We start from the raw sequence: 144179 nt of genomic DNA on the forward strand, positions 1-144179 counted from the left end.
CCGAAGACCCCTCTTCAATCTCCAATCTCCCAGCCTCTTTGAATCTACAAACTAAGGCCTTTATATAGGCTCTCCTAAATTACAAAATGAAATTAAAAGCAAATTACAATTAAATGAAAATTTCTATTCTAGATGCTTCTTGTGGCCTTGATTGGTTGACACTTGTGGGCTTGCTTCCTTGAGGTTGGGTGGTCCTTGAAAGAGAAGTGAAACAAGTTGAGGTCCAGGTGCTAAAGTTAATGCTACCGTTAGCCACACTAACGCTACAAGTGTGGCGTTAGTGCCAAAGTTATTATGGCTAACGTTGCACTTGTTACCAATTGGTGTTTTTGGGGCTTAAAAGATGCCTCTTGTTTGTGCTCCAATTTCATGCTCACTATTGAGTATTATATATTTTTGGAAAGCTCTGAATGTCATCTTTCTAACGCAACTAGAATCACCTCAATTGGATCTCTGTAACTCAGGTTATGCTTCTTTGAAGTGGACATAGACGCTGGCATAGTCGCTAGCGTTACTAGAAAACGTGAGTCACAATAACGCTAGCGATTAGGGGCTTTAATATTGCCAGGTTCTGGAGCACAAACTTAATGTCCACCCCATACTATTATATATTGTTCGAAAGTCTTGGATGTCTACTTTCCAACGCTTTTGGAAGCGCATCATTTGGAGCTTTACAGCTCGAGTTACACTTCTTGGAAGGTGAAGAGGTCAGTTGGCCTTACTACAGGTTGATACCATGTTCATCTTTGCACTTTTCGGGTAGGTTTTCTCCCTCAAATTTAGTGTCCACCATGTAGTGCTATATATTCCTGGAAAGCTCTGGAATCCTACTTTCCAATGCTTTTAGAATCACCTCATTTGGAGCTTTGTGGCTCAAGTTATTCTTGTTTGAACAAGGCATGGTCAAGCTGCCAAGTGAGACTTTTGCCCATGTTAACTACCACGTTAATGTAGTTAACGTGGGTCTTTTTGCTTCGCAAAAATTAGTGGAGATCACTGATAAACCCCATTTTGAGGGTTTATATTGTATTGATTTCAGGGGTTTTATCAATGATTCCACACACTTTTCATATGAAAATACAAGACTTTGTGTTCCTTTCCTAATTTTTGCCTCATGGATGAAAACATGCTTATTTTGTACTAAACTAGATACATTTCTAATATTCCTTTGGTGCCATTCTATGCCGTGACCTGTGTGTTAAGTGGTTTCAGAATATAGGGCAGGGATGGACCGGAAGAGAGAAGGAGAATGGGTGCAAAGGAAGGGAGCATGAGAAATTGAGCCTTGGGAACTTCAGCAAGGGCGCGTGCGCGTACTTGGCACGCCCACGTGGATTGCGTAGCTAGAAGTCAAAGTCAGAAGCCAAGCTACGAGCCGGCATGTGTAGCGGCTAAGCCATAATCCCTGTGGGTGCGCACGCGTACGTTGCGCCTCCGCTCGCATTGCAAGATGCCCCAGTGGCGCGCACGCATGCTTTGCGCGTGCGCGCCGATGCTCGAATATGATTTTTTTTAAAAGAGTCATGTGACCTGGGCATGGAGACAGTTGGAGATCCCATCTTGGGGAAGTACCTTGGCGGGAAGAGCTTAAGAAGACCAGTGGTTGAAGGGTTAAGGGACTTTTGGTTCATTTTTTAGATGGTTCTAGATATTTTTGCTATTGGTAGTTACACTCTTGGGTAGAGAGAGAGATTCCAAGCTCTCATTAGGGTTCATCTTCATCCATTTCTGAATTTTCAATCACTCTTTGGTGAGATCCATTGCAATTCTAAATTTACGTTGTTCATGTTATAGATCTTCTTCTCTAATCTCAATTAGTGCTTGTAATTGCTCAATTCTTATAGATTCTAGATTCAACTTTGTAGTTTTGGATTTTATCAATTTCTTGAGAAGTTCATTTCTATTGTTGTTCTTTGTTGATTGTTGTTAATTTCTTGTGTTGGAGCACTTTTAATTCTAATTTCTTCTTATTCTCACTATGTCTTTCATCCTTGCTCATCAATTGTTTGATAAAATGGCAACACTAGTTATGGAGTAAAAGTTTCTTACTTGGCATAGGGTATGGACCATTAGAAAGAGTTGAATAGTTTATGTCAATTGTTGATTTGGAATTAGGAAATGCTAGTTGACTTGGAGTCCACTAAAGCTAGATTTCCCTAGGGTAAAACTAGGACTTGTGACTTAAGTTAGTTACTCTCATTTGACTTTCCTCTATACCTAGGGGTTAACTAAATGAAGCAAGGCCTAATTGTTATCATCTTTGAAGAAGCTATAAGGACATAATTTCTAATGCCGACTCTAGGCCAAGTCTTCTAAAATTGATTGTTTGTCATCTATTTTGCTAAACCCTCAAAGAATCATAACAAGGCTTCCTAATCAATAAGATGCATTCTCTAGCAATTCCAAGGGAGGACGACTCGGGAGACTAGTACTCTCGGTTATAGATTGTAGGATTGTTTGATGCGAAGTTTGAATGTCGCTTAGACTATACTCACGATTATATCCATTATTGAATTCTATATCGGCATGATAAATTTCGTTTATCAAAATGGCGCCGTTGCCGGGGAATTTGCTTAGTGTGCCATGTTATTGTTTAGAGTAAATATGTGTATATGTACATAGTTGCATTTCATTGTGATTCTTTGTTCAAGTGACTAACCCCTCATCGTTACCATGAGTTTTACTTCTCCTTCATTGCATGACGCGTTCACAACCGAATCCGAGCTTAGTCCCCTTTGATCCAGAAATAAAACGAACTTTGCTTCATATTAGACAAGCTCAGAAGCGGTTAAGTTTTGGGGAAGGTGGAAAGGTTTTCACCACCTCAACCACCTTACTAAAAGTGAACATTGAACCGTCACTCAAAGAAGGCAATAACCATTCTTCCATCAATATCACTAACAACTCTTCTTTTGTTTTAGGTACCAACGCCATGGATGCTCCGAGGAGAGTTACTATCAAGGAAGCGGGTGCACCGGATTATGTCCTTCAACCCCTTCATGTAACTCACCCCAACTTGAATGCAAACTTTGAACTCAAGACCGCTTTGATCAACCTCCTACCTAAGTTCCATGGGCTTCCCGCACAAGACCCTATTCGACATCTCAAAGACTTTCATCGTATATGCTCAACAACTAGACGGGAAGGATCCGATGAAGTTGCTATATGGTTGTTTGCTTTCCCTTTCTCTCTTGAGGACAAGGCTAAAGAATGGTTCTACACTCTATCTAGTGAAGTCACCTCCGATTGGGACTTGCTTAGAAGAGGATTCTTGGATAAATTCTTGCCCCCGGAGAAGATGAATAGGCTAAGGAAGGAAATGTCTTGTATTGTACAAGGTGAAACGGAACCATTATACGAGTATTGGGAACGGTTTCGTAAGCTACTAGATGCATGCCCTAATCACATGCTTGACACTCAAGTGTTGCTTGGATACATATGTCAAGGGATGCGAGAACAAGATAGAACTCTCTTGGACACCTCTAGCAATGGTTCTTTGTCTAAATATAAAACAGCGGAGGAGGCATGGCAACTTATCATTGACCTAGCCGAATCTAATCAACATATGAGACGAAGAGTCAACCACCCAAAAACCGTGAATGAGGTATCAACTAGTAGCGAAACCACCGCTCTAACCAAATCCTTGAGTGAAATGACATCCATCTTGAGGCAACTCCAATTGAGCCAACAACAACCACAACAACCTAACCATATCAACAAACTCTCCACCCCCTCAACAATACAATCAATAATTGGTCCCTCAAAAAGTGTGTGGCATTTGTTCTTGCTATTCCCACTACACAGATGAGTGCCCAAGCCTTCAAGAAGACAACACTTTGGCGGCTACCCATAATTTCTATGACCGCCCAAATCAAGGGTACTACCAAGGCGGTAATCCTAACCAAGGGCACCCTTATCAAGGAGGAAGCTACAATCAAGGGAGTGGAAATCACAATCAAAATTGGAGAGACAATCATCAACAAGGAAATAGGGACACCAACAACAATGGAGGAGATCAAAGATGGAACAACAACTCACAAAACCGGCCACCCTACAACCAACAAAATCCACCATACAACCAACAAAATCAACAAAGGAACTACCAAACATACCAACCACCACATCAAAGACCACCACCCAACCAATCACAAGCTCCTCAACTCACATATCCATCCGCCCCCTCTAACCAAGATGATACACTTCGGACCATCATCCAAGGCCAAAAGGAACTACAAAACACACTTGCTTCCGGTCTCACCGGCCTCACCTCTACACTACAAGCTCTTCTTGCAGGCATGGACCCACCATCAAATCCCACTCCTCAACCCCCAACCCAAAGCGTCATCCCCTCTCAACCTCAACCCAATCCTAAGGGAGGCATCAATGCCATCACCCTAAGATCCGGAACACAATTAAAAGAGAAGGGAGCAAAGGATTCAAATCCCATCACAATCGCTCAAGAGGAGGAGAGAATAGATATAGAAGAGGTAGTGGAAGAGGAGACACCACAAGTCATAGTTGAGGATGAAACTCAACTAACAAAAGAGACCCCCAAGACTAAGAGAACCTTGGAAGAAGAAATTGCTCAACCACTCCCATTTCTAACCCTTGCAAAGAAAGCTAGGAAGCGCGTAGAACTCGACCCCAAAATGATAGAAATGTTCAAGAAAGTCGAGGTAACCATCCCCCTCTTTGATGCTATCCATCAAGTGCCTAGATATGCAAAATTCCTTAAAGATCTATGCATGAACAAGGATAGAATTCTTGAATTGGAAACCATCCCATTGGGGAGTTCTATTTCCGCTTTAATGGGAGCATTGCCCGAGAAGTGTGATGATCCGGGCCCTTGTATGGTCACTTACACTGTCAATGGAGTTCAATTCATAGATTGTATGTGTGACCTCGGAGCATGTGTTAGCATCATGCTTCTCTCTGTCTACCGGGTATTGAAGTTACCACCACTCAAAAGGTCGACGGCAAGATTTGTCCTAGCGGATAAAAGCATAATAACCGTGACGGGGTGTTGCGGAAGATGTATTGGTGAATATCAAAGGGTTGGTGTTTCCGATTGACTTCTATGTCCTTGAAATGCCATCAAGCGAACCCGAGAGAGCATTATCCATCCTACTTGGAAGACCATTTTTGAGGACTTCTAGATTCAAGCTAGATGCCTACTCGGGAACATACTCATTTGAGATAGATGGGAGAGTCGTAAGTTTTAGCCTAGAAAAAGCAATGAAGCACCCACCGGAGAATCACTCTCTATTCCCGTGTGATCCAATTGACAACATTGTTGCCGAAGTGCACCTTGCAAAATTAGATGAGAAGTACATGATTGAAGAAGCAAATGAAGATCCAAGCAAATTAAACACCACACACCATACAAACCATCCGGAGATTCAAACTTCAAATCATGACAAAAAGATGGAATTGAAGCCACTACCACCCCACCTAAAGTACTCATATCTTGATAAAGCCCACAAGCTCCCCGTAATAATTGCAAAAGAGCTAACCCCTCACAAGAAGGAAAGTTGTTAGATGTCTTGAGGAAAAATAAAAGGGCAATCGGGTGGAGTTTGACAGATCTAGTGGGAATAAGCCCCCAAGTATGCGAGCACCACATATTTCTTGAAGAAGGAGCAAAACCGGTCCGACAACCTCAAAGGAGACATAATCCAACCATTCTTGAGGTTATGAAAAAAGAGGTCACTCGGCTACTTGAAGCGGACATCATCTACCCCATCTCGGATAGCGAGTGGGTAAGCCCGGTCCAAGTGGTGCCAAAGAAATCCGGGATAACCACAATCAAAAATGAAAGCGGTGAACTTATAGCAACAAGGGTGCAAAATTCTTGGAGGGAATGCATAGACTACTGAAGATTGAATGCGGCCACAAGAAACGATCACTTTCCACTACCGTTTATTGATCAAATGCTTGATCGACTAGCCGGTAAATCATATTATTGCTTTCTTGATGGTTACTCCGGATACTTCCAAATACACATTGCTCTAGAAGACCAAGGAAAAACCACATTTACTTGCCCCTTTGGAACGTATGCTTACAAGCGTATGCCATTTGGCCTATGCAACGCACCGGCAACGTTTCAAAGATGCATCATGAGCTTATTTGCGGACTTTCTAGAGCAATGTATGGAAGTTTTCATGGACAAATTTAGTGTATACGGTGATTCATTTGATCATTGTTTAGGCCACCTTGAAAAAGTCTTAGAGAGATTCACCAAAACAAACCTTGTCTTAAATTTTGAAAAATGTCATTTCATGGTCAAACAAGGCATTGTTTTGGGCACATTGTTTCAAAAGAAGGCATCTCCGTAGATCCGACAAAAATAAATGTTATATCTAGTTTACCTTACCCCTCCTCCGAGAGGGAAGTCCGCTCTTTTCTTGGACATGCAGGATTCTACCGGAGATTCATCAAAGACTTTAGCAAGGTGGCTTTACCTCTCTCTAGACTACTACAAAAGGACACTGAATTTGAGCTGAGCAAGGAATGCATGGAAGCGTACGACAAGCTTAAAGTGGCATTGACACAAGCTCCTATTGTGCGGGGACCAAACTGGACTCAACCATTTGAAATCATGTGCGATGCCTCGAATTATGCGATAGGAGCCGCGTTAGCACAACGCGAGGGTAAGATTCCCTATGTTATAGCTTATGCTTCCAAAACACTAGATGGGGCCCAATCCAACTACACTACTACCGAAAAGGAATTCCTAGCTATTGTTTTTGCTTTGGACAAGTTCTGAGCTTATCTTCTTGGTTCCAAGGTTGTAGTGTACTCGGATCACGCGGCATTAAAGTATTTGTTGGCCAAAAAGGAATCAAAACCGAGATTAATTCGATGGGTGCTTTTGTTACAAGAATTTGACTTGGAGATCAAGGATAGGAGTGGTTCCCAAAACTTAGTGGCGGACCATCTAAGTCGCCTCGAACACACAAAAGGCGACACCACTCCTATCAATGACTCCTTTCCTCTAGATGGTTTGCACGCAATCTCGGAAGTAGTTCCTTGGTATGCCCCAATAGCAAACTACTTGGTTTCACGCACCTTCCCTCCCAACCTTAACAAGCATCAAAAGGATAAGCTGAAAAGCGAATCCAAATACTATGTTTGGGACGATCCCTATTTGTAGAGGTGTGGAGCGGACCAAATAGTGCGACGGTGCATACCCCAAACCGAATTTCAAGCAATTTTGGACGCTTGCCATTCTTCCGAAGGAGGTGGCCACTACGGCCCCCAAAGAACGGCAAGAAAGGTCCTTGATTGCGGATTTCGGTGGCCAACCCATCTCAAAGATTCTTTCCTCTATTGCAAATCTTGTCCCCAATGCATTCGGTTTGGAAATATTTCTAAGAAGGACGAAATCCCCCAACAAAATATGCTTTTTTGTGAAATTTTTGATGTGTGGGGAATCGACTTCATGGGACCATTTCCAAATTCCAATGGCTTTCTCTACATTTTGTTAGCCGTCGATTATGTGTCAAAATAGGTGGAGGCAATCCCCACCCGGACGGACGATGCTCATGTTGTTTATTCTTTTGTGAGGAACAATATTATTTGTCGTTTTGGCTCCCCAAGAGAAATCATAAGTGACCAAGGATCCCATTTTTGCACAAAAAAATGGACGGCCTCATGAGGAAGTATGGCATCACACACAAAGTTGCCACGGCCTACCACCCTCAGACAAACGGCCAAGCTGAGGTTTCTAGCCGGGAAATTAAACATGTGTTGGAAAGGATTGTGAAACCGAATAGGAAGGATTGGAGCGCTAAGCTCTCCTATGCACTTTGGGCATATCGAACGGCTTACAAAACACCCATTGGTATGAGCCCTTTTAGGCTTGTATATGGTAAAGCATGCCATTTACCGGTAGAAATCAAACACAAAGCTTATTGGGCCATAAAGGAATGCAATCTGAGTTTGGGTGGAGCCGGAGTAGAGAGAAAGCTTCAATTGGCGGAATTGGAATGCTTGAGATTAGAAGCCTATGACAATTCTAGACTCTACAAGGAAAAGATGAAAGCCATTCATGACAAGAACATTAGGAGAAGGGAATTTAGACCCGGTGAGCTAGTCCTCCTTTACAACTCAAGGTTGAGATTACTACCCGGAAAGCTTAGATCAAGATGGGATGAACCTTACCAAGTAGAGAAAGTAGAACCTTACGGGGTCTACCACTTGCGCCACCCATCAAGTCCGGACATTTTCAAGGTAAATGGGCACCGTCTCAAATTGTACCATGGTGAGAAAAGAAAGAACTCCAAGGAATTTGAAGTGTTCCTCTTGAGGGATGCATCTCTTGAACAAGAACTTTGAGCTAGTGGAAGTCCAACTTAAGGACGGTAAACAAAAGTGCTAGGTGGAAGACACCCCACCATGGTAAGATCTACCATTTGTACATAGCCATTGAATTCTTCTTTGATTGATACTTGCTCAATACTTGACTTCATGTTTGGTAGCTACGTATTTGATGAAGTTGTAGCTAGGTTTGATTTCAAGTTTTATTTTATTTGTTGAGTTCGTTCGGTACTTTATCATGTTAAATCATCCTTCTATAGTGCTTAAGTGGCTGTTTGGAGGGTTGGTATGCTTGAAGTGGTGCAAGAACATGAAAACTTTGAAAAAACACCCTTCCGTGCATGCGCGCACCTGGCGCGTACGCGCCCATGAAGCATTCTCCACCATCCGCGCGGGCGCGCCACATGCGTAGATGCGTGGATTGCAAAAAAGTATCCCTCTATACATTTTCCAGAAAGTTGCGCCCACACTACGCCAGCACCATGCCTGAGGCACAGGCCAATCACGCGTGCGCGCACATGGCGCATACGCACTCTTTGACAAGTCCGCAGATCGACGCGCTAGCGCACCTTGAGCGCGCGCGCTGATCGCCCCTGTGCACTCCTGGTACATTTTCCAGAGAGTTGGGCCACTCTCGCGCCTGCACTGAGCCCCCAGCCCACCACCTCTGCCACGTGCGCATACTAGGCGCCGACGCGTCAATAAGCTCGCAACGCAAGGGACGCGCCCGCGTCCCTCGTCCTGCAGCAACCACTAGGCGACTCTCCAGAGAGTTGAGCCAATCTCAGGCCCATCTCATGCCTGGGGCATAACCGCATTGCCGCGTGCACGCACTTGCCACGCGCGCGCCAACATTTTTGCAGCCAACTTCTGGTACCTCTTCCAGAAAGTTGTGCTGCCTCTGAGCCATCCTTGTGCTACCAGCACAAGCACATGGGCACCTACGTGCAATGTGCGTGCGCGTGCCATTACCCCATCCCGCTTCCCTGCGCGGGCGCGCACCGTGCGCGCACGCGTGGTTGACCGATGTAAATATAACATGGGAGCACACTTGCTCCCTTCATTCTTCTCTTCCCTTTTTCTTCTTACCTCCTCTACTATCCACTACCATTTTTCCTTCCAAACACCCACCTCCTACCATCACCTCCGGCGACACCCACCTCCGGTGGTCCATACATTGCTCCTCCCATTCTCCATCATTCCACTCTACAACTTCCTCTCTCATACCCCTTTTCCATCTCTCTCAAGGTACTATACTATGCTTCCCTCTTGCTCTACTTCTCTCTTTTGCTTCTTAGTCAGTTAATTTCATTCTCTTTTAGGTAGTCTTTTTCTTTTTTTCCTCCCTCTTTTGAGCCCCTCACTTCTTTGGGGTGTTTTTGCTCCTTTTCCAATTAACTCTTCATAGGCACTTGGGTCATAACTTCTCTTGCATTGGTAGATGAGATGTGTTGCATGATTTTCTTACAACCACTGTGTATTGTAGTGATTAATATTGGTTTGTGGAATGTTACATTGCTTCCCCCTCATCTATTTGCATACTACAAAAGGGATGCACGCCAAGTGTTTGAGGAAAAGCACACATGATTTTTTTTAGCTCATTGTGACTCATTGCTTCTTAACTAGTCACTTTTGGGTGCACCCTCACATTCTACAATCCACCCACTCACCTTTTCATAAATTGCTTTCCACTTTTGGTATTTGAGGGTGTATGCTTCTCATGCCTTTTCCTTGCATGCTTACACTCCCCATATACCACATGCCAATGATTTGCCTTGCTTGTCAAATGTTATCTTAGTTACATGTTGCAGCTGTCATGTAATAAGGATACCCATATTCTTACGGCACAATTTCTCATTTGCATAATCACATTCAATTACGCTTCTTTGGGTTTGATGTTATCTCCTTTCTTTACTATCGCAGGATCATCATCAAAAAGAACAAAGGGAAAGCCCCGAAGAAGCCAACCTTCAACAGAGCGCGCCAAGAACCAACAGTGAAGCCCCTCCTCAAGAAGGCTACGGGCCCCGTTGATGCTTTAGAGAAGGACAACCCTCCAAAGGACTCAAACAAGTTCCCTAACTGCTACTGCGCACTTATTTACTCAAGGATGATTGAGCGGAATTATCACTCGGAGCCCCTTCTAGTCCTACCGGCCCACCTCACTCTGATAGTGATGCCACACATTGACCGGAGGCAATGGAGGTTCCTCTTGAGGCAACCAAAGGAGGTCAATTTATCATGGGTGGTGGAGTTCTACTCCAACTACCACTCACCCCTTCTCACATCAGTCTTTGTGCGCCGAAAGCAAGTGTCAGTCACAGTGGAAGCCATCCAAGGAGTACTTAAGATTGGGCCATTAGCGTATGGATATGACGCCTATCAAGAGGTCTTGTCAGCATGCGACGAACGTGAGTTCGACTGGAGCACGGTCCTCCGCGTAATCGCTTTGCCCGAAGCATATTGGATTCGGGGAACCATAAAGCAGTGACCAAAAGGTTTAGATGCACGTTTTCTCACTCAAGAAGCCGCAGCATGGGCCCAAATCCTAGCTCACTACGTGCTTCCGAGCACCCATGGGTCATACATTACCGCCGAGCTTGCCTTATTGGTATGGTGCATCCTAACCGAGAAACCGGTCGACATTTCGCATGCCATTCGCCAATCCATGGGGCGTATTCATGTTAAGGGAAACTTACCCTTCCCCACTATGGTGACCGAATTAGTAGCGACAGCCGGTGTCCGCCGAGAGGCTAAGGATAGGAGGACCTCAATCCCGGTCGAGGGCGATGTTATTCCGACCAAGAGGTGCCTCAAGCCTCCGGAAGTCACCAAGGACCTTGGACTAACCACCCCAACTCGCAACACCACTACATCATCCGCACCACAAAAATCAGCCACCCAACGCCTTGAAGACCTTCACAAGAAGTTGGACTGTTATGAGAAGCGTAACCAGCGCTGATATGCTCACGTGAAGAAGCTTCTAAGCATTGTCACCCCCCTATGGAGGAACCAGATATCTCCACATCCACTGTGACTTCAAGCGGAAATAGCGATGACAACGGAGATGAAGGACACTCGGGACTCGGCCACCCATTGCGCATCACCTATAGCACGGAGGACCGTGCTAAGTTTTAAGTGTGGGGAGGTCGGCTGACCGATCTCCATAGGTAACACCCGAATAAAATTTTCTCTTTTGAACTCCTTTGTAGTTAGGATAGGTCGCATGATTAGGTTTTCTTTGACACCATTTGCATGATAAGTTTACTTGGTTGGAACAATGAAACTCTCTCTTAGGAAACTAGTACTTTGGGGCAACCTTGACATTGCCAATTTTGAATATTTTGATGCCAAACTTGCTTGAAGAATTGTATTTTGGAACATGGATTTTGAGTTAAGAACACAAGCTAGTGAGCTTTGAGCCTTGTTTTGTGGCTACATCTTATAGTCACTTATTCTCCTTCTTGTGTGCAATTATTTTCTCTCTATAAGTGTGATCCTTGCTTTGTTTAAGTCTATATGTCCATTATTCCTTGTTTTCATGCATTTATATGATTGAGGCCATCACTTCATTAGCTCACTTACCAAATAGCCTTACCATTTATCTCCCCTTGTTAGCCAAATTTGAGCCTACGCTTAACCCACTTGTTCTTTAAATTAGCACATTACAAGCCTAAAGTGGAAAACCATAAATATCCCTCTTTGGATCCTTGATTGGCTTAGGCGAGTGTGTGTGAGTATTATTCAAGTGTGGGAATCTTGGGACATTGGGTAAATAGAAGGGTAGTTTCATATTTTGTTGAGAATATTGGTAATTGGCTACATGCTCATGTATTGATCAAATGTATAAACCTTATGCATTGACGTCCTTGTATATAAAAAAAATTTATATATAGAAAAGAAAAAAAAGAGAGAAAAAAAAGGGGACAAAATGCCCCAAAGCAAAGTGTAGCTCAATAAAATCAATGCATGAGTGTTGTGAATTGGAAAAGGGATGCATGAGTATGTGAAAAGTGAAGAATGGGTAGTTAGGTTAGCTTTGAAATTGTATAGGACGTCATAGGCTAGGTGGGGAGCTCAAGTTTATCAAGGATTCAAAAAAATTTCAAGCTCACTTAGCCAAAAATGCATCCTACCTTGACCCTAGCCCCATTACAACCTAAAGACAAGACCTCATGATATTTGTACACATGCATGGAATAAATGTTGATTGTTAGATGGAGAACAAATCTTGGAAAGCATGATTAGGAGAAAATTGAGAGAATCAACCCTAGACACTTGAGCGAATAGAGTGCAAACACTTCCGGTGGGGGTTCGATGCTCAATTCCATGATTCCCAGCTCTCACGAGCATTCTTCATGCAAAGTTGCGTATATTGCACTTGATACTTGAAAATTGGTAAGTCCCATAAATTGGCCACTATCGTACCCTATATGCTTGCATGTATCTTAGGAAGGTTGATTTGTTCCTAACCAAGTAGATGGTGGCACTAGTCATAGTTGCATTCATGTAAGTAGGTTGCACCTCATGAGTCTTATACCTTTATGATCCTTCGGTCTTTTGCATTTCTTTTGCATTTCTCTAAGCATGAGGACATGCTAGAATCTAAGTGTGGGGAGGTTGATAAACCCCATTTTGAGGGTTTATCTTGTATTGATTTCAGGGGTTTTATCAATGATTCCACACGCTTTTCATATGAAAATACAAGACTTTGTGTTCCTTTCCTAATTTTTGCCTCATGGATGAAAACATGCTTATTTTGTACTAAACTAGATACATTTCTAATATTCCTTTGGTGCCATTCGATGCCGTGACCTGTGTGTTAAGTGGTTTCAGAATATAGGGCAGGGATGGACCGGAAGAGAGAAGGAGAATGGGTGCAAAGGAAGGGAGCATGAGAAATTGAGCCTTGGGAACTTCAGCAAGGGCGCGTGCACGTACTTGGCGCGCCCACGTAGATTGCGCAGCTAGAAGTCAAAGTTAGAAGCCAAGCTACGAGCTGGCATGTGTAGCGACTAAGCCATAATCTCCATGGGTGTGCACGCGTACGTTGCGCCTCCGCTCGCATTGCAAGATGCCCCAGTGGCGCGCACGGGTGCTTTGCGCGTGCGCACCGATGCTCGAATATGATTTTTTTTAAAAGAGTCACGTGACCTGGGCGTGGAGACAGTTGGAGATCCCATCTTGGGGAAGTGCCTTGGCGGGAAGAGCTCAAGAAGACCAGGGATCATTGGCTTCGGCCCCAGAGAGGGAACCAGAAGAACCAAGATGAGAATACAATAGTAAAAGGTCCTATTTATAAAGAACTAGTAGCCTAGGGTTTACAGAAATGAGTAAATGACATAAAAATCCACTTCTGGGCCCACTTGGTGTGTGCTTGGGCTGAGCATTGAAGCATTTTCGTGTAGAGACTTTTCTTGGAGTTAAACGCCAGCTTCTGTGCCAGTTTGGGCGTTTAACTCCCATTCTTGTGCCAGTTCCGGCGTTAAACGCCGGGGCAGTTTTGAGCTGATTTGCAACGCCGGTTTGGGCCATCAAATCTCGGGCAAAGTATAGACTATTATACATTGCTGGAAAGCCCAGGATGTCTACTTTCCAACGCCGTTGAGAGTGCGCCAATTGGGCTTCTGTAGCTCCAGAAAATTCACTTTGAGTGTAGGGAGGTCAGAATTCAACAGCATCTGCAGTCCTTTTCAGTCTCTGAATCAGATTTTTGCTCAGGTCCCTCAATTTCAGCCAGAAAATACCTGAAATCACAGAAAAACACACAAACTCATAGTAAAGTCCAGAAAAGTGAATTTATAATTAAAAACTAATAATAATATACTAAAAACTAACTAAAACATACTAAAAACATACTAAAAACAATGCCAAAAAGCGTACAAATTATCCACTCATCACAACACCAAACTTAAATTGTTGCTTGTCCCCAAGCAACTGAAAATCAAATAAGATAAAAAGAAGAGAATATGCAATGAACTCCAAAAACATCTATGAAGATCAGTATTAATTAGATGAGCGGGGCTTTAGCTTTTTGCCTCTGAACAGTTTTGGCATCTCACTCTATCCTTTGAAATTCAGAATGATTGGCTTCTATAGGAACTCAGAATCCAGATAGTGTTATTGATTCTCCTAGTTAAGTATGATGATTCTTGAACACAGCTACTTTATGAGTCTTGGCCGTGGCCCAAAGCACTCTGTCTTCCAGTATTACCACCGGATACACACATGCCACAGACACATAATTGGGTGAACTTTTTCAGATTGTGACTCAGCTTTGCTAGAGTCCCCAATTAGAGGTGTCCAGGGTTCTTAAGCACACTCTTTTTGCCTTGGATCACAACTTTATTTCTTTCTTTTTTCTTTTTTTTTCTTTTTCCTTTTTTTCGTTCTTTTTCTTTTTTTTTTGTATTCACTGCTTTTTCTTGCTTCAAGAATCATTTTTATGATTTTTCAGATCCTCAGTAACATTTCTCCTTTTCCATCATTCTTTCATGAGCCAACATTCATGAACAAAAAATTCAAAAGACATATGCACCGTTCAAGCATACATTCAGAAAACAAAAGTATTGCCACCACATCAAAATAATTAATCTGTTATAAAATTCAAAATTCATGCAATTCTTCTCTTTTTCAATTAAGAACATTTTTCATTTAAGAAAGGTGATGGATTCATAGGACATTCATAACTTTAAGGAATAGACACTAATGATCACAAGACACAAACATAGATAACATAAGCATAATTTTCGAAAAACAGGAAAATAAAGAACAAGGAAATTAAAGAACGGGTCCACCTTAGTGATGGCGGCTTGTTCTTCCTCTTGAAGATCTTATGGAGTGCTCGAGCTCCTCAATGTCTCTTCCTTGCCTTTGTTGCTCCTCTCTCATGATTCTTTGATCTTCTTTAATTTCATGGAGGAGGATGGAATGTTCTTGGTGCTCCACCCTTAGTTGTCCCATGTTGGAACTCAATTCTCCTAGGGAGGTGTTGATTTGCTGCCAGTAGTTTTGTGGAGGAAAGTGCATCCCTTGAGGTATCTCAGGGATTTCATGATGAGAGGGGTCTCTTGTTTGCTCCATCCTTTTCTTAGTGATGGGCTTGTCCTCAATAATGGGGATGTCTCCCTCTATGTCAACTCCAACTGAATAACAGAGGTGACAAATGAGGACTTGAGGTCATGCCTTCTCAGTTGAACCGGCTTCCGTCTTGAATCTCTCTTTCATTGGGCGCCCTCTTCACAAATGACTGTGAGGACTTGGTCCAACCTTTGATCAAAGTTGACCCTTCTAGTGTAAGGGTGTTCATCTCCTTGCATCATGGGCAAGTTGAATGCCAACCTTACATTTTCCGGACTGAAATCTAAGTATTTCTCTGAACCATTGTAAGCCAATTCTTTGGGTCCGGGTTCACACTTTGATCATGGTTCTTGGTGATCCATGCATTGGCATAGAACTCTTGAACCATTAAGATTCCGACTTGTTGAATGGGGTTGGTAAGAACTTCCCAACCTTTTCTTCGAATCTCATGTCGGATCTCCGGATATTCACTCTTTTTGAGTTTGAAAGGGACCTCGAGGATCACCTTCTTCAAGGCCACAACTTCATAGAAGTGGTCTTGATGCACCCTTGAGATGAATCTCTCCATCTCCCATGACTCGGAGGTGGAAGCTTTTGCCTTCCCTTGCCTCTTTCTAGAGGTTTCTCTGGCCTTGGATGCCATAAATGGTTATGGAAAAACAAAAAGCAATGCTTTTACCACACCAAACTTAAAAGGTTTGCTTGTCCTCGAGCAAAAAAAGAGAGAAGAGAGTAGAAGAGGAAGAAATAGAGGAGATGGAGATGGCTTATGGTTCGGCCAAAAGGGGAGAAGTAGTGTTTAGGTTGTGTGAAAATGAAGGAGTGAAGATGAGTTTATATAGGGGTGGAGAGAGGGGTAGGTTTCGGCTATCGGAGGGTGAGTTTGGGAGGGAAAGTGGTTTGAATTTGAATGGTGAGGTAGGTGAGGTTTTATGAAGGATGGATGTGAGTGGTGAAGAGAAAGATGGGATTTGATAGGTGAAGGGTTTTTGGGGAAGAGGTGTTGAGGTGATTGGTGAATGGGTGAAGAAGAGAGAGGGTGGTGGGGTAGGTGGGGATCCTTTGGTGTCCACAGATCCTGAGGTGTCAAGGAAAATTCAACCCTGCACCAAGTGTTGTGCAAAAATGCACCCTTTGCCAATTCTGGCATTAAACGCCGGGCTGGTGCCCATTTCTGGCGTTTAACGCCAGGTGCTTGCCCTTTTCTGGCGTTTAACGCCAGTCTGGTGCCCCTTTCTAGCGTTAAACGCTCAGAATGGTGCCAGACTGGGCGTTAAACGCCCATTTGCTACCCTTACTGGCGTTTAAACGCCAGCAGGATCTTCCTCCAGGGTGTGCTGTTTTTCTTTCTATTTTTTCATTCCGTTTTTGCTTTTTCAATTGATTTTGTGACTTCTCATGATCATCAACCTACAGAAAACATAAAATAACAAAGGAAAATAGATAAAATATAACATTGGGTTGCCTCCCAACAAGCGCTTCTTTAATGTCAGTAGCTTGACAGAGGGCTCTCATGGAGCCTCAAAGATACTCAGAGCAATGTTGGAACCTCCCAACACCAAACTTAGAGTTTGAATGTGGGGGTTCAACACCAAACTTAGAATTTGGTTGTGGCCTCCCAACACCAAACTTAGAGTTTGACTGTGGGGGCTCTGTTTGGCTCTGTTTTGAGAGAAGCTCTTCATGCTTCCTCTCCATGGTGACAGAGGGATATCCTTGAGCCTTAAACACAAAGGATTCTTTATTCACTTGAATGATCAATTCACCTCTGTCCACATCAATCACAGCCTTTGCTGTGGCTAGGAAGGGTCTGCCAAGGATGATGAATTCATCCATGCACTTCCCAGTCTCTAGGACTATGAAATTAGCAGGGATGTAATGGTCTTCAATCTTCACCAAAACATCCTCTACAAGTCCATAAGCTTGTTTTCTTGAGTTGTCTGCCATCTCTAGTGAGATTCTAGCAGCTTGCACCTCAAAGATCCCTAGCTTCTCCATTCCAGAGAGAGGCATGAGGTTTACACTTGACCCTAGGTCACACAGAGCCTTTTGAAAGGTCATGGTGCCTATGGTACAAGGTATTGAAAACTTTCCAGGATCCTGTCTCTTTTGAGGTAATTTCTGCCTAGTCAAGTCATCCAGTTCTTTGGTAAGCAAAGGAGGTTCGTTCTCCCAAGTCTCATTACCAAATAACTTGTCATTTAGCTTCATGATTGCTCCAAGGTATTTAGCAACTTGCTCTTCAGTGACATACTCATCCTCTTCAGAGGAAGAATATTCATCAGAGCTCATGAATGGCAGAAGTAAGTCCAATGAATCTCTATGGTCTCAATGTGAGCCTCAGATTCCCACAGTTCCTCATTAGGGAACTCAGTGGAGGCCAGTGGACGTCCATTGAGGTCTTCCTCAGTGGCGTTCACTGCCTCTTCCTCCTCTCCTAGTTCGGCCATGTTGATGGCCTTGCACTCTCCTTTTGGATTTTCTTCTGTATTGCTTGGAAGAATACTAGGAGGGAGTTCAGTAATTTTCTTGCTCAGCTGTCCCACTTGTGCCTCCAAATTCCTAATGGAGGACCTTGTTTCAGTCATGAAACTTTGAGTGGTTTTGATTAGATCAGAGACCATGGTTGCTAAGTCAGAGTGGCTCTGTTTAGAATTCTCTGTCTGTTGCTGAGAAGAAGATGGAAAAGGCTTGCCATTGCTAAACCTATTTCTTCCACCATTATTATTGTTGAAACCTTGTTGAGGTCTCTGTTGATCCTTCCATGAGAGATTTGGATGATTTCTCTATGAAGAGTTATAGGTGTTTTCATAGGGTTCTCCCATGTAATTCACCTCTTCCATTGAAGGGTTCTCAGGATCATAAGCTTCTTCTTCAGATGAAGCATCCTTAGTACTGCCTGGTGCATTTTGCATTCTAGCCAGACTTTGAGAAATCAAATTGACTTGCTGAGTCAATATTTTGTTCTGAGCCAATATGGCATTCAGAGTATCAATCTCAAGAACTCCTTTCTTCTGATTTGTCCCATTGTTCACAGGATTCTTTTCAGAAGTGTACATGAATTGGTTATTTGCAACCATTTCAATTAGTTCTTGAGCTTCTGTAGGCGTCTTCTTCAGATGAGAGATCCTCCAGCAGAGCTATCCAAAGACATCTTGGACAGTTCAGACAGACCATCATAGAAAATACCTATGATGCTCCATTCAGAAAGCATATCAGAGGGACACTTTCTGATCAATTGTTTGTATCTTTCCCAAGCTTCATAGAGGGATTCACCTTTCTTTTGTCTGAAGGTTTGGACTTCCACTCTAAACATACTCAATTTTTGAGGTGGAAAGAACTTTGCCAAGAAGGCATTGACTAGCTTTTCCCAAGAGTTCAGGCTTTCTTTAGGTTGTGAGTCCAACCATATCCTAGCTCTGTCTCTTACAGCAAAAGGGAATAGCATAAGTCTATAGACTTCAGGGTCAACCCCATTAGTCTTGACAGTGTCACAGATTTGCAAGAATTCAGCTAAAAACTGATGAGGATCTTCCAATGGAAGTCCATGGAACTTGCAATTCTGTTGCATTAGAGAAACTAATTGAGGCTTAAGCTCAAAGTTGTTTGCTCCAATGGCAGGGATAGAGATGCTTCTCCCATAGAAGTCGGGAGTAGGTGCAGTAAAGTCACCCAGCACCTTCCTTGCATTGTTGGCATTGTTGTTGTTTTCGGCTGCCATGGGTTCTTCTTCTTTGAAGATTTCTGTTAGGTCCTCTACAGAGAGTTGTGCTTTAGCTTCTCTTAGCTTTCGCTTCAAGGTCCTTTCAGGTTTAGGGTCAGCCTCAACAAGAATGCCTTTGTCTTTGCTCCTGCTCATATGAAAGAGAAGAGAACAAGAAAATGTGGAATCCTCTATGTCACAGTATAGAGATTCCTTGAGGTGTGAAAGGAACAGAAAAATAGAAGGAAGAGGTAGAAGAATTCGAACTTAGTGAGATAGAGTTCGAATTGTGCATTGAGGAGGAGTGGTACTCCATAAATAGAAGGATGTGAGAAGAGGGGAAGGGATTTTTTCGAAAATTAATTAAAAAGATTTTAAAATCATTTTGAAAAAGATTTTGAAGAGGATATGATTGAAAACTTTTTTGAAAAAGATGTGATTAAAAAGATATGATTGAAAAGATATGATTTGAAAAACAATCTAAAAAGATTTAATTTTAAAATTAATGAATTGGCTAACAAGAAAAGATATGATTCAAACATTAAACCTTTCTCAACAGAAAAGGCAACATACTTGAAATGTTGAATCAAATCATTAATTGATAGCAAGTATCTTTGAAAAAGGAAAGAAATTGATTTGAAAAAGATTTGATTGAAAAGATATGATTTGAAAAAGATTTGATTTTGAAAAACTTTGAAAACTTGAAAAAAATTTGCATTAAAAACAAAATCTTCCCTCTTGTGCCATCCTGGCGTTAAACGCCCAGAATGGTGCACATTCTGGCGTTTAACGCCCAAAGTTCTACCCTTTTGGGCGTTAAACGCCCAGCCAGGTATCCTGGCTGGCGTTTAAACGCCAGTTTTTCCTTCTTCACTGGGCGTTTTGAACGCCCAGCTTTTTCTGTATAATTCCTCTGCTGCATGTACTGAATCTTCAGTTCCCTGTATTATTGACTTGAAAATAGAACCAAGATCAAATAAATAATGCATGCAAGACACCAAACTTAAAATGAGACTAGTGTCTCAATAAGAAACATAACATATTTTTTGTTTTTTTGATTTTGTAATTTTTTTTGGATTTTTTGAAAATTAAGTGGAAGAAGAAAATAAAGGTATCAAAATTCTTAATGAGAATTCTAGGAATCATGCAATATTAGTCTAAAGCTTTAGTCTAAAGGAATTAGACATGGGTAGCCAAGCTTCAGCAGGACATTGCATTCAAGAGCTAAATTGATGAGAATCAATCAGCTTTGGTGATGATAAGATCATCACCTTGAAACACTAGAATTCATTCTTAAGAACTCTGAAAAATACCTAATCTAAGCAACAAGATGAACCGTCAGTTGTCCATACTCGAAACAATCCCCGGCAACGGCGCCAAAAACTTGGTGCACGAAATTTTGATCACTACTTTTCATAACTCAAATAATCCCCGGTAATGAATCCAAAAACTTGGTGTTCAATACCATGGCATAAACACAACTTCGCACAACTAACCAGCAAGTGCACTGGGTCGTCCAAGTAATAAACCTTACGCGAGTAAGGGTCGATCCCACGGAGATTGTTGGTATGAAGCAAGCTATGGTCACCTTGTAAATCTCAGTCAGGCAGACTCAAATGGTTATGAATGATATATGAATAAAAGATAAAGATAGAGATACTTATGTAATTCATTAGTGAGAACTTCAGATAAGCGAATGGAGATGCTTTGTCCCTTCCGTCTCTCTGCTTTCCTACTGTCTTCATCTAACCCTTCTTACTCCTTTCCATGGCAAGCTGTATGTTGGGCATCACCATTGTCAGTGGCTACAGTCCCGTCCTCTCAGTGGAAATGTTCAACGCACCCTGTCACGGCACGGCTATCCAGCTGTCGGTTCTCGATCATGTCGGAATAGAATCCAGTGATTCTTTTGCATCTATCACTAACGCCCCACAATCGCGAGTTTGAAGCTCGTCACAGTCATTCAATCATTGTATCCTACTCAGAATACCACAGACAAGGTTTAGACCTTCCGGATTCTCTTGAATGCCGCCATCAATTCTAGCTTATACCACGAAGATTCCGGTTAAGGAAATCCAAGAGATAAACATTAGAGCCATGTTTGCTTGTAGAACGGATGTGGCTGTCAGTCACACGTTCATAAGTGAGAATGATGATGAGCGTCACATAATTATCACATTCATCATGTTCTTGGGTACGAATGACTATCTTGGAATAAGAACAAGCTGAATTGAATAGAAGAACAATAGTAATTGCATTAATACTCGAGGTACAGCAGAGCTCCACACCTTAATCTATGGTGTGTAAAAACTCCACCGTTGAAAATACATAAGAACAAGAGTGATCATTGGCTTCGGCCCCAGAGAGGGAACCAGAAGAACCAAGATGAGAATACAAAAGTAAAAGGTCCTATTTATAAAGAACTAGTAGCCTAGGGTTTACAGAAATGAGTAAATGACATAAAAATCCACTTCTGGGCCCACTTGATGTGTGCTTGGGCTGAGCATTGAAGCATTTTCGTGTAGAGACTTTTCTTGGAGTTAAACGCCAGCTTCTGTGCCAGTTTGGGCGTTTAACTCCCATTCTTGTGCCAGTTCCAGCGTTAAATGCCGGGGCAGTTTTGAGCTGATTTGCAACGCCGGTTTGGACCATCAAATATCTGGCAAAGTATGAACTATTATACATTGCTGGAAAGCCCAGGATGTCTACTTTCCAACGCCGTTGAGAGCGCGCCAATTGGGCTTCTGTAGCTCCAGAAAATCCACTTCGAGTGCAGGGAGGTCAGAATCCAACAGCATCTGCAGTCCTTTTCAGTCTCTGAATCAGATTTTTGCTCAGGTCCCTCAATTTCAGCCAGAAAATACCTGAAATCACAGAAAAAAATACAAACTCATAGTAAAGTCCAGAAAAGTGAATTTATAATTAAAAACTAATAAAAATATACTAAAAACTAACTAAAACATACTAAAAACAATGCCAAAAAGCGTACAAATTATCCGCTCATCACCCTGGCATCAGACCTCCAAAAAGATCCAAAAGATTGAAAAGCCTAAGACCGAAGTGCCTAGCTAAGACAGGTACAAAACTCTTGAAAGGAGATACTACTCAAAAAGGCAAAAGCATAATCCCAAAACAAGGTTAAAAAGTCATCTAAACAAACTAAAAAGGTTCCACACGAGAAGGCTACCCAAAACGTTGTTTGGAATTCGACTAAGAAGCCCAGACAGCAAGTCGCAAAGACGATATAGCCAGCTAAAGAAAGGGTGTCAAGGTAGCCAAAGAAAAGGCATAGTTTTAAAGGCCAAAAAGGAAAACCTGTGAGGCAAACGCCACCTCAAAGGGTGTCGAACCAAGGAAATCTAAAACACCAACATAAAGGTTGAAGAGCAATCCCCTCCAAATAAGGGTTGAAGAGCAACCCTCCTCCAAACAAAGGTTGAAAAATAACCTCCAAATACAAGCATATCGACACAAGTAAAGTAAATGCATCGTCCAACACAAATTAAAGCATTAAAGACTCAAAGGCTGCCTAAATGACAGCCCAAGAGTTTAAAGTGTTTATTTTTCAAAATAAAGGTTGCTGGGGAGCAATCAAATGTGAAAGAGTTATCCACAGTTCGCTTCAGAAGCCACATCTTTAGGAGAAAAAGGCCTGGTCGAGATCGCGGTAGCATTGACGACTCCATCTGGCCTATTCAGAATCTCCAGGTCAGGATCGGGATCAGGAGGGACCACCTCGGCAGAAGGAGCTGCAGTGGCAGAGGCCTTAGGTGGTGGCACGAGAGGAGGACCCCCATCGTCATCATCTGGGGCAGGGACAATCTTGCCATCCTCCACCACGTTGTCCATGCTAAAAAAAGAGAGTCGATGTTGGGAGCAAGAACCTGGACCTAGGGCTTTAGATTCTCATACATATCGGTCATACTGCTCACCATATGACCTTGAAGCTCGGTGTAATTGTCTTGAGCTGATTGAAGCCTCTCCCTCATTTCCAACAGCTCGGCATAGGTCCGGGTATAGCTCTCCTTAGCTTTCTTGGCCATGTCCTCGGCCAGGTTAGCAGCCGCCTCCGCTGTAGTAGCTCAAGACTTCTCCCTCTCAACATCAATTTCCAACTTAGCAACCTTGGCATATCCAGCTCATCCTTCAAAGCCTTGACCCTATTATATTCAGACTTGGCATCCTCTAGAAAGGCCTTCGTAGCACAGACCGTAGACTCCCGGACAACCCGAGATAAGGCCGCGCTAATATTGGCCATCTGAATACTACTGCTCCATATAAAATCAAGATGGTGGAGGTTCGACACATCGTTGACATTAGGATTTTTGCTAGTAAAGAATTTTATAAAAATAGTCGCGTTGTAGATATAGATTCTAGACCAACAGAAATTCCTTCATGCAAACGTTTTGGTTGTCACAAGTAACAAACCCCTTTAAAATTGATAACCGAGTATTTAAACCTCGGGTCATCTTCTCAAGGAATTGCAGGGAGGTATGTTCTTATTATTGCCTATGAAAAAGGTAAAATTGGGGTTTTTGGAATTTGAGCAATGGGCACAGGTATATTTTCAAAGCAATAAAAATAAATAAATAACTGTAAAATAAACTCTTGGCAAGGTATAAGAACTGGAAGTCTTATCCTTATCAATTGTGATGAGAATTGGATTTTAATCCCACTTAGTTAACCTTTACTAAACAAAGGAAGGTCAAGTGGACTAATTAATTTGATACCTAAAGTCCTAGTCTTTCCTATGGAAAGGCTAGAGTTATTGGAACTCAAATTAATTAGCAACTCCCAATTTCAACCACTGCTTTATTTGACAGCTCAAGCATCACCAATTACGCAACCAAAGCCAAAAGGGTAACAGGAAAATCCAAATTATTTATATAAATAAAAAACAGCAATCATCAATCTGAAATACCTCAAAATCATAAATTAATAACTCAATAAAATGTAACATGGGCAGTTATAGCCAAATAAAGAAGTTGAGTTGAACATAGAAATTCATAAATTAAATTGAGAAAATAAATAAAAGGAACATTGAACCTGTAATTGAAGATGAAATAATCCTGAAGTCATAAGAAATCCTAATCCTAATCCTAAGAGAGAGGAGAGAACCTCTCTCTCTAAAAACTACATCTAAAACTAAAAATTATTTGAAGTCTCCTTCATTTTTCCACTTTGCAGCCTTTAATCTGTGTTTTCTGGGCTTGAAACTGGGTCGAAAATAGCCCAGGATTCACTGTTTGCAAAATCTGCCACGCTGATTTTCGCAGATGCGACGCGTCCACGTGGATGACGCATTTGCGTCACTTATCTGTACTTCCACTTTGACAAATTATATATCAAATTGAAGCCCCGGACATTAGGTTTCCAACGCAAGTGGAAACGCGTCATTTGGATATCTGTAGCTAAAGTTATAGCCGTTTGAGTGCGAAGAGGTCAGGCTGGACAGCTTAACAACTTCTTCAACTTCTTGTATTCCTTCCACTTTTGCATGCTTCCTTTCCATCCTCCAAGCCATTCCTGCCCTATAATATCTGAAAACACTTAACACACATATCAAGGCATCTAATGGTAATAAGAGAGGATTAATAATAAGGAAATATAAGATCAAAGAAGCATGTTTTCAATCATAGCACGAAATCAGGAAGGAAAATATAAAACATGCGAATTGTATGAATAAGTGAGTAAAGAGTTGATAAAAACCACTCAATTGAGCATAAGATAAACCATAAAATAGTGGTTTATCAATCGTCCAGAGGAACTCTCCCATAAGGAGCAATCAACGCTGTGGCAAAGGCCACACCATCAAACTCTTGGCCATTCAGATCATAAGACCCAATAGTTTTTTGCTTCTTGGGAGGAGGACCAGCCGCAGTAGGAGAGGAGGTCACACAAGAGGTTGTTTGAGGCGGATCAGAAGAAGCCACCTGAACTCGCCAGGTCGGAATGATCTTCCTCAGACCCGGAGAGTCAGCTGCCGGCTTTTTCGGAGGCAACTATGCTGAAGAACCCTCCCCCGAAGTATTTTGTGACAAATTTTGGGCAGCCACGACCTTCTTGGCTTTTCGGAAAGCCTTCATCGAATTTGAGGATGCAACCATCTCTGAAGGGAAGCCATGCAAAAGAAGAGCTCGGGCACTACCTAACTTGGAACGGAGGAGAGTGGGATCCCCCAAAAACTTCTTAGTATCCAGGTGAGGAGGTTCCCCCCAGTGCTCCTCCAAAACACCCACAAAGGCCTGTTCTACTTCGTCTAAACTCTCACAATGGTATTTTAGGGCTACATGGTCTTTTTGCCACCATAAAGGAAAGTTGACTCATTATTTTCATCCAAAAAGAAAGGGTGAACACCCTCAATAGCTCGGACTTTAAAATAGTAGTTTTCAAAGTCACGAAAAGATTCATCAAACATTGAGAAAACCTTCCTCCCTTGGGTAGCCCTAAAGGAGATCCAAGAAGTCTTCTTCTTGCCCACTCCAGGCTTGGTCAGCACAAACAAGTAGAGAAAAAGGGACTGAGAAGGACGGACACCTAGTTCTTGACATAACAGCTGGAAAATCTTTATAAAGGCCTAAGAGTTCGGATGAAGCTGTGAAGGGGCCACATTACAGTTCCATAAGAGTTCGGTTTCAAAGGCGGTAAAAGGAAGGATAATACCTAGCTGGCTAAAGAAATAGTCATAGGCATAAAATAAGGGACGCTCTGTCCGAACTAAAGGAGGAAAACTAACTCTCTCCTTAGGGTCGGGCAATACCAGTTCATAATTCTTCTCATCCTCCCTATGCTCACAGATTCTATGAAACTGCCTAAGTTTCTCACAATACTCAGGGTCGGCCACAGTGACACACATCAACATTATAGAGTCTAACCAATTGGCCATACCAGCAGGGACCTTTGTGGACATCTCGACAATGTTCTTACGAGAAGAAATAAAGCAAAGGGTTCACTATTGAAACAACTCTGATAGAAGCAGCAAAGGAAGAAACAACCAACAAGCAACAACTAGGGCAGCAAAAGGGCACCCCAAAATTCACACAAAGCAAAAGAGATCAACACCAGAAGCCCAGAAGCACCCTTTGGAGGCAACAGTATAAAAAATAATGCAGAAAAAATAACGCAAAGCCAAATCCTTAACCCTCTCAAACAAAAGAAAAACACAAGAAAGAAAATAGAAACCCAGATATCAACAACGGAGAAGTAAAAAGGTTGCAACTTTGAAGAAACAAAGGCATACAAAATTGCCAAGAAAGCTTCATCCTTTTAACCTTCAGACTCAGTAAAGATCAAAACTTTTTACAAAAGGAAAGCATGTAAGATTAAAGCGCAAAGAATGACGACAATTAAAGCATGTAAAAATGAGAAAGGATACGAAGCAAAGCACCAACCTGCAAAAGAAGACGAATATGCTAGCAGTAAGCCACGAACAATCTTCACCAAGAGATGGAAACTTCAAAAATCCATGAAAGGAACAATCTTGGAGTGCTGGGGCAAGCAGAAGATGAATGAAAGGAAGTTTCTCTCATTGAGCAAATGAAACAAGAAACTGAAGACAAAGTCTAACCCTTTTTCTTTCAATTTCAAATTAAGCGGGGAATGAAACGGCAACGGGAATTAAAAGCCCTATTAAGAGGCTTTAAAAGCGCTCATTTTAACCCAAACTGATGCACTTGGAAAATGACGTTACATTTAAAGCGCTTCCCGTTTTAAAAATCATTAAAGATGCGAAACTTGCTCGAGAAAGAGATGTACCAAATACAACTAAGAAGATGCTTGAGCACGACTTCCCCAAAAGAGGTCGAAGCTCAGAAACGAGCACAACCTCACAGAAAGATCGAAGCTCAAGCAGGGGCACTATTTTTACCCTGGACTGAGCTATATGGTCCGGGTTGGACAAAGACAAAAACGGCCGACCTCTTGTAAGGTTGGCTCGTTACCGACCTCTTCTTAAAGAGCTTGGCCAAATCACTACAGAGGCCCAAGAAGGCCCAAAGCAAAGGGTCACAGTCCACCTGAAGGCGGCTGGCCAAAAGATAAGTAATTTCACCCACAAAAGATAAGATAGGATAACTAAACTTATCTCAAGGAAGGTCACTCCATACTACTATAAATACACTGGAGCACCCAGGTATAACTCATATTCTAATTCTACAAAAAATTTGCTTAAAGTCCGTGCTAATTTAAAGTTCGAAGTCTCTTGCAGGTACCACCCCCTTCCGAAAATCAAAGATTAGCAGCATCTCAAGCTCCAACATGTCGGACATGGCAGCTCCGACCACACCAAAAGATCTCATCCAAGATCGACCTCACTGTTTCAGGTAACCCTCGGAACACTATGTGTTCATTGATTACCATGTTCAAATAGCAAATCTTGGCATGCCTTTTGCTTCTCTTTATTTTTTTTCTTTTTTTTTTCTAATGGTAAATGACGACATCATTGCAAACATTAATCCTCTTCAGTTATTTGTCAACTTCAAGTCAAGTGTGCTGTGTTGGATTGTAACACTATCTCTTAGTTGGATTAGAGAGTCAAACTCAGAACAGTTCATGACTTTTTCTGTCAAGAGATACCAGAGAGGATTTAAAAATGACTTGTATTTTTTCTGTGTCTTGGATTGTAACAGTATCTCTAATTTACAATGGAAGCAAGAATAGTTGCATACTGATTACCATACATTGGTGTTATTTTCTCTGTTTTACATCAGCTTTACAGGATAGAGATAACAAGTTCCAAACAAAAGCAGTTGAAGAACCATATATAGCTGTTGAATGTGGCGATGGACATCCATTTGGTGCTGTTGTTAGAAATGACGTAGTAGTTGTGAGCTGTGATAACACCATTTTAAGGAACACTAATCTCATAGCTCATGCTAAAATTAATGCTATCAGTGAGGTTTAATTGATAGTTTATTCTTTCGTTCAAATCTGACGACTATAACGTGCATCTAGTGTTATATTAACAAACAAGCCTTAAAGTTATATTGAGGAAATGTTTTTTGAACTTAGTTTTGTTTCGTACATTGAATCGACAAACGTTTGATGTGTTAGAAACAGAATTAATACTAAAATTGGTTCGTGAAGTAACACTTGCACTTCAATATGATCTTTAAAGTTTTAATTTATTTAATTTAAATTTTTAAATTTGTATCTATGACTCCTGTTAGTTAATTTCTGATCTTATTTTCATCACAGAATTGTTAATGATGTACTGAGATAGATTGACCACCATTATAGTCGCCAATTAAAATTTTTTACTTTAATTTTCTCTCCTTTCTAAGAAACTGATAAAACCCTTATGTGAAATTAGAATTATATTTTTAGTATTTTGTAGGGAGTAAATTGAAGTAAAAAAAATATTCAGTTCCTACTTCAGATAGTCGTTAAAAAGTCTAACAAAGTAGCTGTCAGTCCCTCTCAGCACACCATTAATGAATTCTGTGACAAAAACAAAATCAAGAACTAACTGAGTTATGAATGCTAAATTGACGAGACCAAATTGAGTAAATTAAAATTTTAGAGACTCAGTTGAAGAGTGACTATGACTTTAAAGACCAATTTAAATATTAACCCATTAAAAATAACACAACTGAGTTATATGTAATCAAACATTTATGACATCTTCATGCATATAATATAACAAAATGGCATGTTAAGCATATTAAAATTGGTAGGTTTATTATTATTATTTGATCCGACCGTTATAAAACTATCATCATAACTCGGTATTATGTGTCATAACTCGGCAAAACACGCTATAAGCTCGGCGTTATGCACAGACTTAACGGACCATGTACTAGAATCAAAACAACCAAACTCATTAAGACCTGTTTATTGCTCTTTAACAACCGACGATAATACAGAAACGTAACCGATCTTCTCCACTTCATATATAAAGGTACGACGTTCTATTCTAAAGGGACACATTGATTTCTCAATACTAACTTAAGCTTCGGAGTGCCTTTGCAGGTACACTCCCCCCTTATTTTTTGCTCGCGCTCTGCACGATTGGACATCTCTCCAGGAGTGAAGCTCGAACTTTCTCAAGGCTCATAGATCGACACTGAAGATAACAACTCGGCGCCAACTCCCAGAAGCCGAGCCCCCTTCAGGCATCTACACAGGAACAATTGGCACCCACCGTGGGGCCAAAAATATAATTTTTTTCTCTATATCGTTGGCCTCGAGATTATCACCTGGAGCCATGGCTGAGCAACTTCCACCCACACCATCTGAACTTCTTCAGATGGTGACCGAGTTACGGCAAGCCAACCAGTGCATGGCCGAATAACTAAAGAATGGAAATCAGATTGCTAATTTGAATAATACCCAGATAAAAAATAACAATGATCGACAAGAACGAACAGAAGAAGCCGAGCATCAGTCAGGGCCGACGTATGTCTCCGAAACTACTCGGCACGAAGAAAAGCAACCCGAGCACAATGAGGAAGCTCGGCCAGTAGACGAGGATGACAACCAAGTAAGCTCCCCTGGGCCATTCACGGCCGAGGTGATGAATTTCGTGTTGCCCAGGAGGTTCACTCTGCTGACCACACTAACCCCCTATGATAGGTTAGGTGATCCGAAGAAATACATCAAAAAGTTCACCTCCATAATGATAGTAAATGGTGCATCTAATAAAGTTTTATGTCATTTTCTAGATGGTCCTGCACTTGATTGGTTTTGCTCTTTGCCTGTAGGTTCTATTTCTCTATTTCAAGACATATCAAAGCCCTTCGAGGAGAATTTTGCTGGATCGGCCATCTATCTACATGACTCCGATTACCTAAACACAATCAAATAGGGCCAGCATGAAAGCCTTAGAGACTACATGATGCGCTTCGCAAAGATAGCCATGAGTATACCCGATCTCCATCCCGAGGTGGAACTGCACGTAATAAAAAGCGGACTCCGACCAGGAAAATTCTAGGAGACTGATAAACCCCATTTTTAGGGTTTCTCTTGTATAAATTTTGAGGGTTTTATCAATGATCTTTCACACTTATTCATATAAAAATGTATGATTTTGTGTTCCTCTCCCAATTTTGCCTCATGAATGAAAACATGCTTCTTTTGCATTGCATTAGATATATTTTAATCCTCCTCTATTACCATTCGATATCGTGATCCGTGCGTTGAGTGATTTCAGAGATTATAGGGCTAGGGTGGCTTAGAGGAGAGGATGGAAGCATGCATAAAGGGAAGGATTATGAAAATTGGATCTTTGGAATTATGAGCAAGGACGTTCACGCGCACCTGGCGTGTACGCACATGATTTTTAAGAAGAAAACGTGACCAGCGATTTTAGGCAGTTACTAACCCTGTTTTGGGGCAGAGTTCTGGCGGGAGAAGCATAAGAAGACCAAGGATTGAAGGGCTTGGGATCCATTCACTCATTCTTACATTTTTCTAGATATTTTCATTAGTTGGTTACATTGGGTAGAGAGAGAAACTCCCACTTTTCTCTAGAATTTCATTCTCCATTGCAATTCTCCTTTGATTTCTTGGTGAGATCATTTGCTAATTCACTTTTTCTTAGTTACAAGTTATAGATCTACTCTTCTCCCACTCTCAATTTGTGTTCTTTTGATTCATTTACTCTAGATCTATAAATACGTTGTTACTTGATTTGGATTAGTGAATTGAGGTATTTTCACGTTCATTGATTCCAATTGTTAATTGTTGATGATTGTTTAAGATAGATAGTTTAAATTCAATTTCTTTTCCTCAAATTCATAATGTCTCTTATGAATGCTCACCAAATGTTTGATTAAATGATAACCCTAGCTATGGAGTAGAATTCCCTTACTTGGCTTAGGAGTTGAGTTATTGGAGACACTTGAGTAGGGGATATCAATTATTGATTGAGAATTGAGAATTGCTAATTGGCTTGGAGTGCACTAAAGCTAGACTTCCCAAAGGTTAGGCTAGGACTTGTGACTCAAGTTAGTTACTTTCACTTACCTTTTCTCCATAATTAGGGGTTAACTAAGTGACGCAACACTCAATTGTTATCACAATTGAAGGAAACTATAATGATGGAATTTCCAATGCTCACCCGTGGCCAAGCTTTTATCTTGATTGATTGTTGTTTACTTTTTGTTAGCATACATTCTCATACCAACTCTCAAAAATCACAAAAGACTTCCTAATCAATAATGTGCATTCTAAGGAAATTCCTAGGGAGGACGACTCGGGACTAATACTCTCGATTATAGATTGTAGAATTGTTTGATGTAGAATTTGTGTGTTGGTTAGACTATACTGACGATTGGACTTACTACCATTTCTATATTGGTGGACGAAATTGTGATCCATATTCTTTTGTACTTGTATGAAATCATTATTATGGCACCAGTTGAATTCACAACTCCGTTCAACTATCCAGCAAGTGTACTGGGTCGTCCAAGTAATAAACCTTACGTGAGTAAGGGTCGATCCCACAGAGATTGTTGGTATGAAGCAAGCTATGGTCACCTTGTAAATCTCAGTTAGGCAGATTAAATTGGTTTATGGTTTCGAAAATTAATACTAAAATAGAAAATAAAGAGGATAGAAATACTTATGTAAATCAAGAGTGGGAATTTCAGATAAGCGTATGGAGATGCTGTGCTCCTCTTGAAACTCTGCTTCACTACTCTCTCTTCCAATCCTTCTTACTCCTTTCCATGGCAAGCTGTATATAGGGGTTCACCATTCGACGATGGCTACTTTGTATCCTCTCAGGAAAATGGTCCTCTGCGCTGTCACTCGCATGGCTAATCGTCTGGAGGCATCACACTGGCCGAAGGCTACATCCCATCCTCGCAGTGAAAACTACGCTCACGCGCTCTGTCACAGCACGGCTAATCACTGGTTGGCTCCCGCTCCTGCTGGAATAGAATCCCTTGATTCTTTTGCGTTTGTCACTAACGCCCAGCACTTGCAAGTCTAAAGCACGTCACAGTCATTCATTACCGGAATCCTACTCGGAATACCACAGACAAGGTTAGACTTTCCGGATCCTCATGAATGCCGCCATCTATCTAGCTTATACCACAAAGATTCTGTTGGGGAATCTAAGAGATATGCGCCCGGCCTAAGGTAGAACGGAAGTGGTTGTCAATCATGCGCGTTCATAATTGAGAATGATGATGCGTGTCACAATCATCATATTCATCATGTTCTTGGGTGCGAATGAATATCTTGGAATAAGAATAAGATAGAATTGAATAAAAAGTAACAGTAATTGTATTGAAACTTGAGGTACAGCAGAGCTCAACACCCTTAATCTATGGTGTGCAAAAACTCCACCGTTGAAAATACATAAGTAAAAGGTTCAGGCATGGCCGAATGGCCAGCCCCCATGATCTGAGAACTAATTGTCCCCATGATGTCTAATACAATAGTTAAATGTTCTATTTATAATAAACTAGCTCCTAGGGTTTACATGAGTAAGTAATTGATGCATAAATCCACTTCCGGGGCCCACTTGGTGTATGCTTGGGCTGAGCTTGATCAATCCACGAGCTGAGGCTTCTCTTGGAGTTGAACTCCGAGTTATGACGTGTTTTGGGCGTTCAACTCCGGATCATGACGTTTTTCTGGCGTTTAACTCCAGACAGCAGCATGTACTTGGCGTTCAACGCCAAGTTACGTCGTCAATTTCCGAATAAAGTATGGACTATTATATATTGCTGGAAAGCTCTGGATGTCTACTTTCCAACGCCGTTAAGAGCGCGCCAATTGGAGTTCTGTAGCTCCAGAAAATCCATTTCGAGTGCAGAGAGGTCAGATTCTAACAGCATCAGCAGTCCTTTTGTCAGCCTTTTTCAGAGTTTTGCTCAAGTCCCTCAATTTCAGCCAGAAATTACCTGAAATCACAGAAAAACACACAAACTCATAGTAAAGTCCAGAAATGTGAATTTAACATAAAAACTAATAAAAACATCCCTAAAAGTAGCTTGAACTTACTAAAAACTACCTAAAAACAATGCCAAAAAGCGTATAAATTATCCGCTCGTCATATATCAACATAAAAATAACGTTCATCAAAATGGCGCCGTTGCCAGGGAGTTGCTTATGTGTGCCATGTTATTGTTTAGTGTGAATATGTGTATATGTACATACTTGCAATTTCTCTCGATTGTTTGTTTGTTTGATTGCTAGTTAGGATTCATATTTCCTTAATTCCATTTGTTGTCAAGAGCTGTTGATGAGCGGATCATTTATATACTTTTTGGCATTGTTTTTAGTATGCTTTTAGTATGTTTTAGTTAGTTTTTATTATATTTTTATTAGTTTTTATTTAAAATTCACTTTTTTGGACTTTACTATGAGTTTGTGTGTTTTTCTGTGATTTCAGGTATTTTCTGGCTGAAATTGAGGGACCTGAGCAAAAATCTGATTCAGAGGCTGAAAAGGGCTGCAGATGCTGTTGGATTCTGACCTCCCTGCACTCGAAGTGAATTTTCTGGAGTTACAGAAGCCCAATTGGCGCGCTCTCAATTGCGTTGGAAAGTAAACATCCAGGGCTTTCCAGCAATATATAATAGTCCATACTTTGTCCGAGATTTGATGGCCCAAACAGGCGTTCTAAGTCAGCTTCAGAATTCCCGGTGTTAAACGCCGGAACTGGCATAAAAGTGGGAGTTAAACGCCCAAACTGGCACAAAAGCTGGCGTTTAACTCCAAGAAAAGTCTCTACACATGGAAGCTTCAATGCTCAGCCCAAGCACACACCAAGTGGGCCCCGAAGTGGATTTTTACGTCATTTACTCATTTCTGTAAACCCTAGGCTACTAGTTCTCTATAAATAGGACCTTTTGCTATTGTATTTAGAGGAATCTTTCAATCTTCGGATCATCTTTTGATCATGTTTTTATGATTGAACCCTCTTTGGGAGGCTGGCTATTCGGCCATGCCTAGACCTTGTTCTTATGTATTTTCAACGGTAGAGTTTCTACACACCATAAATTAAGGTGTGGAGCTCTGCTGTACCTCGAGTATTAATGCAATTACTATTGTTCTTCTATTCAATTCAGCTTATTCTTGTTCTAAGATATCACTTGTTCCTCAACTAGATGAATGTGATGATCCGTGACACTCATCATCATTCTCACCTATGAACGTGTGCCTGACAACCACCTCCGTTCTACCTTAGATTGAGTGGATATCTCTTGGATTCCTTAATCAGAATCTTCGTGATATAAGCTAGAATCCATTGGCGGCCATTCTTGAGAATCCGGAAGGTCTAAACCTTGTCTGTGTCATTCTGAGTAGGATTCAGGGATTAAATGACTGTGACAAGCTTCAAACTTGCGATTGTGGGGCGTTAGTGACAGACGCAAAAGAATCACTGGATTCTATTCCGACATGATCGAGAACCGACAGATGAATAGCCGTGCTATGACAGAGCGCGTTGAACATTTTCACTGAGAGGATGGGACTGTAGCCATTGACAACTGTGATGCCCAACATACAGCTTGCCATGAAAAGGAGTAAGAAGGATTGGATGAAGACAGTAGGAAAGCAGAGAGACGGAAGGGACAGAGCATCTCCATACGCTTATCTGAAATTCTCACCAATGAATTACATAAGTATCTCTATCTTTATTTTATGTTTTATTTATCTTTCAATCATTAATCCTCCATAACCATTTGAATCCGCCTGACTGAGATTTACAAGATGACCATAGCTTGCTTCATACCAACAATCTCCGTGGGATCGACCCTTACTCGCGTAAGGTTTATTACTTGGACGACCCAGTGCACTTGCTGGTTAATTGTGCGAAGTTGTGATAAAGAGTTGAGATTGCAATTGAGCGTACCATGTTGATGGCGCCATTGATGATCACAATTTATAAAATCTTAAAATCAAAAATATTTTTATGTTTCTTGTTTGAGTCTAGTGTCTAATTTTAAGTTTGGTGTCAATTGCATGTCTTTATTATTCTAATTTTTGAAAATTACATGCATTATGTTCTTCATTGATCTTCAAGTTTTTCTTGATGATTTCCTTACTCTGATCTTTAAATTCTCTTGTCTTGAGTGTTTTGTTGTTTCTCATATGCATTCTCAATTTGTTAGTGTCAATAGTATACAAACTTCTAAGTTTGGTGTCTTGCATGCATTGTTTATTTGATTTTAGTTGCATTTTGATTATTCCTCATCATTAAAAATTCAAAAAAAAATTTTTAATTTGTGTCTTTTCAAGTCAATAATACAGAGAATTGAAGATTTAGAACATGCAGCAGAGGAATTACACAGAAAAAGCTGGGCGTTCAAAACGCCCAGTGAAGAAGGAAAACTGGCATTTAAACGCCAGCCAGGGTACCTGGCTGGGCGTTTAACGCCCAAAAGGGTAGCATTTTGGGCGTTAAATGCCATAATGGATACCATTCTGGGCGTTTAACGCCAGGATGATACAAGAGGGAAGATTTTGTTTTTAATTCAAATTTTTTTTCAAGTTTTCATAATTTTTCAAAATCAAATCTTTTTCAAACCATATCTTTTCAATCATATATTTTCAAAATCAATTTCTTTCCATTCTCAAAAATACTTGCCTACAATTAATGATTTGATTCAACATTTCAAGTATGTTGCCTTTTCTGTTAAGAAAGGTTTAATGTTTGAATCATATCCTTTAAATTTCTTGTTAGCCAAGTCATTAATTTTAAAAATCAAATCTTTTTAAATTGTTTCTCAATCATATCTTTTCAATCATATCTTTTTAAAACCATAACTCTTCAATCATATCTTCTTAATCACATCTTTTTCCAAATAATTTTCAATCTTTTTGATTTCTAATTTCAAAATCTTTTTCAAAAATCACTTTATTTCTTTCCCAACTTTAATTTTCGAGAATCATTCTTCAATTTTTCAAAATTTCTTCAAAATCTTTTAATTTATTTTCGAAAATTCTTCCGCTCTTCTCACATCCACTATTCCTCCACTATTCCACTATATTCGATAAGTTCAAATTCTTCTTCTTCTACCTCCTCCTTCTATTCTTCTTTTCCTCTGACATCTCAAGGAATCTCTATACTGTGACATAGAGGATTCCATATTTTCTTGTTCTCTTCTCTTTCATATGAGCAGGAGCAAAGACAAAAGCATTCTTGTTGAGGCTGACCCTGAACCTGAAAGGACCTTGAAGCGAAAGCTAAGAGAAGCTAAAGCACTACTCTATGTAGAGGACCTAACAGAAATCTTCAAACAAGAAGAAGACATGGCAGCCGAAAACAACAACAATGCAAGGAAGGTGCTGGGTGACTTTACTGCACCTACTCCCGACTTCTATGGGAGAAGCATCTCTATCCCTGCCATTGGAGCAATCAACTTTGAGCTTAAGCCTCAATTAGTTTCTCTAATGCAACAAAATTGCAAGTTCCATGGACTTCCATTGGAAGATCCTCATCAGTTTTTAGCTGAATTCTTGCAAATCTGTGACACTGTCAAGACTAATGGGGTTGACCCTGAGGTCTACAGACTTATGCTATTCCCTTTTGCTGTAAGAGACAGATCTAGGATATGGTTGGACTCACAACCTAAAGAAAGCCTGAACTCTTGGGAAAAGCTAATCAATGCCTTCTTGGCAAAGTTCTTTCCACCTCAAAAATTGAGTAAGCTTAGAGTGGAAGTCGAAACCTTCAGATAGAAGGAAGGTGAATCCCTCTATGAAGCTCGGGAAAGATACAAACAATTGATCAGAAAGTGTCCTTCTGACATGCTTTCTAAATGGAGCATCATAGGTATCTTCTATGATGGTCTGTCTGAACTGTCCAAGATGTCATTGGACAACTCTGCTGGAAGATCTCTTCATCTGAAGAAGACACCTGCAGAAGCTCAATAACTCATTGAAATGGTTGCAAATAACCAATTCATGTACACTTCTGAAAGGAATCATGTGAACAATGGGACGAATCAGAAGAAAGGAGTTCTCGAGATTGATACTCTGAATGCCATATTGGCTCAGAATAAAATATTGACTCAGCAAGTCAATACGATTTCTCAAAGTCTGTCTGGAATGCAAGCTGCACCAGGAAGTACTAAGGACGCTTCATCTGAAGAAGAAGCTTATGATCCTGAGAACCCATCAATGGAAGAGGTGAATTACATGGGAGAACCCTATGGAAACACCTATAATCCTTCATGGAGAAATCATCCAAATCTCTCATGGAAGGATCAACAGAGACCTCAACAAGGTTTCAACAACAATAATGGTGGAAGAAACAGGTTTAGCAATGGCAAGCCTTTTCCATCATCTTCTCAACAACAGACAGAGAATTCTAAGCAGAGCCACTCTAACTTAGCAACCATGGTCTCTGATCTAATCAAAACCACTCAAAGTTTCATGACTGAAACAAGGTCCTCCATTAGAAACTTGGAGGCACAAGTGGGTCAGCTGAGTAAGAAAGTTACTGAACTCCCTCCTAGTACTCTTCCAAGCAATACAGAAGAGAATTCAAAAGGAGAGTGTAACGCCATCAACATGGCCAAATTTGGAGAGGAGAAAGAGGCAGTGATTGCCACTGAGGAAGACCTCAATGGACGTCCACTGGCTTCCAATTAGTTCCCTAATGAGGAACCATGGGAATCTGAGGCTCACACTAAGACCATAGAGATTCCATTGGATTTACTTCTGCCATTCATGAGCTCTGATGAGTATTCTTCCTCTGAAGAGGACGAAGATGTCACTGAAGAGCAAGTTGCTAAGTACCTTGGAGCAATCATAAAGCTAAATGACAAGTTATTTGGTAATGAGACTTGGGAGGACGAACCCCCTTTGCTCACCAAAGAACTGGATGACTTGACTAGGTAGAGATTACCTCAAAAGAGACAAGACCCTAGGAAGTTCTCAATACCTTGTACATTAGGCACCGTGACCTTCGAGAAGGCTCTATGTGACCTAGGGTCAAGCATAAACGTCATGGCTCTCTCTGTAATAGAGAAGCTAGGGATCTTTGAGGTACAAGCTACAAGAATCTCGCTAGAGATGGCAGACAATTCAAGAAAACAAGCTTATGGACTTGTAGAGGATGTTCTGGTAAAGGTTGAAGACCATTACATCCCTGCTGATTTCATAGTCCTAGAGACTGGAAAGTGCATAGATGAATCCATCATCCTTGGCAGACCCTTCCTAGCCACAGCAAAGGCTGTGATTGATGTTGACAGAGGAGAATTGATCATTCAAGTGAATGAAGAATCCCTTGTGTTTAAGGCTCAAGGATATCCCTCTGTAACCATGGAGAGGAAGCATGAAGAGCTTCTCTCAAAACAGAGTCAAACAGAGCCCCCACAGTCAAACTCTAAGTATGGTGTTGGGAGGCCACAACCAACTTCTAAGTTTGGTGTTGAACCCCCACATTCAAACTCTAAGTTTGGTGTTGGGAGGTTCCAACATTGCTCTGAACATCTGTGAGGCTCATTGAGAGCCCACTGTCAAGCTACTGACATTAAAGAAGCGCTTGTTGGGAGGCAATCCAATGTTATATTTATCTATTTTCCTTTGTTATTTTATGTTTCTATAGGTTGATGATCATGGAAAGTCACAAAATCAATTGAAAAAGCAAAAATAGAATAAAAAGTAGAAAGAAAAATAGCACACCCTGGAGGAAAAACTTGCTGGCGTTTAAACGCCAGTAAGGGTAGCAAATGGGCGTTTAACGCCCAGTTTGGCACCATTCGGTGCGTATAACGCCAGAAAGGGGCACCAGACTGGCGCTTAACGCCAGGAATGGGCAAGAAGCTGGCGTTAAATGCCAGAAATGGGCACCAGCCCGGCGATTAATGCCAGGATTGGCAGAAGGAGCATTTTTGCTCGCCACTTGGTGCAGGGATGAATTATCCTTGACACCTCAGGATCTGTGAACCCCACAGGATCCCCACCTAACCTACCACTCTCTCCCTTCTTCACCCATTCACCAATCACCTCAACACCTCTTCCCCAAAAACCCCTCACCTATCAAATCCTACCATTCTCTTCACCACTCACATCCATCCTTCATAAAACCCCACCTACCTTACCATTCAAATTCAAACCACTTTCCCTCCCAAGCCCACCCATAATGGCCGAACCTTACCCCTCTCTCCACCCCTATATAAACCCATCTTCACTCCTTCATTTTCACACAACCTACACACTACTTCTCCCCCTTGGCCGAAACACAAAGCCCCCCTCCATCTCCTCTATTTCTTCTTCTTCTACTCTCTTCTTTCTCCTCGAGCAAACCTTCTAAGTTTGGTGTGGTAAAAGCATTGCTTTTTGTTTTTCCATAACCATTTATGGCATCTAAGGCCGGAAAAACCTCTAGAAAGAGGAAAGGGAAGGCAAAAGCTTCCACCTTCGAGTCATGAGAGATGGAGAGATTCATCTCAAGGGTGCATCAAGACCACTTCTATGAAGTTGTGGCCATGAAGAAGGTGATCCCCGAGGTCCCTTTCAAACTCAAAAAGAGTGAATATCCGGAGATCCGACATGAGATCCGAAGAAGAGGTTGGGAAGTTCTTACCAACCCCATTCAACAAGTCGGAATCTTAATGGTTCAAGAGTTCTATGCCAATCCATGGATCACCAAGAACCATGATCAAAGTGTGAACCCGGATCCAAAGAATTGGCTTACAATGGTTCGGGGAAAATGCTTAGATTTTAGTCCGGAAAATGTAAGGTTAGCATTCAACTTGCCCATGATGCAAGGAGATGAACACCCTTACACTAGAAGGGTCAACTTTGATCAAAGGTTGGACCAAGTCCTCATAGACATTTATGAAGAGGGCACTCAATGGAAGAGAGATTTAAGAGGGAAGCCGGTTCAACTGAGAAGGCATGACCTCAAGCCCGTGGCTAGGGGATGGTTGGAGTTTATTCAACGCTCAATCATTCCCACTAGCAACCGGTCCAAAGTTTCTATAGACCGGGCTATCATGATTCATAGCATCATGATTAGAGAAGAAGTAGAAGTTCATGAGGTTATAGCCCAAGAACTTTATAAGGTGGCGGACAAGTCCTCTACCTTGACAAGGTTAGCCTTCCCTCATCTCATTTGTCACCTCTGTTATTCAGTTGGAATTAACATAGAGGGAGACATCCTCATTGATGAGGATGATGAGCGGATAATTTATACGCTTTTTGGCAATGTTTTTAGTATGTTTTAGTTAGTTTTTAGTATATTTTTATTAGTTTTTAGTTAAAATTCACTTTTCTGGACTTTACTATGAGTTTGTGTGTTTTTCTGTGATTTCAGGTATTTTCTGGCTGAAATTGAGGGACCTGAGCAAAAATCTGATTCAGAGGCTGAAAAGGACTGCAGATGCTGTTGGATTCTGACCTCCCTGCACTCGAAGTAGATTTTCTGGAGCTACAGAAGCCCAATTGGCGAGCTCTGAACGGCGTTGGAAAGTAGACATTTTGGGCTTTCCAGCAATGTATAATAGTCCATACTTTGCCCGAGATTTGATGGCCCAAACCGGCGTTCCAAATCAGCTCAAAACTGCCCGGCGTTAAACACCGGAACTGGCACAAGAATGGGAGTTAAACGCCCAAACTGGCACAAAAGCTGGCGTTTAACTCCAAGAAAAGTCTCTACACATGAAAGCTTCAATGCTCAGCCCAAGCACACACCAAGTGGGCCCGGAAGTGGATTTTTATGTCATTTACTCATTTCTATAAACCCTAGGCTACTAGTTCTCTACAAATAGGACCTTTTGCTATTGTATTTGATATCCTTAGATCTTTGAATCTTTTGATCATTTTCGATCTTAGGATCATCTTTGGACGCTTAGTTCTTAGATCATTGGAGGCTGGCCTCACGGCCATGCCTAGACCTTGTTCTTATGTATTTTTAATGGTGGAGTTTCTACACACCATAGATTAAGGTGTGGAGCTCTGCTGTACCTCGAGTATTAATGCAATTACTATTGTTCTTCTATTCAATTCATCTTGTTCTTGTTCTAAGATATCACTTGTTCCTCAACTTGATGAATGTGATGATCTGTGACACTCATCATCATTCTCACCTATGAACGTGTGCCTGACAACCACCTCCGTTCTACCTTAGATTGAGTGGATATCTCTTGGATCCCTTAATCGGAATCTTCGTGGTATAAGCTAGAATTGATGGCGGTATTCAAGAGAATCCGGAAGGTCTAAACCTTGTCTGTGGTATTCTGAGTAGGATTCAAGGATTGAATGACTGTGACGAGCTTCAAACTCTTGAAGGCTGGGCGTTAGTGACAGACGCAAAAGAATCATTGGATTCTATTCCAACCTGATTGATAACCGACAGATGATTAGCCGTGCCGTGACAGGGTGCGTTGAACATTTTCACTGAGAGGACGGGACTGTAGCCACTGACAACGGTGATGCCCAACATACAGCTTGCCATGGAAATGAGTAAGAAGGATTGGATGAAGACAGTAGGAAAGCAGAGAGACGGAAGGGACAAAGCATCTCCATACGCTTATCTGAAATTCTCACCAATGAATTACATAAGTATCTCTATCCTTGTTTTATGTTTTATTCATAAATCATTCATGACCATTTGAATCTGCTTGACTAAGATTTACAAGGTGACCATAGCTTGCTTCATACCAACAATCTCCGTGGGATCGACCCTTACTCGCGTAAGGTTTATTACTTGGACGACCCAGTGCACTTGCTGGTTAGTTGTGCGAAATTTTGATAAAGAGTTGAGATTACAATTGAGCGTACCATGTTGATGGCGCCATTGATGATCACAATTTTGTGCACCAAGTTTTTGGCGCCGTTGCCGGGGATTGTTTTGAGTATGGACAACTGACGGTTCATCTTGTTACTTAAATTAGGTATTTATCTTCAGAGTTCTTAACAATGAATTCTAGTGCTTCAAGGTGATGTTCTTATCATCACCAAAGCTGATTGATTCTCATCAATTTAGCTCTTGAATGCAATGTCCTACTGAAGCTTGGCTAGCCATGTCTAATTCCTTTAGACTAAAGCTTTAGACTAACATTGCATGATTCCTGAAATTCTCATTAAGAATTTTGATACTGTTCCGATGGTTACCTAAAACTGTAGGTCGATCTCGGACGAGATCTTCTGTACTGGTCGGAGCTGTTGTGTCTGACTTGTTGGACTGGTTGAACTGCTGATCCTTCGCCACCGGAGGGTGGGGGGTACCTGCAAGAGACTCCGATGCTTAAGTTAGCATGGGTATTTGATGTGCGGAAAACAATCCGACACAAAACTCACCGGCAAGTGCACCGGGTCGCATCAAGTAATAATAACTCACGGGAGTGAGGTCGATCCCACAGGGATTGAAGGATTGAGCAATTTTAGTTTAGTGGTTGATTTAGTCAAGCGAATCAAGATTTGGTTGAGTGATTTGTGATTTGCAGAATTTAAATTGCATAGAAAGTAAAGGGAATGGGTAAATTGCATGAAATTAAAGAGAACTGAAATTTAAAGTGCTGAATCTTAAAATGCAAGAAATTAAATGGCAGAAACTTAGAACGCAAGAAATGTAAATTTCAGGATCTTAAAGTGCAAGAAATGTAAATGGCTTGAATTGTAAAGGGAATTGGGAATTTGATTTGCAGAAATTAAACAAGAAAAAGTAAATTGCAACAAACAGAGAAATAGAAGATGACTTGGATTGAATCGGATCTTAAAACAGAAATGTAAATGAACATGAAAAGCATTAAACAGAGGATGTAAATGGGAAATCCAGATCTCAGGACTCAAGAGACTAGATAACCAAGTCTAGATCTCAATGCCTTCCTAGATCCAACAAGAACAATTGCAAAGGAAATGTAAATTGTAAAGAAAGTAGATGAAGAGCAATTAACAAAAACGGGAATTCAATTAAGCAGAGAATTAAACAAGATCCCAAGGTGAGATTGAAACAGAAGTTCTTCAATTCTCCACCCAAGATCCGAAGCAAGAAAAGTAAAGAGTATCCAAGCAAGAACAAGGAAGAAGAGAGATCAATTCTCCTCCCAAATTCCCTTGAATTAAAACAACAATCCAAAAAATGTAAAGTGAGCTCTCTACTAAGTGCACTCAATCAAAACTGAAAAGAAAAAGCTCCCCGAAAAACTTAAATCCTATGTTATTTATACACTTTCTTCAAATGGTCTTCAAGCCTTGAATTGGGCCTTTGCTCGTGATGGAATTGGGTTGATAGAGGCCTTGGTTGATTGCTCTTGGAGTTGGGGAGAGAACCAAAGTGAACCGGGTTTGGAATCATGAAAGCTTGAGTAAAAGTTTGAGTAAAAGTTTGAGGCAAACTTTTACTCAAACTTTTCATATCAGCCACCCCATCCTTGCTGCTACCAACGTTTGGGCCAAAGTTTGGGGTCAAACTTTTGCTCAAACGTTGGCTACCCCTTGCACACTCATGGCGCCAACGTTTGCCAAAAAGTTTGAGGCAAACGTTGGCGCAAACTTTTGCTCTCCAGGGTGTTGATTTGTGATGCCAATGTTTGCCAAAAAGTTTGAGGCAAACGTTGGCTCAAACTTTTCTCCCAAAAGTTTACGCAAAAGTTTGAGGCAAACTTTTGGTCAAGCTTTTTGCTCTCTGGTTCATTTTCACTTATTCCAAAAGTTTGAGCAAAAAGTTTGAGGTAAACTTTTGCTCAAACTTTTTGTCCTCTCTTCCTCCTAGCCATTCCTTCTTGCTTCATCCTTTCTCCAAGCTTTCTTCACCTATCATTAATCAACCAACCACATCAAAGTTATGCTCAAAATCATGAGATATTCATTCTTTCATAATATGTGACAATTATAGCATAAAACCTCATGAAATTGCATTAATTCATCTATGGTTGATTAAATCAAAGGAGACATGAAAATCTACCCAATTGGCTTGCTTATGGCTCAAGAAAGTGCATAATTCAATTGAAAACAAAAGAAAAAGGCTAGTGAAACTAGGCTAAGATGACTTGTCATCACAACACCAAACTTAAAACTTGCTTGTCCTCAAGCAAGAAATGAATTATGCTCAAAGGTTCTTTCAATTAAGACGGATTGAAGAACAACTTGTAAAGTCCTGTGAGTGAAGTGATTAAGTGACAGTGGGGTGAACTCTAAATCATATGCTCATGAAAGGGCTTCAGTGCTCACTAGTCCCTACATCTTGGGAGTCTTAGGTCTTAGGATTTCCATCCAAATGGTATCATGGAGATCTCTTTATATGTAATCACCTTGAAGCAGCTTATAGTTTCTTTGCTTTGGCCTTGACTCTAAGTGTCATGTCTCAAAGCGGCTCTTTAGATAAGCTTGCAATCAATACTCCTAAACCAGTTGGTTTTAAGGTATTAGGTGTTAAAGCACCCCTAAGGATTTACATGCTCAAGCCTCTTTCTTTGACACAATTCGACCACAAGCATTTACTAGGCTAACAACTCTTTGAGTTATTGTTTCTTCTTTCTTCTGCCTAGTAATTGATGCTCAGAGCCTTGGGCCATGTTCTTTTTGCTTTTGTATTTTCTTTATTTTCTTTTGTTTTGTTTGCTGCTTCTTGGATCAATAAATTTTTGAGAATCTCCACAATACTTCTTTGAACTTCATGTCCTGCCTATGAGCTCCCATGCAAGTTTTCATAAGCATGTGATGAGCGGATAATTTATACGCTTTTTGGCATTGTTTTTAGTATGTTTTTAGTATGATCTAGTTAGTTTTTAGTATATTTTTATTAGTTTTTAGTTAAAATTCACTTTTCTGGACTTTACTATGAGTTTGTGTGTTTTTCTGTGATTTCAGGTATTTTCTGGCTGAAATTGAGGGTCCTGAGCAAAAATCTGATTTAGAGGCTGAAAAGGACTGCAGATGCTGTTGGATTCTGACCTCCCTGCACTCGAAGTGGATTTTCTGGAGCTACAGAAGCCCAACTGGCGCGCTCTCAACGGCATTGGAAAGTAGACATCCTGGGCTTTCCAGCAATGCATAATAGTCCATACTTTGCCCGAGATTTGATGGCCCAAACCGGCGTTGCAAATCAGCCTCAGAAATTCCAGCGTTTAACGCTGGAACTGGCATAAAACTTGGAGTTAAACGCCCAAACTGGCATAAAAGCTGGCGTTTAACTCCAGAAAAGGTCTCTACACGAAAATGCTTCATTGCTCAGCCCAAGCACACACCAAGTGGACCCAGAAGTGGATTTTTTCGTCATTTACTCATTTCTGTATACCCTAGGTTACTAGTTTACTATTAATAGGATCTTTTGACATTGTATCTGTACCTCATGACACTTTACACGTTTCTTTGTGTACTTTCCACAGTATGAGTCTCTAAACCCCATGGTTGGGGTGAGGAGCTCTGCTGTGTCTTGATGGATTAATGCAATTACTACTGTTCTTATTCAATCATGCTTGCTTCCATTCTAAGATATCACTTGTTCTTAACCCGGATGAATGTGATGATCCGTGACACTCATCATATTCTCAACTATGAACGTGTGCCTGACAACCACCTCCGTTCTACCTTAGATTGAGTAGATATCTCTTGGATTCCTTAACCAGAATCTTCGTGGTATAAGCTAGAACTGATGGCGGCATTCAAGAGAATCCGGAAGGTCTAAACCTTGTCTGTGGTATTCTGAGTAGGATTCAATGATTGAATGACTGTGACGTGCTTCAAACTCCTAGCAGGCGGGGCGTTAGTGACAGACGCAAAAGAATCACTGGATTCTATTCCGGCCTGACCGAGAACCGACAGCTGATTAGCCTATGCTGTGACAGAGCATAGGAACGTTTTCACTGAGAGGATGGGAGGTAGCCACTGACAACGGTGAAACCCTGCATACAGCTTGCCATGGAAGGAGCCTTGCGTGTTTGATGAAGAAGACAGTAGGAGAGCAGAGATTCAGGGGATGGAGCATCTCCAAAACCCCAACCTATTCTCCATTACTGCATAACAAGTACTTATTTCATGTTCTGTTACTTTTCACAATCAATCCTGATAATTTCTGATATCCTGACTAAGATTTACAAGATAACCATAGCTTGCTTCAAGCCGACAATCTCCGTGGGATCGACCCTTGCTCACGCAAGGTATTACTTGGACGACCCAGTGCACTTGCTGGTTAGTTGTGCGGGATTGCAAAAGTGTGATTGCAATTTCGTGCACCAAGTTTTTGGCGCCGTTGCCGGGGATTGTTCGAGTTTGGACAACTGACGGCTTATCTTGTTGCTTAGATTAGGACTGTTTTTGTTTTTTTTAATTGGTTTAGAGTCTTTTAGTTGAGTCCAGTTTCATATTCTAAGTTTGGTGTCAATTGCATGCTTTTACTTTTCTTTTAATTTTCGATTTTGCATGTCCTTAGTCCCTTTTTGATCCGTAAAAATTCTAAGTTTGGTGTCCTCTTTGTGTTTTTCTCTTAAAATTTTCGAAAATTAGTGTTTGATTTTCTAAAAATTTTAACTTTGGTGTCTTTTTGTGTTTTTCTCTTTCCTCTTTTCAAAAATAAAATCTTTTTCATAAAATTTTTTCAATCATATCTTTTTAATTGCCACTTTCAAAATCTTTTTAATTACTTAATTGATTCAGTTCTCAATTTGCTTTGATCTTATTTTCTTTTTGATTTTCGAATTTTTATTTTAATTTTCTTTTGTTTTATTTTATTTTTTTCGTTTAACTCAAAAAAAAAAATTTATCTGTTTGCAATCATTATCATTTCCCTTTTGTCCATTATGGACATAAGTGGGATTGATCAGTCCAAAAGGACTCTGGTGTCATATGCTAACCCCATTACAGCTGCATATGGGAGTAGCATCTGTACACCTCCCATCAAAGCAAGCAGCTTTGAGCTAAATCCTCAACTCATTATCATAGTGCAGCAAAATTGCCAGTATTCCGGTCTTCCACATGAAGAACCTACTGAGTTTCTGGCACAGTTCTTACAAATTGCTGACACAGTACATGATAAAGAGGTGGATCAGGATGTCTACAGACTATTACTGTTTCCATTTGCTGTAAAAGATCAAGCTAAAAGGTGGTTGAATAACCAACCTACAGCAAGCATAAAGACATGGAAACAGTTGTCAAACAAATTCCTGAATCATTTTTACCCTCCAAAGAGGATGACACAGCTAAGGCTGGACATCCAAGGCTTTAAACAAGAGGATAATGAATCCCTTTATAATGCCTGGGAGATGTATAGAGGTATGCTAAGAAAATGCCCCTCTGAAATGTTTTCAGAGTGGGTACAGTTAGACATCTTCTACTATGGGCTTACAGAAAAAGCTCAGATGTCTTTAGACCACTCAGCCGGTGGATCTATACACATGAGGAAGACAATTGAAGAAGCTCAAGAGCTTATAGACACTGTTGCTAGAAACCAATATTTGTATTCTAGCAATGAGTTCTCTCCAGATGAGGAAGTCATGACAGTAGTCACTGACCCTAATCCTCAAGAACAGATGATTGAGCTTAGTCAACAATTGCTCCTGATGACAGAACAGTTAGCAGAATTTAAAGAGATGCTTTATGAAACTAAAGTTGCTAACAAGAACATAGAACTGCAATTGAATCAAGCAAAATAGCAAATATCTAAACAGATAACAGAGGAGTGTCAAGCAGTTCAACTGAGGAGTGGGAAGACACTGAATACCACTGCTCAAAAGAGCAAAAAGTCAAACAGGGAACAATTGACAGAGGATAACCAAACCACTGTTCAAAATCCCTCTGAGGACAGTAAGAGCCCAGAGAGGAATGTTATTGGCGTTCAAACGCCAGAAAGGGAAGGAAAGTTGGCGTTAAACGCCCATTCCTTGCCCAGTTCTGGCGTTCAAACGCCAGAAAAGGGAGAGAAGTTGGCGTTTAACGCCCAAACTTCACCCATTCCTGGCGTTCAAACGCCAAGGAAGATCAGACACCTGAGAGTGCTGACAGTAATCCCTCTAAAAAGGCTTCTCCAACCACTTCTGTAAGGAATAAACCTGCAGCAACTAAGGTTGAAGAATATAAAGCCAAGATGCCTTATCCTCAGAGACTCCGCCAAACGGAGCAGGATAAGCAATTTGCCCGCTTTGCAGACTACCTAAGGACTCTTGAAATAAAGATTCCGTTTGCAGAGGCACTTGAGCAAATACCTTCTTATGCTAAGTTCATGAAAGAGATCTTAAGTCATAAGAAGGATTGGAGAGAAACTGAAAAAGTATTTCTCACTGAAGAATGCAGTGCAGTCATCCTGAAAAGCTTACCAGAAAAGCTTCAAGATCCAGGAAGCTTTATGATACCATGCACATTAGAAGGTGCTTGCACCAAGGCAGCCCTGTGTGACCTTGGAGCAAGCATCAATCTAATACCTGCATCCACTATCAGAAAGCTTGGGTTGACTGAAGAAGTCAAACCAACCCGGATATGCCTCCAACTTGCTGATGGCTCCATTAAATATCCATCAGGCATAATTGAGGACATGATTGTCAAGGTTGGGCCATTTGCCTTTCCAACTGACTTTGTGGTGCTGGAAATGGAGGAGCACAAGAGTGCAACTCTCATTCTAGGAAGACCTTTCCTAGCAACTGGACGAACTCTCATTGATGTACAAAAAGGGGAATTAACCCTGAGAGTCAATGAGGATGAGTTCAAGTTGAATGTTGTCAAAGCTATGCAGCATCCAGACACATCAAATGACTGCATGAGCACTGATGTTATTGACTCTTTGGTGGAGGAGGTCAATATGACTGAAAGTCTTGAATCAGAGCTAGATGACATCTTTAAAGATGTTCAGCCTGATCTGGAGGAACTAAAGGAAATAAAAGAAATTCTGAAAATTCCTCTAGAAGAAGATAAGCCTCCTAAACCAGAGCTCAAACCACTACCACCATCCCTGAAATATGCATTTCTGGGAGAAGGTAAAACTTTTCCAGTAATCATAAGCTCTGCTCTTAATCCACAGGAAGAGGATGCACTAATTCAAGTGCTAAGGACACACAAGACAGCTCTTGGGTGGTCCATAAGTGATCTTAAGGGCATTAGCCCAGCAAGATGCATGCACAAGATCCTATTGGAGGATGATGCTAAGCCAGTGGTTCAACCACAAAGGCGGCTAAATCCGGCCATGAAGGAGGTGGTGCAGAAAGAGGTCACTAAGTTACTAGAGGCTGTGATTATTTATCCTATTTCTGATAGCCCCTGGGTGAGCCCTGTCCATGTTGTCCCTAAGAAGGGAGGCATGACAGTGGTTCACAATGAAAAGAATGAACTAGTTCCTACAAGAATAGTTACAGGGTGGCGCATGTGTATTGACTACAGAAGGCTCAATACAGTCACCAGAAAGGATCATTTTCCTTTACCATTCATAGACCAGATGCTAGAGAGACTAGCAGGTCATGAATACTACTGCTTTTTGGATGGCTACTCAGGTTACAACCAAATTGCAGTAGATCCTCAGGACCAAGAGAAAACAGCATTTACATGTCCTTCTGGAGTATTTGCCTACAGAAGGATGCCTTTTGGTCTGTGCAATGCACCTGCAATCTTTCAGAGGTGCATGCTCTCTATCTTCTCAGATATGGTAGAGAAATTTCTGGAAGTCTTCATGGATGACTTTTCAGTATTTGGAGACTCATTCAGCTCCTGCCTTAACCATCTAGCACTTGTTCTGAAAAGATGCCAAGAGACCAACCTAGTTTTAAACTGGGAAAAATGTCACTTCATGGTGACTGAAGGAATTGTCCTTGGGCATAAAATTTCGAACAAAGGAATAGAGGTGGATCAAGCTAAGGTGGAGGTAATTGAAAAATTACCACCACCTGCCAATGTTAAGGCAATCAGAAGCTTTCTGGGGCATGCAGGATTCTACAGAAGGTTTATAAAGGATTTTTCAAAAATTGCCAAACCTCTGAGTAATTTGCTAGCTGCTAACACGCCATTTATCTTTGATAAGGAGTGTCTGCAGGCGTTTGAGACCCTGAAAGCTAAGCTGGTCACAGCACCAGTCATCTCTACACCAGACTGGACATTACCATTTGAACTAATGTGTGATGCCAGTGACCATGCCATTGGTGCAGTATTGGGACAAAGGCATGGTAAGCTTCTGCACGTCATTTATTATGGCAGCCGTATCCTAAATGACGCACAGAAGAACTACACAACCACAGAAAAGGAGTTACTTGCAGTGGTTTATGCCATTGACAAGTTCAGATCTTATTTAGTAGGATCGAAAGTGATTGTGTACACTGACCATGCTGCTCTTAAATATCTACTCACAAAGCAGGATTCAAAGCCCAGGCTCATAAGATGGGTGTTGCTTCTGCAAGAGTTTGATATAGAAATAAGAGACAGAAAAGGGACAGAGAATCAAGTAGCTGATCACCTGTCCCGGATAGAACCAGTAGCAGGAGCATCCCTCCCTCCTACTGAGATCTCTGAAACCTTTCCGGATGAGCAATTGTTTGCTATTCAGGAAGTTCCGTGGCTTGCAGACAGTGCAAACTATAAGATTCAAGGTTCTCCTTCTGTAACCATGGAGAGGAAGCATGAAGAGCTTCTCTTAAAACAGAGTCAAACAGAGCCCCCACAATCAAACTCTAAGTTTGGTGTTGGGAGGTCACAACCAAACTCTAAGTTTGGTGTTGGGAGGTTCCAACATTGCTATGAGCCTCCGTGAGGCTCCATGAGGGCCCAATGTCAAGCTACTGACATTAAAGAAGCGCTTGTTGGGAGGCAACCCAATGTTATATTTTATCTAATTTCCTTTGTTATTTTATGTTTTCTATAGGTTGATGATCATGAGAAGTCACAAAATCAATTGAAAAAGCAAAAACAGAAAGAAAAACAGGAAGAAAAACAGCACACCCTGGAGGAAGAAACCACTGGCGTTTAAACGCCAGTGAGGCTAGCAGATGGGCGTTTAACGCCCAGTCTGGCACCATTCTGGGCGTTTAACGCCAGAAAGGGGCAGCAGACTGGCGTTAAATGCCAGGAAAGGGCAAGAACCTGGCGTTAAACGCCAGAAATGGGCACCAGCCCGGCGTTTAACGCCAGATTTGGCACAGAACGCAAATTTTCTTGCCACTTGGTGCAGGGATGACTTTTCCTTGACACCTCAGGATCTGTGGACCCCACAGGATCCCCACCAACCCCACCACCCCCTCTCTTCTTCACCCATTCACCACTCACATCCATCCTTCATAAAACCCCACCTACCTCACCATTCAAATTCAAACCACTTTCCCTCCCAAACCCACCCATAATGGCCGAACCACAAAAGCCACCTCCCTCTCCTCTATTTCTTCTTCTTCTACTCCCTTCTTTCTTCTTTTGCTCGAGGACGAGCAAACCTTTTAAGTTTGGTGTGGTAAAAGCATTGCTTTTTGTTTTTCCATAACCATTTATGGCATCCAAGGCCGGAGAAACCTCTAGAAAGAGGAAAGGGAAGGTAAAAGCTTCCACCTTCGAGTCATGGGAGATGGAGAGATTCACCTCAAGGGATGCACTTTCCTCCACAAGACTATTGGGAGCAACTGAACACCTCCCCAGGAGAATTGAGTTCCAACATGGGACAACTAAGGGTGGAGCACCAAGAACATTCCATCCTCCTCCATGAAATTAGAGAAGATCAAAGAATCATGAGAGAGGAGCAACAAAGACAAGGAAGCGACATTGAGGAGCTCAAGCACTCCATAAGACCTTCAAGAGGAAGAACAAGCCGCCATCACTAAGGTGGACCCGTTCTTTAATCTCCTTGTTCTTTATTTTCCTTTTTTTTTCGAAAATTTATGCTTATGTTTGTCCATGTTTGTGTCATATGATCATTAGTGTCTTAGTGTCTATGCCTTAAAAGTTATGAATGTCCTATGAATCCATCACCTTTCTTAAATGAAAACTGTTCTTATCACAAAAGAACAAGAAGTACAGGATTTCGAATTCATCTTTAAAACTAGCTTAATTAGTTTGATGTGGTGACAATACTTTTTGTTTTCTGAATGTATGCTTAAACAGTGCATATGTCTTTTGAATTTGTTGTTCATGAATGTTAAAATTGTTGGCTCTTGAAAGAATGATGAAAAAGGAGACATGTTACTGAGGATCTGAAAAATCATAAAAATGATTCTTGAAGCAAGAAAAAGCAGTGAATACAAAAAAAAAAGGGAAAAGAAACGAAAAAAAAGGAGAAGGGAGAAAAAGAAAAAGAAAGAAAAAGAAAGAAATAAAGTTGTGATCCAAGGCAAGAAGAGTGTGCTTAAGAACCCTGGACACCTCTAATTGGGGACTTTAGCAAAGCTGAGTCACAATCTGAAAAGGTTCACCCAATTATGTGTCTGTGGCATGCATGTATCCGGTGGTAATACTGGAAGACAGAGTGCTTTGGGCCACGGCCAAGACTCAATAAGTAGCTGTGTTCAAGAATCATTATACTTAACTAGGAGAATCAATAACACTATCTGAGTTCTGAGTTCCTATAGATGCCAATCATTCTGAACTTCAAAGGATAGAGTGAAATGCCAAAACTGTTCGGAGGCAAGAAGCTACTAGTCCCGCTCATCTAATTTGGAGCTAAGTTTCATTGATAATTTGGAGTCTATAGTATATTCTCTTCTTTTTATCTTATTTGATTTTCAGTTGCTTGGGGACAAGCAACAATTTAAGTTTGGTGTTGTGATGAGCGGATAATTTATACGCTTTTTGGCATTGTTTTTAGTATGTTTTTAGTATGATCTAGTTAGTTTTTAGTATATTTTTATTAGTTTTTAGTTAAAATTCACTTTTCTGGACTTTACTATGAGTTTGTGTATTTTTCTGTGATTTCAGGTATTTTCTGGCTGAAATTGAGGGTCCTGAGCAAAAATCTGATTTAGAGGCTGAAAAGGACTGCAGATGCTGTTGGATTCTGACCTCCCTGCACTCGAAGTGAATTTTCTGGAGCTACAGAAACCCAATTGGTGCGCTCTCAACGGCATTGGAAAGTAGACATCCTGGGCTTTCCAGCAATGTATAATAGTCCATACTTTGCCCGAGATTTGATGGCCCAAACCGGCGTTGCAAATCAGCCTCAGAAATTCCAGCGTTTAACGCTGGAACTGGCATAAAACTTGGAGTTAAACGCCCAAACTGGCATAAAAGCTGGCGTTTAACTCCAGAAAAGGTCTCTACACGAAAATGCTTCATTGCTCAGCCCAAGCACACACCAAGTGGACCCAGAAGTGGATTTTTTCGTCATTTACTCATTTCTGTATACCCTAGGTTACTAGTTTACTATTAATAGGATCTTTTGACATTGTATCTGTACCTCATGACACTTTACACGTTTCTTTGTGTACTTTCCACAGTATGAGTCTCTAAACCCCATGGTTGGGGGTGAGGAGCTCTGCTGTGTCTTGATGGATTAATGCAATTACTACTGTTTCTTATTCAATCATGCTTGCTTCCATTCTAAGATATCACTTGTTCTTAACCCGGATGAATGTGATGATCCGTGACACTCATCATATTCTCAACTATGAACGTGTGCCTGACAACCACCTCCGTTCTACCTTAGATTGAGTAGATATCTCTTGGATTCCTTAACCAGAATCTTCGTGGTATAAGCTAGAACTGATGGCGGCATTCAAGAGAATCCGGAAGGTCTAAACCTTGTCTGTGGTATTCTGAGTAGGATTCAATGATTGAATGACTGTGACGTGCTTCAAACTCCTAACAGGCGGGGCGTTAGTGACAGACGCAAAAGAATCACTGGATTCTATTCCGGCCTGACCGAGAACCGACAGCTGATTAGCCTATGCTGTGACAGAGCATAGGAACGTTTTCACTGAGAGGATGGGAGGTAGCCACTGACAACGGTGAAACCCTGCATACAGCTTGCCATGGAAGGAGCCTTGCGTGTTTGATGAAGAAGACAGTAGGAGAGCAGAGATTCAGAGGATGGAGCATCTCCAAAACCCCAACCTATTCTCCATTACTGCATAACAAGTACTTATTTCATGTTCTGTTACTTTTCACAATCAATCCTGATAATTTCTGATATCCTGACTAAGATTTACAAGATAACCATAGCTTGCTTCAAGCCAACAATCTCCGTGGGATCGACCCTTGCTCACGCAAGGTATTACTTGGACGACCCAGTGCACTTGCTGGTTAGTTGTGCGGGATTGCAAAAGTGTGATTGTAATTTCGTGCACCAGCATGCAACCTCAATACATAATCACACAACTAGAACCGCCACTTCTCCTAATCTTTTGCTTGCCTCAAAATTGTTTAATTCCTCAATCCTTCTTTACAAAGGACTATCATGTGATGCATTTTTTTGACATATTGAGTGCAAACAAGTTTTGGAGAGTATAGTGTTGTAAATGATCAAACATCTTGATTATTGAATTGCAGAAAAACTATACTATGCAGTCAGACAGGGGTATTATGTAACTTTCAATTTAGCAGCATCTGATACAAAATAATCACTGAACAATACAACCTTTTGGAGTTCGCTTGCTGCCCTCTTCCTCATCATCATCATTGCTGGTCTTCACATTTCTCTTTCATTCCCTTGATTGATGATGCTTAATCTTTCCAAAAGCTTGTATGATGCTCTGCAATGATATTGAAAGTTGCTTGTTCCCCAAGCACTTGAATGAAGAAATGGTTAGCTTGCATGATTTATTTGTGGGCTTTTGAACTTACTTTGGTGTGGAAACACCAAACTTAGTACCTTGCCAATGGTTCTCATGCATCAAATTAACCATGTGTGAAACTCTTTTTTTTTTTCAAAAGCAATAAAACTGAAAACTAGGAAACAGCAAATAGTTAACTAGTTCATCCAATATGCTTGAAGCCAGCATTATGCAGAAAGTGGGAATGTGTTTTATGATGGGATTTTGGTGGAACACCAAACTTAGAATCCTTCATTCTCCTTTATATTGTTTTGGTGTGAAACACCAAACTTAGCTTCTTGCAATCTAGATAAAACTAATTAACCTTTTTATTGAAATAGATATGAAAAGATGGTTACCTCCGGTTGGGTTGCCTCCCAACAAGCGCTCTTTTATTGTCACTAGCTTGACATCCTCTGTGCTTGCTCAGCTCAGATTCTGAGCTTCCTTCTCCTTATCCCATTGTCCTCCTAAGTGAGGCTTTGCTTTGTGATATTCATCCTGGATGAGTGATTCTTTTCCTTTAGCCCTCTTCTCACTCATTTCTGTGAGGTTCTTAGCTAATTGTTCCATTTGCCTCTCAATTCTCCCGAGTGAGACCTCATGGTTCTTGCTTATCATCTCTTGATGTTTCATTATTCTTTTTACTAAAATTTTCAGATTAGTGATCCTCTGAGAGTCTTGTGAGATTGGTTGGTTGTTAGGTGTTGGGGGTTGGAAGGGTGGGTAGTGTGGTGGTATGCAGTGATTGTTGTTTGTATGGTGGTTTTTTTGCAGGTTTGGGAAATTGGGGTTGTTGTAATTGAAGTCCCCTTGTTCCTGATGTTGAGATCCCCTCATTCTTACATAAGAATGTGGCTTCCATGGTGGAAATTGTGCATTCAATGTAGTAGAATGGAGAAAATCAATTTGTCTAGCTATTGACTCCAAATGTTGCTGAGTTTGCTGGTGTAGCTGTTTGTTTTGATTCATGAATGCCTTCATTCCTTCAAGATACATTACATCCTTTTCTGAAATTGTATTCTGTGGTGTCTCAATTGAGTGTTGGTTATTGGCTCTCTTGTCATTGAACTCTGCAGTTCCTTGGCTAGTTGCTATTGCTTTGAGCAGGTCATCTGAGAAGTAATCCACCGCTCTTCTTGTTTCTGAGGTTAATCCTTCATAGAATGCTTGGAAACCCACTTTATCAGTTGCTTTCTTGTATCTTTCCCATGCCATGAAGAGTGGTTCTTATTCTCTTTGTGTGAATGGATGTTCTCCCTCTTTCAACTTGATGGTCTGTTGGGATGAGGAGAATTTGGCCAGAAATTTGGTAACCAAATCGTCCCAACTAGTAATACTTCCATGGGGAAAGGTTTCGAACCATTGTGCAGCTTCATCCCTTAGTGAGAAGGGAAATAACAAGAGCTTACAGGTGTCATGATTTACACCATCGGGGTTGACAGAACCACAAGTCCTCAGAAAAATGGATATATGCTGTTCAGGATCTTCCAATGGGTTTCCGCTGTAGGAACAATTTTTCTTGATTAATGTGATGAGTTACGGTTTCATGTCGTGGTGTTCTTCTTTCTCAGAGACTCCTTCTTCAATGATAACCTTCCTTTTGGTTTTTCCTTTTTTTGTGACATACAAATCAACACAAGGAACACACTATGATTCTCTTGAAAATTGAGTGTAGTCAGTTGAGACAAAACTTCAAACAGTTAGTGGGTTAGTCAAAAATTAAAGAAAAAGTGCTTGATCTAGATCTCTACTTCACTTAATCATTGTCAATCTAATCAATCCCCGGCAACGGCGCCAAAAACTTGATGTGCGGAAAACGATCCGACACAAAACTCACCGGCAAGTGCACCGGGTCGCATCAAGTAATAATAACTCACGGGAGTGAGGTCGATCCCACAGGGATTGAAGGATTGAGCAATTTTAGTTTAGTGGTTGATTTAGTCAAGCGAATCAAGATTTGGTTGAGTGATTTGTGATTTGCAGAATTTAAATTGCATAGAAAGTAAAGGGAATGGGTAAATTGCATGAAATTAAAGAGAACTGAAATTTAAAGTGCTGAATCTTAAAATGCAAGAAATTAAATGGCAGAAACTTAGAACGCAAGAAATGTAAATTGCAGGATCTTAAAGTGCAAGAAATGTAAATGGCTTGAATTGTAAAGGGAATTGGAAATTTGATTTGCAGAAATTAAACAAGGAAAAGTAAATTGCAACAAACAGAGAAATAGAAGATGACTTGGATTGAATCGGATCTTAAAACAGAAATGTAAATGAACATGAAAAGCATTAAACAGAGGATGTAAATGGGAAATCCAGATCTCAGGACTCAAGAGACTAGATAACCAAGTCTAGATCTCAATGCCTTCCTAGATCCAACAAGAACAATTGCAAAGGAAATGTAAATTGTAAAGAAAGTAGATGAAGAGCAATTAACAGAAACGGGAATTCAATTAAGCAGAGAATTAAACAAGATCCCAAGGTGAGATTGAAACAGAAGTTCTTCAATTCTCCACCCAAGATCCGAAGCAAGAAAAGTAAAGAGTATTCAAGCAAGAACAAGGAAGAAGAGAGATCAATTCTCCTCCCAAATTCCCTTGAATTAAAACAACAATCCAAAAAATGTAAAGTGAGCTCTCTACTAAGTGCACTCAATCAAAACTGAAAAGAAAAAGCTCCCCGAAAAACTTAAATCCTATGTTATTTATACACTTTCTTCAAATGGTCTTCAAGCCTTGAATTGGGCCTTTGCTCGTGATGGAATTGGGTTGATAGAGGCCTTGGTTGATTGCTCTTGGAGTTGGGGAGAGAACCAAAGTGAACCGGGTTTGGAATCATGAAAGCTTGAGTAAAAGTTTGAGTAAAAGTTTGAGGCAAACTTTTACTCAAACTTTTCATATCAGCCACCCCATCCTTGCTGCTACCAACGTTTGGGCCAAAGTTTGGGGTCAAACTTTTGCTCAAACGTTGGCTACCCCTTGCACACTCATGGCGCCAACGTTTGCCAAAAAGTTTGAGGCAAACGTTGGCGCAAACTTTTGCTCTCCAGGGTGTTGATTTGTGATGCCAACGTTTGCCAAAAAGTTTGAGGCAAACGTTGGCTCAAACTTTTCTCCCAAAAGTTTACGCAAAAGTTTGAGGCAAACCTTTGGTCAAGCTTTTTGCTCTCTCGTTCATTTTCACTTATTCCAAAAGTTTGAGCAAAAAGTTTGAGGCAAACTTTTGCTCAAACTTTTTGTCCTCTCTTCCTCCTAGCCATTCCTTCTTGCTTCATCCTTTCTCCAAGCTTTCTTCACCTATCATTAATCAACCAACCACATCAAAGCTATGCTCAAAATCATGAGATATTCATTCTTTCATAATATGTGACAATTATAGCATAAAACCTCATGAAATTGCATTAATTCATCTATGGTTGATTAAATCAAAGGAGACATGAAAATCTACCCAATTGGCTTGCTTATGGCTCAAGAAAGTGCATAATTCAATTGAAAACAAAAGAAAAAGGCTAGTGAAACTAGGCTAAGATGACTTGTCATCAGTATTAAACAGGTTTTATGTAGAATCAGAGTATGAGTTATACCTGGGTGTTCCAGTGTATTTATAATGGTGAGGAGTGACCTCTCTGGAGATAAGATAGTTATCTTATCTTATCTTATCTTATCTTTGAGTGAAGTCATCTTTATCTTTAGGGGAACCGCCTTTATCTTTCTGGGTTTTGGCTGCCTTTAGATTGGGCTGTGTTCCTTCGTTTTGGGTCTACTTTGGGCTTCTTTGGTAATTTGGCCGAGCTCTTTGAGAAAAGGTCGGGCATTGGCCGAGCTCTTTGAGAAGAGGTCGGATAGTCTGACCTGAAGAGGTCGGTTGGCTTGTCGCTAAACATCCCGGGTCGGACAGCTTGACCCAGGGTATGAACAGTGCCCCTGCTTGAGTTCGATCTTTCCATGAGATCGTGCTTTTCAGAGCTTCGATCTCTTTGGAAGTCGTGCTCAAGCATCTATATGGCTTGTTTCTTCATTGCTTTGCAATCTTTGTAGATCTTCTATAGGTTTGGTACTTCACAGTCCAACCTCTTTTGAGTGGTAGTGTGGGTTTTCTACCCTTTCCTTCTGGATCACGCCTTGCTTTAAGCTTGTATTGACAACCCTCTGCTTTGGCGAAGTTATCCTTGCGGCTTGATATCCGGACTTTTAGTGATTTGTCCAATGACTTTTTAGTGTTCTTTATATAGAACCCTTTTTTAGTCTTGGATGATGTTCGTAGCCCTGTTTGAGATTGTGCCTTCATTGAGTGGAGTTGTATCCCTTTTGGCTAAGCACATTTGAGCCTTAAGTTGTTTCCAAACCTTTTGGCTTGTTCTTTTTCGAAGTCGTACTTGTGCCTCTTCTTGAGCTAACGTCGACTTGCATGACTTTGCCCCTGCTTGAGTTCGGACTTTTCCGTGAGACCGTGCTTTCAGAATTTCGATCTCTTCGGGGAAGTCATGCTCAAGCATCCTGACTTTGGTCAATCTTTGAGTAGTTTCTCCTTATGCGAGTCTGGTATTGCCCCTTTTATTTTGTTGAGGGGACTTTTCAGCCTTCTTCTGACTTGTTTATCTTCACTGCTCGGGCTTTTTAGTCATAATCCAACAACTTTTTAGGTAGTGTTCCGATGGGGAACCTTGTTATAGTCTGTTTGGATGACTTTTTAGCGCCGTTTTGATTTGTGCGTTTGCCTTTTAAGTAATGTCTTTTTTCAAGACTTCGTACCTTTTAGCAAAGCATTCCTGGCCTTCCTCTGGCTGTTTGCAAGATGTCTTTGTCACTTTTTGTGGATCTTCATGGAGTGTCGGTACTTTTGTTGTCCGACCTCTTTTGATCACTTCTGGTTTCGTCCACTTTCTACTTAGTCGAGGTGGTCCTTGGGGCTAACTTTTCTGACGACTTTTTAGTGTTCTTGTAGAACTCCTTTTAGTCAGTCTGAACGATTTTGATAGCCTTGTCGTGGAGCCGTGGCTTTTTTTTGGGCGGAGCTATGTCCTTTTAGCGCACATTTTTCGTTTGTCCGATTTCTCTTGTCGATCCTTCTTTAGCTTTTGCTGGTTCGACTTCTTCTTGTCGGTCCAAGCTGTAGCTTTTGTTGGTCCGACCTCTTCTTGTCGGTCCAATCTGTAGCTTTCGTTGGTCCGACTTCTTCTTGTCGGTCCGAGCAGTAGCTTTCGTTGGTCCGACTTCTTCTTGTCGGTCCAATCTGTAGCTTTCGTTGGTCCGACTTCTTCTTGTCGGTCCGAGCTGTAGCTTTTGTTGGTCCGACTTTTTCTTGTCGGTCCGAGCTGTAGCTTTTGTTTTTTGGGCCGACTTCGTCATGTCAGACCCTGTCGAGTTGCTTGGTAATCCTCTTTCTTGGACCTTGTTCAGGTCTCTTTTCAGGAATTATTTTGGTAACTTTTGTAGGAGACCGACTTTGTTAGGTCGATCTCTTCTAAGTTATTTTTGTAATCCTCTTTCTTGGACCTTTGTCAGGTCTCTTTCAGGGATTACTTTTATAACTTGTCTTGTAGGAGACCGACTCCGTTAGGTCGATCTCTTCTAAGTTATTTTTGTAATCCTCTTTCTTGGACCTTTGTCAGGTCTCTTTTAGGGATTATTTTTATAACTTGTTTTGTAGTAGGAGTCCGAATTCGTTATGTCAGTCTCCTTTAAGTTATAGCGTAATCCTCTTTCTTGGATCTTTGTCAGATCTCTTTCAGGGATTACTTGTATAACTTTTCGTTTTGGGCTGACTTTGTTATGTCGTGCCCTTCTAAGTTAAATTAATCCTCTTTAATAGGGTTGGCCAGACCTCTTTCCAGGATTTAGTTATAACTTGGGTTGACTTGGTCCGACTTCTGAACGTCGGCCAGTCTTTAAGTTATTATTTTAGCTATCCGTAAGACCTCGTCAGGTTCTTTTTTGGATTGCTTTCGATAACTTCTTACATTATTCTGTGTTCATCTTTGCCGATTTGTAGAAAGTGGTTGGCATCTTTAGATCGTCTTTTGGGTGAATCGCGTTTTCACCTTTATCGGACGGTTATCTTTATCGTGATCGTGCAGTGAAATTGTTTTTCACTTTCTGCCGATCTGTTGCTTTATAATCAGGCGATGAACTCTGCTTTCACTTTTTTGCCGACCTTGTCAAAATTGGGCGATGAATTCTGGTTTCATCTTTGCCGACTTTTATCATGATCGGGCGGTGAATTTGGTTTTCACCCCGCCGAGTCGTGATCCGGCAGTGAAATTTGCATTTCAGATTAATGCGTCTTGGTATAGCAGTGAATTTTGTTTTCACTTTGTCAAAATCAAATGGTGAATTCGGTTTTCATCGTGGTCGGGCAGTGAAGTTGGTTTTCACCTTGCCGACTTGTCGCTTTGTAATCGGACGATGAGTTTGGTTTTCATCTTGCCGACTTTGTCGTGATCGGGCGGTGATTTTGGTGTTTCACCTTGCCGACCTGCCGTAGTCGGGCGTCTTGGTAGGAAACTTTTTAGGGAATCTGCAATCTTTTAAACAATAATATAAAGATAAGAGTGTGTACATGTTAGTACTTACCTTTCTAGGTCGGGCAATCTTTTTAGATCTCGGCCTGGCGCCCTTTTTAGATTGCAGGCATGCCATGACCTTGGTAGCTATTGCCCTTCGAGTTCGGACAGTCTGTAGCAACCTTTCCCCTGTTCTTCTAAACAACTTGGTATGGTCCTTTCCAGTTGGCTGCTAGCTTTCCTTTTCCAGGTCGAGTTGTTCCGATATCATTTCGGATTAGGATGAGGTTGTTATTGGCAAAGCTTCGATGTACTACCTTTTGATCGTAGCTTGAGGCCATTCGACGTTTTAACGCCTCTTCCTTGATCGGAGCTCTCTCTCAGACTCTTGGAAGTAGGTCGAGTTCTTTTCTTTTGGATTTGGGAGTTGACCTCTTCATTGTAGAAGATCATTCTGGGGGATCCTTCTTTGATCTCTACTGGGATCATTGCCTCCATTCCGTAAATCAATCGGAAGGGTGATTCCCCCGTGGTGAAGTGTGGAGTTGTCTGATATGCCCATAGGACTTGTGGGAGCTCTTCAGCCCAAGCTCCCTTTGCGTCCTGTAGTCTCCATTTTAACCTAGCTAGTATGACTTTGTTGGCAGCTTCTTCTTGTCCATTGGCTTGTGGGTGTTCTACGGATGTGAATTGGTGCTTGTAATAATGTTTCTGTACAAGAATTTCTGACTTTTTTGAGCAGTGGCATTAGCTAGGAGCTTTGCCTCAATCCATTTTATGAACACCCCTACAATGAGGAACTTGACTTGTCCCAATCCTTGGGGAAATAGTCCGAGGAGGTCGAGTCCCCTCTTTGCGAACGGCCAAGGTGATGTTACACTGATGAGCTCCTCTGGTGGGGCAATGTGGAAGTTGGCATGCTTTTTTATGTAAAGCTTTGACTTTGTATTTGGGTTTTTGCTCCGTTGTTGCCTCCAAAGGGTGCCCCTGGACCTTCGTGTGAGTCCTGGGGTTTCCCTTTTACTGTTGTATCTGACAACTGATATTTTGCTGTTATTGTTCAAGTTGTTGCCCGAGTTGTTTGGTAGTAACCCCATAGTTGACCTATGTCTTTGAGATGTATACTAAGATCCCGGACGGCATGTCTAATTGCCTGGATTCCATAGTTTTTTAATGCGTGTTACTGTGGCTGACCCTGAGTACATTCCTGAGATTGACTTGTTGTGGTCTTGTGATGTAGCCTGGATGAGGCTTCTGTTATTGCCCCCTAGTTTGGTGTTAGCTAGTTTTGAAAATGCATCAGCTCGAGCGTTCTGCTCCCGAGGTATGTGTCGTACCTCATATCCCCGAATTGTCCGAGCTGTTGGTGCTGGCTGGTTTTGAAAGTGCATTAGCTCGGGCATTCTGCTCCTGAGGTATGTGTCAGACTTCATGTTCCCGAGTTGTCTGAGTTGTTGGTACTGGCTGGTTTTGAAAATGCATCAGCTCGAGCATTCTATGTTTCTATGTGTCGGACTTTATTTTCCCCGATTTGCCCGAGCTGTTTTCTGTTTTTGTCCAGGGTCCCCCGAATTGTCCAAGATGTTCTCTGGTTTTGTCCAGGGTCCCCCGAATTACCCGAGGTATTTTTTGTGGTGGGATCCTCAGCTTGGTTGCTCCCTTCTATTTGAGAGGTGACTACTTGTGAATCATTGGACATGGTAAGCTCCTACCTTCTTAGCTAGCCTTAAACTAGCCAGTAGTGCCTCGTATTCAGCTTGGTCATTTGGCTTGATTTGGCTTCCCTGATCACTTTTCTATAATTACACATGCACCACTCCCGGTTTTGTTTGAAGAGTCATCCATGTAGAGTTTCCATTTTGTAGGAGTTCCCGGGGTGTCGGTGTACTCTGTAATGAAGTCAGCCAAATACTATGATTTGATGGCTGTCTGAGCTTTATGTCGAAGATCGATTTTGACTGCCCATTGTAGAATTCTTCCTGCTAAGTCTGTTTTCTTGTAGGATGCCTTCGATGGGCTGGTTGGTCCGAACTCTGATAGTGTGAGCTTGAAAGTATGGGTGGAGTCATCGAGAGGTGAGTATGGGGGCGTAGGCGAACTGCTCTATCTCTTGATAGTTTAGTTCGGCCCCTTGTAGGGCCTTGATGATGAAGTAGACAGATTGTTGCCCACTTTTGTCTTCTTTAACTAGTGATGAGGCTATTGCCCGACTTCCCATTACGAGGTATAATATGAGCTTTTCACTTTCCCTTGGTTGGGTAAGAATGGGTGGTTGCCCCAAGAATTTTCAAAATCCCGGAAGGCTTGTTTGCACCCCGTAGTCCTATTCAAACCTCTCTCCCTTCCTTAATATACCTCTTTGAGGTGTCCTTTGCGGGATGATTTAGAGATCCTTCCTCCTGCGAATCCTCCATGAACATGTCTCTCAGGGGTGTGAGGTGGACATTCAACTCGTTCGACCTCTTTGGTGTGAGACGTTCGACTTGTCTGACCTCTTTAGTGTGAGGTTGACCTTTGACTTGTCCGACCTCTTTGGTGTGAGGTAGACCTTCGACTTGTCCGACCTCTTTGGTGTGAGGTTGACCTTCAACTTGTCCGACCTCTTTGGTGTGAGGTGGACCTTCAACTTTGTCCGACCTCTTTGGTGTGAGGTGGACCTTCAACGCGTCCGACCACTTTGGTGTGAGGTGGACCTTCAACTTTGTCCGACCTCTTTGGTGTGAGGTGGACCTTCAACGTGTCCGACCTCTTTGGTTTTTGATTGGGCGAGTTGATGGGATCTTTTCAGTGTTGCCTATTTCTCAGTAGATATCCACAACAGACACCTGAAGGGGGTGTAATTGTGGTATTTTCTAGGCTTCTCTCCATGTTGATCTTCTTTTTTCTTGGACTCTTTATCCTTATCCCGAGAGGAGTAGGAATGTTCGGTTTTTGAGATCTATTCAAGTCGAGAGTTTTCCTCCATGTTGATGTACTTCTCTGCCCATTCCTGTACCTCGTTCCGAGATGTTTGGGTGCTTCTTGGATATTGAGTGGCTAAAAGGTCCTTCTCATAGACCATTGATGAGACCCCTGATAGCTGCTTCTGTTGGCAGACATTGTATGTCCAGACATGTTTTGTTGAATCTTTCCATGTAGTTGCGAAGGCTCTCTCGATCTTCTTGCTTGATCCTTAATAGGCTTGATGCGTGTTTGGCTTTGTCCTTCTGGATGGAGAATAACGGATTGCATCTGAGGCCTCCGTGAGATACATCCTGCTTCTGAAATTGCTAAGATGATAGCTTGGATCTGATGTGCCGTCGTACGGAGTCATGTTGGGAGCTTTGAAGTCCCTTGGGACCTTTAGCTTTCATGATCTCTTTGGTGAATGGGTCTTAATCTTTGTGGGGGCTATCTTCGTGACTGGATCGAGCCGTCTTGGTTTTGAGATCAGCTTCGAGTTTTAAGGGCTTATCTTTTAACTCTCGGCGTCGCCTAGTTTCCCTTCGAAGGTCCTTCTTGGCTTCCCGTTGATGCTCGGCTTCTTTTTTGAGTTGTTGGAGGCAGTTTTGTTGAGCTTGTAGTGCTTCCATGATTTCTGTGTTTGGAGGTTGCTTATCTCCCCTATTTTGGGGTGTGCTTTTGGGGGTGGCGTCCGCGTTTTTATGTGGCGTCTTGTTTTCTGGATCAGAATCGTGGTCGTTGTCATGGTTGTCCGCCATGGTGATGGGATGACTTCTATGTTCCCCGGCAACGGTGCTAATGTTCCGAGGGTTACCTGAAACTGTAGGTCGATCTCGGACGAGATCTTCTGTACTGGTCGGAGCTGTTGTGTCCGACTTGTTGGACTGGCTGAACTGCTGATCCTTCGTCACCGGAGGATGGGGGGTACCTGCAAAAGACTCCGATGCTTAAGTTAGCATGGGTATTAAACAGGTTTTATGTAGAATCAGAGTATGAGTTATACCTGGGTGCTCCAGTGTATTTATAATGGTGAGGAGTGACCTCTCTGGAGATAAGATAGTTATCTTATCTTATCTTATCTTATCTTTGAGTGAAGTCATCTTTATCTTTAGGGAAACCGCCTTTATCTTTCTGGGCTTTGGCTGCCTTTAGATTGGGCTGTGTTCCTTCGTTTTGGGCCTGCTTTGGGCTCCTTTAGTAATTTGGCCGAGCTCTTTGAGAAGAGGTCGGGCATTGGCCGAGCTCTTTGAGAAGAGGTCGGATAGTCTGACCTGAAGAGGTCGGTCGGCTTGTCGCTAAACATCCTGGGTCGAACAGCTTGACCCAGGATATGAACAGATACCTTTATTTTCTTTTCCACTTAATTTTCGAAAAATCCAAAAAATTACAAAATCATAAAAACCAAAAATATTCTCATGTTTCTTGTTGAGTCTAGTGTCTCATTTTAAATTTGGTGTCAATTGCATGTTTCTGTTCTTCTTGCATTCATTCATGTGTCTTAAGTGATCTTCAAGATGTTCTTGATGATCTTTGAATTCTCTTGACTTGAGTGTTTTGTTGTTTCTCATATGCATTCTCATTTGTTAGTGTCAATAGTATACAAACTTCTAAGTTTGGTGTCTTGCATGCATTGTTATTTGATTTTAGTTACATTTTGATTATTAAAAAATCCAAAAATTTTTTATCTGTGTCTTTTCAAGTCAATAATACAGAGAATTGAAGATTCAGAACATACAGCAGAGGAATTACATAGAAAAAGCTGGGCGTTCAAAATACCCAATGAAGAAGGAAAACTGGCGTTTAAATGCCAGCCAGGGTGCCTGGCTGGGCGTTTAACGCCCAAAAGGGTAGTGTTTTGGGCGTTTAACGCCAGGATGGCACAAGAGGGAAGATTTTGTTTTTTTTTCAATTTTTTTCAAGCTTTCAAATTTTTTTTCAAAATCAAATCTTTTTCAAATCATATCTTTTCAATCAAATCTTTTTCAAAATCAATTTCTTTCCATTTTCAAAAATACTTGCTATCAATTAATGATTTGATTCAACATTTCAAGTATGTTGCCTTTTCTGTTGAGAAAGGTTTAATGATTGAATCATATATTTTCTTGTTAGCCAAGTCATTAATTTTTAAAATCAAATCTTTTTAATTTGTTTTTCAAATTATATCTTCTCAATCACATCTTTTTAAAACCATAACTTTTCAATCATATCTTCTTAATCATATCTTTTTCAAAATAGTTTTCAATCATATCTTTTTGATTTATAATTTCAAAATCTTTTTCAAAAATCACTTGATTTCTTTTCCACTCTTAGTTTTCGAAAATCAATTATGGTTTTTCATAATGTTTTTAAAATCTTTTTAATTTATTTTCAAAAACTTCTTCCCCTCTTCTCACATCCTTCTATTTATGGACTAACACTATTCCTCAATGAACAATTCGAACCCCATCTCTTTTCATAAGTTCGAATTTTTCTACTTCTTCCTTCTATTTTTCTTTTCCTCTGACACCTCAAGGAATCTCTATACTGTGACATAGAGGATTCCATATTTTCTTGTTCTCTTCTCTTTCATATGAGCAGGAGCAAAGACAAAAGCATTCTTGTTGAGGCTGACCCTGAACCTGAAAGGACCTTGAAGCGAAAGCTAAGAGAAGCTAAGGCACAACTCTCTGTAGAGGACCTAACAGAAATCTTCAAAGAAGAAGAACCCATGGCAACCGAAAACAACAACAATGCCAACAATGCAAGGAAGGTGCTGGGTGACTTTACTGCACCTACTCCCGACTTCTATGGGAGAAGCATCTCTATCCCTGCTATTGGAGCAAACAACTTTGAGCTTAAGCCTCAATTAGTTTCTCTAATGCAACAGAATTGCAAGTTCCATGGACTTCCATTGGAAGATCCTCATCAGTTTTTAGCTGAATTCTTGCAAATCTGTGACACTGTCAAGACTAATGGGGTTGACCCTGAGGTCTACAGACTTATGCTATTCCCTTTTGCTGTAAGAGACAGAGCTAGGATATGGTTGGACTCACAACCTAAAGAAAGCCTGAACTCTTGGGAAAAGCTAGTCAATGCCTTCTTGGCAAAGTTCTTTCCACCTCAAAAATTGAGTAAGCTTAGAGTGGAAGTCCAAACCTTCAGACAGAAGGAAGGAGAATCCCTCTATGAAGCTTGGGAAAGATACAAACAATTAATCAGAAAGTGTCCTTCTGACATGCTTTCTGAATAGAGCATCATAGGTATCTTCTATGATGGTCTGTCTGAACTGTCCAAGATATCTTTGGATAGCTCTGCTGGAGGATCTCTTCATCTGAAGAAGATGCCTGCAGAAGCTCAAGAACTAATTGAAATGGTTGCAAATAACCAAATCATGTACACATCTGAAAGGAATCCTGTGAACAATGGGACGAATCAGAAGAAAGGAGTTCTTGAGATTGATACTCTGAATGCCATATTGGCTCAGAACAAAATATTGACTCAGCAAGTCAATATGATTTCTCAAAGTCTATCTGGAATGCAAGCTGCACCAGGCAGTACTAAGAATGCTTCATTTGAAGAAGAAGCTTATGATCCTGAGAACCCTTCAATAGAAGAGGTGAATTACATGGGAGAACCCTACGGAAACACCTATAATTCTTCATGGAGAAATCATCCAAATCTCTCATTGAAGGATCAACAAAGACCTCAATAAGGTTTCAACAACAATAATGGTGGAAGAAACAGGTTTAGCAATGGCAAGCCTTTTCCATCATCTTCTCAGCAACAGACAGAGAATTCTAAGCAGAACCACTCTGACTTAGCAACCATGGTCTATGATCTAATCAAAACCACTAAAAGTTTCATGACTGAAACAAGGTCCTCCATTAGGAATTTGGAGGCACAAGTGGGACAGCTGAGTAAGAGAGTTACTGAACTCCCTCCTAGTACTCTTCCAAGCAATACAGAAGAAAATTCAAAAGGAGAGTGCAAGGCCATCAACATGGCTGAATTTGGAGAGGAGGAAGAGACAGTGAACGCCACTGAGGAAGACCTCAATGGACATCTATTGGCCTCCAATGAGTTCCCTAATGAGGAACCATGGGAATCTGAGGCTCACACTGAGACCATAGAGATTCCATTGGATTTACTTCTGCCTTTCATGAGCTCTGATGAGTATTCTTCCTCTGAAGAGGATGAGTATGTCACTGAAGAGCAAGTTGCTAAATACCTTGGAGCAATCATGAAGCTAAATGACAAGTTATTTGGTAATGAGACTTGGGAGGATGAACCCCCTTTGCTCACCAAAGAACTGGATGACTTGTCTAGGCAGAAATTACCTCAAAAGAGACAAGATCCTGGGAAGTTTTCAATACCTTGTACCATAGGCACCATGACCTTTAAGAAGGCTCTGTGTGACCTAGGGTCAAGCATAAACCTCATGCCTCTCTCTGTAAGGGAGAAGCTAGGGATCTTTGAGGTGCAAGCTGCAAGAATCTCACTAGAGATGGCAGACAATTCAAGAAAACAAGCTTATGGACTTGTAGAGGATGTTCTGGTAAAGATTGAAGACCATTACATCCCTGCTGATTTCATAGTCCTAGATACTGGGAAGTACATGGATGAATCCATCATCCTTGGCAGACCCTTCCTAGCCACAGCAAAGGCTGTGATTGATGTTGATAGAGGTGAATTGATCATTCAAGTGAATGAAGAATCCTTTGTGTTTAAGGCTCAAGGATATCCCTCTGTTACCATGAACAGTAAGTATGAAGAGCTTCTCTCAAAACAGAGTCAAACAGAGCCCCCACAGTCAAACTCTAAGTTTAGTGTTGGGAGGCCACAACCAACTTCTAAGTTTGGTGTTGAACCCCCACATTCAAACTCTAAGTTTGGTGTTGGGAGGTTCCAACATTGCTCTGAGCATTTGTGAGGCTCCATGAGAGCCCACTGTCAAGCTACTGACATTAAAGAAGCGCTTGTTGGGAGGCAACCCAATGTTATGTTTAATCTATTTTCCTTTGTTATTTCATGTTTTCTGTAGGTTGATGATCATGGGAAGTCACAAATCAATTGAAAAAGCAAAAACAGAATGAAAAACAGGAAGAAAAATAGCACACCCTGGAGGAAGATCTTACTGGTGTTTAAACGCCAGTAAGGGCAGCAAATGGGTGTTTAACGCCTAGTCTGGCACCATTCTGGGCGTTTAACGCTAGAAAGGGGCACCAGACTGGCGTTAAACGCCAAGAAAGGGCAAGAAGTTAGTGTTAAACGCCAGAAATGGGCACCAGCTCGGCGTTTAACGCCAGAATTGGCACAGAGAGCATTTTTGCTCGCCACTTGGTGTACGGATGACTTTTCCTTGACACCTCAGGATCTGTGGACCCCACAGGATCCTCACCTACCCCACCACTCTCTCTCTTTTTCACCCATTCACCAATCACCTCAACACCTCTTCCCCAAAAACCCTTCACCTATCAAATCCCATCTTTCTCTTCACCACTCACATCCATCCTTCATAAAACCCTACCTACCTCACCATTCAAATTCAAACCACTTTCCCTTCCAAACCCACCCTCCCATAGCCGAACCCTACCCCTCTCTCCACCCCTATATAAACCCATCTTCACTCCTTCAATTTCAGACACCCTAAACACTACTTCTCCCCCTTTGGCCGAACCATAAAGCCATCTCCATCTCCACTATTTCTTCTTCTTCTACTCCCTTCTTTCTTCTTTTGATCGAGGACGAGCAAACATTTTAAGTTTGGTGTGGTAAAAGCATTGCTTTTTGTTTTTCCATAACCATTTATGGCATCCAAGGCCGGAGAAACCTCTAGAAAGAGGAAAGGGAAGGCAAAAGCTTTCACCTCCGAGTCATGGGAGATGGAGAGATTCATCTCAAGGGTGCTTCAAGACCACTTCTATGAAGTTGTGGCCTTGAAGAAGGTGATCCCCGAGGTCCCTTTCAAACTCAAAAAGAGTGAATATCTGGAGATCCGACATGAGATTCGAAGAAGAGGTTGGGAAGTTCTTACCAACCCCATTCAACAAGTCGAAATTTTAATGGTTCAAGAGTTCTATGCCAATGCATGGATCACCAAAAGCCATGATCAAAGTGTGAACCCGAACCCAAAGAATTGGCTTACAATGGTTCGGGGGAAATGCTTAGATTTTAGTCCGAAAAATGTAAGGTTGACATTCAACTTGCCCATGATGCAAGGAGATGAACACCCTTACACTAGAAGGGTCAACTTTGATCAAAGGTTGGACCAAGTCCTCATAGACATTTGTGAAAAGGGCGCTCAATGGAAGAGAGATTCAAGAGAGAAGCCGGTTCAATTAAGAAGGCATGACCTCAAGCCCGTGGCTAGGGGATGGTTGGAGTTTATCCAACGCTCAATCATTCCCACTAGCAACCGGTCCGAAGTTACTATAGATCGGGCCATCATGATTCATAACATCATGATTGGAGAGGAAGTAGAAGTTCATGAGGTTATAGTGCAAGAACTTTATAAGGTGGCGGACAAGTCCTCTACCTTGGCAAGGTTAGCCTTTCCTCATCTCATTTGTCACCTCTATTATTCAATTGGAATTGACATAGAGGGAGACATCCCCATTGATGAGGACAAGCCCATCACTAAGAAAAGGATGGAGCAAACATAAGATCCCACTCATCATGAAATCCCTGAGATACCTCAAGGGATGCACTTTCCTCCACAAAATTATTGGGAGCAAATCAACACCTTCCTAGGAGAATTGAGTTCCAACATGGGACAACTAAGGGTGGAGCACCAAGAACATTCCATCCTCCTCCATGAAATTAGAGAAGATCAAAGAATCATGAGAGAGGAGCAACAAAGGCAAGGAAGAGACATTGAGGAGCTCAAGCACTCCATAAGATCTTCAAGAGGAAGAACAAGCCGCCATCACTAAGGTGGACCCGTTCTTTAATTTCCTTATTCTTTATTTTCTTGTTTTTCGAATTTTATGCTTATGTTTATCCATGTTTGTGTCTTATGATCATTAGTGTCTTAGTGTCTATGCCTTAAAGTTTTGAATGTCCTATGAATCCATCACCTTTCTTAAATAAAAAATGTTCTTAATTGAAAAAGAGAAGAATTGCATGAATTTTAAATTTTATAACAGATTAATTATTTTGATGTGGTGGCAATACTTTTGTTTTCTGAATGTATGCTTGAACAGTGCATATGTCTTTTGAATTTGTTGTTCATGAATGGTTGGCTCTTGAAAGAATGATGAAAAAGGAGACATGTTACTGAGGATCTGAAAAACATAAAAATGATTCTTGAAGCAAGAAAAAGCAGTGAATATTCAAAAAAAAAGAGACAAACGAAAAAAAGAAGAAGAAAGAGAAAAAGAAAAAGAAAAAGAAAAAGAAAAAGAAAAAAAATAATAAAGTTGTGATCCAAGGCAAAAAGAGTGTGCTTAAGAACCCTGGACACCTCTAATTGGGGACTCTAGCAAAGCTGAGTCACAATCTGAAAAGGTTCACCCAATTATGTGTCTGTGGCAGTATGTAACCGGTGGTAATACTGGAAGACAGAGTGCTTTGGGCCACGGCCAAGACTCATAAAGTAGCTGTGTTCAAGAATCATCATACTTAACTAGGAGAATTAATAACACTATCTGGATTCTGAGTTCCTATAGAAGCCAATCATTCTGAATTTCAAAGGATAGAGTGAGATGCCAAAACTATTTAGAGGCAAAAAGCTAAAAACCCTGCTCATCTAATTAATACTGATCTTCATAGATATTTTTGGAATTCATTGCATATTCTCTTCTCTTTATCTTATTTGATTTTCAGTTGCTTGGGGACAAGCAACAATTTAAGTTTGGTGTTGTGATGAGCGGATAATTTATACGCTTTTTGGCATTGTTTTTAGTATGTTTTTAGTATATTTTAGTTAGTTTTTAGTATATTTTTATTAGTTTTTAGTTAAAATTCACTTTTCTGGACTTTACTATGAGTTTGTGTGTTTTTCTGTGATTTCAGGTATTTTCTGGCTGAAATTGAGGGTCCTGAGCAAAAATCTGATTTAGAGGCTGAAAAGGACTGCAGATGCTGTTGGATTCTGACCTCCCTGCACTCGAAGTGGATTTTCTGGAGCTACAGAAGCCCAATTGACGCGCTCTGAACGGCGTTGGAAAGTAGACATTTTGGGCTTTCCAGCAATGTATAATAGTCCATACTTTGCCCGAGATTTGATGGCCCAAACTGGCGTTCCAAATCAGCTCAAAACTGCCCGGCGTTAAACACCGGAACTGGCACAAGAATGGGAGTTAAACGCCCAAACTGGCACAAAAGCTGGCGTTTAACTCCAAGAAAAGTCTCTACACATGAAAGCTTCAATGCTCAGCCCAAGCACACACCAAGTGGGCCCGGAAGTGGATTTTTATGTCATTTACTCATTTCTGTAAACCCTAGGCTACTAGTTCTCTACAAATAGGACCTTTTGCTATTGTATTTGATATCCTTAGATCTTTGAATCTTTTGATCATTTTCGATCTTAGGATCATCTTTGGACGCTTAGTTCTTAGATCATTGGAGGCTGGCCTGACGGCCATGCCCTAGACCTTGTTCTTATGTATTTTTAATGGTGGAGTTTCTACACACCATAGATTAAGGTGTGGAGCTCTGCTGCACCTCGAGTATTAATGCAATTACTATTGTTCTTCTATTCAATTCAGCTTGTTCTTGTTCTAAGATATCACTTGTTCCTCAACTTGATGAATATGATGATCTGTGACACTCATCATCATTCTCACCTATGAACGTGTGCCTGACAACCACCTCCGTTCTACCTTAGATTGAGTGGATATCTCTTGGATCCCTTAATCGGAATCTTCGTGGTATAAGCTAGAATTGATGGCGGTATTCAAGAGAATCCGGAAGGTCTAAACCTTGTCTGTGGTATTCTGAGTAGGATTCAAGGATTGAATGACTGTGACGAGCTTCAAACTCCTGAAGGCTGGGCGTTAGTGACAGACGCAAAAGAATCACTAGATTCTATTCCAACCTGATTGAGAACTGACAGATGATTAGCCGTGCCGTGACAGGGTGTGTTGAGCATTTTCACTGAGAGGACGGGACTGTAGCCACTGACAACGGTGATGCCCAACATACAGCTAGCCATGGAAAGGAGTAAGAAGGATAGGATGAAGACAGTAGGAAAGCAGAGAGATGGAAGGGACAAAGCATCTCCATACGCTTATCTGAAATTCTCACCAATGAATTACATAAGTATCTCTATCCTTGTTTTATGTTTTATTCATAAATCATTCATGACCATTTGAATCTGCCTGACTAAGATTTACAAGGTGACCATAGCTTGCTTCATACCAACAATCTCTGTGGGATCGACCCTTACTCGCGTAAGGTTTATTACTTGGATGACCCAGTGCACTTGCTGGTTAGTTGTGTGAAGTTGTGATAAAGAGTTGAGATTACAATTGAGCGTACCATGTTGATGGCGCCATTGATGATCACAATTTCGTGCACCAGAGGACAAGCCCATCACTAAGAAAAGGATGGAGCAAACGAGAGATCCCACTCATCATGAAATCCCTGAGATGCCTCAAGGGATGCACTTTCCTCCACAAAACTATTGGGAGCAAATCAACACCTCCCTAGGACAACTAAGGGTGGAGCACCAAGAACATTCCATCCTCCTCCATGAAATTAGCGAAGATCAAAGAATCATGAGAGAGGAGCAACAAAGGCAAGGAAGAGACATTGAGGAGCTCAAGCACTCCATAAGATCTTCAAGAGGAAGAACAAGCCGCCATCACTAAGGTGGACCCGTTCTTTAATTTCCTTGTTCTTTATTCTCCTGTTTTTCGAATTTTTATGCTTATGTTTATCTATGTTTGTGTCTTATTACATGATCATTAGTGTCTTAGTGTCTATGCCTTAAAGTTATGAATGTCCTATGAATCCATCACCTTTCTTAAATGAAAAATGTTCTTAATTGAAAAAGAGAAGAATTGCATAAATTTTGAATTTTATTACAGATTAATTATTTTAATGTGGTGGCAATACTTTGACTTCTGAATGTATGCTTGAACAGTGCATATGTCTTTTGAATTTGTTGTTCATGAATGTTGGCTCTTGAAAGAATGATGAAAAAAGGAGACATGTTACTGAGGATCTGAAAAATCATAAAAATGATTCTTGAAGCAAGAAAAAGCAGTGAATACAAAAAAAACGAAAAAAACGAAAATAAAAAAAAAAGAAAAAAATAATAAAGTCGTGATCCAAGGCAAAAAGAGTGTGCTTAAGAACCCTGGACACCTCTAATTGGGGACTCTAGCAAAGCTGAGTCACAATTTGAAAAGGTTCACCCAATTATGTGTCTGTGGCATGTATGTATCCGGTGGTAATACTGGAAGACAGAGTGCTTTGGGCCACGGCCAAGACTCATAGAGTAGCTGAGTTCAAGAATCATCATACTTAACTAGGAGAATCAATAACATTATCTGGATTCTGAGTTCCTATAGAAGCCAATCATTCTGAATATCAAAGGATAGAGTGAGATGCCAAAACTGTTCAGAGGCAAAAAGCTAAAAGCCCCGCTCATCTAATTAATACTGATCTTCATAGATGTTTTTGGAATTCATTGCATATTCTCTTCTTTTTATCTTATTTGATTGTCAGTTGCTTGGGGACAAGCAACAATTTAAGTTTGGTGTTGTGATGAGCGGATAATTTATACGCTTTTTGGCATTGTTTTTAGTATGTTTTTAGTATGTTTTAGTTAGTTTTTATTATATTTTTATTAGTTTTTAGTTAAAATTCACTTTTCTGGACTTTACTATGAGTTTGTGTGTTTTTCTGTGATTTCAGGTATTTTCTGGCTGAAATTGAGGGACCTGAGCAAAAATCTTATTCAGAGTCTGAAAAGGACTGCAGATGCTGTTGGATTCTGACCTCCCTGCACTCGAAGTAGATTTTCTGGAGCTACAGAAGCTTAATTAGCGTGCTCTCAATTGCGTTGAAAAGTAGACATCGTGGGCTTTCCAACAATGTATAATAGTCCATACTTTGCCTGAGATTTGATGGCCCAAACAGGCATTCTAATTCAGCTCAAGAATTCTGGCGTTTAACGCCGGAACTGGCACAAGAATGGGAGTTAAACGCCCAAACTGGCACAAAAGCTGGCGTTTAACTCCAAGAAAAGTCTCTACACATGAAAGCTTCAATGCTCAGCCCAAGCACACACCAAGTGGACCCGGAAGTGGATTTTTATGTCATTTACTCATTTTTGTAAACCCTAAGCTACTAGTTCTCTACATATAGTACCTTTTACTATTGTATTCTCATCTTGGAGAGTTTTATACTATCTTAGATCACGTTTTGGGGGCTGGCCTCACGGCAATGCCTAGACCTTGTTCTTATGTATTTTCAACGGTAGAGTTTCTACACACCATAGATTAAGCTGTGGAGCTCTGCTGTACCTCGAGTATTAATGCAATTACTATTGTTCTTCTATTCAATTCAGCTTATTCTTGTTCTAAGATATCACTTGTTCCTCAACTTGATGAATGTGATGATCTGTGACACTCATCATCATTCTCACCTATGAACGTGTACCTGACAACCACCTCCGTTCTACCTTAGATTGAGTGGATATCTCTTGGATTCCTTAATCAGAATCTTCGTGGTATAAGCTAGAATCCATTGGCGGCCATTCAAGAGAATCCGGAAGGTCTAAACCTTGTCTGTGGTATTCTGAGTAGGATTCAGGGATTGAATGACTGTGATGAGCTTCAAACTCGCGATTGTGGGGCGTTAGTGACAGATGCAAAAGAATCACTGGATTCTATTCCGACATGATCGAGAACCGACAGATGAATAGTCGTGCTCTGACAGAGCGCGTTGAACATTTTCACTGAGAGGACGGGACTGTAGCCATTGACAACGGTGATGCCCAACATACAGCTTGCCATGGAAAGGAGTAAGAAGGATTGGATGAAGACAGTAGGAAAGCAGAGAGACGGAAGGGACAAAGCATCTCCATACGCTTATCTGAAATTCTCACCAATGATTACATAAGTATCTCTATCTTAATTTTATGTTTTATTTATCTTTTAATCATTAATCCTCTATAACCATTTGAATCTGCCTGACTGAGATTTACAAGATGACCATAGCTTGCTTCATACCAACAATCTCCGTGGGATCGACCCTTACTCGCGTAAGGTTTATTACTTGGACGACCCAGTGCACTTGTTGGTTAGTTGTGCGAAGTTGTGATAAAGAGTTGAGATTGCAATTGAGCGTACCATGTTGATGGCGCCATTGATGATCACAATTTCGTGCACCAGCTGTATATTCCATTCATTGTATGACGCGTTCACTACCGAATCCGAGCTTAGCTCCATTTGATCCGGAAATCGAAAGAACTTTGCTTCACATAAGGCAAGCTCAAAGGTGGTTAGCCTTTGAGGGGGGTGAAAAGGTTTTTACCAATTCACCAACCATATCTGAAGTGGACTCCGAACCGTCACTCGAAGAAGGCACTAGCTATTCTTCCTTTGATACTACTAATAGTTCCTCTTTTGATATAGGTGCCGACACTATTGCCGCTCCAAGGAGGGTTACTCTCAAGGAAGTGGGTGCACCAGACTTTGTTCTACAACCTCTTCATGTGCTTCATCCAAACTTGAATGCGAATTTTGAACTCAAGACTGAATTGATTCATCTCCTACCAAAGTTTCACAGACTTCCCGCACAAGATCCTATTAGACACCTCAAGGACTTTCATGGTGTATGCTCAACAACTAGGCGGGAAGGATCGGATGAAGTTGCTATATGGTTGTTTGCCTTCCCATTCTCTCTTGAGAGAAGAGCCAAAGAGTGGTTTTACACTTTGCCTAGTGATGTTGTTACCAGTTGGGACTTGCTTATAAGAGAATTTCTAGATAAATTCTTACCCGTGGAAATGACGGACAAGTTAAGAAAAGAGATCTCATACAATGTACAAGGTGAAATGGAGACTCAATATGAGTATTGGGAGCGGTTTCACAAACTCCTTGACTCATGTCCCAACCACATGATTGATACTCAAGTGTTGCTTAGCTGTGTGTGCCAAGGAATAAGAGAACAAGACAAGAATTTATTGGATGCTTCAAGCAACGGTTCTTTGTCAAAGTATAGGACGACGGAGGAGGCATGGCAACTCATTACTGACTTGGCCGAATCTACTCAACATGCTAGACGGATAATCAATCGCCCAAAGGCCGTAAACGAAGTTTCCACTAGTAGTGAGACCGCTGCTCTTGCTAAATCCTTGGGTGAGATGACAAACATTCTAAAGCAACTCCAACTTGGTCAACAACAACCTCAACAACAACATCAACCTCCACCACCTCCTCAACAACATAGTCAACAATTGGTCCCCCAAAAAGTGTGTGGCATTTGTTCTTGCTATTCCCACTATACGGACGAATGTCCCAGCCTTCAAGAAGATAACACCTTGGCAGCCACCCACAACTTTTATAACTGTTTGAATCAAGGATACTACCAACGAGGCGGTAATTTCAATCAAGGGTATCCCCAACTAGGAGATAACTACAATCAAGTGGGTAACAATTATAATCAAGGTTGGAAAGACAATTCCAACCAATGGAGGGACAAATATCAACAAGGAGGTAGGGAACAATGGAGGCAATCAAAGATGGAACAACAACAACTCACAAAACCGATACTCACAAAATCAACCATATCCTCAACAAAACCAAGGAAGAAATTACCAAACCTACCAACCCCCACACCAAAGACAACCACCTCAACCCAATCAACCACAAGCCCCTCAAATCATATACCCTTCCACTTCTCCCAATCAAGACGATACACTCCAAACCATTCTCCAAGGCCAAAAAGAACTTCAAACTACACTTGCCTCCGGTCTTACCAGTCTCACATCTACACTACAAGCTTTTCTTGCACGCATAGAACCACCTTCCACCTCCACTCCTCAAGCCTCAAGTTCTAGTGCTGTTTCTTCACAACCTCTACCCAATCCCAATGGTGGTATCAATGCCATCACCTTGAGATCTAAACACAATTACACGAGAAGAAGCAAAAGAAACCAAGTCCTATAATAGTCACTCAAGATGAGGAGGGAATTAAGATAGAAGAAGTTGAAGAGGAAGAAGATGCACAAGTGGTAGTTGAAGATGAAATATCTCAACCAACAAATGAAGTCTCCAAAGATGAGAAGGCCTTGGAAGAAGAAATTGCTGAACAATCCCATTTCCAACATTAGCAAGGAAAGCTAGGAAGCGTGTAGAACTTGACCCCAAAATGGTAGAGATGTTCAAGAAAGTTGAGGTAACTATTCCTCTCTTTGATGCTATCCATCAAGTACCTAAGAATGCAAAGTTTTTCAAGGATTTATGTATGAACAAAGATAAAATTCATGAGTTAGAAACTATTCCATTGGCGAGTTCTATTTCGGCTTTGATGGGAGCATTGCCCAAGAAGTGTGATGATCCGCGCCCATGCATGGTTACTTGTACCATAGATGGAGTTCAATTCCATGATTGTATATGTGATCTCGGTGCATGCATTAGTATTATGCCTCTTTCCGTTTACCATTTATTGAAGCTACCACTGTTGAGGCGGTCGGCGGCTAGGTTTGTCTTAGCGGATAAGAGCATAATAACCGTGACGGGTGTTGCGGAGGATGTGTTAGTAAATATAAAAGGGTTGGTGTTTCCAATTGATTTTTATGTCCTTGAGATGCCATCAAGTGAATCCGAGAGGACATCATCTATCCTACTTGGGAGGCCACCTTTGAGGACCTATAGATTCAAGTTGGATGCCCATTCGGAAACCTACTCATTTGAGATAGATGGGAGAGTCGTGAGTTTTAGCCTAGAAGAAGCCAAGAAGCACCCACCAGAGAACCATTCCATATTTCGGTGTGACCTAATTGACAACATTGTGGCCGAAGTGCATTATGCAAAGTTAGATGAGAAGCATATGATTGAAGAAATAAGTGAAGACCCAAGTGAAGTGAACACACTACCCCATCCAGATCCTCCGGAAGTTCAAGTGTCAAGTCAAGACTAAAAGTTAGAATTTTTGAAGCCACTACCGCCCCACCTAAAGTACTCATACCTTGATGAAGCCCACAAGTTCCCAGTAATTTTTGTAAGGGAACTCACTGCTCCACAAGAAGAAAAGTTGCTATGTGTTTTGAGAAAGAATAAAAGGGCAATAGGGTGGAGCTTGGCGGATCTAGTGGGAATAATCCCCCAAGTATGCGAGCACCGAATATTCCTAGAGGAAGGAGCTAGACCCGTTCGACAACCTCAAAGGCGACTAAATCCTACCATTCTAGAGGTTATGAAAAAAGATGTCACCCGGTTATTAGAAGCGGACATCATCTACTCCATTTCGGATAGTGAATGGGTGAGTCCCGTTCAAGTTGTGCCAAAGAAGTCCGGGGTGACCACGATCAAGAATGAGAGCGGGAAGCTTATAACAACAAGAGTGCAAAATTCTTGGAGGGTGTGCATTGACTACCAAAGGTTGAACATGGCCACTAGAAAGGATCATTTTTCACTATCGTTTATCGATTAAATGCTTGATCGACTATCCGGTAAATCTCATTATTGTTTTCTAGATGGCTATTCGGGGTACTTCAAAATAAATATTGCTCTAGAGGACCAAGAAAAAACAACTTTTACTTGCCCCTTTGGAACTTATGCCTATAAGCGTATGGCATTCGGCTTATGCAATGCACCAGCAACTTTCCAAAGGTGCATGATGAGCATATTTACAGATTTTCTAGAGTAATGTATGGAAGTTTTCATGGATGACTTCAGTGTATATGGTGATTCTTTTGATCATTGTTTGGATAACCTTGAAAAAGTTTTGGAAAGATGTACTAAATCAAACCTTGTCTTAAATTTGGAAAAGTGTCATTTTATAGTTAGGCAAGGCATTGTTTTAGGACATATTGTTTCCAAAGATGGTATTTCCATAGATTCCGCAAAGATCAATGTTATATCTAGCTTGCCTTACCCCTCCTCCGAGAGGGAAGTCCATTCGTTCCTTGGATATGCAGAATTTTACTGGAGATTTATCAAGGACTTTAGTAAGGTAGCATTGCCACTATCTCGATTGTTGCAAAAGGACATTGAGTTTGATCTAAGCAAGGAGTGCATGGAGGCTTTTGACAAGTTCAAGGTAGCATTGACCCAAGCTCCCATCGTGAGAGGGCTGGATTGGAGTCGGCCATTTGAAATAATGTGTAATGCTTCAAACTATGTAGTGGGAGCCGCGTTAGCTCAACGCGAGGGTATGAATCCATATGTCATAGCCTATGGGTATTGATTTCATGGGGCCATTCCCAAATTCTAATGGTTTTCTCTACATTCTACTTGCCGTTGATTATGTGTCCAAATGGGTGGAAGCGATACCCACCCGTACAAACGATGCTAATGTTGTCCTTTCTTTTGTGAGAAACAACATAATTTGTCACTTTAGGTCACCACGAGCAATCATGAGTGACCATGGTTCACATTTTTTAAACAAAAGAATGGAGGGACTAATGAAGAAATACGGCATCATACATAAAGTAGCCACGACCTATCACCCACAAACAAATGGCCAAGCCGAAGTTTTCAACCGAAAGATCAAGCGTGTATTGGAAAGGATTGTGAAGTCTAATAGAAAGGATTGGAGTGCCAAGCTTACCGATGCACTTTGGGCCTACCGAACGGCATACAAGACGCCGATTGGTATGAGCTCCTTTCGGTTGGTATATGGCAAAGCTTGCCACTTATCGGTAGAAGTGGAGTATAGAGCATATTGGGCCGTCAAAGAGTGCAATCCAAGTTTGGGTGGGGCCCGAATTGAGAGAAAGCTTCAATTGGCGGAATTAGAGTGTTTGAGACTAGAAGCCTATGAGAACTCTTGACTTTACAAGGAGAAAATGAAAGCCGTGCATGACAAGAACATTAGAAGGAGAGAGTTTAAAGCCGACGATCTAGTCCTCCTTTACAACTCAAGATTGAGATTATTGTCCGGAAAACTAAGATCAAGATGGGAAAGGCCATATCAAGTAGAGAAAGAGGAACCCTATGGGGTCAACCACTTGCACCATCCCTCAAGTTCGGATATCTTCAAGGTTAATGGGCACCGTCTCAAGTTATATCATGGTGAGAAAATGAAGAGCAACAAGGAGATTGAGGTATTCCTCTTGGAAGATCCTCCTCTTGGCAAAGCAAATTGAGCTAGTGAAGGTCTAACTTAAGGACATTAAACAAAAGTGCTAGGTGGGAGACACCCCACCATGGTGAGATCTATCCTTTTGACCCTTTTGTACATAATCCTTGAACTCTCTATTGATTTGTGATTGCTTAGCTATTGAATTGTTTAGTTAGATTTAATTGAAGTTACCTTGGATAAATTGTTCATGAGAATTTGCACTAATTCTAAATGGATAGGTTGATGGTATGGTAGAAAACACCCTATTTTTAGGTTTTACATGGAGTTTTGGGTGTTTTTAGCCTCTTTGGCTAGCTACCTACAGAATTTGTGATAAATGTGCATTTTTCATGTCCATGTCAAAAGAAAGGGGGTGGGGGTGGGGGGCCAGGGGCGCGCCTGCACACCGTACGCCTGCGTGCCCATATGCGGATGCAGCCTCTGGTACAAAATTCCAGAGAGTTAGGTGAGCACTGAGCCAGCACTATGCCCTACGCATAAACTCCTTCACATGTGCGTGCACCTGGCGCATTTCTACAACAAAACGCTGACTTGTTTGCTTGGACCCCAGTCGACATGCCAGGCATTGACCCGTCCATCATATCCCACAAGCTAGCACTAGATTCGTCTATCCGACCTGTTTCACAGATAAAACAAAACCTCGGCCACGACCGAAAGCAAGCATCTCTGGAGGAAACCAAGAAGCTCATCAATGCTGGCTTCATTCAGGAAATCAGGTTCACTACATGGTTAGCGAATGTCGTCATGGTGAAAAAACATAACATTAAATGGCGCATGTGTGTTGATTTCACTGATCTCAACAAAGTATGCCCAAAAGACTCATATCCCATACCATCTATTGATTGCTTAGTTGATAATGACCCTGGTTATGAAAAACTTAGCTTTATGGATGCATACTCTGGCTATAACCAGATCCAAATGTATCCATCCGATCAAAATAAGACAGCTTTTATTACTGAATATGGAAATTACTATTATAAAGTCATGCCGTTTGGCCTTAAGAATGCAGGTGCAACATATCAACGCCTAATGGACAAAGTATTTGCCCAACAGATTGACAGGAACATTGAATTCTATGTCGACAACATGATCGCCAAAATGAAGATCGGCAACAACCACCTAGATGACCTCGTAGAAATCTTCGGCCAAATTAGAAAATACAACATGCGGCTAAGCCCCGAAAGGTGCGCATTTGGCGTCAAAGTGGCAAATTCCTCGGCTTTATGGTCACTAGTCAAGGTATTGAAGCGAATCCAGAAAAGTGCCGAGCTGTCTTGGATATGACAAGCCCTCAAACTATCAAAGAAGTCCAACGGCTGACAGGGAAACTTACTGCACTTTCTAGATTCTTACCTTGCCTAGCTTCTAAGTCTTTATGTTTCTTCCAAACTTTAAAAAAGAAAAAGGCTTTCCAATGGACTAATGAATGTGAAAAAGCATTCACAATGGTGCACGAAATTGCAATCACACTTTTGCAATCCCGCACAACTAACCAGCAAGTGCACTGGGTCGTCCAAGTAATACCTTGCGTGAGCAAGGGTCGATCCCACGGAGATTGTCGGCTTGAAGCAAGCTATGGTTATCTTGTAAATCTTAGTCAGGATATCAGAAATTATCAGGATTGATTGTAAAAAGCAAAAGAGCATGAAATGGTTACTTGTTTTGCAGTAATGGAGAATAGGTTGAGGTTTTGGAGATGCTCCATCTTCTGAATCTCTGCTTTCCTACTATCTTTCTTCATCAAACACGCGAAGCTCCTTCCATGGAAAGCTGTATGTAGGGTTTCACCGTTGTCAGTGGCTACCTCCCATCCTCTCAGTGAAAACGTCCTATGCTCTGTCACAGCATGGCTAATCATCTGTCGGTTCTCGGTCAGGCGGAATAGAATCCATTGATTCTTTTGCGTCTGTCACTAACGCCCCGCCTGCTAGGAGTTTGAAGCACGTCACAGTCATTCAATCATTGAATCCTACTCAGAATACCACAGACAAGGTTAGACCTTCCGGATTCTCTTGAATGCCGCCATCAGTTCTAGCTTATACCGAAGATTCTGATTAAGGAATCCAAGAGATATCTACTCAATCTAAGGCAGAACGGAGGTGGTTGTCAGGCACACGTCATAGTGAGAATATGATGAGTCACGGATCATCACATTCATCCGGGTAAGAACAAGTGATATCTTAGAATGGAAGCAAGCATGATTGAATAAGAACAGTAGTAATTGCATTAATCCATCAAGACACAGCAGAGCTCCTCACCCCCAACCATGGGGTTTAGAGACTCATGCCGTAAGAAGTACACAAAGAAACGTGTAAAGTGTCATGAGGTACAGATACAATGTCAAAAGATCCTATTAATAGTGAACTAGTAACTAAGGTTTACAGAAATGAGTAAATACAGAAAAATCCACTTCCGGGCCCACTTGGTGTGTGCTTGGGCTGAGCATTGAAGCTTTCATGTGTAGAGACCTTTTGGAGTTAAACGCAGCTTTCATGCCAGTTTTGGGCGTTTAACTCCAAGTTTTATGCCAGTTCCAGCGTTAAACGCTGGAAATTTGAGGCTGAATTGCCACGCCGGTTTGGGCCATCAAATCTTGGGAAAAGTGGACTATTATACATTGCTGGAAAGCCCAGGATGTCTACCAATGCCGTAGAGCGCGCCAATTGGGCTTCTGTAGCTCCAGAAAATCCACTTCGAGTGCAGGGGAGGTCAGAATCCAACAGCATCTGCAGTCCTTTTCAGTCTCTGAATCAGATTGTTGCTCAGGACCCTCAATTTCAGTCAGAAAATACCTGAAATCACCGAAAAACACACAAACTCATAGTAAAGTCCAGAAAAGTGAATTTAACTAAAAACTAATGAAAATATACTAAAAACTAACTAAATCATACTAAAAACATACTAAAACAATGCCAAAAAGCGTAAATTATCCGTCATCACAACACCAAACTTAAATTGTTGCTTGTCCCCAAGCAACTGAAAATCAAAATAGAATAAAAGAAGAGAATATACTATAGACTCCAAATAAAAGAAACATAGTTCCAATAGATGAGCGGGACCAGTAGCTTTTGCTTCCGAACAGTTTGGCATCTCACTCTACTTTGAAGTTCAGAATGATTGGCATCTATAAGAACTCAGAACTCAGATAATGTTATTGATTCTCCTAGTTAAAATAGGATTCTTGAACATAGCTAGTGTATGAGTCTGGCTGTGGCCCAAAGCACTCTGTCTTCCAGTATTACCACCGGATACATACATGCACAGACACATAATTGGGTGAACCTTTTTAGATTATGACTCAGCTTTGCTAGAGTCCCCAATTAGAGGTGTCCAGGGTTCTTAAGCACACTCTTTTTGCCTTGGTTCACAACTTTATTTTATTTTATATATATATATATATATATATATATTTTACTGCTTTTTCTTGTTTTAAATTTTATTAATTATGAATTAAGAACAAGACTCAAAATAGATATAAGATGAGACAAAAAAAATAAATAAAATAGAAAAAAAAAAAAAACGCAAAAATAGGCTCCTAATGATAGAGGTTTTCACAGAGTTAGGACTCAACAACCTTGATTTTGAGAAGTGGATGCTCCCTCAGCTTGAGATGAGAGCTTTTGGCGTTTCATCTCTTGGAGTTCACGCCCCTGCTTCTCTTGCTCCCTCCATTGACTTCTTGGTGATTGGATGTTCAATGGGTATGAATTCATTTGCTCCCATCTTTACTTTAGCCTCTTTACAGAGCAAGGAGATCAAGCTTGGGTAAGCTAATTTGGTTACAGTGGAATTCTTATTTGCAATTGTGTAGATCTCACAAGCAATCACATGATGAACCTCCACTTCTTTTCCAAGCATAATGCAATGAATCATCACTGCTCTCTTGATAGTGACCTCAGAACGGTTGCTAATGGGCAGTATGGAACGCCCAATAAAGTCTAGCCAACCTCTTGCAATTGGTTTGAGGTCTCCCCTCTTGAGTTGGTTTGGGACACCCTTTGAATTGGTTATCCACTTAGTTCCAGGGAGGCATATGTCCTCTAGAACTTGATCCAACCCTTTATCTGCTCTCACCATCCTCCTATTAAAGGAGTCAGGATCATCTTGCAGTTGAGACAATTTGAAGATTTCTCTTATTTTGTCCAGATGGAAGTACATAACTTTCCCTCTGACCATAGTTCTGTAGGTATGGTAAGCCGTTCCAGTCATTCTCTACTTATCTGTTAACCACAGATTTGAGTAGAATTCCTGAACCATGTTCCTTCCAACCTTTATCTCTGGATTGGTTAGAACTTCCCATCCTCTGTTTCGAATTTGCTCTTGGATCCCCGGATATTCATCTTCTTTCAGATCAAATTTCACTTCCGGGATCACTGACCTCAGACCCATTATCTTGTGATAATGGTCTCCATGTTCTTTGGTTAAGAACTTCTCTTGGTTCCAAAGATTCTTTGGATTATTCTCTTTCTTTCCTCTTAAATTGGTTTGTTTTCCCTTAGAAGCCATGATCTTGATGAATCTTGGCTTAGTGATCACGAAAAAGCACACCAAACTTAGAGGTTTGCTTGTCCTCAAGCAAAAGAAAGGAAGGAAGAGAGAGAGGAGAAGCAAATTCGAATGGTGTGGGTAATTAGGGGTCCAAACGTGTATTTATAAGGTGGGGAGGAGAGATTTCAAAAAAAAGAAAAGTTTGAAAAGAGATTTGAAAAGATATGGAAAAATTTTGAGAGAAAGGTGAGTTTTTGAACAATATTTGGAATTGATTTGAAATAGATTTGAAGAATGGTTTTGATTTTGAAGATTTGAAAGTGAATGAGATGGTTGAAGTGTGATTTTGTAGAAAAGTATGGGTAGAAAAGGAATTTGAAAAAATTGGTTTGAAAACAAAATTGTGATCCCCCCACCTTTCTGGGCGTTAAACGCCCAGAATGGCACCCATTCTGGCGTTTAACGCCCATTTGTTGCCCTTTGGGCGTTTAACGCCCAGTCAGGTGCCCTGGCTGGCGTTAAACGCCAGAATTCCTTTATCACTGGGCGTTTTTCTAATGCCCAGGATGCTGCACACCTGGCGTTAAACGCCCAGAATGGTGCCCATTCTGGCGTTTAACACCCAAAATGGCACCATTATGGCGTTAAACGCCCAGAATGGTGCCCATTCTGGCGTTTACGCCCAAAATGCCCCTTATTGGCGTTTTTTCGCCAGTAAGCTCTTTTCTCTACTTTTTGAGCTGAATCCTTCTGTAACTCTGTGATTCCTTCATTTTTGATACTTGCCTTGTAAAAACAAATCATATAACCTCCTAATGACTGGGTTGCCTCCCAGCAAGCGCTTCTTTACTGTCTTTAGCTGGACCTTTACTGAGGATCACTCAAGTCTCAGTTTGAGCGTTCCTGCTCAAAATTGCTTTCAAGATAATGCTTGATTCTCTGTCCATTAACAATGAATTTTTTGTCAGAATCAATATCCTGAAGCTCAACTATCCATATGGTGACACTTCTGTAATCACATACGGACCCCTCCCCGGGATTTGAGTTTTCCTGGAAACAATTTGAGCCTAGAGTTGAAGAGAACTTTTTGTCCTGGCTCAAAGACTCTGGTTGACAACTTCTTGTCATGCCATTTCTTTGCTTTTTCCTTATAAATTTTTGCATTTTCAAAGGCATTGAGTCTGAACTCCTCTAGCTCATTTAACTGGAGCAATCTTTTTTCACCAGCTAACTGAGCATCCATGTTTAGGAATCTGGTTGCCCAGTAGGCTTTATGCTCCAGTTCTACGGGCAGATGACATGCCTTCCCATACACCAGTTGGTATGGAGAGGTTCCTATAGGAGTCTTGAATGCTGTTCTGTATGCCCATAGAGCATCATCCAAACTCTTTGCCCAATCCTTTCTTCGGGCTATCACCGTCCGTTCTAGGATTCTTTTTAGCTCTCTGTTAGAGACTTCAGCTTGCCCATTTGTCTGTGGATGATACGGAGTTGCCACTTTATGGCTGATTCCATATCTAACCATAGCAGAGTATAGCTGTCTATTGCAGAAATGAGTGCCCCCATCACTGATTAGTACTCTGGGAACATGGTGTGCGAAATTGTGATCACTACTTTTCGCAACTCAAATAATCCTTAGTAATGGCCCCAAGAACTTGGTGCTCAATACCATGGCATAAACACAACTTTGCACAACTAACCAGCAAGTGCACTGGTCGTCCAAGTAATAACCTTACGCGAGTAAGGGTCGATCCCACGGAGATTGTTGGTATAAGCAAGCTATGGTCACCTTGTAATCTTAGTCAGGCAGACTCAAATGGGTATAGTGATATACGAATAAAGCATAAAGATAAAGATAGGTACTTATGTAATTCATTGGTAGGACTTCAGATAAGTATGAAGATGCCTTCCCTTCCGTCTCTCTGCTTTCCTACTGTCTTCATTCAATCCTTCTTACTCCTTTCCATGGCAAGCTTATGCAAGGGTTTCACCGTTGTCAGTGGCTACCTCCCATCCTCTCAGTGAAAAACGTTCCTATGCTCTGTCACAGCATAGGCTAATCATCTATCGGTTCTCGGTCAGGCCGGAATAGAATCCAGTGATTCTTTTGCGTCTGTCACTAACGCCCCGCCTGCTAGGAGTTTGAAGCAAGTCACAGTCATTCAATCATTGAATCCTACTCAGAATACCACGACAAGGTTAGACCTTCCGGATTCTCTTGAATGCCGCCATCAGTTCTTGCCTATACCACGAAGACTCTGATCTCACGGAATGGCTGGTCGTTTGTCAGGCGAGCACTCGGTTGTCAGGCGATCAACCATGCATCGTGTATCAGGAATCCAAGAGATAAACACTAGAGCCTCGTTTGCTTGTAGAACAAGAGTGGTTGTCAGTCACTTTGTTCATGAGTGAGAATGATGATGAGCGTCACATAATCATCACATTCATCAAGTTCTTGAGTGCGAATGAATATCTTGGACAAAGAACAAGCGGAATTGAATGGAAGAACAATAGTAATTGCATTAACACTCGAGGTACAGCAGAGCTCCACACCTTAATCTATGGTGTGTAGAAACTCCACCGTTGAAAATACATAAGACAAGGTCTAGGCATGGCCGTGAGGCATCCTCAATGATCTAAGAACTAGATGTCCAAAGATGAAAATACAAAGCAAAGGTCCTACTTATAGAAAACTAGTAGCCTAAGGTTTACAAAGATGAGTAATGACATAAAAATCCACTTCCGGGCCCACTTGGTGTGTGCTTGGGCTGAGCAATGAAGCATTTTCGTGTAGAGACTCTTCTTGGAGTTAAACGCCAGCTTTTATGCCAGTTTGGGCGTTTAACTCCCATTTTGGTGCCAGTTCCGGCGTTTAACGCTGGGATTTCAGAGGGTGACTTTGAACCCGGTTTGGGCCATGGGCCATCAAATCTTGGGCAAGTATGGACTATCATATATTGCTGGAAAGCCCAGGATGTCTACTTTCCAACGCCGTTGAGAGCGCGCCAATTGGGCTTCTGTAGCTCCCGAAAATCCACTTCGATTGCAGGGAGGTCAGAATCCAACAGCATCTGCAGTCCTTTTCAGTCTCTGGATCAGATTTTGCTCAGGTCCTCAATTTCAGCCAGAAAATACCTGAAATCACAGAAAAACACACAAACTCATAGTAAAGTCCAGAAAAGTGAATTTTAATTAAAAACTAATAAAAATATACTAAAAACTAACTAGATTATACTAAAACATACTAAAACAATGCCAAAAAGCGTACAAATTATCCGCTCATCACAACACCAACTTAAATTGTTGCTTGTCCCCAAGCAACTGAAAATCAAATAAGATAAAAAGAAGAGAATATACTATAGACTCCAAATTATCAGTGAAACTTAGCTCCAAATTAGATGAGCGGGACTAGTAGCTTTTTGCCTCCGAACAGTTTTGGCATCTCACTTTATCCTTTGAAATTCAGAATGATTGGCTTCTTTAGGAACTCAGAATCCAGATAGTGTTATTGATTCTCCTAGTTAAGTATGATGATTCTCGAACACAGCTACTTTATGAGTCTTGGCCGTGGCCCAAAGCACTCTGTCTTCCAGTATTACCACCGGATACATACATGCCACAGACACATAATTGGGTGAACCTTTTCAGATTGTGACTCAGCTTTGCTAAAGTCCCCAATTAGAGGTGTCCAGGGTTCTTAAGCACACTCTTTTTGCCTTGGATCACAACTTTATTTCTTTCTTTTTCTTTTCTTTTTCTTTCTCTCTCTCTTTTTTTTTTTGTCTTTCTCTTTCTTTTTTTTTTGTATTCACTGCTTTTTCTTGCTTCAAGAATCATTTTTATGATTTTTCAGATCCTCAGTAACATGTCTCCTTTTTCATCATTCTTTCAAGAGCCAACATTCATGAACCACAAATTCAAAAGACATATGCACTGTTCAAGCATACATTCAGAAAACAAAAAATATTGCCACCACATCAAACTAATTAAGCTAGTTTTAAAGATGAATTCGAAATCCTATACTTCTTGTTCTTTTGTGATTAAAAACAGTTTTTTCATTTAAGAAAGGTGATGGATTCATAGGACATTCATAACTTTAAGGCATAGACACTAAGACACTAATGATCATAAGACACAAACATGGATAAACATAAGCATAAATTTTCGAAAAACAGAAGAATAAAGAACAAGGAGATTAAAGAACGGGTCCACCTTAGTGATGGCGGCGTGTTCTTCCTCTTGAAGGTCTTATGGAGTGCTTGAGCTCCTCAATGTTTCTTCCTTGTCTTTGTTGCTCCTCTCTCATGATTCTTTGATCTTCTCTAATTTCATGGAGGAGAATGGAGTGTTCTTGGTGCTCCACCCTTAGTTGTCCCATGTTGGAACTCAGTTCTCCTAGGGAGGTGTTGATTTGCTCCCAATAGTTTTATGGAGGAAAGTGCATCCCTTGAGGTATCTCAGGGATTTCATGATGAGTGGGATCTCTTGTTTGCTCCATCCTTTTCTTAGTGATGGGCTTGAGGTCATGCCTTCTCAGTTGAACCGGCTTCCCTCTTGAATCTCTCTTTCATTGAACGCCCTCTTCATAAATGTCTATGAGGACTTGGTCCAACCTTTGATCAAAGTTGACCCTTCTTCATGGCCACAACTTCATAGAAGTGGTCTTTGATGCACCCTTGAGATGAATCTCTCCATCTCCCATGACTCGGAGGAGGAGGCCTTTGCCTTCCCTTTCCTCTTTCTAGAGGTTTCTCCGGCCTTGGATGCCATAAATGGTTATGGAAAAACAAAAAGCAATGCTTTTACCACACCAAACTTAAAAGGATTGCTCGTCCTCGAGCAAAAGAAGAAAGAAGAGAGTAGACGAAGAAGAAATGGAGGAGATGGAGGTAGCTTTGTGGTTCGGCCTTTATGGGTGGGTTTGGGTGGGAAAGTGGTTTGAATTTTGAATGGTGAGGTAGATGGGGTTTTATGAAGGATGGATGTGAATGGTGAAGAGAAAGTGGAAATTGATAGGTGAAGGGTTTTTGGGGAAGAGGTGTTGAGGTGATTGGTGAATGGGTAAAGAAGAGAGAGGGTGGTGGGGTTGGTGGGGATCCTGTGGGGTCCACAGATCCTGTGGTGTCAAGGAAAAGTCATCCCTGCACCAAATGGCATGCAAAATTACGTTTTGAGCCAATTCTGGCGTTAAACGCCGGGCTGGTGCCCATTTCTGGCGTTTAACGCCAGGTTCTTGCCCTTTTCTGGCGTTTAATGCCAGTCTGGTGCCCCTTTCTGGCGTTAAACGCCCAGAATGGTGCCAGACTGGGCGTTAAACGCCCACCTGCTAGCCTTACTGGCGTTTAAACGCCAGTAAGTTCTTCCTCCAGGGTGTGCTGTTTTTCTTCCTGTTTTTCATTCTGTTTTTGCTTTTTCAATTGATTTTGTGACTTCTCATGATCATCAACCTACAAAATAAAATAAAATAACAAAGGAAAATATGTAAAATATAAAATTGGGTTGCCTCCCAACAAGCGCTTCTTTAATGTCAGTAGCTTGACAGATGGCTCTCATGGAGCCTTACATTTTCTCAGAGCGATGTTGGAACCTCCCAACACCAAACTTAGAGTTTGAATGTGGGGGTTCAACACCAAACTTAGAGTTTGGTTGTGGCCTCCCAACACCAAACTTAGAGTTTGACTGTGGGGGCTCTGTTTGACTCTGATTTGAGAGAAGCTCTTCATGCTTCCTCTCCATGGTGACAGAGGGATCTCCTTGAGCCTTAAACACAAAGGATTCTTCATTCACTTGAATGATCAATTCGCCTCTATCAACATCAATCACAGCCTTTGCTGTGGCTAGGAAGGGTCTGCCAAGGATGATGGTTTCATCCATGCACTTCCCAGTCTCTAGGACTATGAAATCAGCAGGGATGTAATGGTTTCATCTTCACCAAAACATCCTCTACAAGTCCATGAGCTTGTTTTCTTGAGTTGTCTGCCATCTCTAATGAGATTCTTGCAGCTTGCACCTCAAAGATCCCTAGCTTCTCCATTATAGAGAGAGGCATGAGGTTTACACTTGACCCTAAGTCACACAGAGCCTTCTTGAAGGTCATGGTGCCTATGGTACAAGGTATTGAAAACTTCCCAGGATCTTGTCTCTTTTGAGGTAATTTCTGCCTAGACAAGTCATCCAGTTCTTTGGTGGGCAAAGGAGGTTCATTCTCCCAAGTCTCATTTCCAAATAACTTGTCATTTAGCTTCATGATTGCTCCAAGGTATTTAGCAACTTGCTCTTCAGTGACATACTCATCCTCTTCAGAGGAAGAATACTCATCAGAGCTCATGAAAGGCAGAAGTAAGTCCAATGGAATCTCTATGGTCTCATTTTGAGCCTCAGATTCCCATGGTTCCTCATTGGGGAACTCAGTGGAGGTCAGTGCACGCCCATTGAGGTCTTCCTCAGTGGCGTTCACTTCCTCTCCTTCCTCTCCAAATTCGGCCATGTTGATAGCCTTGCACTCTCCTTTTGGATTTTCTTCTGTATTGCTTGGGAGAGTACTAGGAGGGAGTTCAGTAACTTTCTTGCTCAGCTGTCCCACTTGTGCCTCCAAATTCCTAATGGAGGACCTTGTTTCAGTCATGAAACTTTGAGTGGTTTTGATTAGATCAGAGACCATGGTTGCTAGGTCAGAGTGGTTCTGCTTAGAATTCTCTGTCTGTTGCTGAGAAGATGATGGAAAAGGCTTGCCATTGCTAAACCTGTTTCTTCCACCATTATTGTTGTTGAAACCTTGTTGAGGTCTCTGTTGATCCTTCCATGAGAAATTTGGGTGATTTCTCCATGAAGAATTATAGGTGTTTCCATAGGGTTCTCCTAGGTAATTCACCTCTTCCATTGAAGGGTTCTCAGGATCATAGGCTTCTTCTTCAGATGAAGCATCCTTAGTACTGCTTGGTGTATTTTGCATTCCAGACAGACTTTGAGAAATCAAATTGACTTGTTGAGTCAATATCTTGTTCTGAGCCAGAATGGCATTCAGAGTATCAATCTCAAGAACTCCTTTCTTCTGATTAGTCCCATTGTTCACAGGATTCCTTTCAGAAGTGTACATGAATTGGTTATTTGCAACCATTTCAATCAGCTCTTGAGCTTCTGTAGGCGTCTTCTTCAAATGAAGAGATCCTCCAGCAGAGCTATCCAAAGACATCTTGGATAGTTCAAAGAGACCATCACAGAAAATACCTATGATGCTCCATTTAGAAAGCATGTCAGAAGGACATTTTCTGATCAATTGTTTGTATCTTTCCCAAGCTTCATAGAGGGATTCACCATCCTTCTGTCTGAAGGTTTGGACTTCCACTCTAAGCTTACTCAATTTTTGAGGTGGAAAGAACTTTGCCAAGAAGGCATTGACTAGCTTTTCCCATGAGTCCAAGCTTTCTTTGGGTTGTGAGTCCAACCATGTCCTAGCTCTGTCTCTTACAGCAAAAGGGAATAGCATAAGTCTGTAGACCTCAGGGTCAACCCCATTAGTCTTGACAGTGTCACAGATTTGCAAGAATTCAGCTAAGAACTGATGAGGATCTTCCAGTGGAAGTCCATGGAACTTGCAATTCTGTTGCATTAGAGAAACTAATTGAGGCTTAAGCTCAAAGTTGTTTGCTCCAATGGCAGGGATAGAGATGCTTCTCCCATAGAAGTCGGGAGTAGGTGCAGTAAAGTCACCCAGCACCTTCCTTGCATTGTTTGCATTGTTGTTGTTTTCGGCTGCCATGTCTTCTTCTTTGAAGATTTCTGTTAGGTCCTCTGTAGAGAGTTGTGCCTTAGCTTCTCTTAGCTTTCGCTTCAAGGTCCTTTCAGGTTCAGGGTCAGCTTCAACAAGAATGCTTTTGTCTCTACTCCTGCTCATATGAAAGAGAAGAGAACAAGAAAATGTGGAATCCTCTATGTCACAGTATAGAGATTCCTTGAGGTGTCAGAAGAACAGAAAAATAGAAGAAAGAGGTAGAATAATTCGAACTAAATCAGAGAGAGTTCGAATTGTGCATTGAGAAGGAGTAGTACTCCATAAATAAAAGGATGTGGGAAGAGGGGAAGAGAATTTTCGAAAATTAATTAAAAAGTTTTTAAAATCATTTTGAAAAATTGATTGATAATTTTTGAAAACTCACAGTGAAAAAGGAATCAAGTGATTTTTGAAAAAGATTTTGAAATTAGAAGTCAAAAAGATTTGATTGAAAACTATTTTGAAAAAGATGAGGTTAAGAAGATATGATTGGTTTAAAAAAAAATGTGATTGAGAAGATATGATTTGAAAACAATTTTTAAAAAGATTTGATTTTAAAAATTAATAACTTGGCTATCAAGAAAAGATATGATTCAAACATTAAACCTTTCTCAACAGAAAAGGCAACATACTTGAAATGTTGAATCAAATCATTAATTGATAGTAAGTATCTTTGAAAAAGGAAAGAAATTGATTTTGAAAACATTTGATTGAAAAGATATTATTTGAAAAAGATTTGATTTTGTAAAACTTTGAAAACTTGAAAAAAAAAATTGAGTTGAAAACAAAATCTTCCCCCTTGTGCCATCCTGGCGTTAAACGCCCAGAATGGTGCACATTCTGGCATTTAACGCCCAATGCACTACCTTTTTGGGCGTTAAACGCCCAACCAGGCACCCTGGCTGGCGTTTAAACGCCAGTCTGTCCTTCTTCACTGGGCGTTTTGAACGCCCAGCTTTTTCTGTGTAATTCCTCTGCTGCATGTTCTGAATCTTCAGTTCCCTGTACTATTGACTTGAAAATAGAACCAAGATCAAATAAACAATACATGCAAGACACCAAACTTAAAATTAGACACTAGACTCAAACAAGAAACATAAAATATTTTTGGTTTTTTATGATTTTGAAATTTTTTGTGCTTTTTTCGAAAATTATATGAAAATAGAAAATAAAAGTTTCAGAATTCTTAGTTTGAATTCCAGGAATCATTGCAATGCTAGTCTAAGACTCCGGTCCAGGAATTAGACATGGCTTCTCAGCCAGCCAAGCTTTCAGAGAAAGCTTCGGTCCAAAACACTAGACATGGCCAATGGCCATCCAAGCCTTAGCAGATCATTGCTCCAATAGCAAGATTGATAGAGATCAACAAGCTCTTGTGATGATCAGTTGAAACCTCGGTCCAATAAGATTAGACATGGCTTCTCAGCCAGCCAGACTTCAACAGATTATCATGAAACACTAGAATTCATTCTTAAGAACTCTGAAAAAAAAATACCTAATCTAAGCAACAAGATGAACCGTCAGTTGTCCATACACAAAACAATCCCCGGCAACGGCGCCAAAAACTTGGTGTGCAAAATTGTGATCACTACTTTTCACAACTCAAATAATCCCTAGTAATGGCCCCAAGAACTTGGTGCTCAATACCATGGCATAAACAAAACTTTGCACAACTAACCAGCAAGTGCACTGGGTCGTCCAAGTAATAAACCTTACGCGAGTAAGGGTCGATCCCACGGAGATTGTTGGTATGAAGCAAGCTATGGTCACCTTGTAATCTTAGTCAGGCAGACTCAAATGGGTATAGTGATATACGAATAAAGCATAAAGATAAAGATAGAGGTACTTATGTAATTCATTGGTAGGAACTTCAGATAAGCGTATGAAGATGCCTTCCCTTCCGTCTCTCTGCTTTCCTACTGTCTTCATTCAATCCTTCTTACTCCTTTCCATGGCAAGCTTATGCAAGGGTTTCACCGTTGTCAGTGGCTACCTCCCATCCTCTCAGTGAAAACGTTCCTATGCTCTGTCACAGCATAGGCTAATCATCTATCGGTTCTCGGTCAGGCCGGAATAGAATCCAGTGATTCTTTTGCGTCTGTCACTAACGCCCCGCCTGCTAGGAGTTTGAAGCACGTCACAGTCATTCAATCATTGAATCCTACTCAGAATACCACAGACAAGGTTAGACCTTCCGGATTCTCTTGAATGCCGCCATCAGTTCTTGCCTATACCACGAAGACTCTGATCTCACGGAATGGCTGGCTCGTTTGTCAGGCGAGCACTCGGTTGTCAGGCGATCAACCATGCATCGTGTATCAGGAATCCAAGAGATAAACACTAGAGCCTCGTTTGCTTGTAGAACAAGAGTGGTTGTCAGTCACTTTGTTCATGAGTGAGAATGATGATGAGCGTCACATAATCATCACATTCATCAAGTTCTTGAGTGCGAATGAATATCTTGGACAAAGAACAAGCGGAATTGAATGGAAGAACAATAGTAATTGCATTAACACTCGAGGTACAGCAGAGCTCCACACCTTAATCTATGGTGTGTAGAAACTCCACCGTTGAAAATACATAAGAACAAGGTCTAGGCATGGCCGTGAGGCCATCCTCCCAATGATCTAAGAACTAGATGTCCAAAGATGAAAATACAATAGCAAAAGGTCCTACTTATAGAAAACTAGTAGCCTAAGGTTTACAAAGATGAGTAAATGACATAAAAATCCACTTCCGGGCCCACTTGGTGTGTGCTTGGGCTGAGCAATGAAGCATTTTCGTGTAGAGACTCTTCTTGGAGTTAAACGCCAGCTTTTATGCCAGTTTGGGCGTTTAACTCCCATTTTGGTGCCAGTTCCGGCGTTTAACGCTGGGATTTCAGAGGGTGACTTTGAACGCCGGTTTGGGCCATCAAATCTTGGGTAAAGTATGAACTATCATATATTGCTGGAAAGCCCAGGATGTCTACTTTCCAACGCCATTGAGAGCGCGCCAATTGGGCTTCTGTAGCTCCAGAAAATCCACTTCGAGTGCAGGGAGGTCAGAATCCAACAGCATCTGCAGTCCTTTTCAGTCTCTGGATCAGATTTTTGCTCAGGTCCCTCAATTTCAGCCAGAAAATACCTGAAATCACAGAAAAACACACAAACTCATAGTAAAGTCCAGAAAAGTGAATTTTAATTAAAAACTAATAAAAATATACTAAAAACTAACTAGATTATACTAAAAACATACTAAAAACATACTAAAAACAATGCCAAAAAGCGTACAAATTATCCGCTCATCAGAACACCAAACCTGCTGAAGATGTGTTTCTGGAGGAATTTTAGCACGGTCTTGGTATCATTAGTGGGTGTAGCAATTGCTTCTACCCACTTAGATACGTAGTCCACTGCCACCAGAATGTAAGTGTTTGAGTATGATGGTGGGAATGGACTCATGAAGTCAATTCCCCATACATCAAACAATTATATCTCTAATATCCCTTGTTGAGGCATGGCATATCCGTGAGGCAAGTTACCAGCTCTTTGGCAACTGTCACAGTTACGCACAAACTCTCGGGAATCTTTATAGAGAGTAGGCCAGTAGAAGCCACATTGGAGGACTTTAGTGGCTGTTCGCTCACTTCCAAAATGCCCTCCATACTGTGATCCATGGCAATGCCAAAGGATCTTTTGTGCTTCTTCTCTGGGTACACATCTGCGGATTACTCCGTCTGCACATCTCTTAAAGAGATATGGTTCATCCCAGAGGTAGTACTTGGCATCTGAAATTAATTTCTTTCTTTGCACTTTGCTGTACTCCTGGGGTATGAACCTCACAGCTTTATAATTTGCAATATCTGCAAACCAAGGAGCTTCCTGAATGGCAAAGAGTTGCTCATCTGGGAAAGTCTCAGAGATCTCAGTAGAAGGGAGGGACGCCCCAGCTACTGGTTCTATTCGGGACAGATGATCAGCTACTTGGTTCTCTGTCTCTTTTCTGTCTCTTATTTCTATATCAAACTCTTGCAGAAGCAACACCCATCTTATTAGCCTGGGTTTTGAATCCTGCTTTGTGAGTAAGTATTTAAGAGCAGCATGGTCAGTGTACACAATCACCTTGGATCCTACTAGGTAAGATCTAAACTTGTCAATGGCATAGACCACTGCAAGTAATTCTTTTTCTGTGGTTGTGTAATTCTTCTGTGCATCATTTAGAACACGGCTAGCATAATAGATGACGTGCAGAAGTTTGTTATGCCTCTGTCCCAACACTGCACCAATGGCATGATCACTGGCATCACACATTAATTCAAATGGTAATGTCCAATCTGGTGCAGAGATGACTGGTGCTGTGACCAGCTTAGCTTTCAAGGTCTCAAACGCCTGCTGACACTGTGTGTCAAACACAAATGGTGTGTCAGCAGCTAGCAGGTTACTTAAAGGTTTTGCAATTTTCGAAAAAAATCCTTTATGAACCTTCTGTAGAATCCTGCATGCCCCAGAAAGCTTCTGATTGCCTTAACATTGGCAGGTGGTGGTAATTTTTCAATTACCTCTACCTTTGCCTTATCCACCTCTATTCCCTTGCTTGAAATTTTGTGCCCAAGGACAATTCCTTCAGTCACCATAAAGTGACATTTCTCCCAGTTTAAGACCAGGTTAGTCTCTTGGCACCTTTTCAGGACAAGTGCTAGGTGATTAAGACAGGAGCTGAATGAGTCTCCATATACTGAGAAGTCATCCATGAAGACTTCCAGGAATTTCTCTACCATATCTGAGAAGATAGAGAGCATGCACCTCTGAAAGGTTGCAGGTGCATTGCACAGACCAAAAGGCATTCTTCTGTAGGCAAACACGCTAGAAGGGCAAGTAAATACTGTTTTCTCTTGGTCCTGAGGATCTACTGCAATTTGGTTGTAACCTGAATAGCCATCCAAAAAGCAGTAATAATCATGACCAGCTAGTCTTTCTAGCATTTAGTCTATGAATGGTAAAGGAAAATGATCCTTTCTGGTGGCTGTATTGAGTCTTCTGTAGTCAATACACATACGCCACCCTGTGACTGTTCTTGTAGGAACCAGTTCATTTTTTTCATTATGAACCACTGTCATGCCTCCCTTTTTGGGGACAACTTGGACAGGGCTCACCCAGGGGCTATCAGAAATAGGATAAATAATCCCAGCCTATAGTAATTTAGTGACCTCTTTCTGCACCACCTCCTTCATGGCTGGATTTAGCCTCCTTTGTGGTTGGACCACTGGTTTGGCATTATCCTCCAACAGGATCTTGTGCATGCATCTGACTGGGCTAATGCCCTTAAGATCACTTATGGACCACCCAAGAGCTGTCTTGTGTGTTCTTAGCACTTGAACCAGTGCTTCCTCTTCCTGTGGATTCAAAGCAGAGCTTATAATCACTGGAAAAGTTTCACCCCCTCCCAGAAATGCATATTTCAGGGAAGGTGGTAGTGGTTTGAGTTCAGGTTTGGGAGGCTTATCCTCCTCCTGAGGAATTTTCGAAAATTCCTTTGTTTCCTGTGGTTCTTCTTGATCAGGTTGAGCATCCTTGAAGATGTCTTCAAGCTCTGATTCTAGGCTTTTAGTCATATTGATCTCTTCCACCAAAGAGTCAATAATGTCTGCGCCCATGCAGTCATTTGGTGTGTCTGGATGCTGCATAGCTTTCACAGCATTCAACTTGAACTCATCCTCATTGACTCTTAGGGTCACTTCCCCTTTTTGTACATCAATGAGAGTCCGTCCAATTGCTAGGAATGGTCTTCCTAGAATGAGAGTTGCACTCTTGTGCTCCTCCATTTCCAGCACCACAAAGTCAGTTGGAAAGGCAAATGGCCCAACCTTGACAATCATATCCTCTATTATGCCTGATGGATGTTTAATGGAGCCATCAGCAAGTTGGAGGCATATCCTGGTTGGTTTGACTTCTCCAGTCAACCCAAGCTTTCTGATAGTGGATGCAGGTATTAGATTGATGCTTGCTCCAAGATCACATAGGGCTGTCTTGGTGCAAGCGCCTTCTAATGTGCATGGTATCAGAAAGCTTCCAGGATCTTGAAGCTTTTCTGGTAAGCTTTTCAGAATGACTGCACTGCATTCTTCAGTGAGAAACACTTTTTCAGTTTCTCTCCAATCCTTCTTATGACTTAAGATTTCCTTCATGAACTTAGCATAAGAAGGTATTTGCTCAAGTGCCTCTGCAAACGGAATCTTTATTTCAAGAGTCCTTAGATAGTCTGCAAAGCGGGCAAATTGCTTATCATGTTCCGCTTTGCGGAGTTTCTGAGGATAAGGCATCTTGGCTTGATATTCTTCAACCTTAGATGCTGCAGGTTTATTCCTTACAGAAGTGGTTGAAGAAGCCTTTTTAGAGGGATTACTGTCAGCACTCTCAGGTGTCTGATCTTCCCTTGGCATTTGAACGCCAGGAATGGGTGAAGATTGGGCGTTAAACGCCAACTTCTCTCCCTTTTCTGGCGTTTGAACGCTAGAACTGGGCAAGGAATGGGCGTTTAACGCCAACTTTCCTTCCCTTTCTGGAGTTTGAACGCCAATAACATTCCTCTCTGGGCTCTTACTGTCCTCAGAGGGATTTTGAACAGTGGTTTGGTTATCCTCTGTCAATTGTTCCCTGTTTGGCTTTTTGCTCTTTTGAGCAGTGGTATTCAGTGTCTTCCCACTCCTCAGTTGAACTGCTTGACACTCCTCTGTTATCTGTTTAGATATTTGCTGTTTTGCTTGATTCAATTGCAGTTCTATGTTCTTGTTAGCAACTTTAGTTTCATAGAGCATCTCTTTAAATTCTGCTAACTGTTCTGTCATCAGGAGCAATTGTTGATTAAGCTCAATCATCTGTTCTTGAGGATTAGGGTCAGTGACTACTGTCATGACTTCCTCATCTGGAGAGAACTCATTGCTAGAATACAAATATTGGTTTCTAGCAATAGTGTCTATAAGCTCTTGAGCTTCTTCAATTGTCTTCCTCATGTGTATAGATCCACCAGCTGAGTGGTCTAAAGACATCTGAGTTTTTTCTGTAAGCCCATAGTAGAAGATGTCTAACTGTACCCATTCTGAAAACATTTCAGAGGGGCATTTTCTTAGCATACCTCTATACCTCTCCCAGGCATTATAAAGGGATTCATTATCCTCTTGTTTAAAGCCTTGGATGTCCAGCCTTAGCTGTGTCATCCTCTTTGGAGGGTAAAAATGATTCAGGAATTTGTCTGATAACTGTTTCCATGTCTTTATGCTTGCTGTAGGTTGGTTATTCAACCACCTTTTAGCCTGATCTTTTACAGAAAATGGAAACAGTAATAGTCTGTAGACATCCTGATCCACCTCTTTATCATGTACTGTGTCAGCAATTTGTAAGAACTGTGCCAGAAACTCAGTAGGTTCTTCCTGTGGAAGACCGGAATACTGGCAATTTTGCTGCACTATGATAATGAGTTGAGGATTTAGCTCAAAGCTGCTTGCTTTGATGCGAGGTGTACAGATGCTACTGCCATATGCAGCTGTAATGGGGTTAGCATATGATCCCAGAGTCCTTTTGGACTGATCAATCCCACTTAGGTCCATAATGGACAAAAGGGAAATGATAATGATTGCAAACAGATAAATTTTGTTTTTTTTTTTTGAGTTAAACGAAAAAAAAAAATAAAACAAAAGAAAATTAAAATAAAAATTCGAAAATCAAAAAGAAAATAAGATCAAAGCAAATTGAGAACTGAATCAATTAGTTAATTAAAAAGATTTTGAAAATAGCAATTAAAAAGATATGATTGAAAAATTTTTTTATGAAAAAGATTTTATTTTTGAAAAGAGGAAAGAGAAAAACAACAAAATGACACCAAACTTAAACTTTTCAGAAAATCAAATACTAATTTTCGAAAATTTTAAGGGAAAAACACAAAGAGGACACCAAACTTAGAATTTTTACTGATCAAAAAGAGACTAAAGACATGCGAATTCGAAAAATTAAAAGAAAAACAAAAGCATGCAATTGACACCAAACTTAAAATATGAAACTAGACTCAACTAAAAGACTCTAAACCAACAAAAATAAAACAGTCCTAATCTAAGCAACAAGATAAGCCGTCAGTTGTCCAAACTCGAACAATCCCCGGCAACGGCGCCAAAAACTTGGTGCACGAAATTGCAATCACACTTTTGCAATCCCGCACAACTAACCAGCAAGTGCACTGGGTCGTCCAAGTAATACCTTGCGTGAGCAAGGGTCGATCCCACGGAGATTGTCGGCTTGAAGCAAGCTATGGTTATCTTGTAAATCTTAGTCAGGATATCAGAAATTATCAGGATTGATTGTAAAAAGCAAAAGAGCATGAAATGGTTACTTGTTTTGCAGTAATGGAGAATAGGTTGAGGTTTTGGAGATGCTCCATCTTCTGAATCTCTGCTTTCCTACTGTCTTTCTTCATCAAACACGCGAAGCTCCTTCCATGGCAAGCTGTATGTAGGGTTTCACCGTTGTCAGTGGCTACCTCCCATCCTCTCAGTGAAAACGTTCCTATGCTCTGTCACAGCATGGCTAATCATCTGTCGGTTCTCGGTCAGGCCGGAATAGAATCCATTGATTCTTTTGCGTCTGTCACTAACGCCCCGCCTGCTAGGAGTTTGAAGCACGTCACAGTCATTCAATCATTGAATCCTACTCAGAATACCACAGACAAGGTTTAGACCTTCCGGATTCTCTTGAATGCCGCCATCAGTTCTAGCTTATACCACGAAGATTCTGATTAAGGAATCCAAGAGATATCTACTCAATCTAAGGTAGAATGGAGGTGGTTGTCAGGCACACGTTCATAGTTGAGAATATGATGAGTGTCACGGATCATCACATTCATCCGGGTTAAGAACAAGTGATATCTTAGATTGGAAGCAAGCATGATTGAATAAGAAACAGTAGTAATTGCATTAATCCATCAAGACACAGCAGAGCTCCTCACCCCCAACCATGGGGTTTAGAGACTCATGCCGTAAGAAGTACACAAAGAAACGTGTAAAGTGTCATGAGGTACAGATACAATGTCAAAAGATCCTATTAATAGTGAACTAGTAACCTAAGGTTTACAGAAATGAGTAAATGACAGAAAAATCCACTTCCGGGCCCACTTGGTGTGTGCTTGGGCTGAGCATTGAAGCTTTCATGTGTAGAGACCTTTTCTGGAGTTAAACGCCAGCTTTCATGCCAGTTTGGGCGTTTAACTCCAAGTTTTATGCCAGTTCCAGCGTTAAACGCTAGAAATTCTGAGGCTGAATTGCCACGCCGGTTTGGGCCATCAAATCTTGGGCAAAGTATGGACTATTATACATTGCTGGAAATCCCAGGATGTCTACTTTCCAATGCCGTTGAGAGCGCGCCAATTGGGCTTCTGTAGCTCCAGAAAATCCACTTCGAGTGCAGGGAGGTCAGAATCCAACAGCATCTGCAGTCCTTTTCAGTCTCTGAATCAGATTTTTGCTCAGGACCCTCAATTTCAGTCAGAAAATACCTGAAATCACAGAAAAACACACAAACTCATAGTAAAGTCCAGAAAAGTGAATTTTAACTAAAAACTAATGAAAATATACTAAAAACTAACTAAATCATACTAAAAACATACTAAAAACAATGCCAAAAAGCGTATAAATTATCCGCTCATCACACAACCATCAAAGAAACTCTTTCAAAACCACCAATTTTACAAAACCCCCTTCAAAACCACCAATTTTACGAACCCCTTTCAAGGGGAACCATTATTCTTATATTTATCTATGACTAACTGGGCTGTAAGCTCCACTCTTATTGCAGAAAGGCAAAAGCAGTAGTTGCCGATCTTTTTCATTAGCAAAACACTACAAAATGCTAAAATTCACTATCCGAGCATTGAGAAGCTGGCTTTAGCTCTCGTCTTCTTAGCCAGAAGACTACGGCCATATTTCCAGAGTCATGTCATCCATGTTCGGACAGATCAACCTTTGCGGCAAGTCCTCCAGAAACCAGAACTGGCTGGCCAACTAGTAAAATAGTCGGTAGAACTTTCGGAATTTGATATCAGATACCATGGCCGATCATCTATCAAGTCCCAGTTCTTGGCTAACTTCATCACCGAATTAACAGTACTAGAAACAGCCGAAGATTACGTCAAATGGTCTTTATACGTCGACGGGTCTTCCAACCCACAAGGATGTGGAGAAGGAATCATACTTGACGATAGCTACAGTAATGTCATCGAACATTCTCTCCACTTTTATTTTAAAGCAAGTAACAATCAAAGTGAGTACAAAGCCCTTATTGCCGGCCTTAGACTCGCTGCCGACCTAAACATCACCGAACTCAAGGTATACCGCGATTTCTTACTCATCGTGCAGCAGGTAAACAACCTATACCAGGTGAAAGACCCTTTGCTATCTAAATACCTTGAAATTGTCCAAAATTTACTTTCAAAATTTTCTAAATACGACATACAACATATACCTTGGGAGAGTAATGGCCAAGCTGATATCCTGTTTAAACTCACCAGTATTCAACCAAACGGGACATCTCTTTATCAATCAACATTACTTAAACCAAGCATTAAACTCACAGAAATTTTAAGTGTTACACAGGATATTGATTGGAGAACACCTTACATAACTTATCTCAGAACTGGAGCATTGCCAGACAATATTGAAAATCTCTGGCATTTTTGCCGACAAGCTTCATTTTTTACAATATATGACAACTGCCTTTACAAACGAGGCTTCGCTCGTCCTCTACTCAAATGCCTTAACATGTCTGAAGCCAATATTGCATTATCTAAAGCACACGAAGGAATCTGTGGTACACACCTCGGTGCCCGAAGCCTCTGTTCAAAGATCCTACGTGTTGGCTTCTATTGGCCAACATTACAAAAAGACTGCAAAACAAAGGTCAGAAACTGTGATAAATGCCAAAGACACAGCCCGATAACACACTTGCTAGCCAAATTATTGCATAACTCCGAGGTAACTTGGCCCTTCAACCAATGGGGTCTAGATATCCTCGGCCTTTTTCCGACAGCAGCAAGGCAGGTAAAATTCCTGGTTGTAGGAATTGATTATTTTTCAGAATGGATAGAGGCCCAGCCTCTAGCCAAGATTACCTCACAACACATGTTTTTTTTTGTATGGAAATATATTATTTTTCGATTTGGCATACCTCGGTACATTATCACAGATAATGGTCGCCAGTTTGCCGATCATAAGTTCACATCCTTTTTGCAGGATTTGAAAATCAAACAATATTTTTCATCAGTAGAGCACCCGCAGACAAACGGGTTAGCAGAGGCTGCAAATAAATTAATACTCCATGCTCTAAGAAAGAAACTGGACGATGCAAAAGGCCTTTGGGCCGAGCTTATACCAGAAATCATATCGGAGTATAATACCACGGTTCATTCAACGACAGAAGAAACACCATTTCGCCTAGTATATGGCTTCGGCGCTATGATACAAGTGGAGATCTCCCAAGCCTCATTGCAAACTCAATTGGCTGACCATACAACAGCACACACAGCTCGGCAATCCGACCTAGACCTCGTCGAAGAAATCAGATTCTCAGCAGTAATCATACACCGAGCTATGCAACAACATATAGCTAGGCGCTATAATAAAAAACTACACCCAAGGTCCTTTCAAGTGAACGACTTGGTGCTAAGAAGAACAGAACAAGCTAGAAAGCTAGGAAACCATTGCAAGCTAGCAGCTAATTGGGAAGGTTCTTTTCGGATAATAGAAGTTATCGGCAACAGAGCATACCGATTACAAACCCTACATGGTAACACTTTACCTAATACTTGGAATGTATCATTTTTAAAGTTATATTACAATTAAAAGTCAGGGACAGGCGAGTACCCTTTTTCCTACTACCAAGATTTTTCCCAAAAAGGGTTTTGCTTGGAAAGGTTTTAACGAGGCTTGCCTACTTGCACCTTTAAGATCAAAGGTTTTCCAATGTATATAAGTTTTTTAACTCATCAGCTTATATTTTTACATCAAAGAATCTTTCTTGTCTACGAATTCATAATGTTTTCCTGCCGATCTTTTTTCAAAGCCGACCATTCGGCCTTTATCATTATACCAATCTTTCTTACGATCCCATTATTCGGAATCTACCAGTCAAACAAATAGCCAATCTACAATCCCGATGCCATTACTCAAACTTAACGAAAAACAAATAGCCAATCAGTATTCCGAATCCGATTACTCGGAATTTACCGAACAGCCAATCAATAATCCGAATCCAATTACTCGGACTTTACCAAAAATAGATAACCGAATCCGATTACCCGGACTTTGCCGATCAAACCAATAGCCAATCTTTACTCCGATCCTACTGGTCAAATAGAAAGTTGACACCTATTCCGACTACTCAGAAGGGGCCTAAACACTTGCCCCGCACATCACATCGGATAACACGAATTTATCCAATATAGTCAACCACATCAGAACAATCTGCTCATCTTTATCTTTTTCATATATAATTAACCAACATTATACGCAAACATGTTTCTATTTTGCAAAACAGAATGCAAATCATTAAACAATTCAAACTAGTCAACTAAGATTCAGAAGGCATATGCCAATCAAAAAGCCAACAAGATCAAATGCCCAAAGAAGAGCAAAAACAGTCCATAAAACATTAACAAATTTTTTTTTTATCAAAAATAATCTATCCCAGATTATCATCACCTTGCTCAGCATCACCGTCATCTTCCACCAAAATCCCATCCTACACTATCTTCCCTGGATCCATTTGTGAAAAATCCACCTCGGGAGCTAAGAATTTTGCCTGAAGGGAAGCCCTCTCAAATCCTTCAATGAAGGAATCAAGAATTTCTCCTTGCTTGTTTTTCTCTGCCTCCTTCAATTGAGCAATGACCTCAATCATACGAGTACTCAGAGCAGACAAATCAGATTCTTTCTTTTTTAAATCCTCAACATCCTTGGCATAGTTATCTTTTACCTTTTTCAAATGCTTTTCAACATCAGCAAACTTCACCTCAAGTTCTGAAATTTTAGCACTCTTTAAAGCCAACTCCTCCCTCAAACTCGGATCATTTTTTTTCTCAACAACCTTTCGATGTATCTTTTCAGGCTACACCATAAACTCTCCGGCCGAAGCCCCGCCACCTGCAACATAAACACTATCACATGTGTATTCCAAAAAGAGGTAAATTAAAAGCAACACTCACAAAATAAAATTACCTGCACATACTGGTCAATAGCAACATCACCAACCTCATCGACCAGATTCATATTCGTCGATGATTGACGACACTCATCAGCAACAACCATGTATGGTTAATCCCTCCCCCATAAAGACGAAGAATCAGTTTGATCAGTGATACCGTGTAACCTCTTTTGATTGTCAAAAAACTTATGAACTTTTTCAATCAGCACCTCATCTCTTTCATCATCAGAAACGTCAAACAAGTCCACCACGTCACCTTTTCTCTTCATCAGAACAACCTTTCTCCTCCTCGGCTTTGGCTGATCAACCTCACCAGTGCCGACAACCTTCTCAACTTTCGACGTCGAACCTTCCTTATCTAGATTCATACTCTTCACACGTGCCCTCAGGTTCGCCGCGGATACGCTAAGATACTTTCCACTTGAAAACAGACGAAAACCGATTATTCAGCCTCATATTTCAAATCTTAGTAACAAAATAATATTCCAACAAGCTCACCTAAATAATCTACCACAGCCTGCTTATTTTCCTCCCACTACAACAAATCGAACACCGAGATCAAATCCTTCCGATCAATCACATTTACCAGAAATTCAATAATACACTCATCTCTAGGTTTAATGAACTCTGGATCGAGTATATTATTATCCTCTGAACACCACCAAATCGGGAATCTCTCCCCTAAATGCTCATCCACTCTCCAATCCCATCAGTTACATCGATTCAAGAGACATTGGAAACATGCACCACCATCAAACGTGCAATTAATTACTTTCTCTATCCTAGTCATCTCACTTTTTAACATTAATAATGGTTTAATAAAGCAAATTGAACTGGGGGCTCCAACACCAAACCAACCGCCGACTTATCCATTAGCCGAATTATGAATCACCAAAAGCTCAACCTGCTTCATTAAACACATTCTCAGGCCAAACTTGGGGCTATGATCCGACCGTTACAAAACTATGATAACACGGCATTATGTGTCATAACTCGGCAAAACATGCTATAAGCTCGGCGTTACGCACAGACTCAACGGACCATGTACTAGAATCAAAACGTCTGAACTCATTAAGACCTGTTTATTGCTCTTTAACAACCGACGATAATACAGAAATGTAACCGATCTTCTCCACTTCACATATAAAGGTACGTCGTTCTATTCTAAAGGGACACACTGAATTCTCAATACTAACTTAAGTTTCGGAGTGCCTTTGCAGGTACACTCCCCCTTGTTTCTTACTCGCGCTCTGCACGATTTGACATCTTCCCAGGAGTGAAGCTCGAACTTTCTCAAGGCTTATAGATCGGCATCGAAGATAACAACTCGACGCCGACTCCCAGAAGCCGAGCTGAATTTCGCAAACTTCATTTGATTCTCTTAATGCTTCTATACATTGCTTAGTTTATATGTGAGCACTACATTGAGTTAGTCTAATATCTTTATTTATTTTTATTTACTTTTTCTATTAACTTATTGAGGATGTATCATTTGGGAACTCACATTATGATCTGTAGGCATGTCAAAAACTAAATCAAAATTATCTTGCTGAGTGTGAAATCTATGCTTCTTGTGAACCTTGTCTAATGTGCCTTGGTGCAATTCAACTTTAAAAAATTAAGGTGGACCTTCCTCTCCCTCGTTTCTTATTGTATCTCCCTTTATATTGGGTTAACATTATATATTTGTCATATTGGTTTCTAAGCAGAGATTGGTTTACGGAGCAAAAGCAGAGGCAGCACTAGCAATCGGATTCGATCCCTCCATTGCCGATGCGCCGAACCAGAAGTCCGAATTGGAGATTAAGAAGGCGGATGGTGCTGTCGCTGTGATGGCAGAACAAGTGTTTGAGAACGCAAAGGGAAAGTTCCTTATGTCCTGATGATTGATTACTTTATTATTTTCAAAACTGAATGCAAATAATGTAATAAAATTTTCATCCTCATCATGTGCTGTTCTTCAGGTTATATTCTTGAAACAAAAGATGACTGCAGATGCATTTAGTTTATGACTTGTGGGAAAAGCAATTCCAAGCCAGAATTTTAGTTACCAAACTCTAAACTCACTCTCTTTTTTTCTGCATTAAAAAAGTTATAATCTTTTCTTTCTTTCTTTTTTCTCCAGAATTTACCAACTAAAATTTGTTGGGCCTAGACAACTTAAGTAAGTTGTTAAAATAATATTTATCTGACAAAATCCGAATAAAAAATTTCATGAATGAATTTGTTGTATCTTCTCCTTTTTAAATTTTTATCCCAACCAAACATACCCTAATCGAAACTACAAATGTAAAACTTATTATGAAGAAGCATGGAGCTTCCATTTTCATAAATTTAGATTACATATCTACTACAAAATATGTCAGAATTGCTAGAACTAAGTGTCTTCTATTTCATTCTTCTACTTATTGCAACACATGCACATACATACAGTAAACTATAGTTACATGAATTCACTAATTAGGTAGCATATCGTGTGCGTGATGCACACCGTCTGCCGACCAAAATGTCATATGTATATTTTTCATAGAAAATATTTTACATATGGCATTCAGCATACCTGTTTTCATACCATAACGTATTATGTTCCATGTAATTATGCATTGAACAAACCACAAAGTAGCTTTTAATGTACATTCAAGGAAGTGGAAAGAAATCAAAACTCCCATAGTCAATTCCTTGAACCTGACCTAAGCTCTTCTAATTTAGCCTTGATCTGATCCTGTAACAACTCTAACCGATTCAAATACACTTCGAGCTCTGAAATCCTCTGCTTCCTCCATTGCTCATCACCCTCATCTCCAAGGGAAGGGGAAAACTCTACCGGCTTCGGTCCTCCTTCATCATCCAACAATTCCTTTATCAATGGTGAGAAACAAGACCTCATGGTTTCCTCAATGAAGCTCTGGATCTGCATGTCAGCAGCCGTTGCTGTCTCGTCGCGATTTTTGCTTAGTCGCGGCCGCTTCGGCGCCCTTTTCTCAATCTCATCACAACTCACAACCTTTTCAACTTTCAGCTTAACCTTGCCATGATCATCATCAACCCCACCACCATCCATATACAATGCTTCTTCTTCTTCTTCTTGTTCTAATTGGTCAGTATCAATGTCTTTGCCCCAAATCTTGTGCGAAATCTCGAAAATCGTCTCGTCCTGAGGGTTTCTGAAGGACACTTTTCCCAAATTGCCCTTATCCAGAGTCACCTTGTGTTTCCTTTTTAGCCTCCTCAGTTTCTCAACAAGCTGGTTCTTGTTGAAATCCACGTTTAGCTTGTGGCACACGTCACCGTAGAACAAAGCTACGTCGTTTTGGAGGGACTTTCTTACGCCTTTGTTTCGTCTAACGCATTCAAGGTACCCTCTCAATAGTTCTATCTCGTCCTGCTTTGTCCAAAGCCTCTGGTATTGCCTAATCATGCCTGCGTAGTTCGTGGCACGCTGCCGTTTCGACTGTGTCATGATGGTGGTGGCTGCGGCTGTGGTTGTGACGGGGATTCTATCATCAGCAGCGGTAAAGGCCACCGTGACGGCGGGGCTCGGGGAGGGTTCGGTGGCGGGAACGGCAAGAGCAACGGGAATTGCGTCGTCCCCGTCGCATGAACTAAGAAAATGCTCATCATTTTCGTCCCCGTTTGTTTGGTGATTGTTGTCGTTTTGGTCGTTGACAATGTCGTTTTCAGGGTCTGGTTGGTCGGTTGAAGTGTCGCCTATGTCAATGCTTTGTTCTTGTTCATCAGAAGATGAAGAGGAAGAGGAGGAGGTGGTGGAAGACAAGAGCCACGAAACAAACGGGGAAAGCATTGCTTTTTTGACGTAGGAAACAAAAAACTATGCAATGTTATCATGTTTGAGAGTATATTCAAACCAACCGTTGTTTGTTGATGGCTGTTAATGTATTTACTATGAATAGTTTTCTAATCAATCTCTTTCTGGTATATCCATAATTTTAGTAGAAGTAGATGACTTTTAAACTCGTCACTACTTATCAGCAATGCTAAATAGCTATAATGTTGTTATCCGATATTTTTGAATTCGGCTGATAAGATCCACTAACTCATGCCACACCGTTCTGGAATTTGTATTAGCCATAATCACTTTTGGGAAGAACTCTGCCTCTTCACAAGACTTCACTTAGATGAGACTGAATCAACTTCGGTGATTTCTAGCCAATCTCTTTATAAATAAGGGGTTAGGTATTTTTTATGACTTATTCAATTATTATTAGAAAAATTAATTCGTGCTATCATAATTAATGCGAATCACATTTTAATCTTAGATAATTGAATCAAATTATAAAATTATAGTGAATTTATTTTGCAAATTTCAATAGCTTTTAAAAAAATTAGGATTTTATAATTTTTTCAATTTCTTAATGAATTAAGTCTTCTTAACGTGTTCTAACCCGAGAAGTAAAGTAATAAAACAAATAAAATTAAATTAAAAGCTAAAAATAAAACTTAAAAAAATTAAAACAAAATAAAATCGAAGATTAAAACGAAGAACATAAACAAAAAAACTAGGGGTGGATGATACGGAACTAGAAGCAATGGAATTAACAAATATATGAAAGGAAACAATGGTATAGTATTTGTCTGTATTGAGTAAAAAAAAAAAGAAATGATAGACTTTCAGCCAAGTACAATTAGCGCATCACCTATATTAGGAATAATATACCAGTATAAGACCAAGAATTGAAGAAGAAGGAGTTTGAGAATAAGAGAAAAAGAGGGTCAGAGGGATGCGACTCACAGTGCATCAAGATGATCTCCGCTAATTCTCCTTCAGCTATTTCATACCTCTCCTCTTTCGTGCAAGTTAATTAGAGTTCTTATTTTGTAAATTTTCTTTTTGTTAAGCCCTTTTTCAATTGTACTCGTTCTTTAGCTTGTATTATTACCACCTCCATTGAAAGTAACCTTGTCCTCAAAGTTAAAAGCGGGGTAGTAATCTTTCATATGTCCTTATAGAGTTCTTAAATAGCCTCCTCACTAGATGAATTCTACCAATAAATCAGAATTTTCTCAGTCCACTTGCCATCCCTTTTAATCATGAGGTGTCCTAAAATCGCATGTGGTTGTAGTTGGCACCCTCTCTCGTCAAACAGCAGTGGTGATGGAATGGTTGATGGACTGGAGACCCCTGCATACTTCTTCAGCAGAGAGATATAGAAGACCAGGTGAATTCTAGCTGAGTTAGGTAGTTCCAACCTGTGTGCTACCTTCCCGACCCGAGCAATTATTGAAAAAGGCTCAAAATAACTCATGGACAATTTCTGATGCTTTCTCAGTGCCACAGAACACTGCTGATAAGGCTATAATTTCACATAAACAAAATCTCCAACACTTAACTCTAACTCTCTTCATTTGCTATCTGCCTAAGCTTTCATTCTCGCTTGTGCCTTGTATAAATTTTGTTTTAAGGTCGTCAACACCACACCCCTTAACTGTATTGCTCCTGCAACACTGGAGGGTCATTCAGGTGTGGGTCATAATGTAGTAGGGGTGGAGGATATTTTCCAAATACTTCCTTATAAGGCATCATACCGATAGCTGAGCGAAAGGATGTGTTATAACTATAAGCCACTCATGGAAAAAGATTATACCATGCCTTAGGATTTTCCTGAGTATAGCACTGCAAATATATCTCAAGACACCTATTTAGTACCTCCATCTGGCCATTGGATTCTGGGTGATATGCCGAACTTCGGGCCAATAGTATACCTTACTGCTTGCAGCATTGCTCCCAAAATCTGCTTGTGAAGACCTTGCCAGAGTCTAAAACAATTGATTGAGGCATGCCATGGACGCTAACCACATTCCTTACAAAGACCTTTGCAATTTTGGGAGCGATGAAATCTTTTGGGAGGGAAAAGAAATGTGTGAATTTAGACAAACGGTCCACTACCACCAGGATTACAAAACAACCATGTGCCACGGGCAAACCAGGGATAAAATTCATCAAAAAATCCTGCCAAATCTGCGATAGAATGGGAAGAGGTTCTAACAAGGCAGCAGGTGGTTGCATGTTATACTTAGCTTGCTGGCAAATGGAGTAAATTCGAACGTAGTCTTTAACTGATTTAGCCTTGTCTTTCCAATAAAATTGGGTGATGAGTTCATATTTTTTGATATATTTTGGCATTGATTTGAATGGATTCCATCACATGAACTCACACTTAAGCACCAAAATAGCATACTTTTGTGTTTTGTCCCTAATTTGATCCTAAACGTAAAAACATGCAATTTTGTACTTGAAATGAGCAATTTAATTCCACTTTTATTCCATTTGATGCCGTGACATGTTTGTTGAGTGATTTCAGGCCTTAGAGACAAGAATGGAAAGGCAAAAGTGGAAGAAAGTATGTACAAAGGACAAAACATGAAGAAAACATGGAAAAGCACACACAGCGAAGTGTGTGTGTGCACAAAGATGCGTACGTGCGCACAAGAAAGAATTTCCATGTGTGCGTGCGTACGCACCTGCGTACGCACAGGTCCTTGCACGTGGTTGCATTAATGAAACACGTGCTTGGCGAATTCTGAGGCCTCTTGGCCCATTTTGGGAAGCTCCAAGGCTGAATTGAAGTGCTATATGAAGGGGAATTCAACACACATGAAGGCATGAGGTTTTAGCACATTTTAGTTTTAGTTTTTACAAGTTTTTCATAGTAATTAAGAGTAGGAGTAGGAGTAGTGTAACATTGCTCTCTTAGGGTTTCATTTCCATTTCCATTGTATCATTTTATAGAAAGTTTTGATCTTTGATTTTGCTTCTTTAATTGTAAGTACTCTAAACTTCCTTTTAATTAAAGCGCTTTCATTTCCTTTGGTTCAAGTTACTTTGTTCATATTTGTAATTTTGTGTTTCTTGAAGTTTTGATAAATGAATTTTATGTTTCATGCTTCCTTTATGTTTGATTGCTTGTTTATATTTGGTTTTGTTGATAGTTGGTTATAGTTTTCTAATTTTCCTTGCAATTTTCTATGTTTTACTTTTATACACACAAGGTGTTTGTGAAAATGCCAACTTTAGATTTTGAGTAGATTTTCCCACCTTGGCTTGTGGGTTGAGTTCCTAGGATACTAGAGTCATAATGTCCGACATTTAGTAGTAATTCTTGGGGAGTTAGTTGACTCTTGTTTCCATTAAAGCTAGCCTTTTATCAACTAGTTTGGTAAGTTGACTAGGATTTATGGATTAAGGTCAATTATGCTTGCTTGACTTACTCCTCGATGTTGGGGGTTAACTAAGCGAGATTAACTCATGATAATTACCATAGTTGTGGTTATGGCAATGATAGGATTCTTAGACTCTCATTCCCAAGTCAAGGTTTTCTATGAATTTATAGCCTTTTCACTAGTTTTGATCTCATCCCCTTTTACTTGCATGAATTACAATTTTGCTCATCCCTTTGTTCTTTTATTTCTTAAAGTTCCTTCAATCTTTCATTTGTTGCTTGAAAAACCCTTTTTGCCTCCATAACCGAAAGTATAACACTTCATTTGCGTCCTAGGAAGAACGACCTGAGGTTAAATTACTCTTGATCTCGATTATTATAATTTGAACTAAAAACATTTGATTTGGGAATTAATTGGTTGTGTAGACTATGCTTTCAACGATGAAATTCTACTATGTGAAAATCTAGATCGACGATAAATTCCTAACATCATTGGGCTGCTAAGTAGGACATCATTTTTTGCGCACCTCTATGTCCCCTAATAATGGAATCATGGCCCTCTTTCAGCAAGTTTTCAATGAAGGAAGAAGAAGCTGGAATCACGAGTCTATCATTCCAAAATGATAAAACATGTTTGAGTTGTAACTTGTAACCTCTCTGAATGCATTTTAGCCTCTGCAAAATTTGATTTAGGCTAATACGTTTGAAGCTCGTGTTGCAGTAAGTGTAACGGCCTAGCCTCGAAGAAACGATGCTTTTTCGGGATCAAACGGAATTTTTATGGAATTTTTAGGAATTTTAGTATATAAGCACCTCTGGTGCACAGATGCTGTGTCATCAAACTACTGAGTCCGCAGCTTGACTGCACCAGACACCTCTCCTTATCTAAGAAAGCACGTCTGGTGCGGTATTTTATAACCCACAAACTAACCGGCAAGTGCACCGGGTCGTACCAAATAATACCTTACGTGAGTAAGGGTTGATCCCACGAGGATTGATGGATTAAGCAACAGTTATTGAGTGATAGGCTTAGTTAGGCAAGTAGAAAAGAGTGTTTTGGTATTCAAAGAGCATTAAATAGTAAATTAAGAATTTCAGAAAGCAAGCAGCAATGAGTTGGGAATAAGATATGGAGAAAACAGTTAAGGTTTCAGAGTTATCTATTTTTCTGGATTGATTTTTCTTACTAACTATTTTAATCATGCAAGATTTAATTCATGGCAAACTATATGTTACTAGACCCTAATACCTTAGACCTTCCTAGTCTCCTCTAAAATTCATTAACTGCCAATTCCGTAGTCAATTAATTTCAATTAAAGGGTGATGATCAAGTTCCAATTTATATGCCACAAAAATCCTAATTATCCAAAAATAAGGGGATTATATGTCACGTATCCCATTAAATATAAACAATTAGAAATTTAGGATAATATGTTTTCAAGCTGCTGTTCAAATAAAGAGCTTTTCCAAGTTTTACAAGAACTCAATTAGAACATGGGTCATACTTCCGTTTCACCCAATATTCATAAAATAAAGAGCGAAAACAATTATTGAAAAAGAAATCAAAACATGGATTAAATTAGAAAGATCAAACAAATCAATCCATACAAATAGACAGAGCTCCTAACCTTAACAATGAAGGATTAGTTGCTCATGGTTCAGAGAAGAAAATTAGGATTCTGGTAAAATGTACTGAGTTTCAATCTCATGGAATCCTAAGTTAACTAATGGAATCCCTTTTTATAACTAATCCTAATAAACTTAAAATCTAATTATTTAAAATTAAAAATAATATCTTTTCCTATTTTAAAATCAAATTTGAATTTAAATCAGAATTAACTAACTACTCCGCGTCTTGTAACGTGGGGACCACTTGACTTCACTGGATCCGTGCCTAACTTGGGTGCTAAAATGGGGCCCAGAAATCACCGCTCATCGTTTTCTGCGTTTTCTGCTCGTACCGCATGTCACGCATACGCGTCAGTCATGCGTGCGCGTCGATGGTCTTTTTTGCAAGTCACGCGGACGCGTCGGTCATGCGCACGCGTCGCTGAGCAAATCTTCAAATCACGCGCACGCGTCAGTCACGCGCACGTGTCGCCATGGAAAGCTCCAAATCATGCGCACGCGTCAGTCACGCGTACGCGTCGCTCTTCGCTGCCATCTCCTTTTGTTCTTGTGCTGCATCAATTCCATCAAATCCAAACGAATGCTACCTAAAATAAACAAAATTGCAAAAGACTCAAAGTAGCATCCATATTGGATAAAATATAATTATTTCTTTATTAAACTCAACAAATTAGATGCAAATTTATTAAGAAAAGATAGGAAAGATGCTCACGCATTACAACACCAAACTTGAATTTTTGCTTGTCCTCAAGAAACCAAAACTAATATAAGCTTAGGATGTGAATTTCATGAGAATAAGAGTTCGATTAAGCTCATGTCTCTTCTTATAGTGGGGTTTACAACTGCAATCCTAAATAGTTTTGGCATCTCACTCTCCTTTGAATCAGAAGAATGTTACTGTCATTTGGAATTAGAATCTGGATAATATTATGAATTCTCTGATCTTTTGTAACTCAATTTTAATCCTTGAACACAACAATTTTTCTTTGGTGCTTTGCACCTTGAGTCTAGCCGTGACTTTAAATGTTTTGTCTCAAACTTTACTTGACACAGAAACACCACAAGCACTTAACTGGGGAACTCTCTTTAAGTTCTAAATATTTTTTATTTTTTTATTTTTTATTTTTTTTATCCCCAGACAGTGGTGCTCAAAGCCTTTGGCGTACTCTGCAATTGATCTCGACTCTAACTGTTTTGTCTCAAGGATTGCTTAACACAAGAACACCACAAGCATGTGACTAGGGAAACAACTCTTTGAGCTTTTAATCATGTCTAACCTCCCTAGTCATTGATGCTCAGAGCCTTGGACCTTGTTTTTATTTTTTTTTTTTTTGCTGTTTCTTTTGCTTCAAGGATTAAACTTTCATTAATTTCAGAGAAATCATAATAATTCTCTAAATTCCTGTTTCTTGTACATCAACATTCTTTGATTTAAATTTAAATATGCACTGTTCATGTCATGCATTCATAATTACAGAAAATACCACCACATTTAAGTGAATAAGACTACTCTTAAAATTAACTCAATTTCTCATGCAATACATCACTTCTGTATTTTTTATTTGAATTCAAGCTCAGTGAGTAATACATGAGAATTCCTTTTCAGAATTAAAGTATTTAAGGAAAAACTAAACTATACCTAGGATTCTTACTAATAAAGGATCATGCAACAAATAAAGCAAAATAGCAGAAAAAAGGAACGTAACATAGAAAAAGAGGGGAGGAATAAAAAAGGAAAGGAGCTCAACCACCTTAGTTATCCTAGCGGTCGCTTTATTCTTCAGGTTGTGCTCCTCAGTGAAGATGATTCTTCTCCCTTTTGGTGCCATAGGAATAAACAAAAAACCCTTAAGTGAAGCGTCAACACCAAACTTAAAGGTTTGCTTGTCCTCAAGCAAAGAAGAACTGAAAAATAGAAAAAAGACAAATATTATGATGAAAGAAAAAGAAAAGGATAAAAGAACAAGAGAGAATTCGGATTGGGAGAGGGGGAAAGAAAATTAAAAACTTGGGCGGTAAACTAGTGGAGTTGTGCAGCGCAAGCGACGCGTATGCGTGCAGCACGCGTACGCGTGGGTCGTAGAATTTTCTTAATGATGCGTGAGGGTCGGGCACATGTCTGCGTGCCCTGAGTTTTGTGCGATTCACGCGAAGGTAGCCGCGTGGATGCACAACTCGCTGTTCGCATGGCTTGGGAACCAATATTTTCAGACGACGCGTGCGCGTCATGCACGCGCACGCGTGGATGGCTGATGAGCGGATAATTTATATGCTTTTTGGCATTGTTTTTAGTAGGATCTAGCTACTTTTAGGGATGTTTTTATTAGTTTTTATGGTAAATTCACATTTCTGGACTTTACTATGAGTTTGTGTGTTTTTCTGTGATTTTAGGTATTTTCTGGCTGAAATTGAGGGACCTGAGCAAAACTCTGATAAGAAGGCTGACAAAGGATTGCTGATGCTGTTGTATTCTGACCTCCCTTCACTCGAAATGGATTTTCTGAAGATACAAAACTCCAAATGGCGCACTCTGAACGGCGTTGGAAATTAGACATCCAGAGATTTCCAGCAATATATAATAGTCCATATTTTATTCGAGATTAGACGACGTAAAATGGCACTCAACGCCAGTTCCATGTTGCATTCTGGAGTCAAACGCCAGAAACACGTCACGAACCAGAGTTGAACGCCAAAAACACGTTACAACTTGGCATTCAACTCCAAAAGAAGCCTCTGCACGTGTAAAGCTCAAGCTCAGCCCAAGCACACACCAAGTGGACCCCGGAAGTGGATTTCTGCATCAATTACTTACTTCTGTAAACCCTAGTAGCTAGTCTAGTTTAAATAGGACATTTTATTATTGTATTAGTCGTCTTTGACCACATCTTTGGACGCCTAGTCCTTAGACCAGGTCCTTCTCCCTATTTTCAAATTCATATCACATTTTGGGGGGCTGGCCATTGATAGCTACGATTTTAGGAAATTGCACGATCGGCAAAAATTCCTTCCGGCAAGTGCACCGGTTATCGTCAAGTAAAAACTCACAATAGAGTGAGGTCGAATCCCACAAGGATTGGTTGAGTGAGCAATTCGGATTAGAAGTGTGTTCTAGTTGAGCGGAATCAAGATTTAGATGAGAATTGCGGAATGTAAAATTGGCGGGAAACGTAAATGGCAAGGAATTGAAATTGCGGAATCTTAAATTTGCATGAATTAAAGAGCGAGAAGCTAAATTGCTGAAATTAAAAAGGGGATCGGGGTGATTGCATGAATTTAATTGCAGAATGTAAAGAGAAAGTGGTAGATCAGAAATGGGAAATTCATTGGGTTTCAGGAGATATTGAGATCTCCGAATCAAGACATTTTTATCCCTCTCTCAACCAATGCGTTCATTGAATTTTGCTTGGCAATCTTATATGATTGGATCCCAATCCCTTGGCTCACCAATTCTCTCTAAAAACAAACAAATTCCCAATCCCTTGGTTTAAATGTTCATAAGAAGAGATGATGCTCGATCACTGATTATACCACACAGTTTCATGAACCACAATTTGGTAGGATTACATGTCACAATATCCATCCAAACCCCAATCAAATTCACTGTGAGAAAGCTTCTCTAGCATGAATCCTCCATTCCTTTCCCAAGGTTCCGAAGGATTCCAATTATGGATAGTTTCTTTCCCAAGACAACTAACCAATGGAATTAGATCGAGAAGCTTTCTAACAAAATTCAAGAGAAAAGATTGAAGAAGAAGATAAAAACTATTATTGATTCATTGAATTACAATAGAGCTCCCTAACCCAATGAAAGGGGGTTTAGTGAGTCATAGCTCTGAATTCAATTACAAAAAGTATGAAAACTATAAAAATGATCCAAAAATCCCCCTTTTCTAACTTAAATTCTATCCTATTTATACACTTTCTAAATTGAGCTTCTGTTGTGTTTCTTGGGCTTTGAGGCCTTTCCCTGATTTCCTTTTGCTTTTGGGTTTATGCTCCATAATCCTGATGAGGCTGCTGGTCCAATTCTGTAACATTCATTGAGCCAACTTAGTGATAATCAAGTAATGACACATGACTCAACAAATTGAAATTCCAGACTCATCAATTCTTCAGGCCCAATCCCATAAACCATGATATTCAATTGGGTTTCATACCAGAATATGTTTAAGTTAATGATTGTGCTCAAATGCTAACTTAAACTGCAATATCTTTGGCCCAGAAACCTTTTCAATTAGTGGTGTTTAAGTTGCAGTTTAAGCTTAAACTGCAACTTAAACGTTGGACACTCCTGGAGGTGGTATAACTCAAGCACGTTTAAGCTTCAGTTTAAGGTTAAACTGAAGCTTAAACGTGGAAATGGAAGAAGGCAACCCTGGAGTGTGGAATTGTCGAACACGTTTAAGCTTCAGTTTAAGGTTAAACTGAAGCTTAAACGTGGAAATGAAGAAAGCACCTTGGAGGATGGAATTGTCGAACACGTTTAAGCTTCAGTTTAAGGTTAAACTGAAGCTTAAACGTGGAAATGAAGAAAGCAACCCTGGAGTGTGGATTTTGGTCGAACACGTTTAAGCTCCAGTTTAAGGTTAAACTGGAGCTTAAACGTGGAAATGGCTCCCTGGTGCCTTTCTCATTTCTGGCGTTTAACTTCCAGTTTAAGGTTAAACTGGAGGTTAAACGCCACTTTCAGCTTTTCCTCAGCTTTCATGATTTTGGCGTTTAAGCTCCAGTTTAAGCTTAAACTGGAGCTTAAACTCCACATGTGATATTCAAGCTTCCTTTATTGATTTTGTTGCTTCCTTGCCTAACCTCTTCTTCCCTGAAATCATCCAAACAACTGCATCAAAGTCTTGCAAAATTTCATGAGAAATCTTCCATTCATAGCATTCAAGTAATATAACTAAAAACTCATGAAATTTGCATCAAAATCATACTGTTTGGATGGTTCATTGCTTTGTTATTCATTTAACCATTCTTGGTTACTTTAAGCTCAAGAAAATGCATAAAACAACTAAAACTAACAGAAAAATGCTAGTGAAACTAGCCTAAGATGCCTTGGCATCACAACACCAAACTTAATACTTGCTTGTCCCTAAGCAAGTCCTGAGTTATTTGAGAAGAAAGTATGAAACAGAAAGCAATTACATTGGCTATATTAGCAAGCATTTGAAGTTCATCAGAAGGGTTTTATGCAGAAAGTTGCAGCATCACTTTTTCATTCTTATCAGGTAAGATTATCACTTTTTCATTGCATCCATCAAATACTGCTATGGCCTCTTGTTATTCTTATGTCCTTGGCACTTTTCCCTTCTTTGTTTTTCTTTTTCTTAGAGCTCATTTGCTCCTTATTTGCTCAGTGTCATGTGTTGCACAAGCCCTTGGCATTTTCTTTTTCTTATCAGTGCACTACATATATCCACTACAGGCATTTTAGTTCACATTTCTTCTTGAGACATTGGTGCCCAGCACCTCTTTGTGTGACTAAATGTTTTGTATTTAGGTTGCTCTTGATAATGGACTTTTGGTTGATAATCCCGGGTTAGTTAACCCAAGTTACCAAGTGTTGAAACACTCCTCAGAACCTATTCATCCAAGCATATCCTTAATACATAAACACCACAGGCATTTGTCTCAGAAGTTCAAACCATTGGTGCCTAGCTTATTTTCTCAATTTTTTTTGCTTTTTGGTTGTCCTTTTTCAGTGGCTTTTTCTTCTTCTTTTTCTTTATTTTTCATGGCCAAAGACATTTATTCATCAAGATCCATAGACAGTATTCAAACTTCTACACAAAAATGATAATTCTACACTCAATTTCCAGTGATCTGACTAAACAATCAAGCATGCATACCACCACTTAATTCTACTTGATTTGTCACTAATTGAGCCAAGTTACTTTTATTCAAACTTTTATTTTATTTTTGGAAACAGAACAAGCATGGCAAGCATTTGTTTAAGAAGGTGAAGTTATATCCAAACATCTAGGCATTCACTTTTATTCAAAGCAGTAAACAGACAAACATACTAGAAATTTCACATAAAACTTAAATGACTTAAAATGAAAGAAAGCTCATAAAGGCAATTCACAAACTATTATTTGATTATTAAGGAACAAGACCACCTCTCATTTGTTGCTTGGTTCTTCTTGATTCTTGGGGTCCTGTTTCTTCTTGCTTCTTGTCTCTCTTTGACCACTTGTACTTCCTTTGTCTTTTCTTATGAGCTTTGTCCAGAATCCAGCTTTTTTCATTGTTTCTTCCACTCTTTTTTCGAGGATCACTGCCTTGTTCATTTCTCCTTCTTTCCTCCCCTTGAAATACTCATCAAAAGCTGGGAATGCTGGGTCCATCTTGTGTAGATATTCCCCTATGTAGTTAAGCTTGATTTGAGAACTGATGTTGTAATCAGCTTGAACTGCATATCTTGCATTCTGCAAAGTGGTGGCTTCCTTGATTGCCAAGATATTGTCATCTTGGTGTTGGCCTATGTGGCTGAGGGATTCCTGTAATTGTAAATTCTGTTCCCTTTGCAGATCTAGGAATCTTGATTCAAAGTTCCTTTGCATGTCCATCATTTTTAGGTGAAAGTCCTCTTGCTTCTCTTGAGACCTCATGTATTGTTGAGACATTCCTTCTATGATTTCCTGCATTCTGCTCATATCCATGGGGTCTCTGGGAACTTGTTGCCTTCTTTCTGGATTTCCTTGCTCTTCTTGTTCCTCTTCTCTTTCTTGCTCTGCTTCTTGCTCTTCTTCTCTTTCTTGCTCTACTTCTTGCTCCCCTTCTCTTTCTTGCTCTGCTTCTTGCTCCCCTTCTGCTTGTTGCCCTTCTTCATTTCTTCTTTTTGTATGTCTTGGAGCAATTGGGCCAAGAGTCATTCTGTGAGCAGTCATGGCCATTCCAGGATGTAGCCAATTAGGTCTTGCATCTTCAAGTGGTACTTGGGCCTCGATGCATAGTCTGATGATGGTGCTAGGGAAGTGGAGCCAGGAGTCAGGGTCACTTTTCTCACTAAACTCTTGTATCTGTTCAGCAATGAGTTTATGAACTTTGATCTCTCCTCCCATCATAATGCAATGTAGCAAGACGGCTCTTTTAGGGATTATTTCTGAAGAGTTTGCAGTGGGTAAGATGGATCTCCTAACTATTGCATACCACCCTTTAGCTTCAGGTGTTAGGTCTCCCCTTCTCAAGATTCTTGGAGCCCCTCTTGTTTTTCTCACCCATTCAGCTCTGATGGCACAAAGGTCTTCAGCAATAGTCTGATAGTCAGGTTCTCCTATCATCCTATCCTCATAACTTGCTTGGCTGAAACGTATGTTTTTCAGGCCAAGAGTTTTCATGATTGCCTTGGGGCTGAAGTCAACTTCCACCCCTCTCACATAGCTTTTGTGTGTGGGTTTCTCGGTTGGATCCTCCCTCACTGCATTTGCATAAAACTCCTTCACCAGGTTGATGTTGATCTTAGTGATTGGCTTAGTCAGGAGCTCCCACTTCCTCTTTTTGATCTTCTCCCAAACACTTGGGAACTCCTCCTCTCCAAGGTCAAAGGGAATCTCAGCTAGTATCCTTTTAGGTCTCATCCATTCGGCCTGAATCTCATGGAAAACCGATTTGTATTTCCATGCATCAAATTCCCTTTCCTCTTCCATTGGCTGCTTGTCTTTTCTTCTTTTATGGCTAGATGAGGCTGCCATTGGTTCTTTAGTTTTGGCAAGTGACAAGCTAAGGTTGACAAGGTGAAGTAAGAAAATGTTGTTAGAAGTGTGGTGAGGTTGTTTTCGGCAAGAGGTAGTTATGCTATGATGAAAGAATATGTGCAAGAAGGAGATTTGGTGGTGTGGAACTCGTTCCCCAAGTGGTTCTTTATAGTGCATGCAAGTGAAAAAAAATGGACGGCTAGGGTGATTTGTGAAGGATGGCTTGATGGTAAATATATGAATTCGGGAGAAAGACGAATTGCTTTTCACTTTCTTGGAAGTATTATGGGTGCATTAAGTTGTACATGTAGCTATCTTTTCATGCAGAACTTCCTTTTCCCATGTGTTAGTTTCAGAGACTTGTGAACTCCCTTTTTGACCAAGCACCGTACCTTCCCCTTTGTCTTTTTCATCCATTCTTATCTTTCCTTTTGTACCTGCACAAACAAACAACTTTGCTATCATTTTTTTTTCGGTCCATGTGAATAATGAATAGTACTTGCACATGTTTTTCCTTCTTTTTGAATTGTAAATCAATGATTGACTTCATGAGCTTATAGCCGTGACCCTTGTATGTATGCACACTTATTACTGGACACCAAACTTAGTGTTTGGTAATGTCTCCTGATGACATGAAATCCATGTTGGTTGTCCTTAATGAATGTGCATAATTCTAATAAATCATAGTCACTTTGGCTCTTTGATCCTAAACAATTTTACTACCTAAAGTAATTGAAATCAAAGTATTAAAACATGCAAATGGTATACTTGTCATAAATTTCTAAATCCAGAGGAACTTCTTGCTTTTCATTAACTGTGTTCAAAGAGGAACACCAAACTTAATGTTTGGTTGTGCACCTTTAATGAAAGATTGAATACAATTTGAATAAGATTTGGGGTGCCTTCAGGCACACCAAACTTAGAGACCAATTGTATTTTACATGCAATGTTTAGTGCACCTTATCAACAGTTGTCCTGAGGATTCAAGTTCATGCATAAGAAACCATGCTTTATTAGATGCAAAGCAAAATAATAAAGAGTAAGGATACTAAAACATGGGTTGCCTCCCATGAAGCGCTTCTTTAACGTCACTAGCTTGACGGTTGTCCCTTGTTAGGGTGGATTGTAGTGCTTGATGTCCTCTCCTCTCACTATGAAAACGTCCCCATTTGATTCCTTCATGATTTCCAAATGTTCCATAGAAAGAACTTTCCTGATTGTGAACACTTGAGGGAGCTGGGAAGGAATGGTTTTGAGGCCAGGTGGGATTGGCAGATAATGACTTGATATCACTTTATCTCCCGGAGAGAAACCTTCAGTGGGAATTTTCTTGTTTCTCCACCCTCTTGGCAATTTCTTTACAATTCTTCCCTCTCTCTTGAGGATTTCTTCATTGACCCTTATGCCAGGAGGATCCTTCTGAGCTGTTTCTATTGATTCTTGTGGCTTTAACTCTTGCAATTCTTGTTTGCCTTCCAAGGACTGTTTCAGAGTTTCAGCTGCTGGATTGCTTTCCTCCAAACACAGGTGGCTACTATCATCCTTAGGCTTTTCAGGTTCTGGTTCAGGCTCAGATGCAGGTTTGAAAACATGGAAAATGAGCTGTTCATCATGTATTCTCAAAATTAGCTCTCCTTGTTCTACATCTATGAGCGCTCTAGCAGTGGCTAGAAATGGCCTTCCCAGAATGATAGGGTGTAGGTAGCTTTCCTCCATGTCCAAAATGACAAAGTCTGTGGGGAAGAAATAATTTCCCACTTTCACCAGCACATTCTCAACTACCCTTCAGCTTGCTTCTGAGTTTTGTCAGCCAGTTGTATGATTACATCAGTGGATCTCACCTCATTCAGTTGTAGCCTCTTCATAAGAGTCAGAGGCATCACATTTATGCTAGCTCCTAGATCACAGAATCCTCTGTCAATTTTTGTTTCCCCTATGATGCAGGGGATATGAAAACTTCCTGGGTCTGTTTTCTTAGAGACTATGTCCTTCTTGATGAGTGCACTGCATTCTTTGTTCATTATTACAGTTTGTCCTCCCTTCAAAACTCTTTTCTTGCTCAGTAATTCCTTCAAATACTTGATATGTGTAGGCATCTGCTGGAGAATCTCAAGAAAGGGAATATTGATATGGAGAGACTTAAATGTCTCTAAAAACCTTGAATATGTTTTCCCTTTTTCACCTCCTCCTAACCTCTGAGGAAATGGTGCTTTTGGTTGGTATGTTTCCAGCATGCCTTTTTGCAGTTCCTTGGCTTGCTCAGTTTCACTTTCCTGCTTAGCTTCTTCCACACCTTCCTTCAAGATTTCTGGCTCCTGTTCTGAGGGTCTGATTCCTTCTTCTTCTGAGACTTCCTTCAATATGGTGATGGCCTTGCATTCTTCCCATCTCACTCCCTTTTGTTCCCCTTTAGGATTCTTTTCTGTGTCACTAGGGAACACTGCAGTTGACTTGGGGGCCTGTTGAGATAGCTCTCCTACTCGAGACTCCATCCTCTTGAGTTTTTCACCATGGTTCCTTAAGGTAGATCTCACATCATCCCTAAAGCTTTTCAACTCACTTATGTCCTGACCCATGTTTGCAAGCATTCCTTCTATCCTGTTTAATTGATCTTGAAATTGTTGGTTCGGATTAGGTTGGGCAGGTTGATTATTTTGGCCATGATATGGTGGTTGGGAGTAAGTGTTTTGTGTGGATTGGTATGATCTTTGGTTGGAGTTTTGGTATGTGGAATTGTTATGTTGGTTGGGGTTGTAAGTTTTGTGGTTTTGTGGTTGGGTTTGCTGGTTTCCCCACCCAAAGTTTGGGTGGTTTTTCCAGCCTGGGTTGTAAGTGTTGGAATGTGGATCATATGGTTGCCTTTGTTGATTTCCCACATAGTTGGCCTCTTCCCAATCACCTCCTTCAGTGTTTACCTCCTCTTGATCTTGTGTGTGTATTGCAGCCACTTGATTTGTTTCTAATTTCCTGGTGAGCTCTGCTAGTTGCTTGGCAAACACCTTGTTTTGGGCTAGAATTGTATCAACATGGTTCAGCTCCATGACTCCCTTAGTGTTGTGTCTCTCTGAAGCATAGTAGTACTCATTCTCAGCCACTGTCTCAATCACTTCAATGGCTTCTTCCACAGTCTTTTTCCTATTCAATGAACCTCCTGATGAATGGTCTACAGCCTTCCTTGATTCATAAGAAAGTCCATCATAGAAAATATGCAATTGCACCCAGTCATGGAACATGTCTGGTGGGCATTTCCTTGTCAAATCCTTGAACCTCTCCCATGCCTCGTAGAGAGTTTCACCATCTTGTTGTCTAAAAGTCTGAACCTCAGATCGAAGCCTATTGACCTTTTGTGGGGGGTAAAAACGTGCCAGAAACTTGCTTTCCACCTCATCCCAGGTTGTTAGGCTCCCCCTTGGGAATGATTCCAGCCACTTAGCTGCCTTGTCCCTAAGTGAAAATGGGAACAAGAGCAGTTTATAGGCATCTTCCTGGACTCCATTGGACTTCACAGTATCGCAAATTCTCAGGAATTTTGTGAGATGTTGGTTTGGATCTTCATTAGCACTCCCACCAAATGAACAATGATTCTCCACCAGTGATATTAGCTGTGGTTTGAGTTCAAAATTGTTGGCCTAAATGGGTGGTTTCTGAATGCTGCTACCACAATTCCCAGAGGTTGGGTTTATGTATGAACCAAGAACCCTCCTCTCGGGAATGGCATTGTTTCCATCAGCTCTCTCATGGTTGTGAACTTCTCTATCCATGTTGAGATCTAGAGCTTCCTCAAAATTGTCCTCAGAGTCTCCTTCAGATTCTTCTTCTCCCAGTACTCTCTTCCCTCTTGCTTCCCTTCTAAGTTTATGAAGGGTCCTCTCTGGTTCGGTATATGGAGGAGTTGATATCTCTCCTCTCCTACCTGTCATACAAGAACACAGCACAGGCAACAAACAAGTGAAATACTCTTGGTTAATGGAAGAGTATGGTTAGAGCAGTTGAGGAATTAATTCAAATAGTTAGTGAGTCAGTGAGTTAGTTGCTTGAATTTAAAGGCACAAAGAAAGAAAGCAAGTAACAGAGTGCAGAAATTAAAATTCAACAAGTAACTTGAACTGAATTAACAAAACAAGAAAAATGCTCAATCTAGTTAACTTCCAATTTGAGAATTGTCAATCGAAAACCAATCCCCGGCAACGGCGCCATAAACTTGATAGCTACGATTTTAGGAAATTGCACGATTGGCAAAAATTCCTTCCGGCAAGTGCACCGGTTATCGTCAAGTAAAAACTCACAATAGAGTGAGGTCGAATCCCACAAGGATTGGTTGAGTGAGTAATTCGGATTAGAAGTGTGTTCTAGTTGAGCGGAATCAAGATTTAGATGAGAATTGCGGAATGTAAAATTGGCGGGAAACGTAAATGGCAAGGAATTGAAATTGCGGAATCTTAAATTTGCATGAATTAAAGAGCGAGAAGCTAAATTGCTGAAATTAAAAAGGGGATCGGGGTGATTGCATGAATTTAATTGCAGAATGTAAAGAGAAAGTGGTAGATCAGAAATGGGGAATTCATTGGGTTTCAGGAGATATTGAGATCTCCGAATCAAGACATTTTTATCCCTCCCTCAACCAATGCGTTCATTGAATTTTGCTTGGCAATCTTATATGATTGGATCCCAATCCCTTGGCTCACCAATTCTCTCTAAAAACAAACAAATTCCCAATCCCTTGGTTTAAATGTTCATAAGAAGAGATGATGCTCGATCACTGGTTATACCACACAGTTTCATGAACCACAATTTGGTAGGATTACATGTCACAATATCCATCCAAACCCCAATCCAATTCACTGTGAGAAAGCTTCTCTAGCATGAATCCTCCATTCCTTTCCCAAGGTTCCGAAGGATTCCAATTATGGATAGTTTCTTTCCCAAGACAACTAACCAATGGAATTAGATCGAGAAGCTTTCTAACAAAATTCAAGAGAAAAGATTGAAGAAGAAGATAAAAACTATTATTGATTCATTGAATTACAATAGAGCTCCCTAACCCAATGAAAGGGGGTTTAGTGAGTCATAGCTCTGAATTCAATTACAAAAAGTATGAAAACTATAAAAATGATCCAAAAATCCCCCTTTTCTAACTTAAATTCTATCCTATTTATACACTTTCTAAATTGAGCTTCTGTTGTGTTTCTTGGGCTTTGAGGCCTTTCCCTAATTTCCTTTTGCTTTTGGGTTTATGCTCCATAATCCTGATGAGGCTGCTGGTCCAATTCTGTAACATTCATTGAGCCAACTTAGTGATAATCAAGTAATGACACATGACTCAACAAATTGAAATTCCAGACTCATCAATTCTTCAGGCCCAATCCCATAAACCATGATATTCAATTGGGTTTCTACCAGAATATGTTTAAGTTAATGATTGTGCTCAAATGCTAACTTAAACTGCAATATCTTTGGCCCAGAAACCTTTTCAATTAGTGGTGTTTAAGTTGCAGTTTAAGCTTAAACTACAACTTAAACGTTGGACACTCCTGGAGGTGGTATAACTCAAGCACGTTTAAGCTTCAGTTTAAGGTTAAACTGAAGCTTAAACGTGGAAATGGAAGAAGGCAACCCTGGAGTGTGGAATTGTCGAACACGTTTAAGCTTCAGTTTAAGGTTAAACTGAAGCTTAAACGTGGAAATGAAGAAAGCAACCCTGGAGTGTGGATTTTGGTCGAACACGTTTAAGCTTCAGTTTAAGGTTAAACTGAAGCTTAAACGTGGAAATGAAGAAAGCACCTTGGAGGATGGAATTGTCGAACACGTTTAAGCTTCAGTTTAAGGTTAAACTGAAGCTTAAACGTGGAAATGAAGAAAGCAACCTTGGAGTGTGGATTTTGGTCGAACACGTTTAAGCTCCAGTTTAAGGTTAAACTGGAGCTTAAACGTGGAAATGGCTCCCTGGTGCCTTTCTCATTTCTGGCGTTTAACTTCCAGTTTAAGGTTAAACTGGAGGTTAAACACCACTTTCAGCTTTTCCTCAGCTTTCATGATTTTGGCGTTTAAGCTCCAGTTTAAGCTTAAACTGGAGCTTAAACTGGAACTTAAACTGGAGCTTAAACTCCACATGTGATATTCAAGCCTCCTTTATTGATTTTGTTGCTTCCTTGCCTAACCTCTTCTTCCCTGAAATCATCCAAACAACTGCATCAAAGTCTTGCAAAATTTCATGAGAAATCTTCCATTCATAGCATTCAAGTAATATAACTAAAAACTCATGAAATTTGCATCAAAATCATACTGTTTGGATGGTTCATTGCTTTGTTATTCATTTAACCATTCTTGGTTACTTTAAGCTCAAGAAAATGCATAAAACTACTAAAACTAACAGAAAAATGCTAGTGAAACTAGCCTAAGATGCCTTGGCATCAGCCATTCGGCCATGCCTGGACCATCACTTATGTATTTTCAACGGTGGAGTTTCTACACACCATAGATTAAGGGTGTAGAGCTCTGCTGTACCTCGAGTTTTAATGCAATTACTACTATTTTCTATTCAATTCAGTTTATTCCTGTTCTAAGATATTCGTTGCACTTCACCATAACGAATGTGATGATCCGTGACACTCATCATCATTCTCACCTATGAACGCGTGACTGACAATCACTTCTTTTCTACCTTAGACCGAGCGTATATCTCTTAGATTCCTTAATCAGAATCTTCGTGGTATAAGCTAGAATTGATGGCGACATTCATGAGAGTCCGGAAAATCTAAACCTTATCTGTGGTATTCCGAGTAGGATTCAGGGATTGAATGACTATGACGAGCTTCAAACTCGCGATTGTTGGGCGTGATGACAAACGCAAAAGAATCAATGGATTCTATTCCGGCATGATCGAGAACCGACAGATGATTAGCCGTGCTGTGACAGAGCATTTGGACCATTTTCACTGAGAGGATGGGATGTAGCCATTGACAACGGTGATTCCCTACATACAGCTTGCCATGGAAAGGAGTAGGAAGGATTGGATGAAGGCAGTAGGAAAGCAGAGATTTAAAAGGAGCACAGCATCTTCATACGCTTATCTGAAATTCCCACCAATGATTTACATAAGTATTTCTATCTTTATTTTCTGTGTATTTATTATTATTATTCAAAAACTCCTTAACCATTCATTATTTGCCTAACTGAGATCTACAAGATGACCATAGCTTGCTTCATACCAACAATCTCCGTGGGATTGACCCTTACTCACGTAAGGTTTATTACTTGGACGACCCAGTGCACTTGCTGGTTAGTTGTGCGAGGTTGTGAAGAAAGTGATGAGTTATAAACGTGCATACCAAGTTGAATGCCATTATTGATGATCACAATTTCGTGCACCAATGGCCGTGTGGTCAAATGACGCGCACGCGTCAGGGACGTGTCCGCGTGACAAAATTTGTGCGTCTATAATACTTCCTGCCCCAAGCCAACACAACTCTCTGTCCAAACACTCTTTTACGTCGATTTTTCAAGTCACGCGTATGCGTCGCTAACGTGCCCGCGTAATGGTGAAAATCACAAACGACGCGCACGCGTGGGGTACACGTACGTGTGGTTTTGTTTGTGCTATAAGCATCATTCTTGCGCCACTCTCGCGCAACCCTCTGTTCAAATTTATTTTACACGCACACCCATATGACGCGTATGCGTATGCGTCATATGCTCTTTCTCTTTTTTTATTTTTATCCGGTTCCTGTTCTAAAATAGCTGCATGATCAGAAAATTAGTAAGGACTCAATAAAAATAAAATAAATAAGAAAACTACTACTACAAAAAGTAGCTAAGGATACGAAATTATCGGGTTGCCTCCCGACAAGCGCTTCTTTATCGTCACTAGCTTGACGGTCAGCTCCTCTTAGGAGGAGGATCATAGGGGCTCAGCTTTTCACCCCTTACTTTGAACTTCTTTCCTGTGTCTCCATAATGTAGCTCAACATGCTCTAGAGATAGGATTCTAATTACTGTATAAACCCATGCTGGATTACTGGTCAACACGACTTTTATCCCTAGGGAGAAACCTTCAGTGGGGATCTTTTTGTTTCTCCATCCTCTAGGTACTTTCTTCTTTTTGGGGACCTCCTCCTTAGTAGATGATGCATTCCCAACACCAAACTTAGGTTTGATGTCAGGAGGAATTTTATTGATTGTTGCCAAGGGAGGTTTGAGCTGTAGATTCTGCTGTGTATCATCAGGGGGTTTTTGAAGGGTTAGATCAATAAGCTCAGCCTGCATGCACCTCTCTTCTTCACCTGTTGGATGTATAACTTTGAAGACATGAAAGACCAGTTGCTCATTATGCACTCTAAGCACTAATTCACCCACTTCTACATCAATCAGAGCTCTTCCAGTGGCTAGGAATGGTCTTCCTAGAATTATAGAGGCATTCTCATCCTCCCCTGTGTCAAGAATCACAAAGTCTGCTGGGAGGAAGAACTTATCCACTTTGACCAGGATATTGTCCACTAATCCATATGCAGGCTTCATAGATTTATCTATCATCTGTAACGCTATCTTTGTGGGTCGTGCCTCTTGGATTTGCAGCTTCTTCATCACAGACAAGGGCATCAAATTAATGCTTGCTCCCAGATCACATAATACTTTCTCAAAGGTTGTGCTCCCAATGGTGCATAGAATTTGAAAGCTCCCTGGATCTGGCATCTTCCTTGGCAAGTTATTCTGAATTACAGCACTACATTCCTTAGTTAGGACTACGGTCTCATCTTCCTTTAAATGCTTTTTCTTTGACAACAACTCCTTCATGAACTTGACATAGATAGGCATTTACTCTAAAACCTCAGCAAAAGGAATATTGATTTGTAACTTTCTAAAGACTTCCAAGAACTTTGAAAACTACTTGTCCTTGGTCTCCTTTTAAAGTCTCTGAGGATACGGCATCTTAGGCTTGTACTCAGGAGCCTTTGGCAGTGTAGGATAAGTGTCAAGAGAATCTGGGAATGGGTTGTCCACACGCTTTGGAGGGGTGTGCTCCAATTCTCCCTTCTTCTCCTCTGGAGTTTTCTTTTCAACTAGCTCTTCATTGGCCTTGGTCTCAGAGCCAGCTACTTTACCACTTCTCAATTGAATAACCTTGCAATCTTTTCCTGGGTTCACCACTGTATCACCTTGAAATATACTTGCATACCTCTCAAGTATTTGCTTGCTCAGTTGGCCCACTAGCACCTCTAAATTTCTAATGGAGGCTCTGGTTTCCTACATAACTTGTGCTTCTATACTTGCCACTTGTCCACTTATCAAGGTGATAGCCTTGCATTCCTCTCTTGGATTTGGAATTGTGTTACCAGGAAGGCTATTAGTGGTCCTCTGATCAATTTCATTAACTTTGGTGACTATTTGACCCATTTGAATCTCCAGGTTCTTGATGGATGCTCCGGTTTCCTGTCTAAAACCTGTCAATATTGCTTCCAAATCATTGTTCTGCTGGACACCGCCCTGAGAACTATTGTTGAAGTTCTGAGGTCTCTGATGTTGGTCCCTCCATCCAAATTTTGGGTGATTTCTCTATCCCTGGTTATATGTCTTAGAATATGGATCATTGTTTGGATTCCTAGGACCACTCCCCATGTAATTCACCTGTTCAAAAGAAGGTTGAGCATAATCATAATTATCATTTTTCATAAAGTTACCTGCCAAGTCATGAGATTTCCTATGGTGGATTTTGGGTGTTGATAGCTGAGACTTGCATGCCAGCCATCTGTTGAGTAAGTAGATTTATTTGCTGAGACATCAGCTTGTTCTGAGCAAGAAGAGCATTAACAGCTTCTACTTCCAACACGCCTCTCTTCTGAGGTGTTTCAGAGTTCACAGGATTCCTATTAGATGAGTACAAGTATTGGTTGCTAGCAACCAATTCAATAAGCTCAATAGTCTCCTCTGGTATCTTCTTCTTGTGCAATGAACCTCCTGCAGAATTGTCTAAGCACATCTTGGATATTTCACCCAAGCCTTCATAAAAGATATCTAGTTGAGTCCATTTGGAGAACATGTCCGGAAGGCATTGCCTAGTCAGTAGCTTGTATCTCTCCCAAGCTTCATGCAGAGTTTCACCATCCTTCTATCTGAAGGTCTGAACCTCCACCCTAAGCTTAGTCAGCTTCTTTGGTGGAAAAAATTTTGTGAGAAACTCAGTAACTACCTTGTTCCAAGTATCCAAACTCTCCTTGGATAGGGAATCTAGCCATAGCTTTGCTCCATCCTTCAGAGCAAACGGGAAGAGCATGAGTTTGTACACATCTGGGTTTACTCCATTTGTCTTTACAGCATCACAAATTTGCAGAAAACTAGAAATAAATTGATTTGGGTCTTCGTGGGGAAGACCATGATACTGGCAGTTTTTTTGCACTAGAGTGACTAGTTGAGGCTTTAACTCAAAGTTGTTCGCAGCAATAGGAGGCACCACAATGCTCTTTCCATACAGATCTGCCGTAGGAGCGGAGAAAGAACTAAGCATTCTCTTTTGTTGTTCATTCCCATTCGGGTTTGCCATATTGGCATTATCAGTATTATTCGGATCCATAGTGGATTCTGCAATCTTGTAAAGTCTTGCTTGTTGTAAACACCGCCTGAAAGTCCTTTCAGGTTTAGGATCAAAATTTAAGAGATGTTCTTTGTCTCTGTTCCTGCACATACACAAACAGAAGACAAAAAAAGATGGGACTCTCTACGTTGGAGTGCAGAGAAGTCCATGTGAGGTAACCTGTGTAAAGAAATAAAATAAAAATACTAAATAAATAAATAAATAAATTAAAATAAAAATAAATAGGTAACGCCAAACTTAAATTCAGAAATTAAGAAAAAATATTAGTGCTATTTATTTATTTATTAGATTTTTTAAAATATTTATTTATTTATTTATTTATTTAATAAAAGTAAAATAATAAAAAAAAGTACGGTATAAGGGGGGAAGTAACGAAAAGGAAAAGAAAAGAAAAAGAAAAAAAACGTAAAGGAAAAAAAGAAAAAAATTAACGTAAAGGAAAAAAAATTAACGTGAAAAAATGCAAAATAAAAATTAATAATAAAATAAAAAAATATAATAAAAAAATTATCTAATCTAAGCAATCAAACAACGAATAGTTGTTAATCACAGTCAATCCCCGCCAACGGCGCCAAAAATTTGGTACGGTATTTTATAACCCACAAACTAACCGACAAGTGCACCAGGTCGTACCAAATAATACCTTACGTGTGTAAGGGTCGATCCCACGAGGATTGATAGATTAAGCAACAGTTATTGAGTGATAGGCTTAGTTAGACAAGCAGAAAAGAGTGTTTTGGTATTCAAAGAGTATTAAACAGTAAATTAAGAATTTCAGAAAGCAAGCAGCAATGAGTTGGGAATAAGATATGGAGAAAACAGTTAAGGCTTCAGAGTTATCTATTTTTCCGGATTGATTTTTCTTACTAACTATTTTAATCATACAAGATTTAATTCATGGCAAACTATATGTGAATAGACCCTAATTCCTTAGACCTTCCTAGTCTCCTTTGAAATTCATTAACTGCCAATTCCTTGGTCAATTAATTTCAATTAAAGGGTGATGATCAAGTTCTAGTTTATATGCCACAAAAATCATAATTATCCAAAAATAAGGGGATTATATGTCACGTATCCTGTTAAATACAAACAATTAGAAATTCAGGATAATATGTTTTCAAGCTGTTGTTCAAGTAAAGAGCTTTTCCAAGTTTTACAAGAACTCAATTAGAACATGGGTCATACTTCCGTTCTAGCCAATATTCATAACATAAAGAGCTAAAACAATTATTAAAAAATAAATCAAAACATGGATTAAATTAGAAAGATCAAACAAATCAATCCATATAAATAGACAGAGCTCCTAACCTTAACAATGAAGGATTAGTTGCTCATGGTTCAGAGAAGAAAATTAGGATTCTGGTAAAATATACCGAGTTTCAATCTCATGGAATCCTAAGTTAACTAATGGAATCCCTTTTTATAACTAATCCTAATAAACTTAAAATCTAATTATTTAAAATTAAAAATAATATCTTTTCCTATTTAAAAATCAAATTTGAATTTAAATCAGAATTAACTAACTAATGTCTTGTAACGTGGGGACCACTTGACTTCACTGGATCCGCGCCTAACTTGGGTGCTAAAATGGGGCCCAGAAATCACCCCCAGCGTTTTCTGCGTTTTCTGCTCGTACCGCATGTCACGCATACGCGTCAGTCACACGTACGCGTCGATGGTCTTTTTCGCAAGTCACGCGGATGATGGTGTTTTTGTGGAAAAATGAATTTCCAACACACAAATCCAACCGGCAAGTGTACCGGGTCGCATCAAGTAGTAATAACTCACTTAGAGTGAGGTCGATCCCACAGGGATTGATGGATCAAGCAACTTTAGTGGGTGATTAGTTTAGTCAAGCTAACATTGAAGTGAATTGTGTGAAGTTGATCAACAAAAAGTAAATTGCAGGAATGATAAAGTTGCAGAATCTAAATGGGCAGAAAACTTAAAGAGCAAGAAAGTAAAATAGCAAAAACTTAAATGACAAGAAATGTAAATTGCATCAAATGTAAAGGGGATTGAGTGCAAGAAATTTAAAGGAAAGCAATAAAAAGTAAAGAGCAATCAAGCAGAGAATTAAAAGATGAAATAAGTGCAGCAGATTTAAATAGAAATGGAAAATTGCTTGAAGAAGCAGCACAGAATGTAATTCAGCTCAATTGTGAAATTTAAAGAGACAAGATCTCAGGGAATCAATGAGACTAGAAAACAAGTCTAGATCTCAATTCCTTCCTTGATCAAAGTAGAAAGTAGATTGAAGAATAAAGAAAGATGGAAGCAGTAAATGAGAACGCAGATTCAACTTTCAATTCTTAGAAATTATGCAGAAGATGAACAAAGATGGATTTCAGATTAAAGATTGAAACAGAATTCCTCCAACCTCAATCCAAAATTTCAAAACAACAATGGAAACTAAGAGAGAGCTCTCAAATCCTAATACTCCTTAGTGGAGCTAGCCTCTTTTCCGATGGAGCTCTCATTGATGCCTTTATATAGGCTTTACAAAATGAAAAATGAAAATGAAATTAAAACAAATTACAAAAATGAAAATCCTAATTTAATTGATCCATGTGCCTTTGAGTGATGATGTGGGCTTTGCTTGCTTTGGATTTGAGGAGAGATGGGTCTTGGATGGCCTTGGTTCAATTGGTGAAGGATTGAGTTTAAATGAAATTTTGGTTGATTTTCGGCCCAAGAACAATTGCTTCCAGGAGGCTGCCCTGCCCTTGTGGAGGGCAGGGCAGAAAATGGTGCGTGTTGGTGCTTGCGAGTGGTGCTGCAGGATGCTGCCCTGCCCTCGCGGAGGGCAGGGCAGAACTTTTTGGTGCACCAGATTGGTGCCTGTGCGTGCTGCTGGTGCTGCCGAGTCTTCCCTTGGTGCGCCAGAATGGTGCACTGGCTGTGCACCACAAAATGCTGCCCTGCCCTCGCGGAGGGCAGGGCAGTGTTTCCAAAAGTGAAGTTCCAAGTTCGAAACTTGGTGGATGCACACGCTACTTCTTTTCCTTGGTTTTCTTGGCACCAAATTAAGGCTTAATTTCTTGTTTCCTCATGGTGCCGTGTTCGATTCTTGTGGCAAGCAATGGTGAGCTTTTTCTTTGGATTTCTTCCTTTGTTGAGCCCGATATTGCCCTTGAGGAGGGCAGGGCAGTGTTTTTGTTCCCTTTGATCCATGGCATCAATTTGTGCTCTGCCCTTGTCGTGGGCAGGGCAGTGTTGCCTCTCAAGGCTTGTTTACTCATGTTGCCCTCCTAGAGGGCAGTGTGCCCTTGTGGAGGGCAATGTTTGCTTCCTCCCTTTCATGTGCCACGCTCTTTTCTCCTTGGGCCACGCTTTCTTAAGCCACGCTTCCTCTTTTCTTCTTTTATTCACCTACAATAAACCAAAACAACTACTCAAAGTATCACTAAATTCACAAGGCTTATAAATCAATTAAAATTCAATTAAAATTAGCTTGAACCTCATGAGTTAGCATCAATTTAATGGTAGTTGCTTGATCTAAAGAAGTTATGTGTTTTCATCCCAAATCTCTTGCTTAGGATGCAAGAAAGTGCATAAAGACTAATAAAACAAGTGAAATTAGCTTGAAAAATGGGTATATGATGACTTGTCATCAGCAGACGCGTCGGTCACGCGCACGCGTCGCTGAGTAAATCTTCAAATCACGCATACGCGTCAGTCACGCGCACGCGTCGCCATGGAAAGCTCCAAATCACGCGCACGCGTCAGTCACACATACGCGTCGCTCCTCGCTGCCATCTCCTTTTGTTCTTGTGCTGCATAAATTCCATCAAATCCTGCCGAATGCTATCTAAAATAAACAAAATTGCAAAAGACTCAAAGTAGCATCCATATTGGCTAAAAGATAATTAATTCTTTATTAAACTCAACAAATTAGATGCAAATTCACTAGGAAAAGATAGGAAAGATGCTCACGCATCAACGTCCCAAAAAGTTGTCTTTGAGCCACTTCTGGTCCAAATTTCAAAATTTTGATTTCTGTAGTTAGTCTCATTGTGACGAGACGGTTCGGAATTTTGATATAAAATAATATTAATATATAATATTCATATATTATTATTTTATTTAGAATATTATATTATTATTTCTTCTGCTATGATTAATGTTGATCTGTGTTTAGTAATATAATAACTGAGCTAGAAATCTACTGGTAATGGATAATACCGGCACTCTTAGATGAACTTAGCAATACTAATGCTTCATCGTACATCTTTTATTCTCATGATTATCTTATTACTAGTACCATTTATACTAGTAAAGCTCATGCTTATCCTTTAGTAGTGTAATTTGATGTATCTGGTTTTTGTAATTATCTTCAGAATGATATTTTATTGTTAAATTTGGATGACTCAGCACCCTATGATACGTGGCTCTTCCAGAGTTAGCCACCACATGTTTCCTTTCGTGCTCTCCAAGCAAAGGTTTCTTAAGAAAAAAGTAAGAAATACTTGTGTTCTAATACATCTAGCTTTAGTAATTATCCTTTCTTGAGATATTTTTACACCAAACTTTAGGATAATGGTTATCCTAACCCACGGTCTCCCTTGGAATCATCATTACTATCATTTTTCTTCCTAAACAAGCTAGTTTTCTATGAGAGAAACCAAGAGAACTTCAATGAACACTTGAGCTTCAACCTCTGTTCTTTCTCAAACTAAAATCCCTATCAAAAATCTAAACTGACCAAAGTATTCACCTCTTTCTTCTCTTCATTTCTATATCAATTTTCAAGGAGTAAAATATGGTATGATGGCTGCTCCTCCTCCTTGAAGTTTTGGCCATGGTGGAAACTTAAGCTAATGATGTTTTTTCATATTTTCTCTTAGGATCTCTTGTTCAATCACCATAGGCTCTAAGAAAACGTAATTTTTAGCTGCCTTAAAATGAGAAAAATCTTTTTTTAATCATCATGAAGCTTCAGCCTTCATGGTTCATAAGGTTCTAAAGTTGTTTTTGATGTTAAATTAGGCATAAAAGTGTGTTTGGAATCTTGTTCTTGGTTCAACTTTTGGCAACTGCAAAGGAGGTAAGATTTGGTAAATTAATAAATGATTGGCTGTGTTCTTGAAGTGTGAAATCAGATCTTGTTACTTGATGCTTGATTTTGGGTGTTTGTGTGATGGTTTGAACATGAGATCTTGTTGTTTAATGCTTGAAAATCAAGTTATTGATAGTTGTGAAGTTGCTGTTGTTGCTACTGAAAAATGTGGCTTTCCAGCCATAAAATTCATGATATTTGATGTTTATTTGATGTGTATTTGATGGCTGAAACATTTCTCTTTGGTTTGGTGAAAATCAGATAAAAATTAGTTATCAAAAACATTGAAAAACTAGCTGAAAATCAAGTAGAAATTTGATGACTATTTGGAAAAATGGTTTTGGTTTTTAAAGAACAAGGAAAACATGGATTTGGGAGAGTTTGGAGTCAAATTATAATTATTAAAAAGTTTGGAGTTGAAAGTTAATTAACTAACAGTTGAGGGACCAAAGTACAAATATAAAAAGTTAAGGGGGTTAAAATACAATTTCCAAAAGTTTGGGGTCAAAATACAATTTTTGAAAGTTGAATAAAATATTATTATTTTAATATTATTTTATTAAAAATATTATTTTATTAATAATAATAAAATATTGAGATAAAGGCAGTTTTTCCTAAAAGTCTCAAGAAGGCAGTTTTGAGTATAGAATTCCCTAATTCTCTTTATTAAATACCTAAGAAAAGGTATAAGAAAGGGTATAGAAGTATGTAAGGTAATGGAACAAGATTTAGAAAGTTGTAATCATGTTAGAAAGAGAAAGAGTTAAAAGCTATATAGTATTGTGCTATGTGATGTTGTGATGTATATAGAGAATTGTGAAATGAGATCACTGAGATGTTGTGATGCTTGATTTATGATTGTGGAAAGATGATAAAGACGATAACAAGTGCAGAATCAACAGACAAAGAATAGAGGAAAAGAGATAAAAATAAAGAGTTAAGCCTTGTGGCATGATATTCTGTTGTATTTTCTTCTGCTACTTTTCCATAAGCCCTAGAGGTTCTGTAGGCCAAAGTTCACCTACAGTGGATATCAGTTGTGTACCTCTTTATTAAATACCTAAGAAAAGGTATAAGAAAGGATATAGAAGTATGTAAGGTAATGGAACAAGATTTAGAAAGTTGTAATCATGTTAGAAAAGAGAAAGAGTTAAGAGCTATATAGTATTGTGCTATTGTGATGTTGTGATGTATACAAAGAATTGTGAAATAAGATCACTGAGATGTTGTGATGATTGATTTATGATTTTGGAAAGATGATAAAGATGATAACAAGTGCAGAATCAAGAGACAAAGAGAATAGAGGAAAAGAGATAAAAATAAAGAGTTAAGCCTTGTGGCATGATATTCTGTTGTATTTTCTTCTGCTACTTTTCTATTAGCCCTAGAGGTTCTGTAGGCCAAAGTTCACCTATAGTGGATATCAGTTGTGTACCTCAGGGTGTTGCTCCTGTAGGCCGAAGTTCACCTACAGAGAGTTGGGATTCCTGTAAGCCAAAGTTCACTTACAGGGGTGACGTTGGGATTTTTGCTAGTAAAGAATTTTGTAAAAATATAGTCGCGTTGTAAGTATAGATTCTAAACCAACAGAAAATACCTTCGTACAAACATTTTGGTTGTCACAAGTAACAAAACCCAATAAATTTATATACCGAAATATTTAAACCTCGGGTTGTCTTCTCAAGGAATTGCAGGGAAGTATGATTTATTATTGGTTATGGAAAAACAGTGTTTGGGTTTGAAAAAGGTTTTAAGCAAGAGAAATAGATTGCAAGAATTAATAAATTAATAACTAATAAAACTCTTGGCAAGGTATGAAAACTGAAAGTCCTATCCCAGTTATCCTTATCAATTGTGATGAGAATTGGATTTTTCTCCCAATAAGTTAACCTCTAACTATGAAGGTAAGTTAAGTGGATGGAATAAGTTTGGTTCCTCAGATCCTAGTCTTTCCTTGGAAAAGGCTAGAGTTATTGGAACTCGAGTTAATTCTTGAAGAATTCCAATTTTCAGTCAACGATGAGTTTGACGAATCAAGAGTTACCAATTAATCAACCAAGGCCAAAAGGGAAGAAAATCTACTCGAATGAAAATAATTTGGATAAAGCCAAAGCATCTATAACATATAAGTCTGAAATACCTCAATTTATATTAATTAAAGAAAATCCTAACATGAATGGCTCATAAGCCAAATAGGCAACATAAGTAATACAAGCATTAAACTATCTGAAAATAAAAGAGAAATATAAAGTAAAAGGAATATCGAACCTGATGAAGAGTCGAAATCCTAAATCCTTTGAGAGGAATCCTAATCCTAAATCCTAAGAGAGAGGAGAGAACCTCTCTCTATAAAAACTACATCTAAAACCTAAAATTGAATTATGATCTGATATGAATTCCTTCTTTAAGTCTCTGCATGTTCCTTGACTTTAATCTGTGTTTCTGGGCCGAAAACTGGGTTGAAATGCGGCCCAGAATCTCTGCCAGCGACTTTTGTAATTCTGCAGAATGCGCACGTCACGCGGCCGCGTCGTCTACGTGATTACGTCACTCAGCGTTTTTCGTACCACGCGCATTCGTGTAGCTTCCAGTCCGTGCGGTCGCGTCAGGCACACGAACACGTCACTCTGATTTCTTCCATTTCGCGCGGTCGCGTGAGCCATGCGACCGCGTGACTTCTCGCTGGTCATCTCCTCAATTCCTTGTGTTCCTTCCATTTTTGCATGCTTCCTCTTCATTCTCTAAGACATTCCTACCTTTATGAAGCCTGAAACACTTAACACACAGATCAAGGCATCGAATGGTAATAAGAGAGGATTAAGATTAGCTAAATTAAGACCAAGGAAGCATGTTTTCAATCATAGAACTAAACTAGGACGAAATTGTAAAATCATGCAAATCATATGAATAAGTGGGTGAAAAGCTTGATAAATCCACTCAATTAAATACAATATAAACCATAAAATAGTGGTTTATCAACCTCCCCACACTTAATCATTAGCATGTCCTCATGCTAAGCTCAAGGAGACAAAATAAATGAGTAAGGAAAAGCAGGACTCATGCAATGCAACCTATGAATGTGAATGCAACTACATGCTAAAATGATTCTATCTACTTGGTGAGAAAGTAAATAAATCCTTCAAGAATAAATATGAACTAGATTTCACTAATTCAAATCACAAAATACAATACAAATAACTTGTAAGAAGAAGATAGCTCATGAAAGCAGGGAACATAGAATTAAGCACTGAACCTTTACTGGTAGTGTATATCATTCTAACTCTCAAGTGTCTAGGGTCAATTCTCTACTAATCTTGCTTTCTATAGCTTGCTCTTCATCTAACAATCACAAAAATTTAATGCAGCAATACACAAATCAAGAGGTCTTTTAAGGGTTGTAATGGGGTTAGGGTCTAGGTAGGATTGTATTTGGCCAAGTGGACTAAAATCTGAATCCTTAATTAACATAAACTTTCCACCTAACTTAGGACAATCCATGTAATATAAAATCAATAACTACCCATTAACTGTGTTTTCCACATATTCATGCATCCTAAATTTGAGTTCAGCACATATGCATTGATACTAACACTTACTTTGGGGCATTTTGTCCCCTTTTATTATTTGCTTTTTTTTTCTTTTCTTTTCACTTTTTTCTTTTTATTTTTCTCTTCTTTTTTATTATTTTTCTTTTATTTTTCTCAATGCATATGATTAAAGTATTGAATGCAATAATATGTGCTCAACTATTATTTTGCACATTTTCACTAAAATATACAACACCCAATTACTCAAACCAAATATTTTCAAATCCAACTTCCCCACACTTAAATCATGAGCACGTTTACTAGTCTAAGCTAATCAAGGATTCAAATTAAGGACATTATTGTTTTTCGCTTAGAGTTAGTAATGAGCTAAAGTAAAGAACAAATGGGTAAAATAGGCTCAAATTGGTTTGCAAAGGATAATGGAAAGGTAAGGCCATATGGGTATGTAAGCTTAGTGAAACAAGGCCTCAATCACATAAGTGCATGCATACATCAAACAGTGGAAATATAGAATTAAGCAAGACAAAGATTACAATTTTAGAGAGAATAACACACAAAAATAAAATATATTGGTTGATAAAATGCAACCAATCAAATAGGCTCAAAATCTCACTGGTTTTGTGTGTTCGAGCTCTAAACTATGTTCTAAAATAATATTTCTTCATACAATTTTTTTTTTCAAAAAGTTTTTAATTTAAATTAGTGAAATACTATAAAAAGTTTCTTGAAAAAGAAAATATTACTTCAACCAAGTGGTGAAATATGCACAAAATCAAACAAACATGCGGATGCAACATGCAAATGCAACAATGAACTATAAATGAAACAATGGTGTTGAAAAGAAGAAAATAGCTAACCCATGGAGATTGGTATCGACCTCCCCACACTTAAAGATTGCACCGTCCTCGGTGCATGCTGAGATGTGCAGGTGGACGGGTTGCTCCAACTGATGCTTTTCTCCAAAGATTGTGCGGTGAACTTGTTCATAGTTCCAGTTAGAAACTCATCTTTTTCCCTCTTGGTGGCCAGCCTGAAAGAAGAGGAAAAAGAAGAAAAAGTAATCCAGAAATAAAAATAAGAATATAAATAAAATCTGGGTGGGTTAATGCCAAATAATGAGGGTCTCAATTACATGGTAGCTACAACATGCAAGTGAGAAAATAATAAAAGCACATGGCATGTCAACTAAATAGTAAACAAGTTAAGAAGCACCTAAAATAATGCAGGAGATATGCAACATATGAGTAAAAAGATTTTAACACCAATGTAAAATAGTAGATATAGAAAAGAAAGGGAGAAGAAGAGGAAGAAGAGAGTAAAGAGAGAAAAAGAAAAGGAATGAATAAGATGAAGAATAGAGATAATAGAAGAAAGTAAAGAAGGAAGAAGAAAGAATTAAGAAAGGGGAAAGAAAAAGATAAGATAATTGGCACTGGGATGGATAGGCTGTGCGGCGCAGGGGACGCGGACACGCGTGGCACGCGATCGCGTGGATAGCGCTTCGAGGAAGTGACGCGAATGCGTGTGGCAAGCGGACGCGTGACTCGATTTGTGCTAGTGGCGCGAGTGTAGCCTCGCATTCGCACAACTCTCTATTTAAATGTATTTTACCAAAAATCTGGGTGACGCGGTCGCGTAGGGGACGCGATCGCGTGGTTGGCCTAAATTTGA

At 40.3% G+C, this 144179-nt stretch overlaps 1 protein-coding gene, 3 non-coding genes and 1 pseudogene across 4 annotated transcripts; 3 read left to right on the forward strand and 2 right to left on the reverse strand.

Annotated features, from left to right (window-relative positions):
• Nucleotides 1-26438: 26438 nt before the first annotated feature.
• On the forward strand, nucleotides 26439-108695 carry LOC130949535 (guanosine deaminase-like; annotated as a pseudogene).
• On the reverse strand, nucleotides 67205-67312 carry LOC130953484 (small nucleolar RNA R71). The gene has a single exon (XR_009075654.1). It is a non-coding gene; the product is annotated as a small nucleolar RNA R71 (small nucleolar RNA).
• Nucleotides 93068-93175, forward strand: LOC130952997 (small nucleolar RNA R71). The gene has a single exon (XR_009075171.1). It is a non-coding gene; the product is annotated as a small nucleolar RNA R71 (small nucleolar RNA).
• Nucleotides 108696-109483: 788 nt separating the features above from the next.
• On the reverse strand, nucleotides 109484-110614 carry LOC130949536 (probable transcription factor At5g28040). The gene has a single exon (XM_057878223.1). The coding sequence runs from the start codon at nucleotides 110612-110614 to the stop codon at nucleotides 109484-109486; it is 1131 nt and encodes a 376-aa protein (XP_057734206.1).
• A 15933-nt stretch (nucleotides 110615-126547) lies between these two features.
• Nucleotides 126548-126651, forward strand: LOC130953730 (small nucleolar RNA R71). Its single transcript, XR_009075891.1, has one exon. It is a non-coding gene; the product is annotated as a small nucleolar RNA R71 (small nucleolar RNA).
• The last annotated feature ends 17528 nt before the right edge of the window (nucleotides 126652-144179 follow it).

Source organism: Arachis stenosperma, chromosome 9 (genome assembly GCF_014773155.1).
Source record: "Arachis stenosperma cultivar V10309 chromosome 9, arast.V10309.gnm1.PFL2, whole genome shotgun sequence".
NCBI lineage: Eukaryota > Viridiplantae > Streptophyta > Magnoliopsida > Fabales > Fabaceae > Arachis > Arachis stenosperma.

Excerpts from the sequence above, each read along its gene's own strand:
- LOC130949536 (XM_057878223.1), bottom strand. The coding sequence starts at position 110,614 with ATGCTTTCCCCGTTTGTTTCGTGGCTCTTGTCTTCCACCACCTCCTCC.